The sequence below is a fragment of the Somniosus microcephalus genome, chromosome 7 (assembly GCF_052327205.1).
Source record: "Somniosus microcephalus isolate GS21.2 chromosome 7, FLI_Smic_1.0, whole genome shotgun sequence".
Classification (NCBI taxonomy): Eukaryota; Metazoa; Chordata; class Chondrichthyes; order Squaliformes; family Somniosidae; genus Somniosus; species Somniosus microcephalus.
The window spans coordinates 144,463,663-144,607,841 of NC_140993.1; the positions used below are offsets into that span (position 1 = coordinate 144,463,663).

At 45.8% G+C, this 144,179-nt stretch overlaps 1 protein-coding gene across 4 annotated transcripts; it reads left to right on the forward strand.

The window, feature by feature from the left end:
* Nucleotides 1-49,829: 49,829 nt before the first annotated feature.
* On the forward strand, nucleotides 49,830-119,107 carry ythdf3 (YTH N6-methyladenosine RNA binding protein F3). Of its 4 annotated transcripts, none has more exons than XM_085993040.1 (6): nucleotides 49,830-50,165; nucleotides 50,430-50,454; nucleotides 59,229-59,308; nucleotides 102,693-104,261; nucleotides 118,362-118,435; nucleotides 118,957-119,045. In XM_085993040.1, exons 1-5 carry the CDS (start codon nucleotides 50,142-50,144, stop codon nucleotides 118,398-118,400), a joined length of 1,737 nt encoding a protein of 578 aa, XP_085849166.1. In that variant the 5' UTR covers nucleotides 49,830-50,141; the 3' UTR covers nucleotides 118,401-118,435; nucleotides 118,957-119,045. The 4 variants fall into 4 exon arrangements, with proteins under 4 accessions (XP_085849166.1, XP_085849167.1, XP_085849168.1 ...); XM_085993043.1 differs by lacking the exon at nucleotides 49,830-50,165 and adding an exon at nucleotides 50,208-50,282; XM_085993041.1 differs by lacking the exon at nucleotides 118,362-118,435 and having other exon boundaries at nucleotides 118,957-119,107.
* Nucleotides 119,108-144,179: the final 25,072 nt, after the last annotated feature.

Genomic DNA, 144,179 nt, shown 5'->3' on the forward strand with positions numbered 1-144,179 from the left:
TATGCTGTGAAACTGCCCCGGCGCACAAAATGGTTTCACATCAATCAATGTAAGCTGTTTAAGCCGGAGGCAGGGAAGCAGGCAGCGGGGGCTGAAAAAGGCAGCAAAGAATTAAAAACTGCAGGGGAGCTGCAGCCGCAGGTCACACAGGCTGGACGAGCATCCTGCGTGAGGGGAGGAGTTGTCCCGTCCACACGGGAGACTCCCCCATTGTTCTGGGACCCAGAAGGGGAGGAGCCGGAGGTCCTAGGTCCTGTCCCTGGTCACCCAGAAGGGGAGGAGCCGGAGGTCCTAGGTCCTGTCCCTGGTCACAAGGAAGCCAAGTCGGAGGACGAAGGTCCCGCCCCCGACTGCGGTGAAGAAGAGGAGCCGGAGGTCTTAGGTCTTGCCCCTGAGTGCAGCATTAGAGATATGGCGTCTGGGGGCGGAGACTCTCAACCTGGAGTCCCAGGTAGCGGGGAGGTGCCTGCCGCTGACCCAGAGCCTAAGGAGGCGGAGCCTGCGGGAGGAAGCCCACAGCCGGCAGTCGTGGGGAAGCCACAGACTGCAGCCAGGGCCAAAACTCCAGCCAAGGGTCCGACCTACGAGGAAGCCTCATATGTGGTGACCCTTAGACGGTCAAATAGAAAACTGCAACCGAAGAAGGTTTGGTCGCCGGTTTTCACAAGAGGGACCCCCCGGAAGAAAGCTGTGAGAAGTTTAAACGGTCCACAGCCAGCAGCCACGGGCTGCCAGGGACCAGCAGCTGAGACCGATGTGGGAACGCAGCAGGGGGGGGCCTGTGACGGTCCCCGCAGATTATAAGCTGGCCGCCCGGAGACGGGCGGCAGATATATATATTTATATAGTTTTGGGTAATAAGGTTTAGTTTATTGTAATTTTAGAAAATAAGTAATGTGGTCTTCTGGAAGTATGGTAGCACTTTGGAGCGGTAGAATGTGGCAAGTTTTAAGTGAGCTAGGGTCGCGGGACCCACTCACCCCGCACCCAAGCCGAGGAGCCCAGGGAGCCCGGCCCGAAACCTTTTTTTATCTCTCCGCCAGATCATAACAAGGTGATGCCAGTCGGAGGCATCATCCTCGCGGTCCTGGTGGGCCTCAACGTCGTCTGGAGAGGAGAAACGGAGGATCACCGTATCTTTGGATGCTCTGGGGAAACTGCGCCTCTGGCCCACGACGGGCAGGGCCTGTGCGAAGCAGAGGAAGTCGCTGGGTACACCCACGAGGGCAACTGGCCCGGATGGCTGGGCTCGAACGCCACGAAATATTCAAGCGAAACTGGCTTCACATACGGGGAGGTCTCTTTGTCGTGTCCTCGGATCAAGATCCAGGCCACGCGGATCAGTGTGACTGTGGGGAAATGTATTTGCCTAACCTGCAGGGGGTACGTCCCCCTGGATAGGTGGTGGTGGCTCAGGAAACTGAGCAGGGACATGGGGAACCCCAGAGGAAAGTGGGAAAGGTTAGGGAACAACACTCACCGGACTATCACAGGGACCCAGGGAGGGTTGACAGTGTGCTGGGATAAATGGTGGGAACCCGATCAGGGGATTTATGTGTGTATGTGGGGTTCAGAGAAAGTCTGCCCCACAGGTGTTTCCATCATTTTCCACAGCCAGTGGCAAGATAACGGGAGGGGGATAGACTGGGAATCGTGCTTGGACTCATGCGCGGTCCCCTACTCCCCAATCGCGGTTAATGCCACTGAGCTAGTGACCCGCGCCCGACAGCCCCTGCCCACGACCCAGACACCACGGACGGTAGCAGAGGGATGCCCCACCACCACCAAGGGACCAGGGAACGGGTTAGTATTAGTTCCCACTGACCAAATGGCCTATCAGGGGGTCCATTACGCGGTGGCCTCGGTCATCCTCAACCTGACCGAGGTGCACCTGCCGGAATGGTGCCCTGTAGAGACGGCAAGGCTGTATCAGGCCCTGCTGAAAGAGACCCTGCAGAAGTTTTACGAGTTTGACTTCGCGGGGGTCAATAGAACCGAACTCTACACCGAGGGCCACAAGGAATTGTATTGATTTCTTTTTGAGTTCAATAAAGACTCATTTCTGAAAGAGAATGTTGTTTAATCTAAAGTCTTGTTCAAGACTTTCTACAGCTTTTTACAGAACACACTATGCTGTGATGCATCTAGAATGAAACTGAAAGTAAAACTCCTCTGGACTGCTTGTCTCTCACATGACCTCTGCTGGTCAGGCACAAGTAATCAAAAACACAGACAAATATGCTGTAAGGCATAAGTAATCAAACACAGACAAATATCATCACTATTTGCTGATATCATTACATCTCCCTTTCTTAAAACAAAAGTATTTTACTTTTAACTAACAACATTTAATGAACTTACATTATCATTATCATGATCAAGGTTTTTTACCCTTGCTTTGTGTGTTCACATGAAATATGTCAATACACTAGAACTTGAAGAAAGAATAAGATAACATTACTTCCTTCTTTAACAATAGTCCTTAAATTTGCTCAATGAGTCTCTCAGGAGGCTTCACGTGTCTTGAGGATTTTCTGATTGATTGTCCTTGAATCTGAGTTGTTGCCTCAGATGATTGGTTCTCAGCTGTGTGATCAGGTTGTTCACCAGTATCAGTCTCTTGACCTGCTGTGGCTGGTCCCATGAGAAGACCTCGACGATTTCTTCGCAGAACAGCACCCTCATCTGTCTGAATGGTGTATGATCTTGGTTGAACTTCACTCAGGACAGTTCCCTTCTGAGTCCATGTGTTTGTTTTGTCTTTCAACCTTACTTGGTCACCAGTGTGGAGTTCAGGTAGGTTTTGTGTTCCTCTGTCATGGTAGTACTTTTGCTTTTCTTTCTGTTGCTCTTTGAACTTCCTCACTTTCTCCCCCTCTTTTGTTTTCAGGAGGTTCTCCGGGATGGGTAGGTTTGACCTTAGCCGACGTCCCATCAGGAGTTGGGCTGGTGACATACCACACTCGAGCGGCGTTGTGCGGTACACAAGCATGCTTTGGTAGAAGTCAGTTCCACTGTCTTTTGCCTTGTACATCAGTCTTTTCACTGTCTGGACCAATTTTTCCACTAGTCCATTGGACTGTGGATAGTGAGGACTTGACGTTGTGTGGACAAACTCCCACTCTTTGGCAAAGTGTCGGAAATTTGCATTGTTAAACTGGGGTCTGTTGTCTGTGAAGACCTCGCTTGCCACGTCATGTCTGGAGAATATGGCTTTCATACTTCTTATCACAGCTTCTGCAGTGGTGGTGTACAGTCTACAAACCTCTGGATACAGGGAGTAATAGTCTGTGACTACAAGATAGTCCTTCCCTTGACATACGAATAGGTCAGCGCCTACCTTCTGGTAAGGTCTGTCTGGTGCTGGGTGTGGCTTTAGTGGTTCTACCGGATTGCTTGCTCGATATTTCAGGCATATTGTGCAGTTTGACACCTCATTTGTCACATCTTGGTTGATTCGTGGCCAGTACATCACCTCTCGTGCTCTTTTCTTACACTTTTCGATTCCCAGATGTCCTCCATGGATCTTTTTTAGCATCTCTCTTCTCAGACTCTTTGGGATAACTATTTTACTTCCTTTGTAGATGATGTCTTCGACCACTGATAGTTCCGCCCTGCAGTTCCAGTACTCTGCTATATCAGGTGAGCAGTCTTGCTTCATGTTGGGCCATCCATTCAAGATGCTTTTTCTCAGTCGTCTCATTGTTTCATCGTTGTTTGTCTCAGTCTTTATGAGCTCCATTTTTGCATCTGCTATGGGCAGTGCACTTGTGATCATGTCCACGTAGGCGTTCACTTTTTCATCCATTGCGGTGTTTGCGGGCTCACTTGGGTCAACAGCTCTGGACAACGTGTCTGCTGTATACATCAGCTTACCCGGTGTGTACGCAACATTCAGTTCATCATAGACTGTCTCTCTTTCGCTTTCCACAACGAGGACTCTCTTTACCAGGTTCAGTCTCTCACAGGCTTTTAAACCTAGTATGTGATGTAAGAAAAAGGAGACTTACCATCAAGTAACTTTAAAGTAAGCTTTAAGTAACTTATAAACACACTATATACAAGAGAGGTCTTTACCATGCCTCTGGTAGAAGCCTCTTACAATACTGAACAGACCAGTATTTATACCAGTCCAACAGGAAGTGACATATGACAGGAAGTGAGGTATGTACACAGTTCATAGTTCATAGTTCACAGTTCACAGTTCACAGGAAGTGATGACATAACTTCCCGGAAGTTATTATTTTTATCACATTCTTCCCTCCTGCAGGATTAGGAGGCTGTGGTCTACCTTTTGGTCCGCAGCTGCCGAACAAGGAAGAGTCGCACCCGTTTGGATTCCCGTCGTAGAGGGTCGCTGGTCCGCTTACATGCGGTTGGCCATTGGTCAGAGTCTGTGTGGCCTGGATTGCCCTGTGAAGGGTCGGGGAGATCATGGCTTCGAGTACGAGCCCCAATAGGTTCAAAGTCGGACTGCCTCTGTTCAGAGGGAGGTGCAGAGCTGGTCTGTGGCGGATCAGTACTTTCATGCGCGGTACTGGGAGGGTCGCAACCTTGAGCACGGGGTTCTACCGGCACCAAGCTAGTTGGTGTCCGATCAGGATCCTGGAGAGGGGTACCCGATAGGTCCCAAGAGTTTCCTGGTGTAATGCCATCACCCGATGTCCCACTAGGTCCTGGTGGGCAGGGAGCCAGATCCCGTAATGATACGGTAGATTCTCAGCCGTCGGAATATCGTATGTTTGCATAGGTGGGGTTGGCATCGGTTAGTTCGACCTCGTCTACAAGAGGGTCATTTTTAGACGTCCGAACGTATCTTCGGAGTAATACAGGTCCAGGAGTAGTTAGCCATGACGGGAGTGATGTCCCATGAGATGAGCGACGCTGGAATCCAAAGAACCGCTCATGAGGTGTAGTATTTGTGGCTGTAGAAAGCAGGGACCGTATGGAGTGCAATGCATCCGGAAGCACTGTTTCCCATTGCTGGTCTGGTAGGCCCCGAGATCTTAAAGCGAGACGTACGGAATTCCAGATGATACCGTTATACCTCTCTACCTGCCCATTTCCGATGGGATGGTATGGTGTTGTTTTGCTTGTAGCAATTCCCCATTCTGAGAGGTAGTCCTTGAGTTCCCTTGACATAAAGGATGGACCCCGATCTGAGTGAATATAAGCCGGCATGCCACAGAGAGAAAATACCTGCTCAAGGCAGCAGATTACTGTGGACGCCAGCATATTGGAGCAGGGGAAGGCAAACGGAAAACGTGAATATTCGTCGATCATGGTGAGCAAATATGTGTTCCGAGTTGAAGAGGGCACTGGGCCCTTAAAATCGATGCTAAGTCGTTGCATCGGTTGGGTTGCATGTATGAGTATACCATCTGAGAGGCGGAAGAACTGAGGTTTTAATTCCACACAAAGCCGGCATTCTGAGCATATTTTCTTTACATCTCCAGTGGAAAAAGGGAGATTCCGTGATCGTACGAAATGTAGCATGCGCGTAACGCCAGGATGACACAAACCATTGTGGACATCCATGTGAGTGGAGGATGACATAGTGGAGCAGAATGCCCGTGTGAGGGTGTCCGGGGCCACATTCTCCTTGCCAGGCCGATAGAGAATGGTATAACCAAAAGAGGCCAGTTCCATCCTCCAAAGTTGTATTTTATTATTCTTAATTTTGGTTCGTTTTCGATTATCGAGCATGAAGGCGACTGATCGTTGGTCCGTGATCAATGTAAAGTGCTGGCGAGCTAGAAAATGGTTCCACTTCCGTACTGCCTCTATAATGGCTGTGGCTTCTTTCTCAACCGGAGGGTAATGTAGCTCGGCACCTTGTAAGGTCCTGGACATAAATGCTACAGGACGACCTTCCTGATTCAGAGTAGCCGAGATCGCCACCTCCGAGGCATCACATTCAACCACGAAAGGGAGATTCTCATCGATGGAGTGAAGAGCCGCTTTCTCCAACTGTTTTTTGAGAAGGTTAAAGGCTGCAACAGCCGCTGTTCCCAGTGGAAATGATCTAGCATGCAGCAAGAGTTGGATTTTGTCCGAAAAATGAGGAATCCATTTAGCGTAGTATGCAAACAGACCGAGAGCCCGACGTAAAGAAGCTGGATTCTTAGGTGACGGGAGCTCTTGGAGCGGGCGAAGTCTTTCTGGGTCTGGCTTAATGATACCATTGCCTACGCAGTAGCCAAGGATGTTGATGGTCGGTTGCGACTCAACAGATTTGGATTCATTCAGGGTCAAATTACGGCGATGGAGGGCATCCCGAAATTTTTGGAGGTTGGAGTCGTGTTCCTGTTGATCGTGACCTGCAATGGTAATGTTATCAAGATAGGGAAAAGTGTCCCTTAGGTTTTCCTGCTTAACCAGGCCATCCATTGCCCGTTGAAAGACAGCCACTCCATTAGTAACCCCGAATGGGAGGCGACGAAATTGGTACAGCCGTCCATTAGCCTCAAAGGCTGTGTACTGCTTATCTGAGACCTTCAAGGGTAACTGATGATAGGCACTTTTTAAATCGTAAGTTGAGAATACTTTGTATTCGGCCAGTTTATTAACCATATCATCAATGCGTGGCAATGGGTAGGCGTCCAAGTCGGTATATTGATTGATGGTTTGTGAATAATCGATGCATAGTCGCTGTTTGTGAGGTTTTAGAGGGTTCTTGACAATGACGACTTGAGCCCGCCAGGGCGACGAACATGGTTCAATGATATCCTCTGCTAGAAGTCGAGAGATTTCAGCCGCAATAAAAGATTGGTCTTCCTGATTAAAGCGCCGCGATTTCGTTATTATCGGTTTGCATTGAGGCGGAATACTGGCAAATAATGAGGGTTCATCAAGTGAAGCTGCTGATAATGCACAAAATGGTAATTTAGACGGTATATTAGAAATAGTAAGTCCGGGTTTGGATCCACCAAACTCAATGGTGAGTTTCTTATGCTGTTTTTGGAAGTCCAGCCCTAAGAGGAGATCACTACATAAGTCCTTGAGCACCGAAAGTCGGGTGGAGGGATACATACGACCATGAAGTGTCATATCAACAACACAAAAGCCGGAGATTCTGGTATTAAGTGATGACTGGGCCATCGCAATTGCCTGGTCCGATGGGAAGACATGTAGTTTCAATTTCGCAACAATCTGTTCCTTAATGAAACTATCAGTACTTCCTGAGTCAATTAAGGCATCTAAGGTATGCCCTTTAATTGAAATTTTTGTGGCTGCATGAGACAGGTTCTGTGGGCAAGCAGCTGTAATTAGTGTCGTTGCACAGAGAGTGGCTAAAACTCTCGGTGTGCTTCTTCGGGAGAGAGCTCGAGAGGAAGCTTGATAGGTCCTAGCTGGAGCATCTTGATAGGCCCTAATTGGGGCAGTTCGGTAGGCCTTAGCTGGATTGGCCCTCGTAGAGGCCCTTGATAGGCAAACTTTAGCAAAGTGTCCTTTTTTCCCGCAATAACTGCAGATTGCATTGCGAGCAGGGCAGGTTTTCCTAGGGTGAAAAGCATCTCCACAAAAGAAGCATTCCTTCCTAGATTGCCAAGAGGCTGCTAAAGTTGGGTCGTCCTCCTCTTCTTCATCAGAATTATCAGAATTAGATTCCCCCATGATAGGGTTCACCTGAGACCGCTTGAATTGTCTGGTTGCAGCTACAGCCGCAGATCGAGATCTGGGCAGCTGATAGAGGTCTGCATTTCTCTTTGCCAAATCCAGTGAACAAGCTAGGTCAAAAGCTTTTTGTAGCTCAAGTGTTTTACTTTCTAGTAGACGCTGGCGTATAAATGGAGAGGCAATCCCGCAGATGAAAGCATCCCGAATCATTTCTTGGCGGTACAGCTCAGCTGAGGCTGCCTGAAAGTTACAATCTACGCTGAGCCTGCGAAGTTCTTGCAGGAATTCGTCAATTGATTCCCCTGGCCCTTGTCGGGCTGTGGCCAGTAGATGTCTAGCATAGACCTCATTTGGGGTCTTCGCATACAGTTTCTTAAGTGCCCGAATCACCTCTTCGTAATTATCCCATTCATCAACATATTCGAACACTTTTGGGGTCACATAATTGACAAGTATCTTCAATTTAGCAGGAGCATCCGCTTTACATTCATCCAGAAAATTCTCAAAAGTACGATACCAATGCTTCCATACCCTGCCAGCTGCTGGTGTATTCGGGTCCAAGTCCAGACGAATAGGTCTAAGGATTTTCTCCATGATGGGTGGTTCCCTGGATCCTTAATTTCCGAGTTTGTCTGAAGGTCTAATATTTGTCAGTGTAAATACTAAGTTACTTAAATTGATGTAAGAAAAAGGAGACTTACCATCAAGTAACTTTAAAGTAAGCTTTAAGTAACTTATAAACACACTTTATACAAGAGAGGTCTTTACCATGCCTCTGGTAGAAGCCTCTTACAATACTGAACAGACCAGTATTTATACCAGTCCAACAGGAAGTGACATATGACAGGAAGTGAGGTATGTACATAGTTCATAGTTCATAGTTCACAATTCACAGGAAGTGATGACATAACTTCCCGGAAGTTATTATTTTTATCACAGTATGGCTTGCACTTCCTTTGGCACCACGATTAATGCTAGCGTGTGCTCTCTGTCCGTGTGTGTTACTTTGACAATGCATTTTCCTTTCACTGGTATATCAGTACCTGAGTATCCGGTCACTTTCACTTGTATTCCATGTAACTTTGGTCTGGGTCTAATTTTCTTAAAATCGGTCTCTGATATCACATTAACTTGTGCTCCAGTATCCAATTTAAATGGAATGTGTATATCATTCACTTTTAGTGTCAACATCCAGTCTCTTTCTTCTCTTTTGTTTTCAGACACAACATCTACATAGAATTCCTCTATGTCGCTTTCATCTACTGTATGGACCTTGCTTTGTTGCGCTTGGTTCTTACAGCAACGGGCATAATGGTTGTTCTTGTTGCAACTATAGCAAGTTTTACCATATGCTGGACACTTTCTTGGTGGATGCTGTGTACCGCATCGACTACATGACTTCCGATTGTCCCTTTCATTTTCGTTTGCTGGCCACGTCTCTTTTTTCACATTGTCACTCTCTTTGTTAAACGGTTTGTATCCGTTCTTTCTCACTGCATCCACGTTGCAGCTACTGTCACTGAACAGCTCCTTTGCCTGCAACTTCACAGTCTCTGTAACCCTACACAGTGCTATGGCTGTTCCCAGGTCTAGATCTTGCTCTCTTAGCAGTCTTTCCCTTAGACCATTATCTCAAATACCACACACCAGTCTGTCTTTTATCAGCGAGTCTGTGAGTCCCCCAAATTCACACGATTTGCTCCGGTTTCTCAGTTCAGTCACATACTGATCAATAGTCTCGCCGATTTTCTGTACACATGTGAAAAATTTGTGCCTCTCAAAGGTCACGTTGCGCTTAGGTATGCAGTAGGCCTCAAACTGTTCCATTATTTTATCTAGCTTCATTTTGTCTCCATCAATGGCAAATATGAAATTATTATATACCTCCAGCGCTGCATCACCCACTACATGTAAAAACACGGACGATTTCTGTTTATTACTTTTATCGTCAGCTCCGATTGCTGATAAATACAACCCTACACGTTGTTTGAATCTCCTCCAATTGTCAGCCACATTACCGGTCAATTGAAGCGTCGCCGGTGGGTGTAAACCTTCCATTTTTTCACTTCGTTAGCTATTCTCTAATTGTAAGCAACAATGTTCTCTTCTGGCTTGCTAATATGTGGAGAGCTGATTTCGCTTACTTGCCACAGCTGCTTTCACTGTCCCATCAAGTTGCTAACTTCAGATTTTTTCTCTTTCAGCCACTTCTGACATCATGTATTGATTTCTTTTTGGGTTCAATAAAGACTCATTTCTGAAAGAGAATGTTGTTTAATCTAAAGTCTTGTTCAAGACTTTCTACAGCTTTTTACAGAACACACTATGCTGTGATGCATCTAGAATGAAACTGAAAGTAAAACTCCTCTGGACTGCTTGTCTCTCACATGACCTCTGTTGGTCAGGCACAAGTAATCAAAAACACAGACAAATATGCTGTAAGGCATAAGTAATCAAACACAGACAAATATCATCACTATTTGCTGATATCATTACAGGAATGGGAGCAATTGGGGAGACAAAGAAGGGGTGCCGTGAACGACTGGTTCACAGGGTTTAACACTGGGTCGTCCATCATAAATAGTATGGACGACATCGAATTGCAACGGCAGGTTAAAGACCCAGTTGAGGGGGATCCTCACGGACGAAAATCGGGTGGTGGGTTCGGAGCTCCATGAGGACCAGGCTATGACTCTCCATTTAAAAGAAATCATAGCAGAGCTGGAGAAGCAGGCTCGGACGGTCAACACTCTCATTAGGGAGGACAGGAACGCCTCAGAGCAGGCTGCCCAGAATGAGGTGTGCGTACTATACGGAGCATGGTTGCTGGGCGAGGGCCGCAGCAATCTGGAGGACTTAAAACAGGGTTTGGTCCCCTCCTGGATCAGTAACAAACACCTCACAGCCCTCCACCCCTTTGAGAACGCGTTGAGTCCGTGCCAGCTCCAGCTCGCTTCTGAGGCCTACCCAGTCCCGGTGGACTGTGGTCGCTCCAACCACACCATCATGGGGGTCGTCGTGCGGATCCCAGTAATGAGTAGGGCGGCCCGACCTGCGCCGGTGTATAGGGTGGTGAACATTGGAGTCATTCGGGGGGGAGCACACGTCCGTTTCGCAGAGGTCCCACCCTACGTCATTAAGTGGGAGCATGCTATGACGGGGACTGACCTCTCGGGGTGCCGTAGCCGGGGAGCACACATAATCCTGTGTCCCCAGCACTTGAATGCCTATTCAACACCACAGTGCGGGTTCAGTTCTGCTGACACTAAGCCTATCAATTGCACCATGGAAGCCATGGCACAGGACCATGTTCCCCCACAGGTGGCATACATAGGAGGTGGGACATATTGTGTCGCCACCGCAGCGTCTCACTACCGGCACGGACAGCACGGCTGGTGCGCGGTCAGTGAAAGCAGCTTCTGTTTCAAACCCGAGGCAGTAGTTCAAGTGGCACAGCTGCAGATTATCTCGATCCCTGAACCATCCACTGTTCACCTCACTGTCAAGGAGAACTTAGTCGATCTCCAGAAGTACGTGGCCCACTTTGCTTTCACAATTCCCCCTCTCCCAGAACATTTAACCGAACTGCTGAAAGCAGTTACTGTCTCTCAGAAGCACTTCTTTACTTTAGAGCAGAAAACCACCGACATAGGGGCAAAAATCCAAGACATAGTGGTTCCACCATGGTGGGACCTTTTTGATAATATAGAGATCCCATCATGGGTCAGACTAGCTTCCCACGTCTTAGTGGTGTGCCAGGTAGGGATCGTTCTGTACCTGGTCTGTGTCCAGTGTAGGAGGAAGGGACACGACAGGGAGTTCCCTAGTCAGCGGAATTGGCGGGGCCACTATGTCAGCATAAACAGGGACTCGCCCGTGTAGCTAAATGTTTTTATTCCATCTGTTTTTGGTGTATTATAACAAAGATTGTGTTGCGTCGGGTTATGACTCTAAGGTGAGTCTGTACATAGCATAAATGTTTCTCCGGTAGGGGATATCTACTCAACTCTGTTTTTGGGATGAGGAAAGTGCGTGTGCGAGGTACACTCCATAGTTAGGTAAACTACAGGGAAGGTCAGTTGGGGGGGGGAACGGATTTATGCTCACCCTAAAACATTCATGATACAAAAGACGATTTGAGATGTCCATTGTATCACAGGGGGGACTGTAGGATTCACAAAAATCCAGGAAAATACAGTCTACATTGTAAAACCCCTGAAATGGCCACATTTTATGAACACAAGATGGAGTTGGCAGATCACATGACTCATTTCAGAAGGACATACCACTGCAGTATCTTAAAGAAACCTGAGTCACCACCGATTAGAAGATTCCAGAACTGACTGCAATTGATATGGTAAAATGTTTACAGTAGTAACAAAGTCAAAACAAAAGTATATACACCTCAAGGTGTGTTAATTGCTAGCAAAACGCAAACCGATCTCTGAAATCGCAGAGCACAGACAAAACCTATTATCTGTACCAAACTCAGAGGGACACAGGACAGATCCCATTAGTTTCATTTACAAGACATTAAAATAAAGTACCCACTTTTGTCAAAGCAGCCTGCCCATTACTTTAACAAAAGAAAACCCCTGATTTGGCGCCAAGATAAGGGCAAGAAAACAGTATACCTATTGGGGGAAAAGAGACATTAAAAAAAACACAGTTTCACACAGACACGAGGTCAAAGGCAGAGCGAGTGGAGAGGTTCGATTACGGTTCGAGGAGCACGGAGGGCCTACAAGTTCGAGCAGGAGAGCAGGTTCAGGAGCCGGTCCCATAAGGAAGATTGGAGATCCCGGACGATACAGGAGCACCAAGGTCAAGGACAGTTTTAAAAACCCTGGTGAGCATAGAGGCCCAACTCCACCTAGCTGATCTAGTTGAGGTATACTGTAGAGACGGGAGGGTTTTTAATATTAAGGGCTTTGTAATTCGGGAGTGTTATTCATCCTTCGTTGTGCCGTGTGCTTTCTCCACCCCCGTTTTATTATATCGCTGATCTAGAATTGATGTATTATGATAGTCAAAGTAACTCTTGTGTGTTAAATTTTAGTTCCCATTGAGAGGCGTGTTCATGATTTTTGTCTGCATTGTTTCTTCATTCTCTATGTTTGTTTCTTCATTCTCTATGTTTTATTCTCCTTAAAAATAAAGATACCTTGGATTTAAAACTTACCTTGTCTCACCTGATCCATTTGTCTTCCGAGTCACAAGTTGGGCCAACACATCAAGGTGGTCTGGCAATAAACCCAGTGTCTAGAACCGGTGAGGGGGGAGCGCTTCGGAACTGCTCACGAGCAGTGTGAAATCAAAAACCGATCTCGCACACCACAAGCTCGTTAAAACGACCCCTTACATCATCAATAATTTTTCTTCTGTCATAAGATCAGGTGTGGGTCTGTTCGCTGATGATTCTACAGTGTTCAGCTCCATTCACAATCCCTCTTATAATGAAGCAGTCCATGTCAGCCTCCAAACTAGGGTTGACACGTGGTGGGTAATATTCACACTCCAAAAATGCCAGTTGATGACTAGCTTGAACAAGAGAAAATCCAGCCATCTCCTCTTAACCTTCAACGGCACCACCATCGCTCAGTTCCCCATCATCAACAACTTGGGGGTCGCCATGGACAAGAAGCTGAACTGGACCAGCTATATAAACACTATGGGGGCTAAATTCGGTTGATTTGAGCCTCCCGTTAGCACCCTAACGCTAATAGGGCGCAAATCAACTAGTGCCTGGGTGCGGCACTGCTAACGCCTCCCGCTATGCGCAGTGCTCCGCTCACGCCCCGGCTGTAATATTGGGTGGCACCCCCGACTTAACACCAGAAGCTATGTCTGCCGGGGTCAGAAGGGCCTACCTGCGGCTGAGGTGATGCTAGTTAAAGGGGAAGTGGCAAGCAGCCATTTTTGTTGCTGGCAACCTGACAACACCTGCCCCCGTTGCTGTCCCCGGTCCCCGTGAAGCCCCCCCCCCCGCGGTGTGCCAGCTGCTCTCCGTGAGCCCGGCAGTCCTCTTGAGTGCCGGACTCGTTTGCTGGCACTCCCGATCCCTGGTGACCCAGCTGGGCACCGGGATGCGCTGCACCAGGCCCCTCCCCTTTAATAAGGGGAGGAAGGCCTGCAGTACCGCGGCACGACATTCCGCAGCGCCACGTAGTGCCGCGATATTGGCTCGCAGCACCCCAAGAGGGACGCGGGGCGCTTCAAGTAGTGCCTCTCCTCCCTCTCGGGGTGCTACCTGGGAAAATCGGCCGCAGGGGCGCTAACTTTTTCGGGGCGCTAAAATTAGCCCTGCGTGTACAAAAGCAGGGCAAAGCCTGGGTACTCTGCGATGAATGGTTCACCTCCTGTGCCCTCAAAGCCTCTCTGCCATCTGCAAGGCTTAAGTCAGGAGTGTGATGAAATACACACCAATCACCTGGATGGGTACAGCTGCAACATAAGAACGTAAGAATTCAGAGCTGGAGTAGGCCATATGGCCCTTTGAGCCTGCTTAACCATTCAATAAGATCATAGAATCATAGAATCATATGGCACAGAAGGAGACCATTTGGCTCATCGAGTCCATGCCAGCTCTATGTAGAGCAATCCAGTCAGTCCCATTCCCCCGCTCTATCCCCGTAGCCCTGCAAGTTTATTTCCTTCAAGTTCCTATCCAGTCTACCCTTGAAAACATTGAGTGTCTCCGCTTCCACCACTTCCGTTGGCAGCGAGTTCCAGGTCTTCACCACTCGCTGCGTAAAAACTTTTTCCTCACATTCTCCCTGTATGCCTTGCCCAAAAACTTAAATCTGTGTCCCCTAGTCCATCAACTGGTGGGAACAGCCTTTCCCCATCTAGCCTATCCAAACCCGTCATAATCTTGTACGCCTCTATCAAATCACCCCTCAACCTTCTTTGCTCTAATGAAAACAAATCCAGCTTCTCCAACCTGTCCTTGTAGCTAAGATCCCCCATCCCCGGAACCATTCTGGTAAATCTCCTCTGCACGCGCTCAAGGGCCTTCACATCCTTCCTAAAGTGTGGTGACCAGAACTGGATGCAATACTCCAGTTGTGGCCTAACCAGTGCTTTATAAATGTTCAGCATAACTTCTCTACTTTTGTACTCAGTACCTCTATTTATAAAGCCCAAGATCCCATATGCTTTGCTAACCACTCTCTCAATGGGCCAGTAATTCCGGTCCCAACGCGTGAGTACGGACGGTGTACTCACGCGTGGGCCCGTTGGAAGTGCCGGATTTCAGCATGCACAGCGCATGCGCGGGAAACCGGCATTTCCTCTCCATCGAACTAAGGGGTTAAGAGGTCCAACGCATGTGCACAGGACTCTGCGTGCACGCGTTGAACTTCCTTCGTTTTGACAGGTTTGCACGTGTGCAAGGGCCTGAACTTCTTAGAAATGAAAAAAGGAGGCGTAAGGAGTGGATTCTTGAAGGTAAGTGGTCTATTATTTAAAATTATTACATTTTTTCCACAGATTCATTGTTTATAAGGACTTTACAGTAAGGTAAGTTTATTTTTAGACCCGATTTCGTAAAAAATTTTTTTTTTCAAAAATTTTATTAATTGTTTTAAATAGTTTTTTAAAGTTATTTATAGTTTATTTAATTATTGGGATGTTTTTTAAATTTTAATTAAACTTAAACTAGTCTTTTGGGCGCCCGTACTTTTCATGAGTTTGACAGTCTTTACTATCAAACTCATGAATGAGTTTCCCCTCCCCTGATTGGCTGCAGAATGCTCACCTGATCCCAGCCGGCACATCGCACTAACTACGCCGCTGGATCAGGTAAGCACATCGCGCCGACATCTGAACCGGGCCAGTGACAGGAAATGCAAGCAGGCCCGGGCTTCAGATGTCAGCGCGCAGGGTGAGTGCAGATCGGGGGCTTGCACGCGCGGCAAGCACCCGATCCTAATTTCTGGCCTATTATGTCCTGCCACCTTCAGGGACCTATGCACATTAACTCCCAGGTCCCTCTGTCCCTGCACACTCTTTAAAACTGTGCCATTAAGTCTATATTGCCTCTCCCTGTTCCTTCTGCCAAAATGCATCACCTCACACTTCTCTGTATTAAATTCCATCTGCCACGTGTCTGCCCATTCTGCTAGCCTTTCTACATCTTGTTGCAGTCGATTGGTATCATTCTCACTGTTTGCCACACCCCCAAGTTTGGTGTCATCGGCAAATTTAGAAATTCTACTCTGTATTCCAATATCCAGGTCATTTATATATATCAAAAAAAGCAGTGGCCCCAGCACTGACCCTTGTGGAACACCACTGCCTACCATCCTCCAGTTTGAAAAACAGCCATTTACCACAAACTCGCTGTTTTCTCTCCTTAAGCCAGTTTGTTATCCAAGCTGCCACTGACCCACCTATTCCATGAGCCTCAATTTTGTTAACCAGCCTTCTATGTGGTACTTTGTCAAACGCCTTCTGAAAATCCATGTAGACAACATCCATTGCATTCCCTTCAACTTTCCACTCTGTTACTTCATCAACAAATTAAATTAGATTAGTCAAACACGATCTGCCTTTTACAAATCCGTGTTGGCTCTCCTTATTTAGCTTAAACTTCTCCAAGTGCCCATTAATTTTTTCCTTGATTATTGTTTCTAAAACTTTACCCACCACTGATATTAAACTGACCAGCCTGTAGTTACTAGGATTGTCCTTACACCCTTTCTTGAACAATGGTGTCACATTTGCCACTTTCCAATCCTCAGGTACCTCCCCCACATCTAGGGAAGATTGGAAAATTATGGCAAGCCCTTCCGCTATCTCTTTACATGGAATGTGAATATTACAAAACTATCTACAAAGAGAATGGTTGAATTCGGCAGTACCATTACTGTCTCCTTTGATTAGTATTTCTAAACCATAAGAACATGGCTGATCTTTGACCTCAACTCCACTTTCCCATATGATCCCCATATTCATTGATTCCCCATGAGTCCAAAGATCTATCTATCTCAGCCTTGAATATACTCAATGACTCAGCATTCACAGTCCTTTCGGGTAGAAACTTCCAAAGATTCACAACCCTCCGAGTGAAGAAATTCCTCCACAACTCAGTCTTAAATGGCCGACCCCTTATCCTGAGACTATGCCCCCTATTTCTAGACACTCCAGCCAGGAGAAACAACCTCTCAGCATCTGACGAAAGGTCATCGACCTGAAACATTAACTCTGTTTCTCTCTACAGATGCTGCCTGACCTGCTGAGTTTCTCCAGCATTTTCTATTTTTATTTCAGATTTCCAGCATCTGCAGTATTTTCTTTTTGTCTCAGCATCTACCCTGTCAATCCACCTCAGAATCTTATATGTTTCATGTGATATCACCTCTCATTCTTCTAAACTCCAGAGAGTGTAGGCCCAATCTACTCAACCTCTCCTCATAGAGCAACCCTCTCATCCCAGGGATCAATCGAACGAACCTTTGTTGCAACATATTTGTAAGCCATGTATGTCCTTTCTCAGATAAGGAGACCAAAACTGTGCACAATACTCCAGGTGTGGTCTCACCAAAGCCTGTACAATTATAGTAAGACTTCCTTACTCGTGTACTCCAACCCCCTTGCAATAAAGGCCAACATGCCATTTGCCTTCCTAAATACTCAAGAACCTCAACAACATTCAGGACAGCAGTTTGCTTGATCAATGGCGCTGCCACTGGACTCAATTTTCACATCCTCCTATCTGGCACACTGTGGCTGCAGTATTTAAGATTTGCAGGATGTACTGCAGCAACTCATCAAGATTACTTTAACAGCATCTCCCTCCACTGTGACCTCTATCACCGAGAAGGACAATAACAGCAATGTTGTAGGAACACCATCGATTCCAATTTCCTCACCAAGTCAGACACCATCCTGACTTAGACATATATTGCCATTCCATCATTGTTGGTTGGTCAATATCCTGGAATTCTCTACTGAACAAATTGTGTGAGCATCATTATCACAATGACTGCAGAATTTCAAAGAGAAGGGCCATAATCTTAGAGCAACTACGCATGGGCAATAAATGCAGCCTTGCCCACATCCTGAGAACAAATTTAAAAAAAGAAAGGGTTTGCCAAATATTTTTTCAGAAAGGTGGTTCTCTTTACATGGAATGTGAATATTACAAAACTACCTTTTTTTAAATTTGTTTTTATGGGATGTGGGCGTCGCGGGCAAGGCCAGCATTTACTGCCCATCCCTAGTTGCCCCTGAGAAGGTGGTGATGAGCCGCCTTCTTGAACTGCTGCAGTCCGTGTGGTGAAGGTACTCCCACAGTGCTGTTAGGTAGGGAGTTCCAGGATTTTGACCCAGCGACGATGAAGGATCGGCGATATACTTCTAAGTCAGGATGATGTGTGACTTGGAGGGGAACTTGGAGGTGGTGGTGTTCCCATGTGCCTGCTGCCCTTGTCCTTCTAGGTGGAAGAGGTCGCAGGTTTGGGAGGTGCTGCCGAAGAAGCCTTGGCGAGTTGCTGCAGTGCATCTTGTAGATGGTACACACTGCAGCCACGGTACGCCGGTGGTAGAGGGAGTGAATGTTTAAGGTGGTAGCGGGGGTGCCAATCAAGCGGGCTGCCTTGTCCTGGATGGTGTTGAGCTTCTTGAGTGTTTTTGGAACTGCACTCATCCAGGCAAGTTGAGAGGGTATTCCATCACACTCCTTACTTGTGTGCCTTGTAGATGATAGAAAGGCTTTGGGGAGTCAGGATGTGAGACACTCGCCATAGAATACCTAGCCTCTGACCTGCTCTTGTTGCCACAGTATTTATGTGGCTGATCCAGTTAAGTTTCTGGTCACTGGTGACCCCCCAGGATGTTGATGGTAGGGGATTCGGTGATGGTAATGCCATTGAATGTCAAGGAGTGGTGTTTAGACTCTCGCTTGTTGGAGACAGTCATTGCCTGGCACTTCTGTGGCGCGAATGTTACCTGCCACTTATCAGCCCAAGCCTGAACGTCGTCCAGGTCTTGTTGCATGTGGGCATGGACTGCTTCATTATCTGAGGAGTTGTGAATGGCACTGAACACTTGATGCGCTATCAATTACTCATAAAAGACTGAGAGTTAGAAGAGTAACTAAAGGCTTTTATTAACAACAGAATGGAGGTCTGCCTCGCGTGGTCGACCGGTCCAGGATACAAAGGGCTGGGGAGCAGTCACCTTTATACTAGGACCTGTGGGAGGAGTCAGCCGAGGCATGTCCAGGCATGTACACAGTGGAATACAAACAGGACAAACAGGAATACAAACAGTGGTTTACCACAACACTGTGCAGTCATCAGCGAGCAACCCCATTTCTGACCTTATGTTGGAGGGAAGGTCATTGATGAAGCAGCTGAAGATGGCTGGGCCCGGGACACTGCCCTGAGGAACTCCTGCAGCGATATCCTGGGGCTGTGATGATTGACCTTCAATCATCACAACCATCTTCCTTTGTGCTAGGTATGACCCCAGCCAGTGGAGAGTTTCACTCCCCCGCCCCCCACTCTGATTCCCATTGATTTCAGTTTTATTAGGGCTCCTTGATGCCACACTCGGTCAAATGCTGCCTTGATGTCAAGGGCAGTCACTCTCACCTCTCCTCTGGAATTCAGCTCCTTTGTCCATATTTGGACCAAGGCTGTAATGAGGTCGGGAGCCAAGTGGTCTTGGCGGAACCCAAACTGGGCATCAGTGAGCAGGCTATTGGTGAGTAAGCGCTGCTTGATAGCACTGTCGATGACACCTTCCATCACTTTGCTGATGATTGAGAGTAGACTGATGGGGCGGTAATTGGCTGTGTTGGATTTGTCCTGCTTTTTGTGGACAGGACATATCTGGGCAGTTTTCCACATTGTCGGATAGATGCCAGTGTTATAGCTGTACTGGAACAGTTTGGCTAGAGGCACGGCTAGTTCTGGAGCACAAGTCTTCAGCACGATAGCTGGGATGTTGTCAGGGCCCATAGCCTTTGCTGTATCCAGTGCGCTCAACCATTTCTTGATATCACATGGAGTGAATCGAATTGGCTGAAGACTGGTTTCTGTGATGGTGGGGTCTTCAGGAGGAGGCCGATGTGGATCATCCACTCGTCTCTTCTGGCTGAAGATGGTTGTAAATGCTTCAGCCTTGTCTTTTGCACTCACGTGCTGGTCTCTGCCATCATTGAGGATGGGGATATTCATGGAGCCTCCTCCTCCCGTTAGTTGTTTAATGGTCCACCACCATTCACGACTGGATGTGGCAGGACTGCAGAGCTTTGATCTGATCCGTTGATTGTGGGATCGCTTAGCCCTGTCTATAGCATGCTGCTTCCGCTTTTTAGCATGCATTTAGTCTTGTGTTGCAGCTTCCCCAGGTTGGCACCTTGGGCTAGATTTTCAGTTGCTTGCGCCAGCAGTTAGCGCCTTAAGAGAAGTGATTTTCGGGCGCTATGCGTGTAGCGCCCGGGCGCAGCGCAGTTTGCGCCCCGCCCCAAATTAAGTTGCCCGTTAGCGCCGGCGCAAAGTTTAGCGGCCGCCCGGATGCGCGCGCAGAAAATGATGTCACATCCTCGTGCAATGCCCTTTGGCCGCCCCGAATCCAAACTTCAGTCGGACCGCCCCATTGTGCGGCTGGCGTCCAGAGCGTTTGTAAAATGGAACGCAACACACCCTGGGGAGCGCAAATTAAACGGCACTCCTCCTGCACTATATAAGGCAGTCTGCATGTGTTGTGTGGAAGGATCCAGTGTGCTGTTGTGAACGGTGTATTTATGTTTCCCTCCTCCTCCTCCTCCTCCTCCTCCTCCTCCTCCTCCACATCATCAACATCCTCTTGATCTTCTTTTCCCCCCAGACTCTGCCTTTGAAAAACACACATGCACCCTTCCCCTTTAAGAGCTCACTGGCACCAGAGTGTCTGCCGTGCGCTGCGCCCGAGCTTGGGTGTTGCGCTCTGCACCGCCGGCTTAGCGCCTAAAGATAGTAGTGGAACGCCTCTTTTAGCGCTCCACCAACCTCTTAGGGCGAAGCCACTGAATTTCCGGCAACGGGGCGCTACTTTGGGGCGGGCGCTAACTTCGGGCGGGCGCTAAGGTTAGCGCCCCAAAACTGTCTATACTGAAAATCTAGCCCCTTATTTTTAGGTACACCTGGTGCTGCTCCTGGCATGCTCTTCTACACTCCTTATCAAACCAGGGTTGGTCCCCTGGCTTGATGGTAATGGTAGAGTGAGGGATATGCTGGGCCATGAGGTTACAGATTGTGGTGGAATACAATTCTGCTGCTGCTGATGGCCCACAGTGCCTCATGGATGCCCAGTTTTGAGCTGCTAGATCTGTTCTGAATCTATCCCATTTAGCACGGTGGTAGTGCCACACAACACAATGAAGGGTGTCCTCAGTGTGAAGACGGGACTTCATCTCCACAATGACTGTGTGGTCGTCACTGCTACCAATACTATCATGGACAGATGCATCTGCAACAGGTAGATTGGTGAGGAAGAGGTCAAGTAGGTTTTTCCCTCGTGTTGGTTCTCTCACCACCTGACGCAGGCCCAGACTGGCAGCTATGTCCTTGAGGACTCGGCCAGCTCGGTCAGTAGTGTTGCTACCGAGCCACTCTTGGTGATTGACATTGAAGTCCCCCACCCAGAGCACATTCTGTGGCCTTGCTACTCTCAGTGCTTCTTCCAAGTGGTGTTCAACATGGCGGAGTACTGATTCATCAGCTGAGGGAGGGCGGTAGGTGGTAATCAGCAGGAGGTTTCCTTGCCCATGCTTGACCTGAAGTTATGAGAACTACAAAGAGAATGGTTGAATTTGGCATTACCATTACTGTCTCCTTTGATTAGTATTTCTAAACCATAAAACTTTTTTGTCTTAAATAGAACCATAGGGGTTTACAGGACTGATGAAGGCTATTCAGTCCATTGTGTCTGCCAACTCTTTGCTAGAGAAATGCAAAACTAATCCCACTGCCCCTTTTTCTCCCCATAGTCCTGTATCTTCCTCTGCTTCAAATATTTATCCAACTTTCTGTTGGATAAGTCCTTTACCTATTGAACAGATTCACAAAGCTAGAGACAGTGATATGTTTGGTAATTCACTTCATTTATTACTGACAAAACATTAATCTTAAACACTCTAAACACCCATATAGAGTAACGCATATTAGCCCCGCATCCAAAACTCACATGCGCGGATTTTAATGAGGACCCGTGAAGATGGCATCTCTAAGACTATTCATGCCACAGGGTCTTGAAGGCAGCAACAGTCTCTTTCTTTCTAACCAGGTAAAAACATGACATCTCTTTTATACCATTTTCTTTATGGTCTACTTCCTGCTGGGTGCAACACTATCTGATGTTTTACTCAGTTACTCAAACCGATTGCCAAATGGAGATGAGAGGCCCCATGCCTTTTCACGCAAAATTTTTACTTCCTATCATTGCTTTTCCCGAGCCACAGCTTTGTTGTAAACAACCTTTGATGCATGCACTCATAGCAGCATATTGCCTTTTATATTGCAGAAATTTCCTGGCCTTACACTGCTGTGATGAAACGCCTATGTTTTAAAAGCTTATTTTTCAAGCTTAATAATTCTTTTAGGTCAATATTTCTCCACCTAGCTCTATTTATTTATATGTGCCTATCTTAATAGTCCAAACATGTAAGATTGTCACCAATTTAATTTTAATATTTTTTCCTAAAACAACCACATACTATGAAGAATCCTGCCATGAATGCTGCACAGTCCAGTATAGTCACAGCATTATATTGAATGAATCATATAAACCTACCTGTAAGTCAGTCATTATTTATATCCTGTTTTCTTATATTTAAAAAATGTTGTAACTTTGTTTTCTGTTTATTCTCATAGTATAACCAGGAAAACAACCCAAGAGTGAATTGTTTTGGAGTGTAATGTCTGTTGGCATGGTGTGTTAGTTATGTCTGCCAACTGGATAGATATAACCTATTTATGCCAGAAGATGCATTGTTCAGCTCATGAGCAGGCATATCACATATTACCTGCACAGTTTTTGAAATATATGTACACATATAAATAGCTAAGATCTATTAATTTAATAAATAACATAATGGGGTCTGGTAGAATGTGAGCACAGTGGCTATTTTGGCTGCATGAATCATAGAATGATACAGCACAGAAGGAGGCCATTCAGCCCATTCTGCCTAGGCCGGCTTTTTGAAAGAGCTATCCAATTAGTCCCACTCTCCTGCTCTTTCCTCACCGCCCTGCAAATGTTTCCCCTTCAAATGTTTATCCAATTCCCTTTTGAAAGTTATTATTGCATCTGCTTCCACCACCCTTTCAGGCAGTACGTTCCAGATCATAACAACTCACTGAAATGTTTCTTCACGTCGTCTCTGGTTCTTTTACCAATTACCTTAAATCTGTGTCCTCTGGTTACTGTCCATTCTGCCACTGGAAACAGTTTCTCCCTATACTCCATCAAAACCCTTCATGATTTTGAACACCTCTATCAAATTTCTCCTTAACCTGTGTGTTATGGTGCATTGAGCCATATATTTAAATTTATGTTCCCATTAATTTGCATATATCTCAGGTTGCTGATACTAACAGATCTTGGTATTCTGTTTCAGGATTTTTGCACCAGCAAGGCACCAACAATAAAAGCAGTCCTTTCCAACCTCCAGGGCCACAAAATTAAACATAAAAGACCAGCAGTGAAAATTATAAAAGCAATTAGTATTGAACTGCCTAGAATTCCAGGGTTGGATTGCCAGGGCTTGGGGGATGCATGTTGCCCTAGGCCCACAGGTTGAACTCCCCTGACACAGAGAACCATTAAATGTTTATTGAGCTGGTGTAATTTTTACTGATGGAGTAAAAAGCGATTAAACTCTTGCAGTAAAAACTAAATAGGGATGAATTCAGGTTAACAGGTGGACATTTTAATTTTGGGGTCCAAGCTTGGTCCCATGTCTGTATGCTATCCTGTGGTGACATCATCAGAAGCATGGATTCAGCTTTCATATTTATGTTGCTAATACCCAGCTCTACAGCCTGTCTCCAAAAGCTGTTGCTTCACTCTTTTAATTAATGACAGGAGCCGAATAGGATGTCCAACATCAAGATAGGAATAAGCCAACATTTTCTCCAGCTTAATTCTGGCAAAAGCAAAATCATCCTTTCTGGCTCCTAATAACATCTAAGGCCTGGATTTTGCAATGGTAATGATGGTGAACTGTCAGCGTTTGCCGTCATTACCTCTCTGAAACTAACCGTAACTTCAGGATTTAGTGCACGCACAGCTAATTGCAGACATCCTGAAGTTTGCTCTGCCACAGGCTGTGCTGTGGAACTCCCCATAGCCAGCAATCAGTGAAATCAGTTGAATTGATTTTAACGGTATATTGACTGCTGAACAACCATTCTGGTCCTGAAAAACTAATTTTGTATCTCTTGAATGTCAAATTTCTCCATTATGATAAAAAATACTAGATTTTTAAAATTAAAAAAAATATTTATTTATTTTATTTAAAGTTTGTTGATAATATTTCAGCTTCTATCTTAATCCTATGTGTTTGCCCTAATCTTTATTTTGCTCTCTGTAAAACTTTTAAAAAGTACAGATATACAGTGCTTTTTATTTCCTGGTTTGCTGTCTGTGAGAATTTTTCAATGTGCTTGGCTGCTTAGACAGCTTGATTACATCACTGCTGCTCTACACTAGGGATTTGCCCTTTGACAGCACTGCAATCAATTTAATGTTGAGAAATCTTATGTTTTCGCCAGACATTGTGAGATCTTTGTGGGCAGCTTTCTTCGGTCAGAGGCGATCGCCGTTGTTTTGCTGCTGACCGCAAATTCCGGGCCATAGTCTTTGACTCCAGCATTCTGTGAATCCCAGCCTCCACTTCATTTCACCATTGATGGCAGAGATTTCAGCAGCTTTGGTCCCTCTGTAAGCCTCTCCTCTCTCTCACTACTTTAAGAAAACTCCTCAAGGCCCATCTCATTGAGCAAGCTTTTGTTAGCACTCCTGGGCCTAGAAATTCAGTATAGCCACTTTTGGGGTGGTAAAGTCGGGTGGCCGCTAAAGTTTGCGCCCGGCGCAAAGTCGCGCCCCCTTCACCGATATTCAGTCGCAACGCCCCAAGAGGTTGCTGCTGCGCTAAAACAGGCGATGCACGACTATCTTTAGGCGCTAAGCCGGCAGTGCTGAGCGATACCACCGAGGCCGCGCGCAGCGCAGGTGCGGCGAGTTTTTGATTGACGGCAGACACTCTGGCGCCGGTCAGCTCTTAAAGGGGGAGGGTCGATTTGTTTGCCTGCCACGCCCTGCACACTGCAGCCCTCAACCTAGGCCTGACCACTTCAGCTTCACCTGTACAACGCCCAGGACTATGGAGAAGGCCAGGGAGAGAGCGCAGCACTTCAGCGACAGTGACCTGAGGGTGCTGGTTGGCGCAGTGGAGCGCAGGCGCCATGTTTTGTACCCAGAAGGTGGCAAGAGGCCGCTGCCCAGCACCTACTGGAAAGCCTGGAGGGAGGTGTCCAACAGGGTCTCTTCCAACAGCGTGGTTGCCAGGACTGCTGTGCAATGCAGGAAGAAGTTCAACGACCTCACTCGGGTTGTCAGGGTGAGTACCCTTTCCAGTGTCCTCCTCATCCTTGCATGTGCACCTCACATTATGGGCAAAGGGACCTCAAAGCCCTAATGGCCAGCCCTCATCCAGCAGCTATGGGACTGGCATGAAAATCACTTGCACATTCAGCACTTTACACACTGTCCAAGCTATTCGACCATGGGAGGCAGTGCAGACAAGATCAGGGCTACACACTGTCCAAGCTATTCGACCATGGGAGGCATTGCAGACAAGATCAGGGCTACACACTGTCCAAGCTATTCGACCATGGGAGGCAGTGCAGACAAGATCACGGCTACACACTGTACTTAGAGGCCGTCCTTTCTCTTGCAGGCCAAGGTTGCGCACAACCGGCGCAACCACACTGAGACCGGGGGAGGCCGTCCTGACATCAAAGAGCTCTCCGACCTCGACCAGCGTGTGGAGCGCATAATGGGAGGCCGGCTGATTGGCCCCGTCGCCACTGGAGATGCCAACCCTGTTCTGGGCACCAATGGTAAGGGCATGACCTTTTGGACCTCTCTCGTTCCACTTGCGCATCAGATCAGCATCCTTTGCCACTGTCCGACCAATGCGGTGAATGGCACCACTCATGCCTCCCTCGCTGCCGCCCTGTCCTCACTCTAAAGCTACTCTTGTGCCTTCCTGCTTTCAGATGGTGAATCGCCAGGTGAGGAGGCGGGCCCTCAAGCTGCCACTGTCAGCCCTTCGGAAGACGAGGAGGAGGAAGAGGAAGCCGGCCCATCAGTGCCACCCTCAGCCGCGCCAGCCCATGGCGATGTAGGGGACACGTCTTCCCTGGAGGGGAGCCGGGGGGAAGGGTCGGAGGAGAGTGAAGCTCCGGGGCCCAGCGGCCTGCAGCAACGCGGGAGGGGTGGGGAAGCTCGGCGGACTTCTCCCCAGAGGGTGAGTGCGGCCTCCAGTCCTGCGACGGTCAGCGCAGAGGAGGTGCGCCTCCTAGAGGAAATGGCCATCCAGGCTGAGCACAGGCACACTGAGCTCATGGCTGCAGTGGCACGGATGCCTGACTCCATAGAGTCACTGGCAAGGAGTGTGCAGGAATTCGGGTCAGCACAGGCCAGGAGTCTGCAACAATTCAGTGCAGCACAGGCCAGGAGTCTGGAACAATTCAATGCAGCACAGGCCAGGAGTGTGCAGGACATCAATGCAGCACAGGCCAGGAGTCTGCAGGACATCGCGGCAGCACAGGCCACGAGTCTGCAGGACTTCACGGCAGCACAGTCGGCTTCTAGCCAAGTGCTCAGTCGTGCCGTCCATTCACTGGCTGGTGTATTGCGGACACAGACCAGGGCCACACGGGCACTAACTGCTGCCACCCTCGCTGGATCAGCCAGGCCTCGCCAGGGCACTCGCCGCGCAGCAGCAGCCCAGCAATCTGTCCTTCAGCTGGTTGCTGCGCATGCTGCACTGCTGGCCCGTGCGAGTGCCAATGTGTCAGGCGACCAGCGAGCACCTGCGATCTGCCAGGTTGCCACCATTCCTGCAGCCAACACTGCCACTCCGCCATTGCAGCTGCCACGAGCTGCTGGACAGACTGCTGCCGCCCAGCCACAGTTGGAGCAGTCAGCAGCCGGCCCCTCCAAGGCCAGAGCTGGTGCAGGCCGACCCCCAAGGGCATCTGGCATCTCGCCATCTGCCCCTCAGCAGCCTTCCCCCAGCCTTGCTGCAGTCACTGGGCTCCCATTGAGGAGGAGCAGCAGGGCGGGCAGGGGCCAGGCAAGGATGCGCAAGGCATCACCCTCGCAGGGCAAAAAGTAGAGGTATGCACAAATGCCTGGTGCTTGTTGGAAGGCCGACACTTGTGCAGTTGTTTGGGTGTAAGGTCGAGACTGGTGTCTTTCTGTTTTTGTGTAAGGCCGAGACTGGTGTCTTTCTTTATTTGTGTAAGGCCGAGACTGGTGTCTTTCTTTTTTGTAAGGCCGAGACTGGTATTTTTGTGTTTTTGGAGGGGGCTTCTCCACATGAGCATGTAATGTGGGAAGGGCAGAGGTTTTCAATAAATTTTTGTTGTTAAATTGCAGTGTGCATGGTTTTTTGGTTAAGTCCTGGTTGCCCTGCTTGGCTGAGGACTTGTGGAGCGGCTACATTCATCTGCTGACATTGGCACAAGCCAGTCCCTGAGAGGGGGCCTAGAACCGACGTTCAATAAGCCGGTGACGGGCGGCCCTTGCACTTTGTGCCTCCCTCCTCTGCTGGTCCTCCTCCTCCTCCTCCTGCTCCTCCTCCTCAGGTGGTCCTCCAATGTGTGGTGGCAGTGGCTGAGTCCTGCGGATAGCCAGGTTGTGCAGCATGCAGCAAACGACGACGAAATGGGAGACTCACTCCGACGAATACTGCAGTGCTCCCCCGGAACGATCGAGACAGCGGAACCGTTGCTTCAGGACGCCGATTGTTTGTTTGATGATGTTCCTGGTCGATTGATGGCTCTCGTTGTATCGCTCTTCAGCAGGGGTGCTGGGCGCACGGAGCGGGGTCATCAGCCAGGTACACAAAGGATAGCCTTTGTCGCCGATAAGCCATCCTCGTGGGTGAGGCTGGGCCTGGAACATGTCTGCCACAGAAGTCTGTTGGAGGATGAAGGCATCGTGGCTGCTGCCTGGAAAGTGGGCATTGACAGCTAGGATGAGCTGCCTGTGGTCACACACCAGCTGTACGTTCAGCGAATGGTAGCCCTTCCGGTTGCGGTAATCCTCGGCATTCTCCAGAGGTGCCCGCAAAGCCACATGCGTACAGTCAATGGCGCCCTGCACCATGGGGAAGCCCGCGAATGCTGCAAAGCCCATTGCACGCTGTTGCTGCTTGTCAAGGGCCATGGAGAAGGAGATGAACTGACGTCTCCTTTTGAAAAGGGCATTGGTCACCTGGCGGATGCAGCAATGCACGGCGAACTGGGAGATGTTGGCAATGTCGCCAGTAGCGGCTTGGAAGGAGCCGGTGGCATAAAAGTTGAGAGCCACCGTCACCTTCACTGCCACCGACAGAGACGTCCTGCACCTCAGCTGTGGCTGCAGATCACCGGCAAGCAGCTGGCAGATCTCTGTGACCACCTCCCTTCTGAATCGCAGCCTCCGAACACACTGCTCCTCAGACATCTGGAGATAGGAGAACTGCTGGCGGTATACCCTGGGTGGGTAAGGCCTCCTTTGCCGACGCCTGTTGCCCCCTCTCCGTCTAGCCAGGGCTGCCAGTCTCTCATGGCGTCTCTGAGCCCTTTGGATGTAATTGAGAAAGCCAGCGTTGACACCCATTGCAGCCCCCATAATATGCCGGCAAACAATGAGATGTCAATGAAGGCAAAAACTTTTTGAAAGCTGTGGCCTGAAGCCAGAAGTACCTGTCCGAGTGTTGGGCCAAAGCAGAAAGCTATCTACCTTGGTCTCTCTCCAAAGATCCGTTTCGCAAGAAGGTGTGCTGCAAAATGGCAGCGTTTTATACTGCAGGATGAGTGCCCTTTAATTTGCGCCCCCCGCGCCCCGCATCGGCTGAGCACCGTTCCACTTCACAGTCGCTAGGGGCGCCAGGCGCACAATGGGGCGGTGCGACTGAAGTTCCGGTTGGGGGCGCACAAAGGGCGTTGCACGAGGAAATGACGTCATGATCTGCGCGCGCAGCTGAGCGTGTGCAAAGACTTTGCGCCGCCGCTAAATCTCTAGTGAAGTGGGGGCGAGGCGCAGTTCGCGCTTCGCCCGGGCGCAAGCCGCCTCGCGCCCGGAATCTACTCCTCCTAAGGCGCTAACGGCTGGCGCAACCAACTGAATTTCTAGGCCCTGATCTTTCCCTTCCTTGCTTAGCATCCATTTTCCTATTTTATGTTAAAGGTATTAGATAAATGCAATTTGTTCTGTCTCTGGCTCCAACTTTATTAACCTCCTCAGCTGCTACCTCAAGCTGTCAGAAGGTTACATGGATAGACTGGAGAAGCTGGGGTTGTTCTCCTTAGAGCAGAGAAGATTGAGAGGAGATTTGATAGAAGTGTTCAAAATCATGAGGGGTCTGGACAGAGTAGATAGAGAGAAACTGTTCCCATTGGCAGAAGGGTCAAGAACCAGAGGACACAGATTTAAGGTGATTGGCAGAAGAACCAAAGGCGACATGAGGAAAAACCTTTTTACTCAGTGAGTGGTTAGGATCTGGAATACAATGCCTGAAAGTGTGGTGGAGACAGACTTAATCATGGCTTTCAAAAGGGAGTTGGATAAGTATCTGAAGGAAAAAAATTTGCAGGGCTACGGGGAAAGGGCGGGGGAGTGGGACTAGCTGAAGTGCTCTTGCAGAGAGCCGGCATGGGCTTGACAGGCTGAATGGCCTTCTTCCATGCTGTAACCATCCTATGATTCTATGAACTCAGCCCGCCCTCGTCCAGCATCCACACAAGGGCACTATGCAGCAGGACAGCAATCAGCAGCAGGAACTCTGGAGATGTTCCCTTTAAAACCCAGGGCACTGGGACCAACTGCGATGCCCCAGTTGTTAGCCTGGTTGAAACTGGCTAACTCACAAGATCATCGGAATTGCTGGACAAGAAAAGACCAAGGTCCATCTAGTTCGCCTTCTACCATCCTGGTAGTCACATGATACAACAATAATGGAGTTCTTGACTAATCACAGCAACCAATCTTGATCAATTAGTTTACAACAGACCCAGACACGAGGCGAGGAAAACCCCCAGTGGTGGAGAGCTTTGGGAACCATAGTTCCAAGTCACCTGTTCCTCCCAAGCACGCTACACTCACCGCACATCATGTCTCCAATTACTCAGATAATGGATCCCAAAATGTTATTCAACACACACCAGGTATCAAACCTGGGATCTTCCTGGTCTCTGTGACTCAGGGATGTTATCCTTGGAGTTGCTGGAAGGAGGTGCTGCTACGCCTCACATCTTCGCTGGGCTGAGGGGAGGCTAGGCACTGGCTGCAACATTTGGCCTCAGCATTCATTGGCCGAGGAAAGAAAAAGCAGCTAGGGTTACTACTCCGAATTGCTAGGCAGTGACCCGTGCTGGAAAACATGTACATGGAAAGATTTGCAAGGTTATGGGGAGAGAGTGAGACTAATTGAATAGATCTTTCAAAAGAGCAGGCACAGGCAGGATGGGCTGAATGGCCTCCTTTTGTGCTGTGTGATTCTATGAAGGTGTGGAACTTTGATTTATACCTTGACTCTGAGCTGTTTCTCTCCCCATATCCGCTCTGTTACCCAGACTGCTTTCTCCCATTTCTGGAATATTGCTGCTGCTGGCCCTGCCTCACCCCTCCGCTGATGATACCCTAGTTGACTGAGTGCAGTTTCAACAGAGTGCCACGAGTTGGGTGAGTTGGAGTTAGCTGAGGAGTGGAAGGAGGAGCTCCCTTGCTTTGTCTTTGTTTTTCCTAACTTTTCACCCTGTAGGAAGAGGCCGGTGTCGGGAGCAGCAGGAGAGTACAATGAGTATTTAAACTCACTTTCGCGGGTTTTTTCAGAGGCTTACCAATCTCGCAGACCGGCGGTGGTATTCCAGAGCCACGTCATGATTCAAAGTGACGCGGGCAAGAGGAAGCAGCTGATTGGGTGAGTACAGCCAGGTGAGTATTTATACTACTCTATAGTTTGACAGTTAAGGTTAATAGTTTATAAAATTTAGACGGTCTTAATTTTTGTGGTTATAGTTTCTAAGGTCTCTGTTGTGTAACGGGTAGTGCTAGTAAACAAGGGCTCTTGAGTATATCATTTAATTGCAGTGTAATTAGTGGTATTGATTTGATTTAATTTAATTTAAATTAATTAAATGGTAAGTCAAGGCAGCACAGCTCGGCCCCGTGGCATGCTCCTCCTGCACTATGTGGAAAATCAGGGACACTTCCTGAAGTGTATCCAGCTGCAGCTACTGGCAGACCGCATTGCAGTGCTGGAGCTGCGAATGGATACATACTGGAGCATTCGTGATGCTGAGAATGTCGTGGATAGCACGTTTGATCAGTTGGTTACACCGCAGGTAAAGGCTGCACAGGCACCACCAGGCAGAGTAGTAAGCACAGGCAGGTAGTGCAGGGGTCCCCTGTGGCCATCCCCCTCTCAAACAGATATACCGCTTTGGATATTGTTGAGGGAGATCGCTTATCGAGGGAAGGCAGCAGCAGCTAACTTCCTGGCACCATGGGTGGTTCTGCTGCACAGGACAGGAGGAAAAAGAGCAGGAGAGCTATAGTGATAGGGGATTCTATTGTAAGGGGAATAGATAAGCGTTTCTGCGGCCGCAAACGAGACTCCAGGATGGTGTACGAAGGGCTGATATTTAAAAATATTTGGTGAATGAGAATCATATGTATAACTTCAAGTGTAGCCATTGACCAAATAATATTACCCATAATTACTCCTGGGTAACTAGAAAGCGAAGACTTGTTCAAAATGCAGCTGTGAAAGACGGTCAAAAGCAGTTTTGATAACAGCCACAGGCTGCGAGTGAAGGTTAAATCATTAAATAACATATTATGATGCTAAGTAGAAATTAGAATTCACTTAACAAAACTAATTGCAATGATATTTTAAAAATAATTAGTATAAGGAAATAAAATGAGAGAGATCATGGAGATAAGGTATTTATCTGGTAGATTAAAGTGAGATAGTCTGGATACCTCAAGACTAGTGAAACAGCGCTGATATGGGCCCTTGGTGTAAAGGCCTTGTACCAGGGAAGCTAGAAATGAAAGAGATAAAGTAAATTCCAATGGGGTGAAAAACTATAAACAAGATAACACTGAACATGGCAAAGTTGGTGGAAAAATACTGGAAAGGCGGGATGCTACCTTAGTCTGAGTGACAATGATATTTTGACCAATAGAACCAATTAAAAAAGGTGATTTTGTTAAAGACCATATATGGACACTGGCCAAACCAACCTTTGATAAGAAAAGGTTTAAAACCTCGATACCCAAAGAACAACTTCACACAGATGTACTGCGAGGACAAAGGAACAGACTTAAGATGACATCATCTGTGTCCGAGAGGTTCCAGAGACCTAGGACTGCGAGCTACTCATTAAAACTATCACCTAATATTAAGTATATTATGCTGTATGCTTAATAAATCTTGATCTATTGCTCAAACATACTGGCTGCTGCCTATTGGCGTCTTGTCCAAGAACTCAGAGATCGTTAAGATCTTACAATGGTATGTTGCCTCCCTGGTGCAAGGGTCAAGGATGTCTCTGAGTGGCTGCAGGGCATTCTGGAGGGGGAGGGTGAACAGCCAGTTGTCGTGGTGCATATAGGTACCAACGATATAGGTAAAAACCGGGATGAGATCCTAAAAGCTGAATATAGGGAGTTAGGAGGTAAATTAAAAAATAGAACCTCAAAAGGTAGTAATCTCAGGATTGCTACCAGTGCCACGTGCTAGTCAGAGTAGGAATAGAAGGATATTTCACTGAATACGTGACTAGAGGAATGGTGCAAGGGGGAGGGATTCAAATTCCTGGGACATTGGAACCGGTTCTGGGGGAGGTGGGACCAGTACAAACTGGACGGTTTGCAACTGGGCAGGACCGGGACCAATGTTCTAGGGGGAGTGCTTGCTAGTGATGTTGGGGAAGGTTTAAACTAAAATGGCAGGGGGTTGGTAACTTGTGCAGGGAGACAGAGGAAAGGAAAGCAAAGATAGAAGCAAAAGACAGGAAGGAGAAAAGCAAAAGTGGCAATCAGAGAAATCAAGGGTGTAAATCAAACATGGCCACAGTAAATAATTATTCTAAAAGGTCTAAGCGTGTTAAAAAAACAAGCCTGAAGGCTTTGGCCTAGAAATTCAGTTGGTAGCGCCAGCCGCTAGCACCTTAAGAGGGCGATAAGTGTGGCGCGAAGCAGCTAGCGCCCGGGCGCGGTGCGATCTGCGCCTCTCAGGAACTTGAGTGAAGAATTAGCGGCGGCACAAAACCGCAACGCCCGCTCAGCTGTGCGCGCAGATCCTGATGTCATTTCATGGTGCAACGCCCTTGGTGCACCCCGAACCGGAACTTCAGTTGCGCCCCCCTTCTTTCCGCCTGGCGCTCGCAGCGACTGGTTGAGTGGAACGGTTCCCAGTCGCTGTGGGGCTGGGGGGGCGCTATTTAAAGGGGACTCTTCCTGCATTCTTTGTGGTAGCCATTTTGGACCACTCCTTCTGTGTGAGAGTGAGAGAGATTTGCAGAGAGACAAAGGGAGAGAACTTTCTGCTTTGACTCAGCGCTCGCACAGGTACTTCTGGCTTCAGCCCAGAGCTTTGCAGTTGGATTGATTTTTCAGTGCCATAACCTTGAGTGGCCACATATAATGGGGGCTGCAATGGGTGGAAACATTGGGTTTCTGCATTGCATTGAAAGGGCTCAGAGACACCGAGAGAGAGTGCCAATCATGGCCAGACGGAGGAGGGCCAACAGGCGTCGGCACAGGAGGCCTTACCCTCCCAGGGTATACCGCCAGCAGTTCTCATACCTCAACACGTCTGAGGAGCAGTGCATTCGGAGGCTTCGATTCAGAAGGGAGGTGGTCATTGAGATTTGCCACCTGCTTCAGAGAGATCTGCAGCCTCAGCTGAGGAGCAGGACGTCTCTGTCGGTGGCAGTGAAGGTGACAGTGGCTCTGAACTTCTATGCCACCGGCTCCTTCCAATCCGCTACTGGGGACATTGCCAATGTCTCCCAGTTCACGGTGCATTGCTGCATCCGCCAGGTCACGAATGCCCTCTTCAAAAGGAGACATCAGTACATTTCCTTTCCCATGACCCTGGACAAGCAGCAAGAGCATGCAATGGGATTTGCAAGGATAGCAGGCTTCCCCATGGTCCAGGGCGCCATTGACTGCACGCGTGTGGCTTTGCGGGCACCTCTAGAGAATGCCGAGGATTACCGCAACCGGAAGGGGTAGTATTCGTTGAACGTGCAGTTGGTGTGTGACCACAGGCAGCTCATACTAGCTGTCAATGCCCGCTTTCCAGGCAGCAGCCACGACGCCTTCATCCTGCGCCAGACTTCTGTGGCAGACATTTTCGAAGCCCCAGCTCACCCAGGAGGCTGGCTTCTTGGGGACAAGGGCTATCCTTTGTGCACCTGGCTGATGGCCCCGCTCTGTGCGCCCACCACCCCTGCTGAAGAGCGATACAATGACAGCCATCAAGCGACCAGGAACATCATTGAGCACATGATCGGCGTGCTAAAGCAACGGTTCCGCTGTCTGGACCATTCCGGGGGAGCCTTACAGTACTCGCCTGAGCGAGTCTCCCATTTCGTTGTAGTGTGCTGCATGCTGCACAACCTGGCTATCCTCAGGACTCAGCCACTGCCAGCAGACATTGGAGGACCACCAGAGGAGGAGGAGGAGGAGGAGGTGGAGCACCAAGACGGGAGGGAGGCACAAAGTGAAAGGGCCGTCCGTCAGCGGCTTATTGCAAGTCGGTTCTAGGCCCCCTCTCAGGGAATGGCTTGTGCCATTGAAAGAACATGAATGGAGCCGCTCCGCAAACCCTGAGCCGGTCAAGGCAACAAAAATAGTTCAAAGTGAAAACATGCACAATCTGAATAAAGAGAATTATTTATTTAACAAACTCTGTGCCCTTCCCGTATGACAAACAAATACAGAGAAACCCCCCAAAAAACAGTTAGACACATAACTGGCTCACACAACCTGGAGACAATGAACAAAAGAGTTAAACAAAAATGACCATGATCCTTGGCCTTCACAAAAAAAAACACTACATTTTGCCACACCTCCTACTTTTTGGCCTGCAAGGGTGATCTGCCTCGCTTGCGAGATTGGCCCCTCCCCGCCCTGCAGCTCCTCCGCAATGGGACCCCAGTGGCTTCAGCAAGGCTGGGGGAAGGCTGCTGAGGGTCAGATAGTGAGTCGGCAGATGCCCTTGGGGGACGGCCTGGACCAGCTCTGGGCCTGGAGGGCCCGGCTGCTGACTGCTCCAACTCTGCTTGGGCGGCAGCAGTTTGTCCTATGGGTGGTGGCAGCTACAGTGGAGGATTGACAGTGTTGGCAGCAGGAATGCTGCCAACCTGACAGAGCACAGGCACTCCCTGGTCGGACGACACACTGGCACTCGCATGGGCCAGCACTGAACCATGCGCAGCAATCTGTTGAAGCACAGACTGCTGGCCTGCTGCGGTGCGGCGAGGGCCCCGGTAAATCCTGGCCGATCCAGCGAGGGTGGCAGCAGTTAGTGCTCGTGTGGCCCTGATCTGTGTCTGCATCAGACCAGCCAGTGACTGCATGACACAACTAAGCACTTGGCTGGAAGCCGCCTGTGCTGCACCGAAGTCCTGCAGACTCCTTGCCTGTGCTGCCCCGAAGTCCTGCAGACTCCTTGCCTGTGCTGCCCCGAATTCCTGTACACTCCTTGCCAGTGACTCTATGGAGTCACGCATCCTTGCCACTGCAGCCATGTGCTCAGTGTGCCTGCGTTCCGCCTGGGCGCCCATTTCACCAAGGAGCCGCACCTCCTCTGCGCTCACTGTAGCAGGACTGGAGGCCACACTCACCCTCCGGGGAGAAGGCCGCCGAGCTTCCCTACCCCCTCCGCGTTGCTGCAGCCCACTGGGCCCCAGAGCTTCACCCTCCTCAGACCCTTCCCCCCTGCTCCCTTCCAGGGAAGACGTGTCCCCATCATGGCCATGGGCTGCCTCGGCTGAGTGTGGCACTGATGTTCCGGCTTCCTCTTCCTCCTCCTCACCTTCCGATTCACTCACAGTGCCAGCTTGAGGGCCCGCCTCCTCACCTGACGAATCAGCATCTGAAAGCAGGCAGGTACAAGAGTTGCTTTAGTGTGAGGACAGGGCGGCAGCGAGGGAGGCATGAGTGCTGCAATGCACTGCATTGGTTCGATAGTGGCAAAGAATGCTGGTGTGAGGCACAAGTGGAAAGAGAGAGGTCAAAAAGGTCATGACCTTACCATTGCTGTCCAGAACGGGGTCGGCATCTCCAGTGGCAATGGGGCCAATCAGCCGGCCTGCCATAATCCGCTCCACTCGCTGCTCCAGATCGCTGAGGTCTTTAAGTTCAGGATGGCCTCCCCCGGTCCATTGCTGCTGCCTCTTATTGTGGGCCAGCTTGCCCTGCAAGAGAAAGGACGGGCTCCGAGTACAGTGTCAAGCCCTGATCTTGCCTGCACTGCCTCCCATTGTCAGATAGCCCTGACAGTGTCAAGCCCTGATCTTGCCTGCACTGCCTCCCATGGTCGAATAGCCCTGACAGTGTCAAGCCCTGATCTTGCCTGCACTGCCTCCCATGGTCGAATAGCCCTAACAGTGTGTAAAGTGGTGAATGTGCATGTGATTTTCATGAGAGTCCCATAGGTGTTGGATGAGGGCTGGGCACTGGGGCTTTCAGGACCCTTTTGCCATAAAGTGAGGTGCATATGCAGGGATGAAGAGGATACTGGAAAGGGTAGTCACCCTGACAACCTGAGTGAGGCCGTTGAACTTCTTCCTGCATTGCGTTGGTGTCCTAGGAACCATGCTGCTGGAGGTCACTCTGTGTGCCACCTCCCTCCAAGCTTTTCTAAATTCGCTGGGCAGCGGCCTCCTGCCACTGACAGGAAAGAGGATAGGTCGCCTGTGCTCCACTGCGCCAACCAGAACCTTAAGGGCCCCCTCACTGAAGCGCTGCGCGCACTCCCTGGCCTTCTCCATGGTCATAGGCGTAACGATGTTGAACCAGTTCTGTCCAGGCCTAGAATCAGGGCTCCAATGTGCAGGGCATGGCTGCAAGCCAAATCGAACCTCCCCCTTTAAGAGGTGACCGGCGCCAGCGTGTCTGCCTGCAATCGCTAACTCGCCGCACCTGCGCTGCGCCCGCCCTCAGTGGTAGCGCCTCGGCTCGCCGGCTTAGCACCTTAGGATAGTCGTGCACCGCCTGTTTTAGCGCAGCAGCAACCTCTTGGGGCGATGCAACACAATTTCGGTGAAGGTGGCGCTAAGTTGCGCCGGGCGCTAAATTTAGCGCATGCTCGACTGTAGCACCCCAAACGTGGCGATACTGAATTTCTAGGCCTTTGTGTCTCAATGCGAGGAGCATTCGTAATAAGGTGGATGAATTAGCTGCGCAAATAAATGTAAACGGATATGATATAATTGGGATTACAGAGACATGGCTCCAGGATGACCAAGGCTGGGAATTCAACATCCAGGGGTATTCAATATTCAGGAAAGACAGGCAAAAAGGAAAAGGTGGTGTAGCATTGCTGGTTAAAGAGATTAACAGAATGGTAAGGAAGGATATTAGCTCTAATGATGTGGAATCTGTATGGGTAGAGCTGAGAAATCCAAGGGGCAGAAAACATTAGTGGGAGTTGCATACAGACCCCCAAACAGTAATGCTGAGCTTGGGGATGGCATTAAATGGGAAATTAGAGACGCGTGCAATAAGGGCACAGCAGTTATCATGGGTGACTTTAATCTACATATAGATTGGGCTAACCAAATTAGTAACAATACTGTGGAGGAGGAATTCCTAGAGTGTATACGGGATGGTTTCCTGGACCAATATGTCGAGGAACCAACGAGAGGTCAGGCTATCTTAGACTGGGTATTATATAATGAGAAAGGATTAATTAGCAATCTTGTTGTGCGAGGCCCCTTGGGGAGGAGCGATCATAATATGATAGAATTCTTCATTAAGATGGAGAGTGAAGTAGTTGACTCAGAGACTAGGGTCCTGAATTTAAATAAAGGAAACTACGATGGTATGAAGCGCGAGTTGGCTAGGATGGATTGGGGAATGTTACTTAAAGAGTTGATGGTGGATAGGCAATGGCAAACATTTAAAGATTGCATGGATGAACTACAGAATTTGTTCATCCCTGTTTGGCATAAAAATAAAACAAAAAAGGTGACTCAACCATGGCTAACAAGGGAAGTTAGAGATAGCATAAGATCCAAGGAGAGGACATATAAATTGGCCAGAAAAAGCAGCAAACCTGAGAATTGGGAGCAGTTTAGGATTCAGCAAAGGAGGACAAATGGATTAATTAAGAGGGGGAAAATAGAGTATGAGAGTAACCTTTCAGGTAACATAAAAACTGACTGTAAAAGCTTCTATAGATATGTGAAGAGAAAAAGATTGGTGAAGTCAAGCATAGGTCCCTTGCAGTCAGAATCAGGGGAATTTATAATGGGGAACAAAGAAATGGCTGACCAATTAAATACATACTTTAGTTCTGTCTTCACAAAGGAGGACACAAATAACCTCCCAGAGATGTCGGGGAACATAGGATCTAATGAGAGGGAGGAACTGAATTAAATAAATATTTGTAGGGAAATGGTGTTAGGGAAATTGACGGGATTGAAGGCCAATAAATCCCCAGGGCCTGATAATCTACACCCTAGGGTACTTAAGGAAGTGGCCCTAGAAATAATAGATGCATTGCTGGTCATCTTCCAAAATTCGATAGACTCTGGAACAGTTCCCATGGATTGGAGGGTAGCTAATGTAACCCCACTATTTAAAAAAGGTGGTAGAGAGAAAACGGGGAATTATAGACCGGTAAGCCTGACATTGGTAGTGGGGAAAATACTAGAGTCGATTATAAAAGATGTAATAGCAAAGCACTTGGAAAACAGTGACAGGATCGGGCAAAGTCAATATGGATTTACAAAAGGTAAATCATGCTTGACTAATCTACTGAAATTTTTTGAGGATGAAACTGGTAGAATAGGAAGGGAGAACCAGTGGATGTGGTGTATTTGGACTTTCAGAAGGCTTTCGATAAGGTCCCGCATAAGAGATTAGCGTGCAAAGTTAAAGCACATAGGATTGGAGGTAAGGTACTGACTTGGATAGAGAACTGGTTGGCAGACAGGAAGCAAAGAGTTGGAATAAATGGGTCTTTTTCCGAGTGGCAGGCAGTGACTAGTGGGGTACCGCAGGGATCGGTGCTAGGATCCCAGCTATTCACAATATATATTAATGATCTAGACGAGGGAACTAGATGTAATATCTCCAAGTTTGTAGACGACACAAAGCTGGGTGGGCGTGTGTGCTGTGAGGAGGATGCAGAGAAACTCCAGTGTGATTTGGACAGGTTGGGTGATTGGGCAGATGCATGGCAGATGCAGTATAATGTGGATAAATGCGAGGTTATCCACTTTGGTGGCAAAAACAGGAAGGCAGATTATTACCTGAATGGCAATAGATTGGGAAAAGGGGAAGTGCAACGAGACCTGGGTGTCCTTGTGCACCAGTCGCTGAAGGTAAGCATGCAGGTGCAGCAGGCAGTTAAGAAGGCAAATGGTATGTTGGCCTTCATAGCGAGCGTATTCGAGTGCAGGAGCAAGGATGTCTTGCTGCAGTTGTACAGGGCCTTGGTGAGACCACACCTTGAGTATTGTGTGCAGTTTTGGTCACCTTATCTGAGGAAGGATGTTCTTGCGATGGAGGGAGTGCAGTGAAGATTCACCAGACTGATACCTGGGATGGCAGGAATGACGTATGAGGAGAGATTGGGTCGATTGGGCTTATATTCGCTAAAATTTAGAAGAATGAGAGGGAATCTCATTGAAACTTATAAAATTCTAACAGGACTGGACAGACTAGATGCAGGAAGGATGTTCCCGATGGCAGGGGATTCCAGAACCAGAGGTCACAGTCTAAGGATAAGGGGTAAACCATTTAGGACTGAGATGAGGAAGAATTTCTTCACCCAGAGAGTGGGGAACCTGTGGAATTCTCTACCACAGAAGGCAGTTGAGGCCAATTCATTAAATATATTCAAGACGGAGTTAGATATATTTCTTAAGACTAAAGGGATCAAGGGATATGGGAAGAAAGCAGGGACAGGATACTGAATTTGGATGATCAGCCATGATCTCATTAAATGGCGGAACAGGCTCAAGGGGCCGAATGGCCTACTCCTGCTCCTATCTTCTATGTTTCTACGTTAGTCCATGCTTTCATCAACTTGAGACTTGACTTGATTTTCTAGTCAGCCTCCCTGCCTCACCTCTACAAATGCTTCAACTCATTCAAACGATTGCACTCCATGTCCTCCCCAGTAGAGTTGCCAGCTACTGTCACATTCACCACACACCATTAATGAGTCAAAAGTGCCTAGTGGATGATCCAATCACGACCTCCTCCTGTAGTCCCCAGCCAATTCGATTCACTTCACGTGATATCAAGAAATGGCTGAGCGCACTGGATACTGCACAGGCTTTGGGCCCCGACAACATCCCGGCTGTCGTGCTGAAGACTTGTGCTCCAGAAATAGCCGCACCTCTAGCCAAGCTGTTCAAGTACAGCTATAACACTGGCATCAATCCGACAATGTGGAAAACTTCCCAGGTATGTCCTATCCACAAAAAGCAGGACAAATTCAATCCGGCCAATAACCGCTCCATCAGTCTACTCTCAATCATCAGCAAAGTGATGGAAGGTGTCATTGACAGTGCTATCAAGCAGCACTTACTTAGCAATAACCTGCTCACTGATGGCCAGTTTTGGTTCCGCCAAAACCACTCGGTTCTAGACCTCATTGCAGCCTTGGTCCAAACATGGAAAAAAAGAGCTGAATTCCAGAGGTGAGGTGAGAGTGACTGCCCTTAACATCAAGGCAGCATTTGACCAAGTGTGGCATCAAAGAGCCCTAGTAAAACTGAAGTCAATGGGAATCAGGGGGAAAACTCTCCACTGGCTGGAGTCATACCTAACACAAAGGAAGATCGTTGTGGTGGTTGGAGGTCAATCATCACAGCCCCAGGACATTGCTGCAGGAGTTCCTCAGGGCAGTGTCCTAGGCACAATCATCTTCAGCTGCTTCATCAATGACTTTCCCTCCATCATAAGGTCAGAAGTGGGAATGTTCGCTGATGACTGCACAGTGTTCAGTGCCATTCGCAACTCTTCAGGTAATGAAGCAGTCCATGCCCGCATGCATCAAGACCTGGACGAGAATCAGGCTTGGGCTGATAAGTGGCAAGTAACGTTCGCGCCACACAAGTGCCAGGCAATGACTATATCCAAAAGGTGAGCGCCTAACCACCGCCCCTTGACATTCAACGGTATTTCCATCACCGAATCCTCCACCATCAATATCCTGGGGATCACCATTGACCAGAACTTTAACTGGACCAGCCACATAAATACTGTGACAACGAGCAGGTCAGAGGCTGGGTATTCTGCGGCGAGTGTCTCACCTCCACTCCCCAAAGCCTTTCCACCATCTACAAGGCACAAGTCAGGAGTGTGATGGAATACTCTACACTTGCCTGGATGAGTGCAGCTCCAACAACACTCAAGAAGCTCGACACCATCCAAGATAAAGCAGCCCGCTTGATTGGCACCCCATCCACCACCTTAAACATTCACTCTCTCCACCACCGGTGTACCATGGCTGCAGCGTGTACCATCTACAAGATGCACTGCAGCAACTCGCCAAGGCTTCTTCGGCAGCACCTCCCAATCCCGCAACCTCTACCACCTAGAAGGACAAGGGCAGCAGGTGTATGGGAACACCACCGCCTCCAATGTCCCCTCCAAGTCACACACCATCCTGACTTGGAAGTATATCGCAGTTCCTTCATCATTGCTGGGTCAAATTCCTGGAATTCCCTCCCTAACTGCACTGTGGGAGTACCGTCATCACACGGACTGCAGCAGTTCAAGAAGGTGGCTCACCACCAGTTTCTCAAGGACAATTAGGGGTGGGCAATGAATGCTTGCCTTGCCAGCGACACCCACATCCCATGAACAAATAAAAAAGAGTACTTCAAATTCTTTGCTATCCAAAATTGGAATTAGTAAGTTCTTTCCTGTACAAAAGCAAAATACTGCGGATGCCGGAAATCTGAAATAAAAGCAGAAAGTGCTGGAAGTACTCAGCAGGTCAGGCAGCAACTGTAGAGAGAGAAACAGAGTTAACATTTCAGGTCGATGACCCTTCGTCAGAACATAGCTCTTTCCTGTGTTTAATAGCAAAATACTGCGGATGCAGGAAATCTGAAATAACAACAGAAAATGCTGGAAATACTGAGCAGGCCAGGCAGTATCCGTGGAGAGAGAAACAGAGTTAACGTTTCAGGTCTGGGACCCTTCATCAGAACTGGAAAAAGCTGGAAATGTAACAGATATTAAGCAGGTGCAGAGACGGGGGGTGGGCGGGGGGGCGTTTAGGAGGGGAGGAAGGAATTGAAAGAACATACTGTGAAAATGTTGCAAATGGGAATGGCAAAATCATACTGCATGAAAAATGAGGGCAGGGATTATTATCTGAAATTGTTGAACTCGATATTGAGTCCGGAAGGCTGTAAAGTGCCTAATCGAAAGATGAGGTGCTGTTCCTCGAGCTTACGTTGAGCTTCATTGGAACAATGTAATAGGCTGAGGACAGAGAGATCAGAGTGGGAGTGTTACATAGTTATGTTGGGACTACATTGTACAAGTGTACTAACACTCAAATCAAGTGTAGCAGCACTACGATGCTGGGAAAGTAGTGCGCAGGCACTGCACAGTGCACTTGGAAATATCACCCCGCACCATGCGGCAGGCAGCCATTACAACTCAAATAAAACAGTAGTTTATAATTACAAACTACCGAGTCCAGAGGCGTCTTTACAAAGCACTACGAGCGCTAGAAGACATAACATGGTGGCAGCGGTATAAGTGAGTAAAACTTACGCAATTAAAAACGATATCAGATTGAAGAAAGAAATTTAAAAGTAAACTCTGCAGCGTACGGGCAGCTAAAATGGCGGTGTCCAATGCACTGACCGCGAATATGCTCCCCATCATGAACTGGGAAGCCGACGATAACGTGGAAGCTTTCCGGAAATTTAAGCAAAAATGCGAGCTTACATTTAAAAGTTTCCTGAAAGGCTCCTCCGATGAGGAAAAAGTCAGCTACATTCTACTGTGGGTGGGAGAAAAAGGCTTAGATCTCTATAACAGCTGGAGTTTATCTGAAGAGGATAAAACGAACCCTACGGAGATTTACGAAAAGTTCAGTAACCATCTCGAGCCTAAATCAAACCACCGCATACACAGGTATAAATTCCAAAGCTTAAGACAGGAACCTTGTGAAACGGCTCACAATTTCCTGACGAGATTAAAAAGCGAAGCCAGCAAATGCATGTTTATGGAACTAGAAGAAAGGCTGGTAGACCAACTAATATGGGGATCAGCACATACAGAAATGCAAAAAGAAGTAATAGGAAAAGAAAAGCTCGGAATATCAGAAGCCATAGATACAGCGAGGGCTCACGAAGCCACAAAACAACAGATGAAAACGCTGAATACTCATACGGCTGACGTGCGGACAACTCCCGAACCGGATCACAGGGTAGATGCAGTGCGCGAAAAGCACAGCACACAAAAACAAGTATATGACAGCGGGAAGAATACATGTAGAAAATGCGGAAGACAACATGACTACACAGACAGAAGAAAATGCCCAGCGTATGGAACAAGCTGCAACACGTGTGGTAAAGCAAACCACTGGCAAAAGATGTGCAGAGCTAAAAGAGAGGGGCTACACACCAAAAGCAGAGGTGGACAGCAGAACCAACAAAAGAAAAACAAAATCCATACCATGGGTGAGCAAGATGACGAAGACTGCGGGTACGACAAAGCTCTGAACATTGAAACCATAAAGGTTCTCTTACACGAAACGTCCAGAGTGGAAAGCACCCCAAAGAAGAATGGCACACTATCATCCAGATTAAAAAGAGGATCGAAGGACAGCCGACAACCGTCAATCTAAAAGTAAAGTTGGACACAGGAGCTCAGAGCAACATCCTTCCTCTGAGGCTATACCAGAGGATCTTCCCCGAAAACTTGGGCGAAGATAGATACCCGAAAAGAGGATGTTTAAAAGCAAACAACGTCACACTGACAGCGTATGATCAGACAACTCGGAACAACCTATATAAAAGGAACACACAAAAGCAGAAACATCAACTGCATGTTCTATGTGACCGACTCCGAAGGACCGGCGATCCTGGGGTTAAACAGCTGCGAGAAGCTGGGGTTAATCTCGGTAAACCACGAACTAACAAAAACATCACTGAAAGTCGACAGCAACACCCCACTGGAGAATCGTCCACAAATCATGGACACGAAACATTTGATGGACATGTATCCAAAGTGTTTTGATGACACTGTAGGATGCTTCGGGGAGTTCAAGTACCATATAACAATAGATCCAGAGATAAAACCCGTCATCCACGCTCCAAGAAAAATACCCATCGAGCTAAAAGAAAAATTATACACCGAACTAAAAGAAATGGAAGAGAAAGAAATAACCGCAAAGGTCACTGAACCCACAGACTGGGTAAACTCGATTGTGGTACGGGAAAAGCCGAACAGGCGGCTCAGAATCTGTCTGGACCCCAAAGACCTAAACCAGGCAATAAAGCGGGACCACTACCCCACGCCAACATTAGAAGAAATCACACCAGCACTGGCAGGAGCCAAAGTCTTCTCCAAACTGGATACCAGAAATGGCTACTGGAATGTAAAACTGGACGAAGAATCAACTAACCTGACCACTTTTAATACACCATTGGGGCGTTATAAATTCCTGCGGCTGCCATTCGGGTTGAAAGTCAGCCAAGACATCTTCCAACAAAAGATCGATGAAACATACAAAGGCTGTGAAGGAGCCATTGGAATCGCTGATGACATCCAAGTTTACGGAACAAATGAAAGAGACCACGACGTGCACTTGCACGAGGCCATGGAGCGCACCAGAACGTCTGACATCAAGCTGAACGCCGAGAAGTGCATCGTTAAAAGTATGAAATGCAAATTTTTTGGCATGATCTACACACCGGAGGGTGTCAAGCCTAATCCCGAAAAGGTCGAGGCGATAGCAGAAATGAAACCTCCAAACGACAAGAAGGAGCTGAGAAGCTACCTCGGCTTGGTCCAGTATATGAGCTCTTTCATCCCGAACATGTCAGACTACACAGCGAACCTAAGAGAATTACTAAAAGAAGACACCAAATACCAATGGTCAGAATCCCATGAGAGGAACTTCATGGGATTTTTACATAATAAGGAATTATTATGTAAAGAAACCAGCCTGTCTTATTACGATAGAAAAAAACCTGTCACCATACAGGTAGATGCCTCTACCAGGGGGCTAGGGGCAACCCTCGTGCAGGAAGGAAAACCAATAGCTTTCGCATCGAAGGCATTGACATCAACAGAGACAAGATACGCAAACATCGAAAGAGAGCTATTGGCAGAAGTATACGGATGCGAAAAGTTCCACACCTACTTATACGGAAGAAAATTCGAGGTAGAGAGTGACCATCGTCCACTCGAACAAATTTACAAGAAAAACCTAAGCAAGGCCCCAGCAAGACTGCAAAGGTTACTGTTAAGACTCCAAAGTTACGACTTCGAATTAAAATACCGGCCAGGAAATGAAATGGCACTGGCAGATGCATTGCCTCGATTGTCACCACATGAAAAACACGAGATGAAGGGCCTGACAGTAAAAATACACCACCTCGTAAGTGTTACTCACACAAAGCTTAGCCAAATTCAAGAGGAGACTGGTAAAGAAGAGGAGTTGCTACTACTCATGCAACAGGTAATACAGGGGTGGCCGGAGAAGATCCAGAAGGTCCAAAACCAAATCCAACAGTACTGGACAATCAGAGACGACATCTTGGTGGAGAACGGTGTTCTCCTTGCTGGCTCAAGAATCATAATACCAAAAACGATGCAAACGGAACTTCTCCGCTTAATACACCAAGGCCATATGGGGATGGAGAAATGTAAACTAAGAGCCAGATCAGCTGTGTGCTGGATAGGCATGTACAAAAGCATAGAACAAGTGGTCTCCACATGCTGCATATGCCAGAAATACCGAAACACACAGCAGAAGGAGGAGATGATTCAAATGGAAGTACCCCCGAGACCATGGCACACGGTCGGTACAGATCTGTTCCTGTGCAACCAGGAGTGGTACATCATAGTAGCAGACTACTACTCAAAATTTCCTTTTGTCAGAAGGATAAATGACATGAGAGCCACAACAATCACAAAAATTGCGAAAAACTTATTCGCAGAACAGGGCATCCCAGAGAAGGTCATCTGCGACAATGGGACACAATTCACCTCCAGCGAATTCAGAGCACTGGCTGGAAAATACGGATTTAAAATAATTATCTCATCCCCACATTACCCAAGGGGACACGGATTTATTGAAAGACAGATCCAAACAGTCAAAAGAGCTCTCATTAAAAGCAAGGAGATGGGAGAAGACCAAGACCTCGCCCTTTTGGCAATCAGATCGACACCTTTGAGAGCAGACTCGAAATCACCAGCAGAACTACTAAACGGTAGAAAATACAAAACAACTCTACCAGCAAAGATATATCCTCCCCAGGACCAAGAGGACGTTCGGCAGAAGCTGATGGAAACACAAGCTACGGGGAGCACACACTATAACAAGCATGCAAAACCACTACCGGAGCTGCTAAATGGGCAATCAGTGCATATACAAGATCCGTTGTTGAGAACACGGAGTCCAGCCAAGGTTATTGGAAAAGCTGATACTCCAAGATCTTACTTGGTAGAGACAGAACCTGGAAACCAATACAGGCGAAACAGGATCCATATCAGACCCTCACCTGAAGCTGTCAAACAGCGGACAACATTAACAGCAGTTAGGGTACCAGACATGGAAAACAATATAACGCCAGAAACAAACACCTCAAATACAACAACTGCAAACATGCACTCTCCAGAGCCAAACATGACAGCACCGGCAACAAGAAATGAACACACCAAAACACCGCAGAAAGGAATAGTTACAGCCAAGTCCACAAGATGGAGGAGTAACATACAACCACCGGAGCGGTATCGCGAATAATTATAAAGACAATTATAATTCGCACAGAACAGTAAAACAACATGGACAAATATCTGTATATAAATTGAGCAAAGAAAGCTCACGTTCTGGAGTTTGTTAACGTTATTCAACTGGAAACATTGTAAAATAGAAAAATTGATTTAATTAGTTTTGTTGGGAAAGAGGGACGTTACATAGTTATGTTGGGACTACATTGTACAAGTGTACTAACACTCAAATCAAGTGTAGCAGCACTACGATACTGGGAAAGTAGTGCGCAGGCGCTGCACAGTGCACTTGGAAATATCACCCCGCACCATGCGGCAGGCAGCCATTACAACTCAAATAAAACAGTAGTTTATAATTACAAACTACCGAGTCCAGAGGCGTCTTTACAAAGCACTACGAGCGCTAGAAGACATAACAGGGAGTGAAGTGGAGAATTAAAGTGACAGGCGACCGGAAGCTCAGGGTCACCCTTATGGACTGAAAGGAGGTGTTCCGCAAAGCGGTCGCCCAATCTGCATTTGGTCTCCCCAATGTAAAGGAGACCGCATCGTGAGCAGCGAGTACAGTATATTAAATTGCAAGAAGTACAAGTAAATCGCTGTTTCACCTGGAAGGGGTGTTTGGGGCCCTGGACAGTGGGAAGGGAGGAGGTAAAAGAGCATGTGTTGCATCTCCTGCGCTTGCACGGGAAGGTGCCAGGTGAAGGAGAAGGGCTGTTGGGGGTGATTGAGGAATGGACCAGGGTGTCACGGAGGGAGCGGTCCCTTCGGAATGCTGAAAGGGGAGGTGAGGGGAAGATGTGTTTGGTGGTGGGATCATGTTGGAGGTGGCGGAAATGGCGGCGGATGATCCGTTGAATCTGGAGGCTGGTGAGGTGAAAGATGAGGACAAGGGGAACCCTATCGTGGTTCTGGGAGGGAGGGGAAGGGGTGAGAGCAGAAGTGTGGGAAATAGAACGGACACGGTCAAGGGCCGTGTCAACCACAGTAGAGGGGAATCCTCGGTTGAGGAAAAAGGAAGACATATCGGAAGCACTGGTATGGAAGGTGGCATCGTCAGAACAGACGCGGCGGAGACGGAGAAACTGGGAGAATGGAATAGAGTCCTTACAGGAAGCGGGGTGGGAGGAAGTGTAATCCAGGTAGCTGTGGGAGTCGGTGGGCTTGTAGTGGATGTTTGTCGAAAGCCGATCGCCAGAAATGGAGACGGAGAAGTCAAGGAAGGGAAGGGAAGAGTCGGAGATGGACCATGTGAAGGTGAGGGAAGGGTGGAAATTGGAAGTAAAGTGAATGAACTTATCTAGTTCAGGGCGAGTGCAGGAAACGGCACCAATACAGTCATCGATGTACTGGAAAAAGAGATGAGGGAGGGGACCTGAGTAGGACTGGAACAAAGAATTTTCCACATATCCCATGAACAGGCAGGCATAGCTAGGGCCCATGCGGGTTCCCATAGCAACACCAGTTTCTCCGTCTCCGCCGCGTCTGTTCTGACGATGCCACCTTCCATACCAGTGCTTCCAACATTTCTTCCTTTTTCCTCAACCGAGGATTCCCCTCTACTGTGGTTGACAAAGCCCTTGACCGTGCCCGTTCTATTTCCCGCACTTCTGCTCTCACCCCTTCCCCTGCCTCCCAGAACCATGATAGGGTTCCCCTTGTCCTCACCTTTCACCCCACCAGCCTCCAAATTCAATGGATCATCCTCCGCCATTTCTGCCACCTCCAACGTGATCCCACCACCAAACACATCTTCCCCTCACCTCCCCTTTCAGCATTCTGAAGGGACCGCTCCCTCCGCGACACCTTGGTCCACTCCTCAATCACCCCCAACAGCCCTTCTCCTTCACCTGGCACCTTCCCGTGCAAGCGCAGGAGATGCAACATATGCCCTTTTACCTCCTCCCTTCCCACTGTCCAGGGCCCCAAACACCCCTTCCAGGTGAAACAGCGATTTACTTGTACTTCTTGCAATTTAATATACTGTATTCGCTGCTCACGATGCGGTCTCCTCTACATTGGGGAGACCAAACGCAGATTGGGCGACCGCTTTGCGGAACACCTCCGTTGAACCCTGATCTTCCGGTCGCCTGTCACTTTAATTCTCCGCTTCACTCCCACTCTGATCTCTCTGTCCTCGGCCTATTACATTGTTCCAATGAAGCTCAACGTAAGCTCGAGGAACAGCACCTCATCTTTTGATTATTAGGCACTTTACAGCCTTCCGGACTCAATATCGAGTTTAACAATTTCAGATAATAATCCCTGTCCCCATTTTTCATGCAGTATGATTTTGCCATTCACATTTGCAACATTTTCATAGTATGTTCTTTCAATTCCTTCCTCCCCTTCTAACCCCCCTCTCTGCACCTGCTTTATATGTTACATTTCCAGCTTTTTCCAGTTCTGATGAAGGGTCCCAGACCTGAAACGTTAACTCTGTATCTCTCTCCACGGATGCTGCCTGGCCTGCTGAGTATTTCCAGCATTTTCTGTTCTTTCCTGTGTTTATTGGAGCAGTAATAAATTATATACACACGCAGTATTTATAATACTGTTATTCAGTCTTAATCTTACAGCGCTTGTCTTCCAATAGATGGCACTGTTTGGGACTCAGTGGGATAGCGCTCGCCATCATTCTTGGGAAAGCCGCTGTGGCGCCCCTTCGGACGGAGGACTGTATTGCACCTGGCGCTGCCCCTCTCTCTCCTCCCATTTCTTCCACTTTTCTTCGGTTGTCCTTCACGCAATGACGTCAGTTGCCGGAAGGTCAGAGGCTGCGAACGGAAGTGAGTGCTGGAGCTCTCCGCCATTGTGTGTGCGAGACAGAGATAATAATCGCACAGTTACAGACACGTACACACATACAGCCGCTGCTACTTCCACAACGACAGACAGGCCAAGGGAAACCTGCCGACACGCAAACAGCGGCGCGCTCCCCTACCTCTTGGGATTTACCGTCATTGGTTTGAGTCGCTGCACGATCCGCTGGGAGCACGGTTTAAACCAAATCCGCCGAGCCCGAGGCCGAGGCCGAGGCCCTGCCTGCTGATCTTTCATGAAGAATGTCTGCTACCAGCGTGGATCAGGTAATGCGCTGACTGCCAGCTGGGGAGCGAGTGCTCGAGTCTGGGACGCCGCCTCGCAGGCCACGACTCGTTCTCTTTCTCTCAGACATTTCCTGTCGCTTGCAATATTATATCAAGGTTTATTTATGATTATTTTTTAAAAGAACTTGTTAATATTTAATTCAGAATTTCCATAAGGTACTGACGGGTGTTTTCTTCTTTTTGTGTGTTTTTTTTTGTTTTCTTTTGTATTTTTGCTTTCTATTAAACACGATACTTCATCAGAGACCGAAAGGACAGGGAAGTAAAGGTGAGTTGGTCCGTTACTCATTCTGTTGATTTCATACAGACTGAGTTTTGAATTTTTTTTTTGTATTTTTTTTTGTGTCTTTTACTAGAGAGCGCTTTAACTTGAGGATTTTTCCTAACATGAACATCTTTATTTCTGAACTCATCAAATCAAACTTTGAAAACTTCGTAATATTTTCTCTGCTTCTATCAAATTTAAGAACACTTAGTATTCATATTGCAGGACATGATTTCTAACTTGACCTATGGGGCAAATTAGCTTCCACGTTTTACTTGACTGAAGTTTTACATTATCTTGATTTTCTACATATGAATCTGATAACACCATTCAGTCTGAAATTTATGATGCTTTACTACTTTAATTTCACTTGTTTGCACTTTAAGTGTTAACTTTTTTTGAAATGAGTTTTGCTTTCCTTTGTTACAATTTCACTTTCAGACTGTGTAACACATAGAACAATATTGATTTGACGTGTTAACGTGAGTAGCCTGAGGTCTTGATGTTTGCTTCTGAAAACAGCACAGCACATACTTGATTTAAAAATGTAAAATTTACTCAGTTGAATAAATTTCACATGAGCTGCTTAATACATTTTGATAAGCTGCCATAACATCTTTAAGGCACCTAAACAACTTACGTTATAAGATTATGTTGAAAAGATAATGTTAATGAAAAATTGCATAGCCAACCCTTTTTTGTGTTTATTTACAAACTCATACAATAATGGAATTTTTAGATAACTCAGATTATAAAATATATAATTGAAATACTGACCAAACTCGAGACTAGAAAAACAACTTTTATTGTTGCAAGTCTATCAATGCTGACTTGCCTTCAGTTCTTAATTACACTATATTGGGCTGTATAAAATTTACAGTATTTCCCATGTTCACTGATCATCCACTGTGTTCTCTCCTTCTTGACATTGGGCCATGATTTTGCTGTGGCAGGGCATCTAATGGCATCTGCCATTAGTTAGACTTGCCCTTGTACGTTTGGGTTTTTAAACTTTTTGCATGGCAAGTTTCTGAAAGTGCAAGCTGTAACGGCGCAGTGAATGAAACAGGGTGTCTGGGACCTGAGTGAACAGGGCAAGGAACTGTATCTTAATTTCACAATACTTCAATCTGATTGGTTAACAGCTCAATGATAGAGACAGAAGTATAAATTAGTGGGTGAATTCAATGCCAAATCAGGTACAGAAAGAAATAGAGAGGGAAAGAAAGATTGGATTGAAGGAGAGAGATAAGAGACAGAAATTTTGCACTTTAAAATATCCAGCAACAATTAAAACCTGAGAGAATGAGTTAATTGCTGTGGCAAGTTTAGTTCATATCTAATGTGCAAATACAACAACTTCAGACCATTCAATGCATTTCAATGGTGAGACAGACCGCGAGTTGCCATTTTTGCTAAGCTAACGGTGGAGCGGTGCAACCCTGACAGCAGCTTTTGGATATTTGAGTTTAAACGTGCATCTGCCCCTCACCTGAAGTTGCTGTGTACATAAATCACGACGCGTGCCATTAGCCTCACCGTTATTTTGACAGCAAATTCTGGCCCATTCTGCCTGCCTGAAAATGAGTCTGCAATGGAATTAATTATTTTAGAATTGTAAAGTTTGTCTGCAATTTCTCTAGGAAAATCCAATGTTCTGACTGTACACTCATATTGTTTAATAAAACAAGTTAAGTGTATAAGAATGTACCAAGCTATGACTTCACTTCAGGTTTGTCACCATTTGCTGAGCCCAGCTAATGTGTTGTTTACAGGTGATGGGATCTCAAGTGGCTGACCTGTTGAAATTTGGATGAAAAGTTGACAGTCTGATTTCAAGCTGCAGAGGCCTGAAAGTTTGGGGAGACCAAACGCAGATTGGGTGACCGCTTTGCGGAACACCTCCGTTCAGTCCGTAAAGGGGACCCCGAGCTCCCGGTGGCCTGTCACTTTAATTCTCCGCTCCATTCCCACTCAGACCTCACCATCCTCGGCCTCTTGCACTGTTGCATGGAAGCTCAGCGTAAGCTCGAGGAACAGCACCTCATCGTTCGATTAAGCACTTTACAGTCTTCTGGACTCAACATAGAGTTCAACAATTTCAGATCATAACCTTGGCCCCTATCTCTCTTTTTTTATCCACATTTTTTGTTTGGCCCTTTTTTTCCCTCCCACATGGCAGCTGTCCTTAATTCTGCCAGCGCAATTCACACCCCATCTGGAGCCATCCTTTGTTCCTTAACCTGTCCTGTTACCACCACCTCTTGCCTTGAATGTCTCTTAATCTCTCCTGCTTTCTGTCCTATCATTGACCTTCCCTTTTTTGTTCTTTCATCCCCTCCCCCTTTTTCCCAGCCCCTAAACCTGCTTTCCATTTCCTGCTTTTTTTCCAGTTCTGACGAAAGGTCATCGACCTGAAACGTTAACTCTTTCTCTCTCCACGGATGCTGCCCTAGCCTGCTGAGTGTTTCCAGCGTTTTCTGTTATTTCCTGAAAGCTTTCATCTCTGTTTTAAATGTTTTTAAATTTGCCACCATATGAACTGCCGCATGGAAGTAAAATGTTTGATTTATAGTGTCTTCTGAGAAAACAGTTGAGGCCTGCATGGTTGTTGATTTAGATACTGAACATTGGATTTCCTAATGAACTGCAGATTTCTTATTAAACCTAGAACCATCGAATAGTTACAGCATAGTAGGAGGCCATTTGGCCTGTCGAGCCCATGCCGGCTCTCTGCAAGAGCACTTCAGCTAGTCCCACCCTTGCCCTTTTCCCGTAGCCCTGCACATTTTTTTCCTTCAGGTCCTTATCCAATTCCCTTTTGAAAGCCACGTTTGAATCTGCCTCCACCACCCTCTCAGGCAGTGAGTGCATTCCAGATCTTAACTGCTTGCTGTGTAAAGGAAAGTTTTTCCTTGTGTTGCCTTTGGTTCTTCTGCCAATCACCTTAAATCTGTGTCCTCTGGTTCTTGATCCTTCCACCAATGGGAACAGTTTCTCTCTACTCTGTCTCGACCCCTCATAATTTTGAGCACCTCTATCAAATCTCTTAACCTTCTCTGCTCTATAAGGAGAACAACTCCAGCTTCTCCAGTCTATCCATGTAACTGAAGTCCCTCATCCCTGGAACTTATCTTATAAACCTGTAGTAATCACAATTGTTGATCCTCTTATCAGACCTCAAGTGCATGGAATGCACTGATGGTTGATGTCTGCACAAAAACTGATCAAAAACCGAATTAATCCCTTGTCCAATAAAATGGAAATCGGCTATCTATCAATGTGAAATCGGCTATCTATCAATGTGAAATCGGCTATCTATCAATGTGAAATCGGCTATCTATCAATGTGAAATTGCTGACTAGGCACAGGTGTGGCTACGACTACGTTATTTTAGCCACATGCACTAATTTTAGTAGAAAACACCTTGCATACACTCGCACAATACAAGTAAATGTACTTCTTGTCTGTATTTACTTAACATACTTCTACCATTCAGTAACCAAGTAAGTAAAGTACTCAACGATCAAACGGAACACTTGCCCACTCTTTGTTTTACCATTTTACCAACATGTGCACAAAAAGTTAATGTACACATCTATACGCCATGTGAATAGAAATTGCATGCCCAATGACTGTTACTCATTTTTCATTTACTAATTAGAAATACAATTAGCCACATGTGGCTAATGTATTGGATAGCAGTGTTCTAGTTCACATTTCCTGGCTGTCACGCTTCAAGTCTAGCACTGAAAAATTTGTGTGCCACTTCAAAGAGAAGTATGTAGAAATGAAGTAACTCACTGGAACCCAAATGGCTGCAGCTTCTTAATTGACATCTATATGAATTCTTTGTTTATCAATAGCAGCTTCTTAATTGATATCTGAGCCAATCCAGTGTTAAACAGCAATTCCATTTTGTAGCCTTGGAGACAAGCATTTACACTTTACTAGAACAATAATACAATGTGCATTACAGGGTAATTATCCTTTATCGCATGCCTTTTGATTTACCATGAGCAAGATTTAGGAATATAAAAACGTTACATATGCACAAACTTCCTGTTTGTCACACTTAAGTGTGTCACACTCTGCCGTGCAAATTTCCAGGTCACATGAGGTAAAAAAATGAGCATCTAAAGTGTAGACAAACTCTCCAGCTAACAGAACCTACCAGAGCCATGATGTCTCCAGCTCCAAGTAGACCAGTATTATTTAATATCAGCCTTTGTAAGAACACCTATACTTGAATCATAACTTGTGCATTACCTGGTATAATGGCCCGGAATTTGCAGTCAGCGGCGAAGCAAAAGCTTTCGTTGCTGGGCCTGAAGTACGCTTCGCACAAGGATCTCGTGATCCCTGTGTCGAAAACTCTGGGTTTTCCAACATTCAATTCAAATCAGTGAAGTATAGTGGGGATCCTCTAGTGCGAACTTCCATAGACTCTGGCACAGTTCCCATGGATTGGAGGGTAGTTAATGTAACCCCACTATTTAAAAAAGGTGGTAGAGAGAAAACGGGGAATTATAGACCGGTAAGCCTGACATTGGTAGTGGGGAACATGCTAGAGTCCATTATAAAAGATGTAATAGAGCACTTGGAAAACAATGACAGGATCGTACAAAGTCAACATGGATTTACAAAAGGTAAATCATGCTTGACTAATCTTCTGGAATTTTTTGAGGATGTAACTGGTAGAATAGGAAGGGAGAACCAGTGGATGTGATGTATTTTGACTTTCAGAAGGCTTGCGATAAGGTCCCGCATAAGAGATTAGCATGCAAAGTTAAAGCACATGGGATTGGGGGTAAGGTACTGACTTGGATAGAGAACTGGTTGGCAGACAGGAAGCAAAGAGTTGGAATAAACGGGTCTTTTTCCGAGTGGCAGGCAGTGACTAGTGGGGTACCGCAGGGATCGGTGCTAGGACCCCAGCTATTTCACAATATATATTAATGATATAGACGAGGGAACTAGATGTAATATCTCCAAGTTTGCAGACGACACAAAGCTGGGTGGGCGTGTGTGCTGTGAGGAGGATGCAGAGAAACTCCAGTATGATTTGGACAGGTTGGGTGATTGGGCAGATGCAGTATAATGTGGATAAATGCGAGGTTATCCACTTTGGTGGCAAAAACAGGAATACAGCTTATTATCTGAATGGCAATAGATTGGGAGAAGGGGAAGTGCAATGAGACCTGGGTGTTCTTGTGCACCAGTCGCTGAAGGTAAGCATGCAGGTGCAGCAGGCGGTTAAGAAGGCAAATGGTATGTTGGCCTTTATAGCGAGAGGTTTTGAGTACAGGAGCAAGGATGTCTTGCTGCAGTTGTACAGGGCCTTGGTGAGACCACACCTTGAGTATTGTGTGCAGTTTTGGTCGCCTTATCTGAGGAAGGTTTTTCTTGCGATGGAGGGAGTGCAGCGAAGATTCACCAGACTGATATCTGGGATGGCAGGAATGATGTATGAAGAGAGATTGGGTCGATTAGGCTTATATTCGCTAGAGTTTAGAAGAATGAGAGGGGACCTCATTGAAACTTTTTTATAAAATTCTAACAGGACTGGACAGACTAGATGCAGGAAGGATGTTCCCGATGGCGGGGGAGTCCAGAACCAGGGGTCACAGTCTAAGGATAAGGGGTAAGCCATTTAGGACTGAGATGAGGATAAATTTCTTCACCCGGAGAGTGGTGAACCTGTGGAATTCTCCACCACAGAAGGCAGTTGAGGCCAACTTATATATATATATATAAACGAGTCGATCTGTCTGTCTATCCTCACGTGTGCGTCTGTCCGGCTATGCGCTCGAAAGTTAGAGGGCGTACCTACGCGTGCGTTACCTCCGAAGAAAGCTTACGCTTCCGGGACGGTCGTAAGCGTATTTACTTTTTGGTCAGACGAAAATTGTTCGCGCCTTATGCAAAAAACCTTCAAAATTAAACTCATTATCTGCTACTTAGCATTGATTGACTGACGTCAAGGTTCGACCAATCCTGTGCCGTCACGATTGACCAATCCTACAGTAGAGTCCCCTGATGGTTGGCCAATCGGTGTGTGTGTGTGGGGGCAGGACTAATCGTTTTCATCTCAGGGATGTGGCAGCCATTGTTTCACTGCCATTACTTCAGCTTCCAGCTCAAACTACTTTGATCATCCAGCTTTGAAAAAGTTAGTATCTCTTTTAAAAATAACATAAGATTTACCAAAAACGTTTTATAAGTACTTTCACTTTCATCTTTCAAGGTATTAAATGTTGCCCGGCAGCAGATTGAGAGAGGGACACACAGGGCCCAAAAGCCTGGGACTCGATTTAAAATGTTGCCCGGCACCAGATTCACAGAGGGACACAGAGAGGCCCCAAAGCCTGGCACTCGATTTAAACCGCCCGGCTCAAAACAGCCCTGGCAAAGCCGGGCTCCCCCAGCTAGTTAAATATATTCAAGAAGGAGTTAGATATATTTCTTAAGGCTAAAGGGATATGGGGAGAAAGCAGGGACAGGGTACTGAATTTGGATGATTAGCCATGATCTCATTAAATGGCGGAACAGGCTCGAGGGGCCGAATGGCCTACTGCTCCTATCTTCTATGTTTCTATGAACTGCTGTGACGTCAATGAGCTGTCTGAGCAACCAATCAAAATGCAGATTTCTCAGACAGCGAACAAATAAGTGAGTAAGCTCTTGGAGAGAGCAAAGCAAAGACTGGGGCTCTCACATGGGGAAAAGGCAAAATAAAGATTGACAAACTATTAAAAATTAAAAAAAAGTTTCTTAATTTTAAATTTTTATTGAAATGGGCAAATTTCACACTGCACAAAATTACAATTGTTTTCCCAGGCCCTTAAGATTTGTTTAGCAGTAATAATGCTGTGAATACCCCAGTTACACCTGATCCCTTTGGGTCTAACTTTTAGTGGGGTATTTAACAACGTACTTGCTGCTGAAGAGCTGAAGTTTTCTTCAGTTTCCCTGATTTGAGTGATTACACAGATTGCCGGCTGTGTGGAAAGTGAGATCGCGCAGCCTGTTTTTTGGAACGGTCAATGACGGACCGCAACTTCAGGATTTCCGCCTGCGCTGAATCCCAAAGTTGCGGTCAGTTTCAAAGGCGGAATGACGGAGAATGCTGCCAGTTCACCGTCATCCCGACCACAAATTCCGGGTCAATATTCCTGCCCTTTTAGCAAATCATTTGACTTGCTGTTAGTATTGCCATGGGAGACTCTTGGTTTCTTTAAAAATTAAAAAATTAATGTAAAAGTGTACAGATCCATCATAAGCTAATTAATGCTGGGGACAACTGAGCTTGAGCTGAAATTGACTGCCACTTTTGCAACTTGCAAAATTATCTGACCAAACAAAATGAAACTTGATTAAGTGACCTGAGTTTGTGTTTACTTAACAATTAGACTTTGTTACCCAAAAAGGGACACATCACTACCATAGCAGAATAATACATTGATTATTATTCTTCTTGGGCAGTCCCTCGGAACCGAGGATGACTTGCTTCCACATTAAAAATGAGTTTGCAGGTGGCTAATGAGTCCAATGCGGGACCTACAGTCTCTGTCACAGGTGGGGCAGACGGTGGTTGAAGGGGCGGGTGGGTGGGGTGCTTGGGTTGACGTGCGCTGCCTGCGCTTGGCTTCCGTTTGCTCCCGGCGAAAAGACCCGAGGTGTTCGGCACCTTCCCGGATGCTTCTCCACTTTGTGCGGTCTTGGGCCAGGGATTCCCAGGTGTCGGTGGGGATGTTACACTTTTTCAAAGAGGCTTTGAGGGTATCCTCACCTGGGGCTCTCTTGCCGTGCCGGAGCTCCGAGTAGAGCGCTTGTTTTGGGAGTCTCGTATCGGGCATGTGGACAATGTGACCCGTCCGCCGGAGCTGATCGAGCGTGGTCAAAGCTTCAATGCTGGGGATGTTGGCCTGAGTAAGAACACTGACTTTGGTGCGCCTAAATTGATTATTACACGGTGTAAAACTCCTGTCCTTTATAAAGCCAAATATCTAACTTAACATGAGCAATGCCTCAGGAGATCTTGTAATATATTAATAATTGCCTGTGCATATGTTGCACTGCGTTACAGATGCAAACAATCTTAAAATGCTTAATTTTTCCAGAGTTGCACATTCCAATCTACTAATGCAGTTCCCTTAACAAATAATAATTAAAATCTGACCTCTGGCTGTGTTTACTTGTACAATTAGACTTATTTTGGCCTTAAAGTTGCACCTTACCAGCAGAATAATATATTGTGCATTACATGGTACTGTATATGCTTATGTCATTGTAAAACTATCATCCAATTTAATATTTTCAGGGAATGATTTCCTGGTTGCTGTTTTTGGAGGGGTGATTTTTTAGGTGTTGGGCTATTAATCACTCAAGATTCTTTCCTCCGGTTTATACGATAATCAGATTATTGCCATGTAATTATCCTAGGTATTTTTTGCATCCATATTACACTTCTGCTTAACCATCCTAAATCTCTTTTTTGGGTAGTGTAGTAATGCAGCTTTAAAAAAAATCATGATTTGCAACTTGCAAATTACATAATGTTCTAGTTAAGCGTATTATATATGTTCATACAGTGTGTCCTGAAACTGCGTGCTTATAAATCCATTAGCATTTCATGAGACACCTGTCCTTTTCACCATTGACTCTGGTTGTATTCTGTTGTACTGTCCAATATAAAACCATCTTCAAAAAGTTGGATTTTCAAAGGTGATTGCATTGTTTAAAGAGCATTTTCTAATGGAATGTTTTAATTACAGTTCAGAACGGTTCGATGCATCAAAAAGACACAGTGAACGATGACGATTTTGAACCTTATTTAACCAGCCAGACGAATCAGGTAAGTAACTTTAATCTTCAAAGAATGTCTTCACTGAGCATTGACGGGCATTGTATGCATTGTTTTATTTCTTAAAATGGAAAGGGAAGGGTTTTATTTCCATGACTTCTTTATTAATGTGTCCCAATTGTCAGACTGTAAAATTACTGTAAGTGCAGAGCGAGTAACGGTTCCCATGCTTTAGGTAGGGAATAGTAACAGAAATTTATATTTGTTTACTGTAAGGACAAGGAATAAAGTCCACTTATCCTGCAAGGCCTTGCCTTATTTTCTGATCAGTTTATATTATTGATGCGCTATCAGTTACTCTCCGTCTTTTATGAGTAATTAAAAGGCTTTTATTAGCAAAGAACAGAGCATGCCTCTCGTGCTTGACTGGGTTCCAAGAAGGCAGGGGGCTGCAGAGCAGTCACCTTTATACCTGGGCCTGTGGGTGGAGCCAGGGGCGGAGCCAGCAGAGACATGCTGAGGCATGCATAGGTACAACAGCGTGCAACAACAACAATAACTGGTTTACCACAATTATGCAACATGCTTTAAGTGGAATTTGCTCTGTTTATAAAGCATGTATGTTTAATAACACACAAGTTGTATGAAAGCTGCAAAAGTGTCCTAGGCTCAATCATCTTCAGCTGCTTCATCAATGACCTTCCCTCCATCATAAGGTCAGAAGTGGGGATGTTTGCTGACGATTGCAGAGTGTTCAGTTCCATTTGCAACTCCTCAGAAATTGAAGCAGTCCATGCCCACATGCAGCAAGACCTGGATGACATTCAGGCTTGGGCTGATAAGTGGCAAGTAACATTCGTGCCACACAAGTGCCAGGCAATGACTATCTCCAACAAGTGAGAGTCTAACCACCTCCCCATGACATTCAGTGGCATTACCATCACCGAATTCCCCCACCATCAACATCCTGGGGGTTGGGGGGTCACCATTGACCAGAAACTTCATTGGATCAGCTACATAAATACTGTGGCAACAAGAGCAGGTCAGAGGCTGGGTATTCTGCAGCGAGTGTCTCACCTCCTGACTCCCCAAGTCTTTCCACCATCTACAAGGCACAAGTAAGGAGTGTGATGGAATACTCTCCACTTGCCTGGATGAGTGCAGCTCCAACAACACTTGAGAAGTTCGACACCATCCAGGACAAAGCAGCTCGCTTGATTGGCACCTCATCCACCACCTTAAACATTCACTCCCTCCACCACCGGCGCACCATGGCTGCAGTGTGTACCATCTACAAGATACACTGCAGCAACTTGCCAAGGCTTCCTGAGCAGCTCCTCCCAAAATCGTGGCCTCTACCACCTAGAAGGACAAGGGCAGCAGCCGCAGGGGAACGCCATCACCTGCAAGTTCCGCTCTAAGTTACACACCATTCTGATTTTGAAGTACATTGCCATTCCTTCGTTGTTGGGTCAAAATCCTGGAAAACTCTCCGAGTACCTTCACTACAAGGACTGCAGCGGTTCAAGGCGGCGGCTCACCACCACCTTCTCCAGGGCAATTAGGGATGGTCAATAAATGCTGGCCTTGGAACGATTTAAAAAAAAAAAAAAAAACACTCCTGGAGTACTGTGCACAGTTTTAGTCACCTTATCTGAGAAGGGACATACATACCTCGGAGGCGGCGCAACTAGATTGATTCCTGGGATGAGAAGATGGTCCTCTGAGGAGAGATTGGGTCTATACTCTCGAGTTCAGAAGAATGAGAGTTGATCTCATTGAAGCATTTAAGATTCTGAGGGTGATTGACCGGGTAGATGCTGAGAGGTTGTTTCCCCTGGCTGGAGAGTCTAGAACTAGGGGCATAGTCCCCAGATAAGGAGTCGGCCATTTAAGACTGAGTTGTGGAAGAATTTCTTCACTGAGGGTTGTGAATCTTTGGAATTTTTTACCCCAGAGGGCTGTGTATGCTGAGCCTTTAAGTATATTCAAGGCAGAGATAGATTTTTGGACTCTAGGGGAATCAAGGGATATAGGGATCGAGTGGGAAAGTGGAGTTGAGGTCGAAGATCAGCCATGATTTTATTGAATGGTGGCGCAGACTTGAAGGCCTGTATGGCGTACTGCTTCTAATTTTTATGTTAATTGCCCTGATTTTCATCACTTCCTGACATGGGGTTTTTACATCCACCCAAGCTGGGAGATGTGGTACTGGTTTAAAATCTTATCCAAGAGATAACACCTTTGCCAATCCAGAATTTCATCAGTACTGCACTAAAGTTCAGTCGAGATTGTGCTCAAGTTCTGCAGTCAGTAGTTCCCCTCCAAGTCACACACCACCCTGACTTGGAAATATATCGCCGATCCTTCATCGTCGCTGGGTCAAAATCCTGGAACTCCCTACCTAACAGCACTGTGGGAGTATCTTCACCACGCGGACTGCAGAAGTTCAAGAAGGCGGCTCACCCACCTTCTCAAGGGCAATTCGGGATGGGCAATAAATGCTGGCCTTGTCAGCGACGCCCACATCCCATAAACAAATTTTTAAAAAAAGTCAGTTTAAAACCATTCCAGGCCTTGAGCACATAGATTAAGAACATAAGAAATAGGAGCAGGAATAGGCCACTTGGCCCCTCGAGTCTGCTCCGCCATTCAATAAGATCATGGCTGATCTAGGGCTCAAAGCCACTTCCCAGCCCGCTCCCCATAACCCTTCCCTCCCTTATCTTGCAAAAATGTGTCTATCTCCACTTTAAATGTATTTAATGAACCAGCCTTCACAGCTCTCTGGGGCAGAGAATTCCACAAATTTACGACCCTCCGAGAAGAAGTTCCTCCTCATCTCAGTTCTAAAAGGGCGACCCTTTATTCTTAGACTGTGCCCCCGAGTTCTAGATTTCTCCATGAGGGGAAACATCCTCTCTCCATCTACCCTGTTGAGCCCCCTCAGTATCTTTTATGTTTCGATAAGATCACCTCTCATTCTTCTTAATTCCAATGAGTATAGGCCCAGCCTGCTCAACCTTTCCTCATAAGTCAAACCCCTCATCTCTGGAATTAACCTAGTGAATCGTCTCTGAACTGCCTCCAATGCAAGTATATCCTTCCTTAAATAAGGAGACCAAAACTGTACGCAGTACTCAAGGTGTGGTCTCGCCAATCCCTTGTACAGTTGTAGCAGGACTTCCCTGCTTTTATATCCAACCCCCTTGAAATAAAGGCCAACATTCCATTTGCCTTTTTGATTACTTGCTGTACCTGCATGCTAACTTTTTGTGTTTCATGCACAAGGACACCAGGTTCCTTTGAACTGTAGCATTTTGTAATCTCTCTCCATTTAAAGAATAGTTTGCTTTTTTACTTTTCCTGCCAAAGTGAATAACCTTGCACTTTCCCACATTATACACCATCTGCCAAATGTTTGCCCACTCACCTAGCCTGTCTATATCCCTTTGCAGATTCTTTGAGTCCTCTGCATAACTTGCTTTCCCACCCATCTTTGTATCATCTGCAAACTTGGCTACATTACACTCGATCCCTTCATCCAAGTCATTAATGTAGATTGTAAATAGTTGAGGCCCCGATCCTTGTGGCACCCCACGAGTTACCGTTTGCCAACCAGAAAATGACCCATTTATCCCGACTCTCTGCTTTCTGTTAGTTAGCCAATTCTCTATTCATGCTAATATATTACCCCCAACTCAGCGAGCTCTTATCTTATGCAGTAACCTTTTATGTGGCACCTTATCGAATGCCTTCTGAAAATCCAAATACACGACATCCACTGGCTCACCCTTGTCTACCCTGCTTGTTACATCCTCAAAGAACTCCAGCAAATTTGTTAAACATGAATTCCCTTTCATAAAACCATGCTGACTCTGTTTGACTGCAGTATGTTTTTCTAAATGCCCTGCTACTGCTTCCTTAATGAAGGACTCCAGCATTTTCCCAATGACAGATGTTAGGCTAACTGGTCTATAGTTTCCTGCTTTCTGTCTCCTTCCTTTCTTAAATAGGGGTGTTACATTAACGGTTTTCCAATCCAGGGAATTTTGATACAGGAAACTGGTTTATCCGGAGGTTGTATGTCCGGAAACCTCGATCTAACGGCAGAAATCAGCAGCCGTTTGGTTAGGTTTTTTTTCTTCCCCCTAGTATTTTTTTAAACAGTCAGGCTGTGGAAAGCGTCTCTAGCTTAGCAACAGCTTCAGAGACGCTTCCAAGGTACGGGCCGAGTGTTTACAAGCTGTTGCTAAGCAACAGTGTTTGTTGTCCGATACGGAGATGAAAACCTCCGTATCCTTCAACATTAGCGCTGGTCTATCCGGAAGTTTTGATCTAACGGCACCAGCTCGGTCCCGTCGGTGCCGGATATCGCGAAGTTTCCTGTAAATTGCAACCAATGCATCCACTTCTTTTAAGACCTTGGGATGCAGATCTAAAAAAGCATTGTAATAGCAGAAGGGGAGATGCTCATTCCATAAACAGCTGAAGCATATAAGAGAACTTTGGTGGTGACTAATCAGTACAGTTCTCACCCCTTGGATAGTGGTAGATAATGACATTTGCCATTGCAGTATTTTCTGGTGACTTTTGATTCATTAAAAGGATTCTGAGTATAAACTGTATTACAGTACCCACTGCTCAAATGACTGAAGGCAGTGGGACTGCCTCCAAGGAATTAATAACAGGTACTCTCTTCTGAGTCAGAAGGTTGTTGATTCAAGCCCCTTTATGGACATCACACAATCTAAGGTGGCATTTCAATGCAGTATTGAGTGTTGTTGATGTCGTCTTGATGATGCGACGTTAAACTAGATCTCTTGCTCAGATGATTGCAAAAGATCCTGTAACACTATTAGAAGTGTAGAGAGTTCTCCTGCCATTCTGGCTAATGTTTTCCCCTCGAACAAAATCTGGTCATCTCATTTGCTGTTTGTGGGACTTTTTGCCTAAATTGACTGCAGTGTTTGCCTACATAACAAGTGACAGATTATTCCTTGTGCAGTCAGTTGCAAAGTGCTTTGGGAGAACACGAAGGTATATTATAAATGCAAGTTTGTTGCTCTTTCGTGCTTTCTCTGTTACGTGTGTGTACTCCCATTCATACACACTCACTGATAGCTGATTCAGTCCTGGATTTTTAGTGCTCTGTATTGGTAAGTGTGAAAAACTAGATTGTAATTCCTTAAAGGATTAACTTTCAATGTAAGTACACACTTGTAACTATCAAGTTGGCATGTAATCTGCTGCTTTTTAAAAAACAAAAAAATTGTTGATCAAGGTATATTAGTATTGGGGAGTGGGACACTTTTTCAATTTTAAGTACTCTCCAGAATCAGGTCAGATGCAGTAGTTAGATATAAAATAAAGCTTGCTTCAAAAAGGATTTCCCCCCCCCCCCCCCCCCCCCCCCCCCACCCCAAGCCAATTTGGTTCACTCCACTTTACATTACATTAAGAAGCAGCTGAGTGCATTGGACACATCAAAGACTGTGGACGCTTCCAGGCTGTGCACTAGAACTAGCTGGTCGCCTAGCAAAGATATTTTTTTTTTTTTTTTTTTTTAAAACAGTGCAGCTGTAGCATTGGTATCTTCCTGACCATATAGAAAATTGCCCAGGCATGTCCTTTCGACAAAAAGCAAAACAAATGTAATTACTATCTTATCGGCCTCCTCCCAATCATCAGTAAAGTGATGGAAGAAGTCATCAATAACGCTGCCAAGCAACACCAATAATCTGCTCACAGATGCTCAATTTGGGTACTGCTAAAATCACGTGGCTCTGGATCTTGTTTTGGTCTTGATTCAGATATGGACATAAGCTGAATGCCGGAGGAGAGACGAGAGCAGCTGCCCTCAACGTCAAGGCAGCATTTGACTGAGTACGGTACTAGGGAGTCCAACCCATACTGAGCCGATGGGAAACACACAAGTGCTGGAGTCATACCTGACACACAGGCGGTGGTCATGGTTCTTGAAATACAACCATCAGAGCCCCCGGTCTTTGATGCAGGAGTTCCTCGGGCAGCGTCCTTGGCCCAGTAGAACCTGGACGAAACGAGGCTTGGGCTGACAAGTGACTTCGCACTACATAAGTGCCAGGCTGTGACCCATCTCCAACAAGATAAGACCCAAACTCCTTCCCCTGGCCTTCAACACCATAATTGCCAAGTCTCCCACCATCACCATCCTGGCAGCCATATCAATAAAATGGCTAAAAGTGCAAGGCAGAAGCTTGGTACTCTGTACCAGGTTGCTTGCCTCCTGACCTCTTAATGCTAATCCACCATTTTACAGGGCTGAAGTCGGGAGTATGATGGAACGCTCACCACCTGCTTGTAAATGTGCAGCCACAACATTCAAGAAACTTAACACCATCCAAGAAAAAACAGTCCACTTGATTGGTGCCTCTGCCACTATAATCAGTATCTGTCCCCTACATCACCGGCACATTGTGGCTGCAGTATATACTATCAACCAGATGCACTACAACTTGCCAAAGCTATTTCGACAACAGCTCCTGGCCCTGTATCATTTGAGAAGGATAAGAGCAGCAATGTCATGGGAATACTATCGCCTCCAAATGCTATCCTGACTTGGAACTATACCGCTATTCCTGCATCATTGCTAAGTCAAAATCCAACATGCTCCGCACCCGAGAACAAATATATAAGAAAAGAAATCAGATTTTTCTATGGAATGATTTTTGATGGATAATGTTGTAAAGGTTTTTATTTTGTATTCATTTTAAGATTACAATCGTAGGTGAAATAGGATTTTGAGATTAATAGTCTTGATCTAGTGAGTAGCTTTGTACAGATGAGATTAAATCCCCAGTCTGCTGAGTTAGCTGATTTTAGCTGGGGTAGGTTTAAAATTTGGCCATGGTTCCCACTTACACACTTCCAGCAAGGATCATTGGATAGCGATTATGTGGTTGCTGGGGAAAGACAAGATTGGCTTGGCTGTAATACAAGTAGGGTTCCCAACCCTCCCAGATTGGCCACGAGTCTCCAGGAATTGAGAATTATCTTCCAGATACTGCTGTCAGTAGCCTGGGAGAAAAATCATCGGGAAGTAGAGTTCGCACTTTGGGATTTAGACTTTTTTTTCCCCCCCAGACTGCTGTGTGTCTGCATATTCCATGAGGTCCTACTCTGTTCTTTATTTGAAATGAAGGAGCGTGTCACCGTCAGTCTTTTCAAAGCGAAGGTGCCTGGCTCTCACTTGCAGGATCGTGTGTGCATGCGCTGCCCAGTCAAAGGGAATTCCCAACTCTGACCACGTTGGCAGGTGGGTACTCGAGCTTTGCAGGTTGCTTCTGCTCCTGGTATGTCCTGCAGACCAGGGGAAAGAACGGGTAGTGTAATTAAATTGCATTTGCTGGTCCACACTGAATGGAGACAAATAGCACATCGGAGAGCATTTCACAGCAAAGTAAATCAATGCATCAAATGATTTATTTTTAACCCACCACAAATAACACACGCAATCCAATTCGTGAGGAATTTCAGACGGTTTATGGACAACGCATAATACATCTATAGGATTATTGAGTTGCAGCATTACTTTCATTAAAGCCAGAACCACTCGTAAAATGTTATTGTGGAAATAATTATTTTTGATAATTGCCTGTCTGTACACTCTTCTAACTTTTTATTGATGCTATTGATAAATGATCAACACTAAATATACAAACATAAAATATCTATTTTTAAAAAATCAGTAGTTCCAAGAATGTGGTCTGAAAGTGCCACAGATATACTGTTTGAAATAAGATGGCTCTTTCATTCTGTTCATGACTATAGGACCGGAGGGCACACATCTGCATTTTTTCCCCCTTTTCTCTCTTTACCTCTTGAGGACACTAACTCTTGCTGAGTATGGTTCTGTGGGTGCAAAGACACGCAAGTACAGGGGACCCAACTTTTACTGACTTGACTGACTGTCATATGACCATCATGACATGATCAACCCTCTAGGAATACATCCAAACACAGTTGGCAACCCTAAATTACAAGAAATTGTTAAAGCTCTGAGTATTGGCCGCTCGAGTGAAGTACTGATGAACGATGTACACCCATAAAACCATTTTCTAAGAGTCAGTGCCTTGGGGGAGAGAGAATTTCCAAGGAAAACGTTTTTCCTTTTGCCTATTTTGCTCTCTCAGAATGTATTGACTGTTGTCTGGGGTATTGATCCACAACATAAGAACATAAGAAATAGGAGCAGGAGTAGGCCAATCAGCCCCTCGAGCCTGCTCCGCCATTCAATAAGATCATGGCTGATCTGATCCTAACCGCCAATCCACTATCACAGAACCATCTCCCGAATCTAACAGAATTAGACACACGAAATAGGAGCAGGATCAGGCTACACGGCCCCTGGGCCCGCTCCGCTACCCACAGAGCCATGTCCGATCCGAACCTAGACTCATGTCCAAATTCCTGCCCGCTCCCCGTAACCCTTAATTCCCTTTACTTCTAGGAAACTGTCTATTTCTGTTTTAAATTTATGTAATGATGTAGCTTCTACAGCTTTTTGGGGCAGCATATTCCATGGACCTACCACCCTCTGAGTGAAGTAGTTCCTCCTCATCTCAGTTTTGAAAGAGCAGCCCCTTATTCTAAGACTATGCCCCCTAGTTCTAGTTTCACCCATCATCGGGAACATCCTCCCCGCAGCCACCCGATCCAACCCCTTCACAATCTTAATATGTTTCAATACGATCGCCTCATTCTTCTGAACTCCAATGAGTAGAGTCCCAATCTACTCAACCTCTCCTCATATGTCCATCCCCTCATCCCCGGGATTAACCGAGTGAACCTTCTTTGTACTGACTCGAGAGCAAGTATGTCTTTTCTTAAGTATGGACACCAAAATTGTACGCAGTATTCCAGGTGCGGTCTCACCAATACCTTGTACAACTGAAGCAATACCTCCCTATTTTTATATTCTATCCCCCTAGCAATGAAAGCCAACATTCCATTGGCCTTCTTAATCACTTGCTGCACCTGCATACTAACCTTTTGAGTTTCGTGCACCAGGACCCCCAGATCCCTTTGTACTTCAGTACTTTCCAGTTTCTTGCCATTAAGATAATAACTTGCTCTACGATTTTTCCTGCCAAAGTGCATAACCTCACACTTTCCAGTATTGTATTCCATCTGCCAAATCTCTGCCCACTTACTTAGCCTGTCTATGTCTCCTTGCAGGTTTTTTATGTCCTCTTCACTCACTACTTTCCCTCCCATCTTAGTATCATCTGCAAACTTTGATATGTTACACTCGGTCCCCTCCTCCAAATCGTTAATATAGATTGTAAAGAGTTGGGGACCCAGCACCGACCCCTGCGGAACACCACTAGTTACTGATTGCCAGTCTGAGAATGAACCATTTATCCCAACTCTCTGCCTTCTGTTAGATAGCCAATCCTCTATCCATGACAGAATATTACCCCCAATCCTGTGATTTTTTATCTTAAGCAATAATCTTTTGTGTGGCACCTTGTCAAATGCCTTTTGGAAGTCTAAATACACTACGTCCACTGGTTCCCCTTTATCCACCCTATATGTTACTTCCTCAAAGAACTCCAGCAAATTTGTCAAACATGACTTCCCCTTCATAAAACCATGCTGACTTTGTCCTATTAAATTATGATTATCCAAATGTCCTGTTACTGTCTCCTTAATAATGGACTCCAAAAGTTTACCTACCACAGATGTTAGGCTAACCGGTCTACAGTTTCCAGCCTTCTGTCTACTGCCCTTTTTAAATAAGGGTGTTACATTAGCAGTTTTCCAGTCTGCCGGGACCTTTGCTGAGTCCATGGAGTTTTGGAAAATTATTACCAATGCATCCACAATCCCTACCGCCACTTCCCTCAAGACCCTAGGATGTAAGTCATCAGGTCCAGGGGATTTATCCGGCTTAACTCCCATTATTTTACCGAGTACCACTTCCTTAGTGATTTTGATTGTGTTTAGCTCCTCCCCCCCCCCCCCCCCCCCCCCCCCCCCCTTTTAGCCCCCTGTTTGTCCAGTGTTGGGATATTCTTAGTGTCTTCTACTGTAAAGACTGATATAAAATATTCATTGTGTTTTTGCCATCTCCATATTTCCCACCAGTAATTTCCCGGTCTCATCCTCTAAGGGACCAACATTTACTTTAGCCACCCTTTTTTCTTTTTATATAGCTACTAGCTGGGGTGCCCGGCTATCTGTTTTTATATTTTTTGCTAATTTACTTTCATAATCTATCTTTTTGTTATTTTTTGCTTTTTTTTTAAAAGTTTTCCCAATCCGCTATCCTCCCACTAGAGTTGGCTACCTTATATGCCCTTGTTTTTATTGGAATACTATCCTTAATTTCTTTACTTAGCCATGGATGGCTGTCTTTTCTTTTACACCCTTTTCTTCTCGGTGGAATATTTATTTTTTGGAAGTTGTAAAATAACTCCTTAACTGTACACCACTGATCATGTATCGTCTTACCCTTTTAATCTATTTTCCCAATCCACTCTACTCAATTCCGCGCTCATACCTTCATAGTCTCCTTTATTCAAGCTTAGCACGCTTGTTTGAGATCCAACCTTCTCACCCTCTAATTGAATATGGAATTCAACCATGTTATGGTCACTCATTCCAAGGGGATCCTTTTCTAGGACATTTTTAATTAATCCTGTCTCGTTACACAGGACCAGATCTAAGGTTGCTGAATTCATAAAGATCTTGTAAATTCAGATCACCGGTGCTCAGTATGAATAAAATATCATATTACAACTGTTAAATTTGCTGAAGTCCAGAAATTGGAAGAATTTATTTTAGATTTATTGGGCTAGATTTTCAGTTGCTTGCGCCAGCAGTTAGCGCCTTAAGAGAAGTGATTTCCGGGCGCTATGCGTGTAGCGCCCGGGCGCAGCGCAGTTTGCGCCCCGCCCCAAATTAAGTTGCCCGTTAGCGCCGGCGCAAAGTTTAGCGCCTGCCCGGATGCGCGCGCAGAAAATGACGTCACATCCTCGTGCAACGCCCTTTGGCCGCCCCGATTGCAAACTTCAGTCGGACCGCCCCATTGTGCGGCGGGCGGCCGGAGCGTTTGGAAAAAGGAACGCAACACAACCAGCGCGGGCCCCGGGGGGCGCTAATTAAAGGGAACGTCCTCTCCAGTATAAAGGCCATCCATTATTTCAGAAAACAGTCTTGTGCAACGCATTTCTGGAGACACAACAAGGAGGATAGCTAACTGGTTTCAAGCAGCAAGAGCCAGGTATTTTTGGACTCAGGCAACAGCGCTGCAAGTGGCCATTTGGAAATTAGAGTGTTTGCCAGGATTTGATGGGGGTTGCATGGGGTGCCAACGCGGAGCTGCAGCTCCATGTCCGTAGGGCTCGCAGACGTATTGTCAGAGGGGCAGCCCTGGCTAGAGGCAGAGGGGGCTACAGGCGTCGGCCACGTAGGCCTTACCCAGTCAGGCTATACCGCCAGCAGCGCTCCTACCTAAACATGAGTGCCGCGCGATGTGTTAAAAGGCTCCGATTCCGGAAGGGGGTGATTGCAGAGATCTGCCACCTGCTTCGCCGAGATCTGCGGCCAAAGCTCAGGTGCAGGACGTCTCTGTCGGTGGAAGTGAAGGTGACAGTGGCATTGAACTTCTATGCCACCGGCTCCTTCCAATACGCTGCTGGGGACATAGCAAACATCTCCCAGTACGGCGCGCATCGCTGCATCCGCCAGGTGACCGAAGCACTGTTCAGAAGGAGAAGCCAATTCATCTCCTTCCCCATGGCCCTGGAGAGCCAGCATCAGCGCGCATTGGGATTTTCCAGACTCGGGGAATTCCCCTTGGTGCAGGGCGCCATTGACTGTACGCATGTGGCTTTGCGGGCCCCTCTGGAGCATGGCGAGCAGTATCGCAACAGGAAGGGCTACCATTCTCTGAATGTGCAGCTGGTCTGTGACCACAAGCAGCGCATCATGGCAGTCAATGCCAGCTTCCCAGGCAGCAGCCACGATGCCTTTATCCTGCGGCAGAGTACTGTGCATGACATGTTCCAGGCACAGCCTCCCCCAAGAGGATGGCTACTCGGGGACAAAGGCTATCCTTTGTGCACCTGGCTCATGACCCCGCTCCGCGCGCCCAGGACCGCTGCTGAAGAGGCCTACAACGAGAGCCATCAAACCACCCGCAACATCATCGAGCTAACTATTGGGGTCCTCAAGCAGCGGTTCCGCTGCCTTGATCGCTCCGGAGGAGCTCTCCAGTATTCGCCGGACCGGGTCTCCCAATTTGTGGTGGTTTGCTGCATGCTACACAACCTGGCTATCCGCAGGACTCAGGCACTGCCACCTGACGTTGGACCAGCACCTCAGGAGGAGGAGGAGGAGGAGCAGGAGTACGTTCCCAGGAGGGAGCGACCAGGGCCAAGGGCCGCACGACGCCACCTTATTACACGGTACTTCTAAGCCCCCTGTCAGGGAATGGCCAGGGGCCATGAGGGAAGATGAATGCAGCCGCTCCGCAAGCCCTCAGCCGGCGAAGCCAACAAACACTAAGAAGAACAACCATGGAGACTGCATGAATAAAGATAATTTTTTATTAAACAAAAATGAAAAGCCCTTCCCACATGAATCCCCAAAAACAATAAACGGGCCCCACAAAAAGCCCAACAAACGACTCACTCCCACAAACTGGGGAGGAGCCACTCCACCTTTATTGAAACCGGGCCTCAACGTCGGCCTAACGCAAAAAAAAAGCCCTCCAAAAGCACAACCATGGGCAAAATAAAGATGGCCACCGCCATATTAAAGGAAAGCTGGCCACACCCTCTACTGAGTGGCCCGCGAGGGCGAGACCTTGGCCAGCATTTTGCCTCCCCTGCCCTGCCTGCTGCTCCTTCGCAAGCTCTGCCCAGTGGCTGCTGCGAGGCTGGGGGAAGGCGCCTGAGGCTCAGATGCCCTTCCGCCAGATGCCACTGGGGGGCGGCCTACACGGCGTTTGGGCCTCGAGGGGCCGTCTCCTGAGTGGCGCGCCTGAGCCTGGCCACCATCAGCTGCAGCCGCTTGCCCTTGACGCCCCAGAGGGGGAATGGCGGCGACGGATGGTGCAATGTGGGCCAGCTGGCGTCTGGGATGCGCTGGCTGGTGCTGTGGCGCGGTGGCACTCGGCCGGGCCCGCACTGCAGGATCCGCAGCAATCAGCCGACGGCCGGCTTGCTGGGATGGTCCAGCGCGGCGCCTGCCCTGGCGATGCCTGCCTGAGACAGCGCGTGTGGCAGCAGTGAGTGGCCCTCTGGTCCTGGTGTGCGCGCGCATCACATCCGCCAGGGTCTTGACGGCATCAGTTAGCATGCGGCCAGTCGCGGCAGTTGCTGCCCCGAACTCGCGCACACTGGTCGCCAGCGACTCGATGGCCTCGGGCATGCGCCCCACCACGCTCATGAGCTCCGTGTGGCGCCGGTCCGAGTCGTCGGCCATCTGATCGAGCTTCCGCACCTCCTCCGAAGTGAAGGTGTCCGGACTGGAGTCGCGACTCTCCCGCTGGGGAGGAGGGGGCCGAACTAGGGGACCCTTGCCGCGTTGGTGACGGCGAGTTTGCCGAGCAGCAGCACTCCCCTCTGATCCTTCCCCCCTTTGGGGGGAAGGCCGCGGGCCACGCGCACGGCTGCTGGGTGGCTGGACGCCACTGGTCCCAGAAGCTGCATTGCCCTGCGACAGTTCCTCCAGGCACTCGTCCAGTGAGGAGGTGTCGAGCATTTCCTCCTCTCCTGCGGGACGTGACTGTTCCCCCGAAGGTCCGGCTTGCTCCTCCTCCTCCTCCTGGTTGGAGGTGCTGTCACTGGCAGCCTCAGGGTCCTGGTCGTCACCAGCTGAAAGCAGGAATGCACAAGAGTAGCTTCAGAGTGAGGAGACGGCGTCAGCGAGGGAGTTAGGACTGGTGGGATTCAGCGCATTGGTGGGACAGTGGCAAAGGAGGTAGGTCGGATGGGCCAGTGCGACGCGAGAGGGCCAAAAGGCGAGGTCCTTACCATTGCCGGGCAGTGGAGGGTCGGATACACCGCACGCTGTGGGGACAATCACACGTGCTCCCATGAGCACACACACGCGCTCCTCCAGCCGAGTGAGCTTCTGCAGCTTGGCGCGGCCACCCCTGGCACGGGCCTGGCGATTAAACGCTACTTTAGCCTGCAAGAGAAAGGACGGGCTGTAAGGGCGCAGTGAAGCCCTGATGTAGTGTGCACTGCCTCCCATGGTGGAATAGCTTGGACAGAGTGAAGCCCTGATGTAGTGTGCACTGCCTCCCATGGTGGAATAGCTTGGACAGAGTGAAGCCCTGATGTAGTGTGCACTGCCTCCCATGGTGGAATAGCTTGGCCAGAGTGAAGCCCTGATGTAGTGTGCACTGCCTCCCATGGTGGAATAGCTTGGACAGAGTGAAGCCCTGATGTAGTGTGCACTGCCTCCCATGGTGGAATAGCTTGGCCAGAGTGAAGCCCTGATGTAGTGTGCACTGCCTCCCATGGTGGAATAGCTTGGACAGAGTGAAGCCCTGATGTAGTGTGCACTGCCTCCCATGGTGGAATAGCTTGGACAGAGTGAAGCCCTGATGTAGTGTGCACTGCCTCCCATGGTGGAATAGCTTGGCCAAAGTGTAGAGTGCCGAATGGCCATTTGATGCTCATGACTGTCCCAATGCTGCTGGCTGAGGGCTGGCCAAAAGGACTTTCAGGTCCCTTTGCCCATCATGTCAGGTGTACATGCAAGAATGAGGAGGAGACTGGAAAGGCTACTCACCCTCACAATCCTGGTCAGATCGTTGTACTTCTTACGGCATTGTGTGTGGGTCCTGGGGGCCTCGCCGGTGAATGTCACCCTCTGGGCGATCTGCTTCCAGGCTTTGGTGTAGTCGTGGTGGGTTGGATTCCTCCCACTGTCTGGAAACAAGATCTTGCGCCTCACCTCCAGAGCTGTGAGCATGATGTCCAGATCACCCTCTGAGAAGCGCAGGGCACGCTGACGGGCCTTCTCTGGCGTTGCCATGACTCCCTGGGGCTGAGCAGTAGTGTTGAGGCCTCTTTGCAAGGCTGCAGTGTGCAGGGCGTGGCAGCAGACTAATTCGTCCCTTCCCCCTTTAAGAGCTGGTCGGCACCACGGGGTCTGCTGTCAGTGCAAAAATGACCGCACCCGTGCTGCGCCCCGCCTGGGCGCTATCCCTCTGGACCGCCGGCTTAGCGCCTAAAGAGAGTAGTGGAACGCCTCTTTTAGCGCTCCACCAACCTCTTAGGGCGAAGCCACTGAATTCCCGGCAACGGGGCGCTACTTTGGGGCGGGCGCTAACTTCGGGCGGGCGCTAAAGCTAGCGCCCCAAAACTGCCTAAACTGAAAATCTAGCCCATTATTTCAAATGAATTCTGGCCTTTTGTATATTAAGAACTTGTATATAAAGTTTGGTATAAAAACAGAAAATGCTGGAAATATCCCGCAATGTCAGGTAACATCTGTGGAGAGAGGACCCGAAACATTAATCCTACCGTCTTCTCTCCACAGATGCTGCCTGATTTACTGAGTGTTTCCAACATTTGTTTTTATTTCAGATTTCCAGCATCTGAGCTTCCATCACACAGACTGTCTACTTCCACCTCTGTCTCTCCTGCCTCAGTCCATCTGCTGCTGAAATCCTGATCCATGCTTTTGTCACCTCCAGACTTGACTATTTGAGTGCTCTCCTGGGCTCCTATCCTCCACCCTCCATAAACTTAAGCTCATCCAAAACTCTGCCTGTATTCTAGCCTGCACCAAGTCCCACTCACCCATCACTCCTGTGCTTGTTGACCTACGTTGGCTCCTGGTCCACCAACACCTCATTTAAAATTCTCATCCTCTCATTCAAATGCTTTCACGCCAATGACCCTTCCTATTTCTGTTATCTCCTGCAGCCCTACAACCCTCTGCATTGCTCCAACTCTGGCTTCTTCCACATCCCCTTTCACCCTATCATTGGCAGCTGTGCGTACAGCCATCTAGGCCCTATGCTCTGGAATTCCCTCCCTAAACCCAGCTACCTTTCTCCTTTTTTAAGACCTTTCTTAAAACCTACCTATTTGACCAAGATTTTAGCCCCCCCTCCCAATATCTCCTCCTTTTGGCTCAATGTCAATTTCTGTCTGATTACACTTCTATGAAGTGCCTTGGGATGTTTCCCTACATTAAAGGCACTATATAAATGCAAGTTGCTGTTAGAAATTTGGTAGTGTAGTAAATAAATTGCAGGTATGATTGTGTGCTTTTAGATCAGGATTGTTGTTAAAATATATGCACAGTAGCTTACTATGGCAGGCAGAAAAAGTAAAAATCCTTCAGATTCCTATTGGAAAATAAATAATGACACTAATTTTTTTGCCTTGATAAAGTTGGCACAAAGGAGCTGACGGTGACAGTGTTTTGAGATGCTTTCCTACCTCTGCTGGTTGTATATCTATTCCAGATTCATGAGCTCTGTATTTTGTTTGGTGCTGTGTAGCACAGCAATCCTGATTTTTATTTTTTCCTAAATTGGCCCCAATTGGAAATACTCTACATACAGCATACAATCATAGATGCAATCAGATTGCTCAGTCAGACAAGCAAGTACAGAAGAGTAATTGTGAAAAGTGTTTACGTGTGTGTTGCCATGGATGATAGACCAGCTGTGCAGATGATCTTCCCTGAATGATTAGATTGCTAACACCATTAATGGGCCAGAAATTGGTGAACGGGGCTTGCCGCGTGTGCAAGCCCCGTATATGCACTTACCTCGCGCTACTGCCGATCAGCTCCAGGGACGCCTGGACTTGGTGTTTGAAAAAGAAGAATCCCGGGCAGCGTATGACGTCACGCCGCCCAGGAGTGCAGCCAGCGCGAAGCCAGGAGCGTGCAGTGCAAGTGAGACACGCCCCTTGAGGTCTCAGTTTCACTGGACACGCCCCCAATGTTTCTGTCAAGCTGCTAAGCATTTTTACATGCAAAGCAGCAGTTTAAATAGGTTTTTGGAAGTTTTTTGAAGATTTTGGTAACTTTTATAAACTTTTTAAAATGTTTACATTATTTTGAGTAATCTGAAGTAGTTTTAAAGAGAATTAAAGCAATTTAAAGACTTTTAAAAGCCCTAAAAGAATTTTTTAAATTCCATTTATTTATTTAGCAATGTCGTCGTCATGCGTGTCTTCACACTGTTCCCTTTGGGGAACTGTATGAAGTGGTGGAAGGATTTATGGCCATGATTAACGCTCATTCCGTGACCGTAACCATCTTTGAACCAGCCATTAGGGCGGTTAGTCCTATGGCGGGAGGGTTTTACGGGCTCCCACAAGCTATACAAGGAGGGGGGGCCACCCACACCCACGGACGCAAATATCCCACTGGATGTCAACCCAGAATTTAGAGCCCGAGCTCCGACTCCACTTGCCGGGACTGTCTGGAGCGGGGTTCGAAACCCTACCCTGATCTGGCCCAGCGGCGGGGATCCTACTGCTATGCCAAAGGCCCAATCCGATTAGCAACGTGAAATGGCTGGAATGAGCACAATTCACGGCATTAAAAGAACTTACAATTGAACTGATGATGACCTCAGCAATCTCCTCAACGAGGTGGAGGCGCAGCGCCTGCTCATCATTGGTAATGAGAAGTCAAAGGCGCCGCAAAAAGGGCAGATGATAGCTTGGTCTTTCAAGTGGCAGCATAGGGCTCCAGTCACGGGGAGGGAAAAGGCGCAGGAAACGTATGGGTGTCACCTTTTGTGCGGAGTGGGCCTTTTGCGTAGCAGTAAGCATCCCCGCCGCTGGGCCAGAAGGAGTAGGGTTTTGAACCCCACTCCAGACAGTCCTGGCAAGTGGAGTCGGAGCTCCAACTTTAAATTCTGGGTGGACATCCAGCGGGATACTTGCGTCCGTGGGTGTTGGTGGCCCCCCCCCTCAGATGGGTTGTGGGAGCCCGTAAAACCCTCCCGCCATAGGACTAACCACCCTAATGGCTGGTTCAAAGATGGTTACGGTCACGGAATGAGCGTTAATCACGGCCATAAATCCTTCCACCACTTCATACAGTTCCCCAAAGGGAACAGTGTGAGGATACGTACGATGATCACCTCTTGCGCAATGCACCTCCTTGGACCCTCAGTCGCAGATGTGAGGGGGCAAGTCGTGCAATTGTTAAATTTTTCATTTTATTGACATGTAAAATGTTGGCCCAGTAATTCCCTTCCAAATGCGCGAGTACGGTCGGGGTACTTACGCATCTGGCCGGATGAAATGCCGGTTTTCAGCATGCACAGTGCATGTGGGGAAAACCGGCATTTCCTGTCCTCTGAACGAAGGGGTTCAGAGGCAGAACGCGTGCGACTGCACAGGCAGCGCGTGCGCAGTATAATTCGCCGCTTTCATTAATGCTTTCAGTGAGGTCAAGTCATTACAACTTACACATGAAAAAAGCATGGGTACAGTTGCTCCAGAGGCTGCGGAGGAAGATATTTCTTATCGTGGAGCTTCTGAAAGTATGTATGTCTGTATATATTCCTTTGCGTGTTATGTATGTATTCCTTTACTTATGTGTATGAATGTATTATTTAATTATGACTTTCAGAGAAAGTAACTTACTGGAAAATCATAATTAAAAACATACATTCATACACATTAGTAAAGGAATATAAAACATACATATACGTAAAGGAATATATGTGGACATACATACATAACTCATTCTCACATTCCATTCACACAGCCACAATTGCTCCTTCTACCTACCGTTCTGAAAACCCTTTTTTAAAAAAAAAAAGAAAATTTAAACTTTAAAACTTACTTAAAATTTCTTAAAATAACTTCCCTCCCTTTCCCAAACAAAAATATTGCATTTCAGAAGCTCCACGATAAAATATATCTTCCTCCGCAGCCAATGAACAACTTTACACTACACTTGCTTTTTTCAAGTGTAACTTCTAAGGACTTACCCTCACTGAATCCATCATTGAAATCCACAAAGTTCACTGCGCAAGCGCTGCCTGTGCAGTCGCACGCGCTGTGAATAGACCTCGGGTCTGGAAATGCCGGCGTTCCCCGCATGCGCTGTTCCTGCTGAACGCCGGCATTTCCAACGGCCAGATGCGTGAGTACCCCGACCGTACTCACGCTTCTGGCCGCGAATTTCTGGCCCAATATGTTTAAAGCTAAATTCTGCCATTGCACATTTGCACACCAAAAAATATCCTCACAATTTGTAGGAAAACATGAAATAAAGAAAAACTCTGCTTCCATAATTCTCAAATACTGTTAAGTATAACTTGAAGGATAGGTTGCTTAAATCATTCCTTGTCCTTGCCAGTTGATTCCCTTCCTCATTGAAACACATGATTCTTATTTTAGCTACTTTCACTGAGATCCACTGCCTCCATGTAAACTGGAAGTGATGCAGCGCTTACTGATCCGACTCTTGTTCTGTATGATTAACCAGACTATGCTTTGACTTTGATCTGCAGAAATTAGTGAGGAAACTGTTACACATAGTAAAACTGCTGGTTTCTGTAGAAAGAATAAAGCAATAGGAAAAGTAGTTGTACAATGCCTACAGACAGATGCAAAAAAAATTACTTTATGGCAATGTGGCTGATTTTTAGAGAAGGTGCAATTTTTTGGTGTGATCTTTAAATTAATTTCTAAAGTGATGTAATCTTAGAACATTCTCTAGCAGAATAAGTGTAAATAGCAGTTTTTTCTTCTATGGCTGTATAAAATTTAGACATTTCTGCAGTGGTTTCTTACTCCTTTCCCCTCTTTTATCCCCTGTCTTTGTAGCCAGATTATTTGGAGAAACTCTGAAGAGTGTTCATTGGTAACATAGTGCAATAGTTCCTGCTCCCATGCTGTATCTTTGAATCTCGGCTGTGATCCTTGCAAAACTGAGTTATATTGCTTCATTGTTTATGTTGATCTGAAAGCTACATATTCATAAAGATTAGTGCAGTTTTACCACTAGAATAACCATACTCTTGCCTTTTAATTAGTGATATCTACAAGTAATACTGTTAAACAAATACATTAATAGCAAATACTTTTAATAACTATATAGCTGGAAAAACCACAATTTTGCTAGTTCATCTGTACATGCATTCAAACTTGCATCTATTTTCAACAAAACTCCGACACTTGGTGATTGTAAAAGTACACTTGCTGACCTTTTTAGGAGTGTTTTACAATTGCTGCACAATGACAATAAATATAAAATGAACAGACCAGCTGCTGTTCTACTTGTTTGTATATTTCTGAGAGTAGGGTTTGGAAAAAATGGGTCCTCTTGTCCTGTGAAGTAAATTCAAATAAATCCTTGTAACATGCATGAATTTTCAAACGTATTGACACTGCCAGGATCTTATCAGTTTGTCCCAGAACCCCCCTCCCCCACTTGTGGAATCTGTAGGCAGAATATTTAATAGTTTTAATTTACTCCATTCATTTGCACTTGACTCCTTTTTTTCTTTAATTGGGTCATTGCATAGTAAAGTGTTCTTTCCCATCTGCCCACTCCCCCTCCAAAAATTGTTTTTGTTTTTTATAAGTGCAATCAAGGGTTCAGCTGCAGTAAGGAAATTATGCAGAATGAATGGAATGCATATTGAGGACTAGTGAGTTCCTGGGACTGACTTAGTTACTAATTTAACTCACTGAGAAGAAAACAAAAGCACAAATGTAGAGGAAATAGAAATGTTATGTTTATTAACTGGTGTACCAGTTTCCTTAAAGAGGAAGCATGCAGTAAGGTTCCTGTGTGAAATGAGCGTAGACAATTTCAATCCATTTCCCAATAGCAGTAGACCCACCATGAAAGAAAGAAAGAGACTTGCACCTTTCACAACCACCGGACATCCCAAAGTGCTTTACAGCCAGTGAAGTACTTTTGAAGTGTAGTCACGGTTGTAATGTAGGAAACACAACAGCCATTTGCGCACAGCAATGTGATAATGACCAGATCATTTTTTTAGTGATGTTGATTGAGGGATAAATATTGGCAAGAACACCAGGGATAATTCCCCTGCACTTCTTCAAAATAGTGCCATGGGATCTTTTACATCCACCTGAGAGGGCAAACGGTGCCTCAGTTTAACGTCTCATCCGAAAGACGGCCCCTCTGACAGTGTAGCATTCCCTCAGTACTGCACTGGACTGTCGACCTAGATTTTTGTGTGCAAGTCTCTGGAGTGGAACTTGAACCCACAACCTTCTGACTGAAGCAAGTGTGCTACCATTGAACCACAGCTGACACCTATTGTAATTGATGGACAAATCATGGGTCAGTGCACTGTTGCATCAAATACAATTAGGGGCTGTGTTTTTTGGATCAGTTTGAGCTGATGAGAGTGTGTGGATATTGAGGAAATGCCACCACCGGTTTGATAAGCTAAATTCCCAGTTGATTCAAAGTCCTAACTCCTTCCCTTCAACTTGGGTGATGTAAGAACATAAGAAATAGGAACAGGAGTAGGCCATTCGGCCCCTCGAGCCTGCTCCACCATTCAATAAGATCATGGCTGATCTTCTACAACCACTCCACCAGTCGGGACCAGCGGGAGCAGTGAGTCAGAGCCCGGTATAAAAACCGGAGAACAGCGAGGCCCGAGACCAGTCGGGACCAGCGGGAGCAGTGAGTCGGAGCCCGGTATAAAAACCGGAGAGCAGCGAGGCATACCAACTCGGCAGCGGGGAGAGAGGTAAAAAGTAATCAGAGTGTGACGTCACCAGGGAGCAGGTAAGTGATTGGTTGGTGAGTATTTCTCTCTTTTCAATACAAGCTTGACTTCTGTGGTGTTAAATTTCTAGGGTCTCTGGTGTAGTGGGGACAGTTGGTAAATAAAGCGCCCTAGAGTATACCTGTAACTGGGGTATTCAATAAATTTTTTAATTAATTAAAGGAGTAAGTCATGGCAGGAGAGTTCAGACCCGTGTTCTGCTCCTCTTGCTCCATGTGGGAAGTCAGGGACGCTGCCAGTGTCCCTGACGACCATGTGTGCGGGAAATGCATCCAGCTGCAGCTACTTGTAGACCGCATTACGGCGCTCGAGCTGCGGGTGGATGAATTTTGGAGCATGCGCGATGCTGAGAGGCTCGTGAATAGCACGTTTAGCGAGTTGTTCACGTCTCAGGGTAGGGCTGCACAGGGGGTGACCATCAGGCGGAGCAACAAAGGCAGGCAGGTAGTGCAGGGAACCCCTGCGGACATCCCCCTTTCAAACAAGTATACCAAGTTGGATACTGTTGAGGGGGATGACTTACCAGGGGAAGGCAGCAGCAGCCAGCTTCCTGGCACCAGGGAAGCTTCTGCTCAGGAAGGGAGGAAAAAGAGTGGGAGAGCAATAGTGGTAGGGGATTCTATCGTAAGGGGAACAGATAGGCGTTTCTGTGGCCGCAAACGTGACTCCAGGATGGTTTGTTGCCTCCCTGGGGCCAGGGTCAGGGATGTCACTGAGCGGCTGCAGGGCATTCTTAAGGGGGAGGGTGAGCAGGCAGAGGTCGTGGTCCACATTGGGACCAACGACATAGGAAGGAAGGGAGATGAGGTCCTGCATCAAGAATTTAGGGAGCTAGGTAACAGATTAAAGAGCAGGACCTCAAAGGTTGTAATCTCTGGATTACTCCCAGTGCCACGTGCTAGTGAGTATAGGAATGGGAGGATAGAGCAGATGAATGCGTGGCGAAGGAGTTGGTGTAGGGGGGAGGGTTTTACTTTCCTGGATCACTGGGCCTGCTTCTGGGAAAGGTGGGACTTGTACAAGTCGGATGGGTTGCACCTGAACCAGAGCGGGACAAATATCCTTGCGGGGAGGTTTGCTAGCACTGTTGGGGGGGTTTTAAACTAACTTGGCAGGGGGATGGGATACAGAGGGGAGCTGAAATAGGGGGTGATGTGCTGCCAATTATAGAGAAAAAAATCAGCTTGGTAGACAGGGCAAACATATAAGGGCAAGGCTGGATGGCATCTATTTTAATGCAAGGAGTCTTGCAAATAAGGTGGATGAACTGAAGGTGTTGATAAACACATGGGAGTATGATATTGTTGCTATCACGGAGACATGGTTGAGGGAGGGGCAAGACTGGCAGCTCAATATTCCGGGGTACAGAATCTTCAGGCGAGACCGAAGGGGAGGTATAAGAGGAGGGGGTGTCGCAATATTAATTAAGGAGTCAATTACTGCAGTAAGGAGGGATGATATATTAGCAGGTTCCTCTAATGAGGCCATATGGGTGGAGCTTAAAAACAAAAAGGGGGCAAGCACTTTGCTGGGAGTGTACTATAGGCCTCCAAACTTTCAGGGGGAGATAGAGGAACAGATATGTAGGCGAATCTCAGAGAAATGTGCAAATAATAGGGTAATAATAATGGGGGATTTCAACTTCCCCAATATTAACTGGGATAGTCAGAGTGTGAAAGGCTCAGAGGGTGTAGAATTCTTAAAGTGCATCCAGGAGAGCTTTTTGAGCCAGCATGTAGAAAGTCCTACAAGAGAGGGGGCGGTACTGGACCTAATTCTAGGGAATGTGGCTGGCCAAGTGGAAAAAGTGCTAGTAGGTGAGCACTTTGGTGACAGTGACCATAATATGGTAAGATTTAAGGTGGTCATGGAAAAGGACGTGGATGGGCCGGAAATAAAGGTTCTAAATTGGGGGAAGGCCGATTTTAATAGGATAAGGCAGGATCTGGCCAAAATGGACTGGGATCAGCTACTTGTAGGAAAATCCGCATCGGAGCAATGGGAGGCTTTCAGAAGGGAGATTGAGATCATACAATGGCAACATGTTCCCGTAAAGGTCAAGGGTGGTTCCAAAAACCACAGGGAACCTTGGATGTCGGGATATACGAGAATGGATTAGGAAAAAAAGGAGGGCTTTTGGCAGATACAAAAGGCTAAAGACGGAGGAAGCCCTAGAGGAGTACAAAAAGTGCAGGGGGATACTTAAAAAAGAAATTAGGAGATCAAGGAGGGGCCATGAAATAACACTGGCGAGCAAAATAAAGGAAAATCCTAAGATGTTTTATAAGTATATTAAGGGTAAGAGGATAACTAGGGGAAAAAATAGGGCCCATTAGGGACAAAAGTGGCAATCTGTGTGTGGAGCCGGAAGATGTAGGAGGGGTTCTAAATGAATTTTTTGCATCTGTTTTCACTATGGAGAAGGACAATGTAGACATAGAAATAGGGCGGGGGGGACTGTGATATGCTCGAACATATTAACATCAAGAGGGAGGAGGTATTGGCGGTTTTAGCTGGCCTAAAAATGGATAAATCCCCAGGCCCGGATGAAATGTATCCCAGGCTGCTGTGTGAGGCAAAGGAAGAGATTGCGGGGGCTCTAACACATATATTCAGGACCTCTCTGGCCACAGGGGATGTGCCAGAGGACTGGAGAACTGCTAATGTAGTACCATTATTCAAGAAGGGAAGTAGGGAAAAACCGGGGAACTACAGGCCAGTGAGCCTAACATCAGTGGTAGGAAAATTATTGGAAAAAATTCTGAGGGACAAAATTTGTCTCCACTTGGAGAGGCAAGGATTAATCAGGGATAGTCAACATGGCTTTGTCAAGGGAAGATCATGTCTGACTAATTTGATTGAATTTTTTGAGGGGGTGACTAGGGGTGTGGATGAGGGTAACGCAGTGGATGTGGTATACATGGATTTCAGTAAGGCCTTCGATAAAGTCCCGCACAGGAGACTGGTCAAGAAGGTAAGAGCCCATGGAATCCAGGGTGCCTTGGCACATTGGATACAAAACTGGCTTAGTGGTCGAAGGTTGTTTTTGTGACTGGAAGCCTGTGGCCAGTGGGGTACCACAGGGATCGGTGCTGGGTCCCTTGCTGTTTGTGGTCTACATTAATGACTTGGATATGAATGTAAAAGGTATGATCAGTAAGTTTGCGGATGATACAAAAATTGGTAGGGTGGTAAATAGCGAGGAGGGTAGCCTCAGTCTGCAGGACGATATAGATGGGTTGGTCAGATGGGCGGAACAGTGGCAAATGGAATTTAACCCGGAAAAGTGCGAGGTGATGCACTTTGGGGGGACTAACCAGGCAAGGGAATACACAATGAATGGTAAGACCCTAGGCAAGACGGAGGGTCAGAGGGATCTGGGTGTGCAAGTACACAGATCCCTGAAGGCGGCGGAACAGGTGGATAAGGTGGTAAAAAAGGCATATGGGATACTTGCCTTCATTAGCCGAGGCATTGAATATAAGAGCAAGGAGGTTATGATGGAGCTGTATAAAACACTGGTTAGGCCACAGCTGGAATACTGTGTGCAGTTCTGGTCGCCACACTACAGGAAGGATGTGATCGCGTTGGAGAGGGTGCAGAGGAGGTTCACCAGGATGTTACCAGGGCTGGAGCGCTTCAGCTATGAAGAGAGACTGGGCAGATTGGGTTTGTTTTCCTTGGAGCAGAGGAGGCTGAGGGGGGACATGATTGAGGTGTACAAAATTATGAGGGGCATAGATAGGATGGATGCTGAGGAGCTTTTTCCCTTAGTAGAGGGGTCAATAACTAGGGAGCATAGATTCAAGGTAAAGGGCGGGAGGTTTAGAGGGGATTTGAGAAAGAACTTTTTCACCCAGAGGGTGGTTGGAGTCTGGAACTCACTGCCTGAAAGGGTTGTGGAGGCAGGAACCCTCAACATTTAAGAAGCATTTGGATGAGCACTTGAAATGCCACAGCATACAAGGCTACGGACCAAATGCTGGAATATGGGATTAGATTAGACAGGGCTTGATGGCCGGCGCGGACACGATGGGCTGAAGGGCCTCTATCCGTGCTGTATAACTCTATATAACTCTATGACTTTCCTGCCCGATCTCCATATTCCTTGATTCCCTTACTATCCAAAAATCTATCGACCTCTGTCTTGAATATACTCGATGACTGAGCCGCCGCAGCCCTCTGGGGTAGAGAATTCCAGTGATTCACCTCCCTCTGAGTGAAGAAATTTCTCATCTCAGTCCTAAATGGCTGACCCCTTATTCTGAGACTGACCCCTGGTTCTAGACTCCCCAGCCAGGGGAAACATCCTCCCTGCATCTACCTTGTCAAGCCCTGTAAGAATTTTGTATGTTTCGGTGAGATCACCCCTCATTCTTCTAAACTCCAGAGAATATAGGCCTAGTCTACTCAACCTCTCCTCAGAGGACAATTCCCCCCCCATCCCAGCAATCAGTCTGGTGAACCTTTGTTGCACTCCTTCTATGGCAAGTATATCCTTCCTTGGGTAAGGAGACCAAAATTGTACACAATACTCCAGGTGTGGTCTCACCAGGGCCCTATATAATTGCAGTAAGATGTCTTTACCCTTATACTCAAATCCTCTTATAATAAAGGCCAACATACCATTTGCTTTTTTAATTGCTTGCTGTACCTGCATGTTAACTGTGATTCATGCACAAGGAGAAGGGGATAGACCGAGTAATTACAGGCCAGTCAGCCTAACCTCGGTGGTGGGAAAATTATTGGAAAAAATTCTGAGTGACAGGATAAATCTTCATTTAGAAAGACACGGATTAATCAGGGACAGTCAGCATAGATTTGTTAAGGGAAGGTCATGTCTGACTAACTTGATTGATTTTTTGAGGTGGTAACAAGGAGGGTCGATGAGGGTAGTGCATTTGATAAGGCTTTTGATAAGATTCCGCATGGCAGACTGGTCACAAAAGTAAAAGCCCATGGGATCGAAGACAAAGTGGCGAGTTGGATCCAAAATTGGCTGAGGCAGGAAACAAAGGGTAATGGTCAAAAGGTGTTTTTGTGACTGGAAGGCTGTTTTCAGTGGGGTTCCGCAGGGCTCAGTACTGGGCCCTTTGCCTTTTGTGTTATATATCAATGATTTGGACTTTAATGCAGGAAGTATGATTAAGAAGTTTGCAGGTGATGCAGAAATTGGCCATGTGGTTGATGAGAAGGAAGCTGCAGACTGCAGGAAGCTATCAATGGACTGTTTAGGTAGGCAGAACAGTGGCAAATGGAAATCAATCTGGAGAAGTGAGGTAATGCATTTAGGGAGGGCTAACAAGGCAAGGGAATACACTATAAATAGTAGTTCACTGAGGAGTGCAGAAGATCAGAGAGACCTTGGAGTGCATGTCCACAGATCCCTGAAGGTAGCAGAACAGGTAACGGTGGTTAAGAAGGCATAAGGGATACTTGCCTTTATTAGCCGAGGCATAGAATATAAGAGCAGGGAGGTTATACTTGAACTGTTTTTATATTTAAAAAAAAACACTAGTTAGGCCGCAGCTAGAATACTGCGTGCAGTTCTGGTCACCACATTACAGGAAGGATGTGATTGCACTAGAGGGGGTGCAGAGAAGATTTATGAGAATGTTGCCTGGGCTGGGGAATTTTAGTAAAGAGGAAAGATTGGATTGGCTGGGGTTGTTTTCTTTGGAACAGAGGAGGCTGAGGGGAGACCTAATTGAGGTGTATAAAATTGAGGGGCCAAGATAAGTGGGTAGGAAGGAACTATTTCCCTTAGCAGAAGGGTCAATAACCAGGGGGCATAGATTTCAAGTAATTGGTCAGAGGTTTAGAGGGGATTTGAGGATAAATTATTTCACCCAGGGGGTGGTGGGGGTCTGGAACTCACTGCCTGAAAGGGTGATCGAGGCAGAGACCCTCATCACATACAAAAAGTACTTGGATATGCATTTGAAGTGCCATAACCTACAAGGCTACGGACCAAGTGCTGGAAAGTGGGATTCAGGGCATTCTGGAGGGGGATTAATTAAGAGGGGGAAAATAGAGTATGAGAGTAAGCTTGCAGGGAACATAAAAACTGACTGTAAAAGCTTTTATAGATATGTGAAGAGAAAAAGATTAGTGAAGTCAAGCGTAGGTCCCTTGCAGTCAGAATCAGGGGAATTTATAATGGGGAACAAAGAAATGGCAGACCAATTAAATACATACTTTGGTTCTGTCTTCACAAAGGAGGACACAAATAACCTCCCAGAGATGTTGGGGAACATAGGGTCTAATGAGAGGGAGGAACTGAATGAAATCAGTATTTGTACGGAAATGGTGTTGGGGAAATTGACGGGATTGAAGGCCGATAAATCCCCAGGGCCTGATAATCTACATCCTAGGGTACTTGAGGAAGTGGCCCTAGTAATAGTAGATGCATTGCTGGTCATCTTCCAAAATTCAATAGACTCGAACAGTTCCCATGGATTGGAGAGTAGCTAATGTTACCCCACTGATCAAAAAAGGTGCTAGAGAGAAAACAGGGAATTATAGATTGGTAAGCCTGACATTGGTAGTGGGGAAAATGCTAGAGTCGATTATAAAAGATGTAATAGCAAAGCATTTGGAAAACAGTGACAGGATCGGACAAAGTCAACATGGATTTACAAAAGGTAAATCGTGCTTGACTAATCTACTGGAATTTTTTGAGGATGTAACTGGTAGAATAGATAAGGGAGAACCAGTGGATGTGGTGTATTTGGACTTTCAGAAGGCTTTCAATAAGGTCCTGCATAAGAGATTAGCGTGTAAAGTTAAGGAACATGGGATTGGAGGCGAGGTATTGACTTGGATAAAGAACTGGTTGGCAGACAGGAAACAGAGTTGGAATAAACGGCTCTTTTTCCGAGTGGCAGGCAGTGACTAGTGAGGTACCGCAGGGATCGGTGCTAGGATCCCAGCTATTCACAATATATATTAATGATCTAGACGAGGAAGTAGATGTAATATTTCCAAGTTTGCAGATGACACAAAGCTGGGTGGGTGTGTGTGCTGTTGAGGAGGATGCCGAGAAACTCCAGTATGATTTGGACAGGTTGGGTGATTGGACAGATGCATGGCAGATGCAGTATAATGTGGATAATTGCGAGGTTATCCACTTTGGTGGCAAAAACAGGAAAGCAGATTATTATCTGAACGACGATAGATTGGGAGAAGGGGAAGTGCAACGAGACCTGGGTGTCCTTGTGCACCAGCCGCTGAAGGTAAGCATGCAGGTGCAGCAGGCGGTTAAGAAGCCAAATGGTATGTTGGCCTTTGTAGTGAGAGGATTTGTGTACAGGAACAAGGATGTCTTGCTGCAGTTGTACAGGGCCTTGGTGAGACCACATCTTGAGTATTGTGTGCAGTTTTGGTCGCCTTATCTGAGGAAGGATGTTCTTGCCATGGTGGGAATGCAGCGAAGATTTACCAGGCTGATATCTGGGATGGCAGGAATGACTTACGAGGAGAGATTGGGTCGATTGGGCTTATACTCGCTGAAGTTTAGAAGAATGAGAGGGGATCTCATTGAAACTTATAAAATTCTAACAGGACTAGACAGACTAGATGCAGGAAGGATGTTCCTGATGGCGGGGGATTCCAGAACCAGGGGTCACAGTCTAAAGATAAGGGGTAAGCCATTTAGGACAGAGATGAGGAGGAATTTCTTCACCCAGAGAGTGGTGAACCTGTGGAATTCTCTACCACAGAAGGCAGTTGAGGCCAATTCATTAAATATATTTAAGAAGGAGTTGAATATATTTCTTAAGGCTAAAGGGATCAAGGGATATGGGAAGAAGGCAGGGACAGGGTACTGAATTTGGATGATCAGCCATGATCTCATTGAATGGCAGAGCAGGCTGAAGGGGCCGAATGGCCTACTCCTGCTCCTATCTTCTATGTTTCTATTGGGGTGGATAGCTCTTTGTCGGCCGGCACGGACAAGATGGGCCGAATGGCGGCCTCCTGTGCTGTAAATTTCTATGGTTCTGTGACGCCCAGATCCCTATGAACACCAACATTTCCCAATCTCTATTTAAAAAATACTCTGCTTTTCTATTTTTCCTACCAAAGTGGATAACTTCACATCTCTCCACATTATATTCCATTTGCCATGTTCTTGCCCACTCACTTAGCCTGTTTATATCCCCTTGAAGCCCCTTTGCATCCTCCTCACAACTTACATTCCCACCTAGCTTTGTATCATCAGCAAACCTGGTTATATTACATTTGGTCCCCTCTTCCAAATCATTGATAAAAATTGTGAATAGCTGAATCTTTGGAATTTTGGAAAATGACGACCAATGCATCCACTATCTATAGCCACCTCTTTCAAAACCCTAGGATGTCGGCCATTAGGTCCAGGGGATTTATCAGCTTTCAGTCCCATTAATTTCTCCAGTACTTTTTTTTTAATACTAATCTCTCAGTTCCTCATTCTCTCTCGACCCTTGGTTCTCCACTATTTCCAGGAGGTTTTTTGCGTCGTCTTCCATGAAGACAGACACAAAGTATTTGTTTAATTTCTCCTCCATTTCCTTATTCCCCATTATAATTTCTCCTGTCTCAGCCTGTAAGGAACCCACATTTACTTTCGCTAATCTTTTCCTTTTTACATACCTATAGAAGCTTTTACAGTGTTTTTATGTCCTTGCTAGTTTAATCTCATTCTATTTTCCCTTTCTTTATCACTTTCTGGTCCTCCTTTGCTTGATTTTAAAATTCTCCCAATCCTCAGGCTTACTGCTCTTTTTCACCACATTATAAGCCTCTTCCTTTGATCTATTACTATCTTTAACTTCTCTTGTTAGCCATGGTTGGACCACTTTTCCTGTGAGGTTTTTGTGCCTTAAAGGAATGTATATTTGTTGTGAATTATGTATTAATTCTTTAAATGCTAGCCATTGTTTGTCTACCGTCCTACCTTTTAATGTAGTTTGCTAATCTACCTTAGCCAACTCGCCCCTCATACCTACGTAGTTTGCTTTGTTTAGATTTAAGACCCTAGTTTTGGATTTAACTAAATCACTTTCGAGCTTAATATAAAATTCTATCATATTATGGTCACTCTTCCCTAAGGCCCCTTTACTACAAGGTTATTAATTAGCCCTTTCTCATTGCACGATACTAGATCTAAAATAGCCTGTTTCCTAGTTAGTTTTCTAGATCATGTTCAAGAACCATCTTGTATACATTCCATGAATTTGTTCTCCACACTATTACTGCACATTTGGTTTTCCCAGTCTATATATATTAATTAAAGTCCCCCATGATTACTGTATTACCCTTGTTACATGCGCCTCTAATTTCCTGACTTATACTTTGCCGTACATTACAACTACTGTTTGGGGGCCTATAAACAACTCCCACCAATGTTTTCTGCCCCCTGCTGTTTCTTAGCGCCACCCAAACTGATTCTATTATCTTGATTTTTGGAGCTAAGATCCTTTCTCTCCACTGTCTTTTCTCCCATCCTTTTATTATCAGGGCGACCCCTCCTCCTGTTCCATTTTGCCTATCTCTTCTAAAAGTTAAGCATCCTGGAATATTTAGTTCCCAACCTTGGTCACTTTGCAACCATGTCTCCTTAATGGCTATTGGATCAAACCTACTCATTTCTATCTCCGCTATTAATTCATCTACAGTAAACTTTCTTATCCGGCACCTATGGGACCAGGATGGTCCGGTTGATGATAAATTCTGGATAACAGAGAGGTATACCTACCAAGGCAATTTTTGACATCAAAATTAAAAATCAAGAAATGTGCTGTATAATTGGGTACTCACCTACAGAATGTTCCGTTAAATGTATGGTAGAAGATGCTGGTTATTGAAGTATTCCGGATGAGAGAGTGCCATTTAAACAAGAGTTTACTGTATTTTGTTGCGATTGCTTCGCGCATTCAGATATAGTGCCTTTAGCTTTGACTTTTTTCTATTTTTCCCTGATGTCATCTTAGTCACTGATGCCCTATTACCTTTGTTACTCTCTCTCTCCCTTCCTGATCCACTCTGCTTATTTTTACCCAAAACTCTGCTCTGGAGCCTTGACATTTCTCTCGCTGCTTTTAAATTTACCCTTTCCTGAATCCTCCCACCCTCCCTTCATTAGCTTAAAGCCATGTCTACTGCCTTAGTTATTCGATTTGCCAGGACACTGGTTCCAACCCGGTTTAAGTGGCGCCTGTCCCAACGGAACAGCTCCCTCTTTCCCCAGTACTGATGCCAGTGCCCCATAAAGCAAAACCCTTGCCTTCCACACCACTCTGAGCCACGCACTTAATCTTTTAATCTGCTTATCCCTATGCCAATTGGCGCGTACCTCAGGTAACAATCCAGAGATTATTACCTTTTTGAGGTTCTGCTTTTTAATTTGGACCCCAACTCCTCAGCAGAACCTCATTCCTAGTTCTGCCTATGTCGTTGATTTCTACGTGAACCACGACAACTGGATCCTCCCCTTTCCACTCCAAGTTGTTCTCCAGCCACGAGATGTCTTGCACCAGGCAGGCAACACAACCTTCGGAACTCCTGGTCTGTGGCTGCAGAGAACAGTATCTATCCCCCTGACTATACTGTCCCCTACCACAACTACATTCTTTTTCATTCCCCCTTTTGAATGGCCTCCGGTGCCATGGTCAGCTTGCCAATCCATCCTGCAGACTTTTCCCTCATCCACACAGGCAGCAAGAACCTCATACATATTGGATAAGGACAAATGCCGAGGCTCCTTCAGCACTTCACCTGGGGTCCCCTTACCTGCCTGAGTTGCAGTCACACCCTCCTGTCTCTGACCACTAACCAGACCTGTACCACTACCTAACCTAAGGGGTGTGACTGCCTCCTGGATCAAAGTGTCCAGGTAATTCTCCCCTTCCCTGATGCCCCGCAATGTCTGCACCTCAGACTCCAGCTCAAAAACTCTGATCTGAAGTTCCTCAAGATGCAGGCACTTACTGCAAATGTGATTGTCCAGGATCACACTGCTCTCCACAAACTCCCACATGCTGCAGTTGAGGCACACCACCTGCATTGCCATCCCTATATGACCTTGTTCTATTTAATTAAATTTAATTAATTAAATTTGTATTTAAGTAATTTAGTTTACAGTTTAGTTTCTTGACTACTTAACTGATCTAGATTAAGTTATGGGTAATGAAATTAAATATCTACCTGTAACAAAGCACTACAAGTAGTGTAGGCAAAAAGCAGCAACTCTGTCCCCCTCATCTCCAAATTCTCAAATGAAGCACTCTGTTTAATTCTGCTCTGTCACCAGAGCAGTCTAGCAGTAAGAAATTTGAAGTCTTAATATTAGAAACTTTTACTATATACACAGTTGAGGGTTAGACACGGAAGTTAGGGGAGACGAGAATGAATAAGTTTGAAGAGACTTTCGAAGGTGGGGAAAGATTTAGCAAGGGGTTTAAGGAGAGAGTTTGTTTATGGTGGCAAGATGACTAAAAAGCTCTGCCATTAATAGTAGAGTCGAGGTGTTAGAGGATGGTTTTTCCTTTTATGATGAGATGTTCTGTAGTGTATGTGCCTTTAAGAGCCCCAGGTGTGCTGTAATGGCCACTCGGGCTATATAAGCCTGTATATTGTGTATATCCGTTAGAACCCCCCCCCCCCCCCCCCCCAGACTTTGCTTAGTAAACACCTATGAACCAACTCCTGTCTTCAGTGTCTTTATTAACACACGGACACTACAGTGGCGACGAAGTGGAAACGGACTTACCTGCAATTCGGCAGCACCTCCAGGACATCGATTCCTCGGGCGTCCAGAAGACTCAAGAAAGTGAGAGAAGCTGTGGTTTCACCAGCTGGCCAAGCTGGTGGCAGGTACTGCGCGAATCCTTCCTGGGCGTCAGGCTGGGGCTCCAGCGGCTGGCTCTACAGCTGAGACAGGCAGCGAAATCGGAAGCAAGCAATAACGGACTAGGAGGGAGCACTCTGGAGACGGCCGGCGCGGCAAGCAGGTCAGCGTTCAGACCTGCAGAGAAAGTCCAGCGGAACGAGTCTCCAACTGTAAACAAATAAAATAAAAATAAAAAAATTTAAAAAACAAAGAACGGAAACCGCGGGAAACAGCGTTGTCATCGGCAGCAGCGGCGGGAAACGCCATATCTTTGCTGCTGAAAAGAAAGTAAAGCGCGGGAAGCGCCATATCTTTTCTGAAATGCCCAAGTCTGGCAATATTGATGCTTTTGATAGCGAAATAGAGGATTGGACCACATACGTGGAAAGAGTAGAGGTATATTGCACTGCAAATGGAATAGAAGATTGAAAAAAAAGCTTCAGTACTGCTGAACCTAATGGGTGCAAAGGCTTACGGGCTGTTACAAAATTTAATCACTCCAGCCAAACCAAAGGACAAGAATTTTAAAGAAATTGTTGATACCCTGCAGGAGCACTTAAACCCAACACCGCTGCTGATAGCAGAACAATTCAAATTCTTCAAGAGAAATCAACACAAGAATGAAAGTAACGCTGATTACCTAACCGAATTAAGAAAGCTATCAAAGTACTGCCAATTCGGGGCAGGACTAGCAGATTATCTTCGAGACAAATTCGTTTGCAGTCTCTTAAGTGAAGGAACACAAAAAAGGCTGCTGTCTGAAAAAGATTTAACATTGGACAAAGCTTTCAGTATGGCTGTATCATACGAAGCAGCAGCAAGAGGAGCTGCAGAGATACAACAAAAGACACAGGACTTCGGCACCCATGAAATGACACAGGGTTTCGAAAGATGTTATCGCTGCGGCAGATCCACCCATAACCAGAAGGACTGCTGGTTCAAGGACAAAGCATGCAGGCAATGCGGAAAGATTGGACACATTGCACGGGTATGCCGATCTGGACAAAATAAATCCACAGACAGGAAAAAAAAAATCAATAAAGGAAAGTACAGGAAGGTACAAATGATGACGGACAGTAGCTCCGAAGACCAGAAGAGTGATAGCGACTCCGAAAACAAGAGACTAAGCTGTCTCAAATTACATAATGTACTTGCCAAAGATGATTACCAAACCATTTGGGTTACCCTCACGATAGCAGGGTCCCCTGTTAAAATGGAGCTAGATACAGGATCAGCTCTAACTGTAATAAATCGACGGGATTACGAGAGGCTATTTCCGCATATACCTCTAAAAGACACATCCATTATCTTAAAACATATACGGGGCCGAAAGTATACCCCAAAGGAAAAATAAGGCTGCCTGTTGTATACAATGGCAAAGAAATACAAAAGTTGTATTTATACATTCTACTAGATGGTGGCCCACCGTTGTTGGGACGTGAATGGATCAGAAAAATACGTTTAGACTGGCACTCCATTCAGGCACTGACGGTGACCAGTAAGAAAATAAACAATGATGACATCATACCTGAACGATTAAAAGACATCTTGGCCAACGCCAAAGAAGTGTTTCAAGAGAAACTAGGGACCTTGAAAGGCATCACCACCTCAATAAAAGTGGAAGATGCAGCAATTCCCAAATTTTTTAAGGCAAGACCAGTGCCATACGCAATTCGTCTAGCAGTCGAGGCAGAGCTGGAGAATTTGGAAAAGGCAGGTGTATTATCCAAAATAGATTGGAGCGAATGGGCAACACCCATCGTTCCAGTCATGAAAAAAGCATTGAATAATGATAAATCTGAAGAACAGAGAAAAATTCGCATCTGTGGAGACTTCAAGGTGACTGTAAACCCGGTCCTTCACAGTACAGTATCCTCTTCCGAGGATAGAAGATATTTTCGCCTCACTATCCGGAGGGAAACGTTTCACCAAAATTGACTTGGCACAGGCATATCTACAGATGGAGGTTGAGGAGGCCTCTAAAACGTATCTCACGATAAACACACACAAAGGCCTGTACCAGTGCAATCGACTGGTTTTTGGAGTAGCATCAGCTCCAGCTATCTGGCAAAGAGCTATGGAGCAAGCCCTGCAAGGGATTCCGGGGACTCAATGCTACCTAGACGACATCCTTGTAACAGGAGAAAACGACAACGAGCACCTTGCCAATTTGGAGCAGGTGCTCACTAGGCTGAAAGAACGGGGCCTACGAGCAAATCGCCCCAAGTGCGAATTTTTCCAAAATCAGATCTCATATTGTGGCCACATAATTAATAATGAAGGGTTGCATAAGTCACCTGAAAAAAATTGAAGCGGTCATAAAAGCCCCAGCACCTGAAAATGTTTCACAATTAAGGTCGTTCCTGGGATTAATAAATTACTATCATAAATTTTACCGAACTTATCAACTCTTCTACACCCTCTTAATGAAACTCTACAAACAGGAGTGATTTGGAAATGAAACGAAGACTGTAAACGTGCCTTCCATAAATGCAAAGACTTAATCACATCCAAAGAAGTTTTGGCTCATTACAACCCATCACTGCCAATCAGACTGGCATGCGATACATCCCCTTACGGCATAGGAGCAGTATTATCCCATAAATTCCCTGATGGCTCAGAACGGCCGATAGCTTTTGCGTCACGCTCATTAAACTCAGCTGAGCGTAACTTTGCCCAAATCGACAGGGAAGCACTCAGCCTGGTATGGGGAGTGAAGAAATTCAACCATTATCTACACGGACAAAAATTTACCTTGTTGACTGACCATCAACCCCTCATCTCCATATTCATCCCTAAAAAGGGTGTTCCCATTATGACAGTGCAAAGGCTACAGAGGTGGTCCCTTTTTCTAGGGGCACACCAATACAACATAGAATACAAAGGATCAAAACAGCATGGGAATGCTGACGGTTTATCGCGCCTACCGTTGCCAACGGTAGAAGAGGCACCTACAGTAGACCCAGTAGAGATGTTCCACTCTACCATAGTGGAATGTCTACCAGTAACAAATTCTGCCATTGAAAGGGAGACGAGAAATGACCCGACTCTCTCTCGGGTCTACGATTTAACAGTGAAGGGATGGCCAGCACATGGCGAACCACTGTTGCCAGCATTCTCGCAAAGAAGAGAACAGCTGTCAGTGTGCCGAGGAACCTTGATGTGCGGATCCAGAGTGGTGATTCCACCCAAACTCCAGGATAAAGTGCTAAAGGAGCTTCACGAGGGGCATCTGGGTGGAGTGAAAATGAAGAACCTAGCTAGGGCGTTTGTATGGTGGCCAGGTATCGATGGAGACATCGAAGAAATGTCCAAGAGCTGCCTCGGATGCCAGAAGGTCCAAAACGCTCCACCACAAGCCCCTCTACATCCATGGGAGTGGCCCTCATCTCCCTGGCAAAGGGTGCACATCGACTTTGCTGGTCTATTTATGGACTCAATGTTCTTAATCGCGGTTGATGCACACTCCAAGTGGCCGGAGGTAATAAAGATGTCTTCCACCACCACGGAAAAAACCATCACCGTATTAAGGACCATATTTGCCAGGAATGGGCTGCCGGAACAGAGATGTTCTGATAATGGACCGCAATTTGTGTCTGAAGAATTCAGAAAGTTCTTAAAAAAAACAATGGGGTTAAGCAGTACACGTCCGCCCCATACCATCCCGCCACCAATGGATTGGCTGAAAGGTTTGTCCAGACCTTCAAGAAGGCCATAAAGGCCATGGGTAATGAAGACATAAAACTTCAGCACAAGGTGGATAACTTCTTATTCGCATACAGGAATGCAACACATATGGTTACCAACCAAACTCCCGCCATGATGTTCTTCAATAGAAACCTAAGATGCCGGCTGGATTTGGTCAAGCCCAACATCCGAAGGGACGTGGAGAACCGGCAGTTTCAAGGCATGAATGAAAGGCCAACTAGAACCTTTCAGATAGGTCAACAAGTTTTGGCCCGGGACTACCATACCGAGAAATGGCAGCCTGGAACTATCTGCACACGACTAGGACCACTGATGTATACCGTGGACATCGGAGAAAGCATAATAAGGCGCCATGCTGACCAAATCATAAAGTCATCCGAAAAGGGACAAACTACACCACAACTCTATATATGTCTAACGATGAAGTAGAGATACCCATATCTACCTCCGATCCGGTGATACTGGAACCCGATGAACCCGACACTGGCATTCAAGCCGGATCAGCCTTGCCAAAAGAACCTACTACACCACCAGAAACTACTACACCCCCGAGGCGTTATCCGGACCGAGTCAGGAAGCCTCCAGAGAGACTGATTTATAATTAATTAACTACAGCAATGTGTATAATATTTTTCTTAACATGTAATTAATAATTACTTATAATATGATGTACTGGTTAGCTAAAAGGGGAGGAATTGTAGTGTATGTGCCTTTAAGAGCCCCATGTGTGCTGTAATGCCGGTAATGGCCACTCGGGCTATATAAGCCTGTATATTGTGTATATCCTTAGAACCCCCCCCCCCGGACTTTGCTTAGTAAACACCTATGAACCAACCCCTGTCTTCAGTGTCTTTATCAACACACAGACACTACATGTTCCATCTGTTCCTTAAAAACTAAGATTCTTTAAATGTTGACCAAGTGTTTATAGTTTTATTAAGCATACAGTCCATGCAATAGTACTTAGGCATACACTTCAAATATATTACTTAGAGCCACACCTGATGGTTGGGGACTCGAATGCATTAACTGTTCTGAGCTCAGTAGTCAGGATGCTCAAACCCCATCAATCCAAGTCTTGTTAGAGTCTGCCTCTTCACTAAGCTACATGCTCCTTATCAAAACAGCCACATATGGCAAGCTACACAGACCTGAGCATGTCTTGTTCACGTGTATAGCTTTACACCTTTAAACTGCAGAAAAGTTACTACTGGATAATTTTACAATACTTCTATTGATTGACATGAGTGAAGATGTAACCCCTTGCTTTCCACCGCCTTGGGCTTCTTGTATCTTGCCCCTATTGTGTGTAGTGACCATTAGCATGACTGTGCTGTCCATGTCCTGACTCTCACCAAGTCTTGTTCACCCATCACCCCTGTGCTCACTGACCTACATTTGTCCAGCAATGCCGCGATTTTAAAATTCTAATCCTAGTTAATTCTGGCCTCCTGTGCATCCCCGATTTTAATCGCCCCACCATTGGCGGCCATGCTGTCAGCTGCCTTGGCCCTAAGCTTCTGGTATTCTCTCCCTAAATTACTCTTCTCTCTCGCTCCTCCTTTTAAGATGCTTATTAAAACCTACCTCTGACCACCTGTCCTAATATCTCCTTATGTGGCTTGGTGTCAAATTGTGTTTGATCGTTTCTGTGCTGTGCTTTGGGACCTTTTACTACATTAAAGGTGCTATGTAAATACAAGTTATTTTTACATTACATGATTATACCAAAAGTTTAAAAAAAGCTCTGAACAAGGATAATCTGATTGATCCTATGCCATATCAATTTTGTCCTTTTTTTATATGCTGATTTCCTTATTTCTTGTTGCATATAATTGCTATTCCACTAAGTGAACCTGCTAATTCTAAGACTGTCTTTGATTCTGTACCATTCAGCACCAGCTTGATCACCCCCATTCTACAGAATCCTGATGAAAAAGATCTTTACTCAGATGTTTTTCTTTGGCAGGACTAACTTTTGTCATTGCATCCATATCATTGAGTACTGCTCCCTGAAACTTGGGAACCAGCATGCAATTAACTTCCCTCATTTAAGCAGGTGGTTACTTCATATTAAAACCTGTCGAGGCTATAGGGTCAGCCTGTGTTCAAAAGTTCAGTGGTCACTTTTTAGTATTGAATCATACTTCCCTACTTAACAAACAAAGGCTAAAAGCTAAGATTGCTACAATAGAAGAAAAATCAATAGCAGTATTACACACCATGTCACCCTGATTAACTTTATTCTTAGAGACTCGCAGTCATTCTGTGGGCAGCTGGCATATTATTGACCCTTTCTACCACTTTCATCTATACAGATCTGTTGGTGCTCTTCACTGGAGGGTGACTTTTTTTCTCCAAAAAAGACCACCATTTTGTAGAATGAGCAATGCCTCTAAAGCAAGCATCATTAAATGGGTATGTTGTACCTCCTTGTCCTGTTCCAGCCATTTCAGCATCTATTCAGAAAATGCTGTTGTTCACCCTTAAAACTGTCCTTTTAAGAAGCCAAGCTCAGGACATCCTGCCCCTGATCCTGTATATTTCTTGCCCATCATGTGCTAAGAGTACTGCACTAAAATATAAGTTGGCTGATCTGGTGTTACCTGGCGAGATCAGCTCTCTTCACTACCAGCAAGCAGAGCCTGAAGAGCAGTGATCTTGACAATGGGGCTGCATTGTGGACTCATTATTCAAGATCAGGTGGATATTTTAGCTGGTTATTGATCCAGTTATTAAAACCTAACATTGAACAAAGTGAGCGCATTGGTACAATAATTAGTGTGACTCAATTTTGGGATAAATACTGATACAGCAAAGACCAATTTGATACTTGTGATTTGTTTATTCAGCTTCTTATTTGGATTGTGACTGTTTTCACTTTGTTTCCATTAGAACTCATCCAGCCTTCATTTGGGCAATGTATTATCTATTAAGACTTATTTTCAAGTAAGAAAAAAATGCAGCCAACAGCATGCCAAGGAACAAGATTAACTGTTGTGCAAAGAAAATATGTTGGCACCAGAGATGTTTGTAAATTTCAGGAAATTTCATTTTGCCCAAAGGCTACTTGAAGGGGCTTAAACTGAAGGCTTTATTAAATGATGGAAGTGTTTGTCGGTCTTGTAAAATGTTTTTGCAGCTATCAAAGGTTATCTGAAGCAGAATATGTATATTGAACTTGGTGTGTCTAGAATTGTGATCTGGAACTTACCTGGTAGCTTAGAGTGGATGGACCAGCCATTGTAGAACTGAATCATACAGTCTAAGAAAGCCTTAAGTTTAATCCCTGGTTTCAGGTGGCTGACCACATCTGAGATAAAAAGAAAGACTTGCATTGATATAGCGCTTTTCATGACCACCGGACGTCACAAAGCGTTTTACAGCCAATGAAGCACTTTTTGAAGTGTAGTCACTGTTGTAATGTAGGAAACGCGGCAGACAATTTGCGCACAGCAAGTTCCCACAAACAGCAATGTGATAAAGAACAGATAATCTGTTTTAGCGATGTTGATTGAGGGATAAATATTGGCCAGGGTACCGGGGATAACTCCCCTGCTCTTCTTCGAAATAGTGCCATAGGATCTTTTACGTCCACCTGAGAGCAGACAGGGCCTCAGTTTAATGTCTCATCCAAAAGATGGCACCTCAAACGGTGCAGCACTCCCTCAGCACTGCACTGGAGTGTCAGCCTAGATTTTTGTACTCGAGTCCTTGAGATGGTGGTAAGGGCTTGAGTGTTAGTCTTGTCTCAATGGTAGCACTCACCTGAGTCAGAAGCTTCTAAGTTCAAGCCCCACTCAAAGGTTTGAGGACATAATCCAGGCTGACAATCTGAGGGAGTATTGAACTGTTGGAGGTGTTTCTTTCAGATGAGATGTTAAATCAAGGCCTCCCCTGTGCTTTCAAGTGGGTGTAAAAGATCCCATGGCCATATTCAAAAAAAAAGCACGGGAATTCTTTTGGTCTTTAGCAACAGTACATGCAGAAGGGAAGGGTAGGAGCTACTTCCAATTTCAGCACAGTATTTATGGGAGGGAGAGGGAAGGAGAGAAACATGAGTTAGTTGGGGCCTCTATTTCTTAGAAAGTGAAATATATGCTGTTTTAACAGCCTGTTGTGTCTCATAATTTTAATTGCATGTTGTTTAAATACTGCAAGGATGTTTAAGGTGGTGGTAGTACTGGTTCTGGATTGTATATGTATATCAAACTTAAAAGCATCTCTTTTTACCTGGAAATGTTTGTTTTAACCAGGGGCTGCTGGAGAATCTGTTTGGACTGAAGTCTTACAAACAGCTTTGTAGATTTTTAAAAAATGTTTGGGGCCAATGCAAATTAGAGTTAAGAGTTTCAAACACTGACCTGGTTTTTAGTTTCTGAAACCTTTTATAAGCTACTTTTAAACATGCACAGGGAATAACCTTAAATGTAGTTTACTGAGCCTGGAATCTAAATTGTAAAATGATGTGGGCTCCTTATGTGTCAGTGGGTGAATACAGGCTGGGACAAGTACAAGTGTGATAGGTAAAATGACACTGTTCTGTATTGTAATTTATGACTTTGCAGATTGTAGTGCTAAGCTGTACAGACAGGAAAGTCCCAGGCTTGGTCTCTGATCTGTGCTGAGTTCGCTGATCTCAATCAGCAGTGAAGGCAGTACAGTTATTGCTGTACCTCCTAGATTTAGGGATGGTTAAAATCAACCAGTGGTCCAGTTTCTAATGCTAGCCACTAATGCCTACTGGAAAATTTGCATCTGAGGATATAATTTGTATTTGCACCCTTTTGGTCGACACTTATCCTCTAAGTTTTCTGCTGAAGAATGGCTAGTTAGACAAGGTTCCAGAGAGGTTACTAGTCATTAGGATGATCAGCTGCCTTCAGAATCAAGAGTGAAAATTCTGATAGGTCATCAAAATAAATAGAAAGTGGTGTGGACATTTGATCATTGGGTATTTCACAGTTGTAATGTTGCAGTTACCAGTATGACTTCAGGGGGCCTCAAATGATTTTAAAAGTACTTGCATTTATATAAAATAAAAACAAAATGCTGCAAATACTCAGCAGGTCAGGCAGCAATTGTAGAGCGAGAAACAGAGTTAACGTTTCAGGTCGACGTCAGAACATCGACCTGAAACATTAACTCTGTTTCTCTCTCCACAGTTGCTGCCTGACCTGAGTATTTGCAGCATTTTCTGTTTTTATTTCAGATTTCCAGCATCTGCAGTATTTTGCTCTTGCATTTATATTGTCGCACAGAGAAATTTTCTGCAGGTTCCAAGCTCTTGCCCTGTAGAAAAATTCCAAGTTTAATTTTCCCTTTTGGAAGCATAAATGCATGCTGATGGAAATATTGGCGCCGCATAAATTGTCCTGAAGGCAACTTAGTTTTTGTAGTTAGATTTGTGGGCCAATTACACTTCTAGATTTGAATTAAGCTCCCAGAGTAGCAGCAGATCTGGGAGGTGTGTGCTTACTGTATGAAATAGATATGTCTTTGTATTCCAGACTTCAGCTTTGTGTGAATTGACTGCAGGTCACCATTTGAAACAGTTTAGCAACTGTGATATAAAGTGACTGTGCAACTAAAAAAAACTAAAGGATTATAACCACTTTTAATATAGCAGATAATTTGTGATGTTTGAATTGCTGCAAAATAATCTTGTTTGTTTTTGTTATGTGGTTTTTTTTTCTCAGTCACTAGTGAGAGATTGTTTAGTGTGCATGAAAGTTACATATAGCTAATCCCAGTTCAAGTGTTACCTCATCTTATAAGCACATTTGTGCCACGCCTGAAAGAGAATAAATCAGTCTGTTCCAGTGTGCAGAGAAATGTTCCCACCCACAGAAAGTAGCTTTCAATTGATTTAATTTTTAAGAATTGCACCATCTGACCTTAAAGGAACACTAAGTTGCACTTTAGTAATAGTGTGTTGTACTGTATAATTGCTGATGTCATATAACAGTGGGTGTGCTCTGTCTCGAATAGCATTACAGAAGGTCTGATAACTTGTGTGAAAAATGTATAGTCCTTGTGCTGCATTGTTTATATGTTCGTAGATTAAATTTTGCTTTTATTTCTTGCAGAGCAACAGCTACCCACCAATGTCCGACCCATATATGCCCAGTTACTATGCTCCTTCCATTGGATTTCCATATTCACTTGGTGAAGCTCCCTGGTCAACAGGGGGAGATCCTCCAATGCCATACTTAACAACATATGGACAGATGAGCAATGGTGAGCATCACTTTATACCAGATGGTGTATTTAGTCAGCCCGGGGCCCTGGGGAGCACCCCGCCATTTTTGAATCAACATGGATTTAACTTTTTTCCTGGGAATGCAGACTTTTCTACTTGGGGTGCGAGTGGATCTCAAGGACAGTCAACACAAAGTTCTGCATATAGCAACAGCTATGGATACCCACCCAGTTCTCTTGGAAGAGCCATAGCTGATGGACAAGCTGGATTTGGCAATGATTCTTTGAGTAAGGTGCCTGGCATAAATAGCATTGAGCAAGGCATGACTGGACTGAAGATTGGAGGAGATATGACAACAGCTGTCACTAAAACTGTAGGTTCTGCTCTTAGTAGTACAGGTATGTGCAGTAGCATTGTTGCTAATAGCAACCCAGCAACAACCACTTCAGCACCTAAACCAACATCATGGGCTGCTATTGCTAGGAAGCCTGCAAAGCCTCAGCCCAAACTAAAGCCTAAGACTAACATGGGAATAGGTGGACCTGCAGTGCCACCTCCACCTATAAAACACAACATGAATATTGGAACTTGGGAAGAGAAAGGTAATGTGCCCAAAGTCCCACCTGCACAGCAAGTTATGCCTCCTCAAGTTATTATCCAGCAACATCAACTTCCACAGCAACCAATTGCTATTCAGACCCATCCAACACATCAGCAACAACCATCGCATCCAGGGCCTCAACAACCACAGTCTCAAGTTCAGCAGCAGCCACAAAACCGCTGGGTGGCTCCTCGCAATCGGGGAGCTGGCTTCAATCAGAACAGTGGAGCGAATAGTGAGAATTTTGTGTTGGGTATGGCATCATTAAGCACTTCACCATCTGGAGGAGAAGTACATCCTGTGTTGGAAAAACTAAAGGGCATACACAATTACAACCCCAAAGATTTTGACTGGAGTCTGAAGACAGGCCGAGTATTTATAATTAAAAGCTACTCTGAGGACGATATACACCGTTCTATCAAGTACTCTATTTGGTGTAGTACTGAGCATGGTAATAAACGTTTGGATGCTGCTTTCCGCTCCCTGAACGGTAAAGGGCCACTCTATTTACTCTTCAGTGTAAATGGAAGTGGACATTTTTGTGGAGTGGCTGAGATGAAGTCGGCAGTGGACTATAATGCTTATGCTGGAGTGTGGTCACAGGATAAGTGGAAGGGCAAGTTTGAAGTGAAGTGGATCTTTGTGAAAGATGTACCCAATAACCAGCTACGGCATATTCGATTGGAAAACAATGATAACAAACCGGTTACCAACTCAAGGGACACCCAGGAGGTGCCCCTGGAAAAGGCCAAGCAAGTGCTTAAAATAATTGCTACTTACAAGCATACCACTTCAATCTTTGATGACTTTGCACATTATGAAAAGCGTCAAGAGGAGGAGGAAGCCATACGTAGGGCAAGTATAAAATAACTGTTGAGACTGAAATTTAGTCTGCAGCTATGCTGTGCAGTACTGGTGGTTAAAATTCTTTAATTTTCTGACATTTTGTACACTGGCATATCAGATAATCCCATAATTTATATACACTTGCCCAATATATGCATTTGAGTGTATATTAGAAATCTGTAGTGCACAAGAAACTATTCAGGGTACTGCTGATTCTCCCCTACAGGCCTGTGACCTTTGGAACACTTAAGGATTCAGGTAATGGTGTTTACATTGTGAATTAAACTGGCACATTTAGACGAATTGATGTATATAATTTGTACATTTCAAAATTGCCATGGTATACTTAGCTATATAGATCTCACTGAACTTGAATTACCTTTCAAGTGCAGTTGATAGTATTAACGTTTCTTTAACCTGATCTATATTTGCTTTAGGCCTGAATTTTAAATGCATACAAAAAACTAACTTCTGGTTACCCAGAGATTGTCCTTAAAAGAAGCTTAGAAATGTTAACCACCTTCAAACCAGTTGGTAGTTGTCCAAACCCCCCCCACACATTCAGTGTAACTGCTGCACATAAGGCAAACAAGAGAACTGGACATCAAACACCTTTCCATTTACCTGTGAACAATGATGTGCCATGGTGTTATCTGGGAGATTTTAAGCAGCAATAATCAGTACACTGTTCCATTGCCAATACTATTTTTCTGACAGTGTAAATCTTGCAGTTTTTAACTAGTCAATTGCGGTATGTGTGATCTGTTAAATATAATAAGCTTGCTGTGACCGTCACGCAGAAGAGGGTAGACCTGCAACATTTTGGCACCATGGAGCAGTGAATCACAAAAATAGGAGTGGTGGGAAATTCTACAGCAAGAGGATTAGATGCCTTTTTTGCAGTCATGACTGGGTGTGCTGCATGATGTGTTGTATTCCTGGTGTCTGGGTGAAGGACGTCATGGAACGGGTAGAAAAACTGCAAAAGGAAGGAGATCCAATTTGGAACCGATGACCTCGATAGAAATATCTTGGTCTTGCAGAGGGAGTTGAATTAGTTGGGCACTAACTTGAAATGGATTTTTTCCTGTACCACATGCTGGGCAGGTTAAGGAGAGCAAGATTAAGATGGCCAATGCATGGCTGCAAGATTGGTGTAGAAGGGAAGGGCTCACATTCTTGGGACCTTGGAGTGAGTTCTGGAAACAAAGTCTATACCAAAGGAATGACCTTCACCGCAGCTGAAACTGCACTGCAGTGGGGGTGGGAGACAGTCTAGGCTTGAGACTTAAAAGGAGAACAGGATTAATAAAGCTATTGAAATAGCTGAAGTAAATAGTGAAGAAATATTACCTGAGGAGAAAAGGAAATAAAGGGCTTTCTGGCAGTGAGAGATAAAAGAATTATGATAGAGTAGCTATAACAGGCATTGCTTAGGTTTGGACAGGGGTGGGAACTATAGAGGAAAGGGGGGTGGTGTGGCATTATTGAAGAATTCAATCAAGCACTAGAACTTCAGGATGTCCTAGGGAGGTCGTTAAGACGGAATCCATATAAATGAGAGTAAAGGAACAAGAAGGGAAATGCCATAATTATTTGTGCATTAGAGATCACCAAACAGTGGAAATGAGAGAGTGGGAAATTTGTAGCTAGTTCGAGAGATATGGACAACAGAGCCATAATACTTGGGGGGCTTTTAGCTTGTATGGACTGGGATAAAAATAATGTACTAAGTCAAAGAGGGATTTTTTTTTGGACCCTCTTTCTCTCTCTTTTCCCCCCCTCCAACCCCTTTATTTCTTCTGTAAATATTGTGGATATGTTTGGTACTCTGCTAAATTTGATTAACTTGTTTGTTTTAAAGTTTACTTTTTTAAAATAAACCTTTGGGCCTAGTATTGGCAGAGTGCTCGTAGAGTGCATGGTCTTTAAGTTTTGCTCAAATTTCCTACATGCAAATAGCTTCCTCCACATTTAAAATTAACACATGCTCTTCCCCTTTTGCAGAAGTACCCCCCTATTCTCTTCTCCACCTACCAAGTTTATGAAGCAGTCTCCTTCCCAATTCACACTGTACCAGTTTCCAAACACCTTGTTCCTGGCTCCTGTCTGTGAGTGGCATAACTATTGCAAGCTCAGGGATTATTGGCTATAGGGCGCAGCCATAATTTCCCCCCCCCCCCCACCCAAAGTGACACAGGAGCATCAGGCAAGAGACGGGAGCAGTGATGAGAGAACAATTGGAATGTGCCAATTTCCTTGATGGGAGGAGGGGAGAGAGTTTGTACTTTCTCTCAAAATGTAATGGATTCCCAGTCCCAAGATAGACTGTGGCCTGCCATTTGAATTGCCTGCATCTAACATGAAAGGACTGAAAGAAAGCTTGCTCTTAAATTACAGCAAAAGTCTTTCTTTGGGTAGAGTTGAATGTAAGCCTTTCTGCTAATAGAAAGGTCATCAAGGAGTTTCTTCTGTTTGAATGAACCAGCTATTCGAAGCAAGGTTACAGGAGAGAAAAGAGAATTTTTTTTAAGCCTTGCTTGCAGATATCCAAAATGATTTGCAAATCCCTTTCCTAAATTGCTTAGTCAAATGCAATTTTGGCTGTAGTTCACAAGCTTTGAATTACTGGAGGCCCAAATCATAATTTTCATGTAAGGTAGCAAGGGAATTGTCAGTAATGGATATGTTGTATGGTTTTGAACACTTATTATTTTACAATCCGCCCCTGTCATATACAGTGGTTCAAGCTGAGCTAAAATGTTATATACAACAATATTTAGGTATATGTGTATTACATACGAACATACGAATTAGGAGCAGGAGTAGGCCACTCAGCCCCTCTAGCCTGCTCCGCCATTCAATAAGATCATGGCTGATCCGATTACTCCACATTCCCGCCTACCCCCGATAACTTTTCACCCCCTCGCTTATCAAGAATTTATCTACCTCTGCCTTAAAAATATTCAAAGACTCTGCTTCCACCGCCCTCTGAGGAAGAGAGTACGAAAGACTCACGGCTCCCTGTGAAAAAATTTCTCCTCATCTGTCTTAAATGACGACCCCTTATTTTTAAACAGTGACCCCCTAGTTCTAGATTCTCCCACAAGAGGAAACACCTCTTCACATCCACACTGTCCAGACCCCTCAGGATCTTGTATGTTTCAGTCAAGTCACCTCTTACTCTTCTAAACTCCAGCGGATACAAACCTAGCCTGTCCAACCTTTCCTCATAAGACAACCCGCCCATTCCAGGTATTAGTCTAGTAAACCTTCTCTGAACTGCTTCCAACGCATTTACGTCCTTCCTTAAATAAGGAGACCAATACTGTACTCCAGATGTGGTCTCACCAATGCTCTGTATAACTGAAGTATAACCTCCCTACTTTTGTATTCAATTCCCCTTGTAATAAACGATAACATTCTATTCGCTTTCCTAATTGCTTGCTGTATACTAACCTTTTACGATTCATGCACTAGGACACCCAGATCCCTCTGCATCTCCGAGCTCTGCAATCTCTCACCATTTAGATAATATGCTTTTTTTATTCTTCCTGCCAAAATGGACAATTTCCCATTTTCCCACATTATACAGTACTCCATTTGCCAGATCTTTGCCCACTCACTTAACCTATCTATATCCCTTTGTAGCCTCCTTATGTCCTCTTCACAATTTACTTTCCTACCTATCTTTGTGTCATCAGCAAATTTAACAACCATGCCTTTGGTCCCTTCACCCAAGTCATTTATATAACTTGTAAAAAGTTCAGGCCCCAGCACTGATCCCTGTGGCACACCACTAGTTACATCTTGCCAACCAAAAAAATTATGCCTACTCTTTGTTTCCTGTTAGCTAGCCAATCTTCTACCCCCTACACCATGAGCTTTTATTTTCCGCAATAACCTTTGATGTGGCACCTTATCAAATGCCTTCTGGTACAGTACATCCACCAGTTCCCCTTTATCCAAAGCACATGTTACTTCCTCAACTCCAATAAATTGGTTAAACATGATTTCCCTTTCACAAAACCATGCTGACTCTGCCTGATTACTTTGAACTTTTCTAAGTGCCTTGCTATAATGTCTTTAATAATACAAGCTTCTAACATCTTCCCTATGATGGATGTTAAGCTAACTGGCCTGTAGTTTCCTGCTTTCTGCCTCCCTCCCTTTTTGAATAAAGGAGTTACATTTGCTATTTTCCAATCTAATGGAACCTTCCCTGAATCTAGGGAATTTTGGAAAATTAAAACCAATACATCAACTATCTCTTTAGCCACTTCTTTTAAGACCCTAAGGATGAAGTCCATCAGGACCCAGGGACTTGTCAGCCTGCAGTTCCAACAATTTGCTCAGTACCACTTCCCTGTTGATTATAATTTTCTTGAGTTCCTCCCTTCCATTTCCTGATTTACAGCTATTTCTGGGATGTTACTTGTATCCTCTATAGTGAAGACCGATGCAAAATACCTGTTCAATTCAACTGCCATCTCCTTATTTTCCATTATTAATTCCCCAGACTCACTTTCTATAGGACCAATGCTCACTTTAACTCTTTTTTCTTTTTTAAATATCTATAGAAATTCATACTATATGTTTTTATATTTCTAGTTAGCTTTCTCTCGTACTCTAATTTTTCTCTCCTTATTAATCTTTGTCATTCTTGCTGTTTTTTATATTCTGTCCAATCTTCTGACCTGCCACGCTTCTTTGCGCAATTATATGCTTTTTCTTTAAGTTTGATACTATCTCTTAACTTTTTTAGTTAACCACGGATGGTGGGTCCTCCCCTTGGCATTTTTCTTTCTCATTGGAATGTATATATTCTGTGTATTCTAAAATATCCCCTTAAATGTCTGCCACTGCAACTCTATTGACCTATTCCTTAACCTAATTTGCCAGTTCACTTCAGCTAACTCTGCTTTCATGTCCTTATAATTGGTATTCTAGTACCCTAGTTGCTCTGTAATTGGTGCACCAAAACAGGAAACGTTACTGGTTAGATCTTTTATGGTTTATTTGTTATAGTGCATTGTGCTGGGTTTATTGTAGTTTTGGCTGCACACACTTTTTTTTAGTACAAGTATCAAAACTGCTGGATTAATTTTGATTAGTCTAAAATTCAAAAGTGATGTGTCAATAGAAAAAAAAACGTGTGCAAGTCATTCTTTAGGATTATTGTATTTAGTGTTGAAATGGGTTCAAAATTTTTTGTAACGTGTATGGGTTTAAACATTTTGGGCATATTCAGATCCTATGGCTAAATTTACAGGTCTGGTTAATACTTTATAGTACATGGTTTCTGTAACTAGAAAAATATAATCAATAAATTAGAACAAATGCTTTTAAATGTTTACAGTGAAGCAACTGTGTATGTCTTAAAAGCTTCTGTCATATGCCTAGTTACCCAGTTTATTTTCCTCTTTCCTGTAGCTAATTAAATGGGCCAACCAAAGTAGGCTGGTATACATGTATAAATTTATTTTGTAATACTCTGCAAACTGAAGCTATATTACATAGAATTACTGATTGTATTAATCCCCACCATCAACATCCCAGGGGTCACCATTGACCAGAAACTTAACTGGACCAGCTGCATAAATACTGTGGCAACAAGAGTAGGTCAGAGGCTAGGTATTCTGTGGCGAGTGTCTCACCTCCTGACTCCCCAAAGCCTTTCCACCATCTACAAGGCACAAGTCAGGAGTGGGATGGAATACTCTCCACTGCCTGGATGAATGAAGCTTCAACAACACTCAAGAAGCTCAACACCATCCAGGACAAAGCAGCCTGCTTGATTGGCACCCCATCCAACACCTTAAACATTCACTCCTTCCACCGTGGCTGCAGTGTGTATCATCTACAAGATGCACTGCAGCAACTCGCCAAGGCTTCTTTGGCAGCACCTCCCAAACCTACGACCTCTTCCACCTAGAAGGACAAGGGCAGCAGGCACATGGGAACACCACCACCTCTAAGTTCCCCTTCAAGTCTCTCTCACCATCCTGACTTAGAAGTATATCACTGATCCTTCATCGTCACTGGATCAAAATCCTGGAACTCCCTCCCTAACAGCACTATGGAGTACTTTCACCACACGGACTGCAACGGTTCAAGAAGGCGGCTCACCACCACCTTCTCGAGGGCAATTAGGGATGGGCAATGCCAGTGACACCCACATCCCATAAAAACAAATTTAAAACAAGTGTCTCATCATACTTGATGTTCTGTAGATTTTGTCTACCATGAAATAAAGCTGAAAATGAACTGTACCAGATGGCAATAAAAACAAAATGCTGGAAACACTCGGCATCTGTGAAGAGTGAAATTGAGCTACCAGGCCCGATATTGGCGGGGAGGGAGTGGGGAACCCAGAAATCCTGGGGGGGACTGAGGTCCTGCTGAATTTAACTGCAGGACCGTATTATCATTTAAAAAAATTCTGTTTCCTACCCGGCAGCCAACCAAACTGACAGGCTGGCCGCAGCTGGGGACAGGCCCCGGCAATCGGAAAGATCGAAGATTGGTGGTGGGTTGGAGCCTGGTGATTTTGGAGGGAGAAAGGGAAAGATCGGGGCTGGGAGTGGGTTGGGGGGGGGGGGGGGGGGGGTTGAAGCTTGGCAATCGGGAGGGAAAAATTAGGGCTTGGTGGGTGGGAGCAGGGTTTGAAGCCTGGCAATTGGGAAGGAGGGAGGGAAAGATCAGGGCTTGGAAAGAGGGGGTGGCATTTGCCCGTCGTGAAGCAGGCGGTTCAAGATTGGGGGGTTGGAGGCTGATCACGCCAGCGTGGGGAGGCCACGATTCGCAGAAGGAGGCTGAAGGCTTCCTCGAAGGGCCAGGGAGAGCACAGTATTATGGCTCTGTTGTACATCTCTCTCCTGTCTCTATTTCGCTGCTGTGTTAAATTTAAACCTGGCTCCCAACTACACGGTGGGAGCCTGAATTAAATATGATAATGAAGTGCCCCACCTTTCAAAGACAGGGCACACCAGTGCATGCAAACTGTTGCCGTATAAATGGCGGCAGGGGACGCGTTTTCCAGTTTTTAACTTTAACCTCGACTAACTCCTGCCCATTGTGGGGATGTTGATATCGACCCCAAAGTTTCAGGTCGTTGTTCTTTCATCAGAACTGATGTACCAAATGGCACCTTGCCTATTATTAATCCTGTTCATCTTCAGTGAAATTAAAGGAGTACATGTGCTACAGAAATGGAGATCCAGTCCAGATCACAAGGGAGTTTCATTGCTGAGTTCCTGTGCCCTGCTACCACACTAGCAGGTACAGGAGTGGGTGGCCAATAGCCCAGAAATTTGGGTCGGGGGCTTCCCGCGGGTGCAAGCCTCCGACCTGCACTTGCCTACCGCGCCGGCCGTTGAGCTGTGGGATTCCGATCCTGGGCCTCCTCCAACTGCCGGCGCGCAGTGCTTGCGTATCCCAGGGGCACAGTTAGTTCGATGTGGGCCATGGAGAGCCAATGGCAGCAGGGAATGCTTCATTCATAAGTTTGACAGGAAACCTGTCAAACCTATAAATACTATAAGTCCCAAAACATCACTAAATCTTCAAAAAAAAAATTTTTTAATCACATTTTTTAAATAAACAATAAATTACATGAAATAACTATTTTAAACAATAATTTAAATTTTTGAAAAAATTAATTACATTTTCTAACGGGGCTAAAAATAAACTTACCTTTCTTTAAAGTATTTAAAAATAATAAACCTGTGGGGGGAAAAACTGTTTTAATTTTAATTAATTCACCACTTACCTTGTAAAAAGCAGGCCTTGCGCCTGCTTTTTAAAAGTGTAACTCCTGGAGACTTACCCTCCCGGGAAAACCTGCAAAAAAAAAACGTAAGTTTGATGTGCACGCGCTGCCTCTCCTGTGCACGCGTTCCACCTCTGAACTCCTTTCAGGGGAACGGAAGTGCTGGTTTCCCGCGCATGCACGAAACCGGCACTTCCATTGGGCTTACGGGTGAGTACCCCATGCATACTCACCCGTGGAGACCCGAATTTCTGGGCCATTATGTTTTTGTTTAAAAAGCAGGCAACCGGACCAAGGGAGGAAATTATACCAATGACCCCGAGTAGATACCTGCCCTAGATCTTAGTTTGTAACACTACACTACCCCTTCAGTGGGTCATTTGTTTGACTTAAAACTCATTTTCTGACTCCTCACTTCACCAACCCATCCTTCTCACTTTCCTGCCTAACTGCTTTTCCACCATCTCTGCAAAAGCCAGACTGCCTCTGTAGGGGGTCATGCCTCTCTTCATGGCTGCCCACAGAATGGGTGTGAGGAGTTTATCGATTACTGATATAAGCCAGTAAATTGCTTTTTATTTGAGGTCTATGAAGAAACAACAGCTCGTTCATTATCATCTTAACTACCTATTGTCTAAGACTCCTCTCTCATTTTATTTGCAGGGATATAGTATGCTTTAAAACTCAACATTTAAAGCAAATGCCTTTTGTGGCAAAATGATCAAAAGATCTCAGCAGTGATGTATCTCCCTCCCAGAGATTAGGTCCCTCGTATGAGAGCCCTACAGCTTGCTCCTGAAGACCCAAGGAGTCCATGAACTGCGTGGAAACCTGTCCAATAGACGTGTAACCCCTGCGTCTGGTGCCTCTGATCCTATGTGCCAATTACAGTTCCACATATTGTGACCCCCATTATGCCTGCGTTTTCTGATGAACTCTGCATTGTCTGAGGCCCCTGTGACTGGCCCACTGTACTCCCAGTTTCATCTCCAGGTGGTAGCTGGGTGTTACTTCATGTTCCTCCAGGGTTGCCTCTACCTGTTCATTTGCTATCTGGATGAGATAACCTTGCCCAATGAAAGGCTTGCTCTGCCCCCCCAGCCGGATGGTGTAACACATAACCTCCCATGTCTTCCCTTTTCAGGTAAGACACACAGGATTAGTTCCTCCTGCACGAAATGTGATGCAGACCTGCTGCTTGAACACTCTTCTAGGATATGGTGCCCTTTTAAAATTTGGTCTGAGGTGCAGAGTGAACTTAGTCTGTCTTTCTCTGAGCCCTCAGGCTTATTGGTCAGCTGCACCTCATCAAACCCTCTTGGATCGTACTACCCAAGCCTCCCTAGATTGTGAAATCCCTGAAATCATAGCGTGCTGCTTGACACTGCCCGACCCTTCTCTGGGCTCGGAACCAACGTAGAAAGCTTTTGGCCTGAAATGGTCTTGGCCCTTTGGGTTTCTTCAGGTGTAGTCATGTGACGGAATCCTCCACTACTGCAACTGCCTGCACTCCACTAATAATGTTTGCACTGCGTTGCCCTGATCTCTCTCCTGAGCTGTTTGTAATCCCCTCATTAGCTACATCATTATTAAAATATTGAACATCATGACTGAATAAACTCTGTTTTGTGATCCATGCCTAGTCAGCTTATTCCAGCCAAATTCTGGCCATGGGGATTTCTGTGATTGCTCAAATTCCATGAATGTGCACAATTGTTTACGTAATGATAGTCCTATCATGAAAGGGCAGTCAGTATCTGTCAACCCCCTTGCAGTCCATTTACTGCGACTGGGTGAAAGTACGGAGTCAACCTATCTACATCAATGATCATCACACAACTGGCCATCACATACTACAAGCTGCCATGGCCTCCCGGTTTGCATTGCAGGATTTCCAAGAGGCCACTCGTGGTTGACCTTGTCATGTACCTCACTGCATTTTAAACACCTGGTCTGACTGTCTTCCGATTGCTGACTTCTGCTTGGCTGGGGAGATTGAGCAGCTGGCTCATTGAGATGCTTGTCCATGGAATGGTGTGAAGAATCGAGCCTCCCACCCGTGCAACAGCTTGCTTGTGCTCGAGAGGCCACAAAAATGGTCAGCACAGTTGCAAGTTTTACACTCCTGTTCAAGTAACCAGATTTTTAAATCATCTGGAACTAACTCTAGAAATCTGTCCCAAAACATCAAATGACAAAGACCTTTGTAGCCTCTTACACCTTTGCTATCCCGTTAGATCTATCACATCTTCATATAGGATAACCATTTCCCTGTAAGTGCCATCTGGATTCTTTTAGCTTACTAATTCCTGTCCATATGCTTCAGGCATTAAATCACAAGGCCTGAGAATAGCACACTTTATAGTATCATAGCCCATACAATAGGCACGATTGACACAAAATAGTGCAGGGAGCACTTGTCCCCTTGGTCATGTCGCGAATTGGCTGGCCCATTTATTTTTGTCCCACTTACTAGTATATTGGCTAACAATTCACATGCCTAGATAAAATGATCAACATCATTGCCTTCTTTAAAATTTAGAATAAGATTTGATTCAATAAAATGGCGGGCCCATGTTCGGCAGCTTTAATCACCAGACTTGTTGCTGATGCACACATTTCTCTATCGGTTCAAGAGCATGACCCCGCTCTCATCTGCCTCATGCTGGCGCAGACCCTCCTCCATGCCATGCTGGCATTGTGTCCTTGGCCTTGAATTTGTGTTGTCCCCTCTCTTTCCTGAGTTTGTTCTTTTTCCTATCTCCTTTCCTCCAGCACTAATTGAATCTCATGCTCCTTTAGCTGAAGCTGTCTTCACTTTCTTATTGGCTGCCAGTCTTCAGCTCAACCTCTTTTTCGATTTGAATTTTTTTTTGATAATACATTTCTGTTTACTGAATCCACTGCAACGGCTTCTCTTCCCACTCCTGCATCATTACCTCTGGTGTCCCCCAAGGATCTATCCTTGGCCCCCTCCTATTTCACACTACATGCTGCCCCTCGGCGACATCATCCGAAAACACAGCGTCAGCTTCCACATGTACACTGATGACACCCAGCTCTACCTCACTACCACTTCTTTCGACCCCTCCATGGCCTGTAAATTGTCAGATTGCTTGTCCGGCATCCCGTTCTGGATAAGCAGTAATTTTCTCCGATTAAACATTGGGAAGACCGAAGCCATTGTTTTCGGTCCCCGCCACAAACTCCATTCCCTAGCCACTGACTCCATTCCTCTCCCTAACATTCTGTCTGAGGCTGAACCACACTGTTCGCAACCTTGGTGTCATATTTGACCCGGAAATGAGCTTCCGACCACATATCCGCAGCATAACTAAGACCGCCTATTTCCACTTCCGTAACATCGTCTTGTCTCCGCCCTTGCCTCAGCTCATCTGCTGCTGAAACCCTCCTCCATGCCTTTTGTTACCTTTAGACTTGACTATTCCAACGCAATCCTGGCTGGCCTCCCGCGTTTTACTCTACGTAAACTTGAGGTCATCCAAAACTCTGCTGCCCGCATCCTAACTTGTACCAAGTCCTGCTCCCTCATCACCCCTGTGGTTGCTGACCTACATTGGCTCACGGTTAAGCAACGCCTCGATTTCAAAATTCTCATCCTTGTTTTCAAATCCCTCCATGGCCTCACCCCTCCCTATCTCTGTAATCTCCTTCAGCCCCACAAGCCCCCCCCCTCCCCCAACCGAGATATCTGCGCTCCTCTAATTCTGCCCTCTTCAGCATCCCTGATTATAATCGCTCAACCATTGGTGAACCGTGCCTTCTGTTGCCTAGGCCCTAAGCTCTGGAATTCCCTGCCTAAACCTCTCCGCCATTCTACTTCTCTTTCCTCCTTTAAGACGCTCCTTAAAACCTACCTCTTTGACCAAGCTTTTGGTCACCTGCCCTAATTTCTCCTTATGTGGCTTGGTGTCAAATTGTTTTGTTTTATAACACTCCTGTGAAGCGCCTTGGGACATTTTACTACGTTAAAGGCGCTATATAAATACAAGTTGTCGTTGAATTTTTTTTGATACTGTTCTGTTTACTGTTAAATTTTAATCATTTTAAATCGCCCTCATCACCAGTGTAACTCCGTATCCCAGGTAGCTGCCAGAAATTGCTGTAGATACCTTCTAGGGTTCAGTCCCTTAAGTGGTCTGAGCATCTTATTTTTATGGGCTTTAATTCATACTACACTATATCTACGTGTATGGTACCATAGCCTAGGGATGTACAGGAAACTTTGTGATATACGGGACCGAGCTGTTGCCGTCCCATCAAAACTGCCGGACAAACCAGCACTAATGTTAAAACATACGGAAGCTTTTGAGCTCCGTATCTAGCAACAAACCCTGTTGCTTAACAGCTTCTAAACAGTCGGCCGTAGCTTGCAAGCGTCTCTGTAGCTAAGCAACAGCTTTAGCTAGACCTTGCAGAGCCTGACTGGTGGAAAAAAAAGCAATGAAAAGAAAAAAAACTTACTGAACCGACTCCTGAATTTTCCCGGTGGCTCGAGCATTCCGGACAGTTAACCTCGCGGATAAACCAAAGTTTCCTGTAATAGTATCCCCTAGTGATGTGGACCAAATATGCGTGTCTTTCACATGTATATTTCTTTAATCTCTGCAGGTGGACCAAGTGAATATTTAGTTCTCTCAAGCTTTTACTGCCTGACTGTTTCCAAAAGCTAGCTTGCCAGTATCATTGTTAGTGTCTGTACATTTCTGGCTGTTCACAGCTTGTTAGGCACTTTCTGCTGGCGTTACTTTGGTTGTCAGTTTTGTTGGCTATCTGTTTACTAGACCCCAGCTCTCCTCTGCCTGTATCCGTATCAAGACAGTACACACTGCATAAATCCTACCCTCATCCGATATTTAGCAAGGCGCCGAAGCCTCACCATCTGAGCCCCTATTCTATCAAGAAATGTTCTGACATTGTCAACCTCTAATACTTTGCTAATAAACACTGCAAGTTCCTCATTGTGTATCTGGAAGTATCATGTAATATACAATGTGTTAGCAACCAAGAAATTACGTAAACTTTTAATAAAAACACAAAATTGCAGAAAATGCATAGAAAGTCAATTGATATCCGAAAGTGAAACATAATGGGCCAAATTTTGCTGTAGCAGGAAATCTAATGGCGTCTGCAGTTAGTTAGACTTGCCCTTGCATGTTTAGGTTTTTAAACAAATGTGAGCTGATGTGTCACAGCGAGGGGAAACTGGGCACCTGGGACCTGAGTCAGGGAAAGCAACTATGTGTCTCCTTTACCAAATCAGATTGAAGGATTGTGAAATTAACAGCACAAGGACTGAAAAGGAAGTGTAAAAGAGTGGGTGAATTCAATGTCAAATCAGGTATCGAAAGAGGTAAAGAAAGATTGAATTAAAGAAAAAAGAGGAAAATGATATTTTAATATCTCCAACAACAATTAAAACTTGAAGGAATGAGACTCCACATTTGTATTAGTTAATTTTCAGTGCCAGAGAGGTTGTTTGGCAGTAATTAACACTTATCACATCCATAAAAGGATACTTAGACTGGAATAGACAAGACTTGACTTTCTATGGTGAGTTTAGTTCATATCTACCATGTAAATACAGCAACTTCATGCCATTCAGTGCATTTCAATGGTGAGCCAGACCGCGAGATGCCGTTTTTGTGAAACTAATAGCGGAGTGACACACATCTGACAGCTTTTGGATGTGAGTTTAACCGCGCATCTGCCCCTCACCTGAGGTTGCTGTACCATTTGTGCATAAATAACTGAGTGCCATTAGCCTCACTGTTAATTTGACAGGGAAATCTAGGCCATTGTTCATCAGACCTATTGTAATGAAGGATTAGATTAACCAATCTTTTTTCTTTCAAATGTTGATTAACCTACTGTAGATTTGCAACATTTTAATTTCAGGTTTGCAGAATTTGTGTTTTTTTTTCTTTCTATCTACATCTTTTAGTCCTTTTATAGTAGGACATTCTGTACTACCCCTACCACTGCCCTTTTTCTAGGGCCAGTCAATTAACTTTGCATCCACATGCTGTGTGGTTAAGGAATCAGTAATTGTAGTAATAATGCCACTGGGTTGGCTATCACTGTAATAATGAAATTAAAAAGCTGTGGATTATTGCTTTTTTCTTCTCTCTATCTTTTTCTATTTCTTATCCATTTTGTTATAAATTTAACTTCCTTTTTCTTCTGTAGTTCTATCTTTTTAGAGCCAGGACCCAAATTATTTAAAGTCAGTCTTTGGCTGAGAAAATGCATTTTGGATCTTGGCCAATTGGGAAAGTATTATGTTATTAGAGTGATCTCTTTTCTTTGCCTTTCAGCCAACTCCAAGAAGTGAAAAGCGAGTATGCAATAAATAGGTGACAGCCCAGTTAGAGGGACTCTCCGAATTGAGGTGTTTTATCAGCTGTGTTCATAGGATTGAGTCTTGCTTTCTGATGAGGCATTTCCTCTTGACTCACTATAATGTGCATTATTATGCCGTCTCCACAAACACAACACCTGACTAGCTTTTTTGTAAAAAAAAAGTGTTCCGTACTGTTGATCCTCAGTATTATTTCCATTCTGTTGTTTTTGTTACTGGTCCAGACTATAACTTTTAACTCAGTACTGTTACTTATTTACCTGTTGCAACAAGCAGTGGTTCTGTATTAATGGGCCTGAAAAATAATGCTAGGATGGGTCTGGCAGTTTTCAAAAGAATACTGCATGGAGAGCTGTGGAATTTGATTGACTTAAGCTGCCTATAACAAACCTGGATTTATTACTGGTATAGCCATCGCAAGGCAGTATGAATTGTCTTCCACAGCTCCTTTATATATTTATTGCAGTTGCAAATATTAAGTTTTTATTTTAAAGTGATAGGTGCTAAATATCTTTGTTTATGGCACTAATGTTTCTGTGCTGTTTTTACAGGAGCGGAACAGAAGCAAATAGTAACTGAAAGGAGATGCTCTACCAGAGTTACAACACTAATGATACAAACCTTGGAAATGCCTAGTATCTTCAAGGAACCATGGTTATTGGAACTTTACTGCTCAAGGCAACCTCTTTTGAACACTCGAACACGAGATTGGCTTTCCATGTTGGTTCTCATTGCTGCATTTACCCTTATACTCTTATCTCTCAAACCACATTTGAGCGCTATAACTTTGTCAAGCACTTTCTGCCTTTCTTAAAGCTTTTATCAGTAACTGCTATCTTTCGATGCTCAACCTCTTAGTTGAAATACAGAAATTGAGTGAATGTGAGAAACCAATTAATTTTTTTTGGATTTGTTTAATACTAACAATTAACGAGTGTAGTTTGGTCAATGATCTGAGATTTCACAATGCTTAGCTCTTCAACCTACTTTTTTGTGCTGTAGGATTTATTTTTAAGTTAATTTTGCTCTACAGAGATGATTTGGATATCATGTAATTTTTAGTTCAAACTAATAAATCCAATATAATGGAAACTATTGTAGTAAATAAAGCAAATAAATTGAATTAATATTTTGCCAAATGTGACACAAACCAGAAGTTATGCAAGATTCTTTACCCAAATTATTCCTGGTTTTTAAATATAATTTTTAAAAATGTATGTGCAACCAGTTGAATGCAATGTTCATTTTTTTTCTTGTACTATGTATTACATAGGTTTCAGAAAAGTGCATTTGTCTATGGAGGAGATGCTAGATGTTTGATACGACCGTTGATGAAACTGTCCTAAGTAAATGTACCTCGGTTTGATTAAAATTTTTAGACTTCTGTAATGTCTTTTAAATACAACTTCCTAGCTTTGAATGTTTGCCTTTCTGGCAGATTACTATCATGGAAGTGAATTTTTTTTTCCTCCTAGATGATTCACTAGCTTAATAAATCCAATACTTGTTTAGCAAGTGTTATGGCATGAGTTAATTTACAGTGTGGATTCACGTTTTCATATTTCTGAATACTACTTTACAGGAAATCAACCATTTTAGGAGATACTGAGCCCATAGTCTCCTGTTTACATAAACCACGTATATTGAGTCTGAGTGACGTAATTGCCTTAATTTATAATGTGTATTTTCAGTAGGTACCAATAGCCTAATTAATAGAAGCAAAATGGACTTTTTATAAGCACAGAACTTAAATCACTGTTCATACTTTGAAGGCTATTTAAGTTATTTTAGCACACTATTTTTCAATGTATTTAAATTTGGCAGTTTCCTAATGTGATCCTGTAGTTGTGTTTATAATGTCCAGGGTCAATTAAATCTATAATGTTATTAAGTTAGGGTTTAGAGTTTGCGGTCCCCAAGTAGTTTAAAACTGTATTGTGTACATGAAGTCTTAATAACAAATGACTTCATTGCTCTTTAGTCTTGCATATGTTGGAATTAAATGAACTAGTATGAAGACAATTGAGTGTAAATTAGCATTGATATGTATAACTTCTATGCATTTACATCATGGAGTGCCCTGATTCAAGTATCATAATTCTGATTGTTTCTCACAATTCAACTTATCATGCTGATATCAGTTGGTGCAGTACTGGCTGAAATAGTTATCTGTAAAGGTAGAAAGTTTAGCAAACCTTTTGATGGAGCTATTTCTTTATGGCCTTCTGGCAACAATATTTTTTCTCAATTCTTCTTTTTAGTTCCCCTCATAAATTTATTTGTTTGCTGTTTAGTTGTCCCAATTAACAAACTACAAGTGTATCGGGGGGGAAAAAGTGTGAAACTATATGTAAATTCCTGATTCCATTCTGGAATTCTGAAAATATTTTTATTAGATCAGTAGCCTTAATACCCATAAGCATTGCATGCATTTTTGTCTCTCGCTCAGTATGTTGTATGGAGTCATGCATCTTTTATAAACCTCTATAAAGTAACTATCAGTGCAGCTGTCTTTAAATGATGGACAGCAGAAGAATATTCAGCTGGGAGCTTTAGCATTTCAGTTTTTCCCCTGTTTTTAAAATAATTGAGTGTACTTTGATCAGAATAATTTAACTTAACTGTTAAATTAGTTTTTAACCCTTTTTTAATTGTGGGGTAGTGAAAGAAGAACGTTTTTCAAAAATTTTAAATGAAGGTAGAATGTAAAAACAAACTTGTGTACAACATCATACGTATTAAAGGAAGTGAAAGTATTGGATGAATGCAAAAGATACATGAGTCTTTGATTTAGAAAACAATTCCATTTTTATCTCGGACTTACTGTGTAAAAGAGTGTCAAATTAGGAAGCTTTTGCAAATCCTGGTGGGAACCCTTATGCTAATATAGTGCTGGTAAAACTTGTTTTATTTAGTAAAGATAATTTTGGAATGGCTTTATAAAACTGAACTTAGTATTCAGACAATTATCCAAGAAACCGAATATTGCAACCATAAATTTAAATTACAATGTTTAGAAGATCTATTCTTTCTCATAGTCAGTAATGTTACGCACCCTTTTCTTCTGATATGCAACTTGATTAAAATCTGACCGTGTGCTATCGTACTTATTTTTTTTAAATGCTGTTTTCTGCTTGCATTAATAAACCACAAGTTACATGTTACTCCATTTACTTTATCCTCCCACACACCATTGGTCACTTCCCATTCTCTCACATTTTGAATTGCTGTTTCATGTTTAATTAAAGATCAAAAGATCAAAGTGTCTTGTCTCATTAATTGATGGGTACTTGATGTTTTCACCCCTGCAGGCAAATTTGTGTATTGTGCTGATTGGATTGTATGAATTTTGTTAATGTAATTCATATTTTTGTGTGCCGTATATCTGAATGTTATGTTCAACTGAATATCTCAACTTCAAGGTGAACATGGAACATTTAGAATTTTTAGCTCTTGAGTTATGGTATATAGTCAAAGTAATCAACTTTGTCCATGTGTGGGTTGCAGTGTGTTATGTTATAAGACAAAACTATGATGACAATATCCAAAGTTGTATTAGAATGAAAGTGGCCTGAATTTACCAGTTCAAGACAATTTTGTGCCATTTTTTTTTCCCATCTGATATTTTAGAAAGAATAATTGGCCTGTACAGAATGTGCACATGTATATCTTCATACATTCTACTGTTTAGTATTTGCTGAACTTTTGTGCCTCATCTCAACAACTTGCTTTTATATAGCACCTTTAACATAGACAAAATTTAACATGAGATATTGGGACAGGTGACCAAAAACTTGGTCAAAGAGGTAGCTTTTAAGGAGCATCTTAAAGGAAGAGAGAGAGGCAGATAAATTCCAGAGCTGAGGGCCTGGGCAGCTAAAGGCATAGCCATAATGGTGGGATAATGGAAATTAGAGATATGCAAGAAGCCTGAATTAGAGTTTAGAACAAGAGGCTTCTCTAATTGTAACTAGTTGCAGTTTGTAAAATCTTTTCTGGTTTAATATCAGATTATTTTATAGTGGAAGACTATGTTAAGTTCGATTTAAACTGATTCGGGTAATTAATCCTTGGGTTCTTCACCTCTGCTGGAGGTAGATTATCAATGCTCATAGTTGTAGGTGACAAAGCCCATTGTGAAACCTCTGAAGAAACCGGCTGTCTGACAATCCAAACTGGTAATCCTTTGTTTTGGATTAAACTGGTGTAGGAAAAGGTGGAGATGTTGGTTACAGCAATCCTTGGACAATAACCCTGCAACCTTTGCATATGTATGTTTTGTGAGATGCTTATAAACTCAATGGAACACTTCAATATTGATTGAGTTTATGTTGTAACCTATTATGCAGCCTTTTTATTTTTTTCATGTTGAATGCATTTGAAGTTTGGTGAGAAAACTACCATGTTTTTTGTGATAATTCTTCATGTATCAATGACCCTTGGGTATACAGCTGTTGCTGAAACTTACAAGTTTTGTTGCCTGAATAAGATGTCCATTTGCCTCTATAGCCATTTGTTGACGTGGCTTGTAGCTGATGGGTTTCTGGAGGAAGACCATTGCATTTGCTGTTTAAAGGGGGGAAAAATCATGCGAGGTAGGCCATTTCCGTTTTATTTTTTGCTCAACAGCCGTTTTAGTGCTGGGAAAGTGACATGTTTCTCACTTTTGGCAGAGAGTCAGCATCAAGTGTTTATAGATCAGTGGTTCTGAAACTCTTGGTTGAAGGGACCCCTTTTCAAGTTCAACAGCACCCGCCCACTGCACCAGCTCACTCCATCATAGATTGGTTTTTTTTCGCGTACTCCCTAGAAAGTCTCTGGATCCCCTGGGTCAGCAGACCCCAGTTTGAGAAACACTGACGTAGATGGTACAGATGGAAAGGGAAGCTCCTCTAATTCTGAATAGACTTCAATCCAACTTCAAGAATCATCTCTACTGCAGGTGTGTGATTTTTATTTCCACATCTAGCACCATCCTTCAACAGGTAGTGAGGATTTGGTCTAAATAGCCTAAACTCTTTCCCTAGTGGGGAGTAGTTTTATCCCATTAACAACTTACATTAAGAAAGGTGCTATATAAATGCATTAAAATGTCTCAAGGCGCTTCACAGGACCGTAATCAAAGAAAAACTGACACCGAGCCAAATAAGGACGGGTAACCAATACCTTGGTCAACGAAGTAGGTTTGAAGGAGCATCTAGAGGAGGGAGAGGTTTTGTGAAGGGAATCCCAGAGCTTAGGGCCTAGGTGGCTTAAAGCACAGCCAACAATTGTGGGTAGAAAGAAGTGGGGGTGCACAAGAGACCAGTGTTGGAGGAATGCAGAGGCCAATGGAGGGATTTCAACGCTAGGATGAGAATTTTAAAATCGAGGTGTTACTGGACCGGGATACATTTTAGATCAGCGAGTAGTGGTGAAGGATGAATGAGATTGGTGTGAGTTAGGATACAGGCAGCAGAGTTTTTAGTGAGCTAATGTTTATGGAGGGTGGAAGATGGGAGGCTGGCCAGGAGAGGTTGGAACCCATCAGTTTGAGCTGAATTTAAACTCGGGTGTTGGAAATAAAAGGTGATTCCTGGTTTATTTTACTAATGTGCACCGGGATATTGTAAAATAATTGTTATGGATTTCTGGCTGATTTTTATAATAGAAATGTCATACTGTTTAAATGGGATTTGTCACAACTGTATGTTCTATATTTGCTGTTCTAGGTAATTCTAACATTCATCTTGAGAAATTTGCATTAGTTCAAAGAAGAATGCAGATCCAAGAAGAACATGTTTAATTCTTCAGTTGCCTAACATTTGTATTACGATTACCTGTGCAATGAATGGGGATGGGATAAATCATACACAATCACTAGAGCTCTTTTCTGTATTGGATGTAATTCTTCCCTCTCCTTCCTTTGGCTTATACAAAAACTATCCCCTTTGGTTTTTGCATTTGAAGAGACAGAAAAGGAGAAGCATACATTTCAATTTTGTAGGAAGCACTGATTCTGACGGGCATATTTAGATATCCGGTTATGGCTGGTGAAGAGGGGTTTGGACTTGGCTTTTTTGTTCACACTCAATGTTTGGGTTCATGCATAAAGAATGGCCACTTGGGTAAAGTAACAGTAGGTTTGTGTGCCAGTGAAACTATAGCCCAGCATCAGTCAGATGAGGAAAGTATGCAAGAACATAGCACTGTGTTCTGGTTTTAGATCTTCCTGAAGTTAATTGTGCAGATTCTATGTAGTTTTACAGGCAAGGAACACGCCTCATGGGCCTAAAAATGACAAGAAACTTCTGACCAATCTGAAATGAGAAATCCGAATAAAAACTGAGGCTAAATGCTCACTGGTGATAGTTTGAGCAGTGTGCTATGAAGATTTATTGGCTATCAATGTTTCCATATAGCAATTATACTGTACCATAGGAGGTCTTTGGTCCAAGAGATAGGAATACAAGTTACAATATTTTGGCTCTGACTACTTACACACGTTCTTCATAAAATGTTGCAAAAGTACCCCTATTTTCACAATTAGCAAGACGATGTGCTTTTTGGAGGCTGACTCTCTTGACTTAATACAAATCGGTTCTTCAAGCATCTTTGTAGACTCTGACCTGCCAAGCAATTTGTGGATTTCAACGTGGCACAACCTCCAATCAGGCCAGGACTCATCCATGGACTGTTCTGAAGTTAACTTCAGCACTGAGTAATCCTGACCTCGAATCTGAACTAGCGGCAGTAATGTTATAACACCTTGCTCTTGTTACACTTGCATGTCATCTTGAATTCTGCCCCTGAAACTACCTTAGCTCCAATTCCCCATCCTTTGCTCTTTTTCCCCATGTCTGCCATTCTTCTCCCTCTGGCATTCCTTCCTCTAGTTTTCCCATTTGAACTTTCTGCCATCCTAAACTCTGGTCCTTTCTATGTCTTAATGTAGACATCCTCATTGTGCCTATTGGGATGTGTGAGCAGTCTACTACCAACAGGCACCTAAGGTGTCTTATTCCCCTTGCCTGGTGTGTTCCTGAGGTAAATTTCTCAAGCCACATCCGGATCTTAAGTCATGGTCTCCCCCTCTGCCTTGCAAAATATTTTATGTCTTGCAAGCAAAGTCAACCCATCCATGACCTAATGGAGGAGTGCATCAACATTCTGGGCCTGCTTAAAACACCTAGTTTCATCCTGATAACTCCTTCACACTCTGTGGCTGCTTCATATGGATTCACATTCCACCATGTTCCCTGACCGCTGCAGCAAGGATGTGACTGTCATCTCCAGATTCCACTTTAGCCTATCTTTTACTCTTCCAATCCATTCCCCATGTTGGAACACCTCATCCTTACCGGTCCTCTCATTTCTTCAAAATCCTTATTCCGCTTGATCAAAGGCACAGTACTATAGATGTCTTGGTAGTAGCTTGAATTGTGTTTACTCATCATTTCATTGAGACTAGGAATACTCTTGCAGTTTCCTCTCGCGTCTGAACCTTAATAGAAAATCATGGGGAGCTTGTGTCCAAATTCTGGATATGCACTCATGAGGAAAGGGTTGATCAGATTGTTCTGAAGTCTGCTAATGTTATATTGGTATTGATTTCTCTTATATTGTAGCAATAGTAACTTAGCTTTTGCCTGTTGAAAGCCAATAAAGCTTGCCATGGTTACTGTCACAAAAGGGGTGTTGGTCCTTGAACAATAACTTCCACGTGATTCAAGCTCATGGTGTTATATGTGAATGACAATAGTATTGTTCTTGTACAACTGTTCTACCATATTACATTAAATGACAAGCAAGTCATACAACTTGGATCCTGGATTGATCAGACCTGACTCTCTAGGCTGCCTGCAATGTCTGTGGACTTCTGAGAATTCTAACTTTCAAAGGATGAAAGCTCTATCTTTATACTATTTGGCTGCCTCAGGCTGCATGTATTCATCTATTCTTGTCTCCTAGTCATAAGTTATCCCATCATTCTAGCTCTGCTTTAGTGGACTATGGGATAGTGGTGGCCTAACAGCCTGTACCTCCCTGAGGAATGCATAAGACTATGCTATCAAAGTACTTGGTTATTTACGACTGTCAAAATGCTACAAGGTGCAGAAGGTGGGTAATGGTGTTCCACAAGGGCCAGTGCTGGGACCAGTGCTGTTCACAATTTACATTAACGATTTAGACTTTGGAATCAAAAACACAATTTCTAAATTTGCGGATGACACCAAATTGGGAGGGGGGGGATAGTCAATACTGAGGAGGACTGCAACAAGTTGCAGGAGGACATTAAACTTGCAGAATGGGCATATAATTGGCAAATGAAGTTCAACACATAAATGTGAGGTATTACATTTTGGTAGGAAGAATGGGGTTCCACTTGGAGAGTGCAAGTCTAGGTGGGGTAGAGGGATAAAAGGGATCGAGGAGTACAAATACACAAATCACTAAAAGTTGCGACACAGGTTAGCAAGGCCATAAAAAAAGCAAACCAAGAACAGGTTTATTTCTAGTGATAGAATTGAAAAGTAGGGCAGTTATGCTAAACCTGTATCGAGCCTTGGTTAGACCACACTTGGAATACGGCGTACAGTTCTAGTCACCATACTATAAAAAGGATATAGAGGGTGCAGAGAAGATTTACAAGGATAATACCAGAAATGCGAGGGTATACATCAGGAAAGGATGAACAGGCTGGGTCTGTTTTCTCTTGAAAAAAGGCTGAGGGGTGACTTAATAGAGGCCTTTAAAAATTATGAAAAACTTTGATAGAGTGGATACAGAGAGAATGTTTCAATTTGTGGGGAAGAGCATAACTAGAGGCCATCAATAAGATAGTCACCAAGAAATCCCAACAGGGAATTCAGAAGAAACTTCTTTACCCAAAGAGTGGTGAGAATGTGGAACTCGCTACCACAGGGAGTGGTTGAAGTGAATAGTATAGATGCATTTAAGGGGAGGCTGGACAAGCATATGAGGGAAAGGGGAATAGAGGGTTATGCTGATAGATTTAGATGAGGAAAGATGGGAGGAGACTTGTGTGGAGCATAAATGGTGGCATGGACTGGTTGGACCTGTTTCTGTGCTATATATCCTATGTAAACGAGAGCAGTTTCCCATGTTGGGTATGTGTGGCTCCTAGCAACCAGCTTTCTTGCCTAGGGTCACCTCTTGACCTGGGAGTTACAGCTAAAGGGAAATTCAGCATTTTGTGTCTCTAAGCTTCCTTTGTTCACAGCGCCAAGAACAAGAATCAATCCCCACCCCCTTCCTCCACACTGTTCTCTGGCTAAATTGTTAACGTAAAGCCCACTGGGATACTTGACCATTTACTCCACACCCTGGGGCCAATATTTATCCCTCAATCAACATCACTGAAACAAACAGGTGACTTGGTCATTATCACATTGCTGTTTGTGGGAGCTTGTTGTGCACAAATTGGCTGCCATGTTTCCTACATTACAACAATGACCACACTTCAAAAGTACCTAATTGGCTGTAAAGCGCTTTGGGACGGCCTGAGGTTGTGAAAGGAGCTGTATAAATGCAAGTCTTTTCTAAAATATTCTTACCTGTTAAGTGAGGAAGCATAGGCTAATTTAGAGTCTCTGAGGTGGCTAAGATGGGGTCTTAAGTTGCAACGCTGGTTTAGCTCGTGTTTAACGCAAGACACCATCTTGGTAAAGGAGTTGAAGCCAATGCCAGGATTTGAGCATGGAGGCTCGTTAACCAGATGATTGCCACTTAAAATGCCTGCTGGTACTCATTAAAGAGGTTGCACAGCATTTTTGTGGCTTGCACTTCAAGTAACGTCCTCTCCCAACAGTGACCAGCTGTTTGGGAGTAAACATGATGTTGATTTCAAGCACTACTTAAAGAGATACTCACCATTTCATGTTCATTGCTGCTGGAGGTGGGAAGAGGACCTCTGAAACACATTGGGAGACTTTCAGGAACATTCAAGACTTCACCAACACTGGAGCAACATCTATTGTGGAAATTCTCTGAGGACATCACCTTTAAAAAAAAAAGTAAGTGCTGTGCTACTGCACCTTATTGGACACCTTATAGGAGAAAGGGAGTGCTTGGTCATGGGCATTATGCTAGAGGTCCCCCTTGGTCTGGAAAAGGAATGTGAGGAGGCTATGAGGCCAGGCAGAGCAGCACCAAATGCGCTGCAGCAGAGGAAGAAAGGAGGGCGAGGTGGTATCTTTTCTCCACCGCACCCCACCGAGTACAGGACAATCATCTTCCTCTGGACCTCCTCCACCAGGACCTCCAGTACTGCATTAGACAACCTGTGTGCCCTCTCCCTTGGTCCCTGAGCCATCCTGCGACATGCTGCTGTGTGCCAGCCACAGCAGTCCAAACCTTCAGTGGAAGTGGGTGCGAGGAGCCCACATATACTGCTTCACGAAAATAGTGTCTAGTCAGCACTTGCGTGCTAAAGCTGCAGGTTTCTGGTTTAGTACTTCCAGGCAAGTTCATATTGTGGTAATCAGCAATTCTGACCAATATTGTGTGCTAAATCCAGACTTTTAAACAGGCTAGTGTTATTAGCACAGCACCCATTTAGTGCCTGTTTTCACCCTTTGGCCAACACAGCCCCCTTAATCTAATTAATAAAACATTCCAATGCATGCTGCAGATAATTTTAATGAGTTGATAAGTTAATTCTGGAGACTACGGGCTGGATTTTGTTAGTGTGGGCGGGTTGGGGTGTGTCAGGACCCGAACTCCTAAGTGCGATTTTGCCCTAATTGGCCAATTGATTTCCTGCATGTGGGAACTCTTATGTTCATTAATAAATAGACATTCTTATTATGAACACAGCTAGCTTTTGCTAGACACCTTTATTGAGCACATGTGGACTAGGTACAGTATCTGTAGAGGCATCCATCTTGACTGCTGCCTTGTGGGTGGCCTAGTGCCTCATGGGTAATGTAGTTTTAATATACATACAGCTGGGTAGTGTAGTCTTATATACATAGGGCTATATACAGCTCTACACAGACCTACGGCTCCACCTAGTGTCCACTATAGAATGACATGTTATTGATCATTACATCTCCCTTTGAGGTTTAACAAAATCAATATCAATCAACTTTCAAGAAAACAATAAAGATAATATCAGTAACACTTTTGTTAGTGCTCTATAAACATAAACATTTTCAAAACAGTCAACACATTTTCAAAGCTTTACATTGTCCTCAAAGATTAAGTCTATCAGGCTTTTTTTCTTCACGTGTGGATCTTCTCAACACGGGTAAGTCTGATGTGTCTTCATGAGATTGTTCTGGCGGTGAATGACAAGATGCAGTTGCGGCATTGTCATCAATCTGGTCTTGAATAGTCTCTTGTGTTTTTAGGAGGGAACGGCGGTTCCTCCTGAGAATCTGTCCTTCCTCAGTTCTAACAGTGTATGACCTTGGTCCTACTTTCTCAAGAACTGTAGCTTTCCTGTTCCATGCATCTGGATCCTCAATCCTGACAACACCATCCCTTGTCAATGGTTTTAGAGTTTTGGATGACTTGTCATAGTATGATTTCTGTTTCAGCTTTAACAGTTGAAGTCTCTGTCTCAGTTCCTCACTTTGCTGTTCTTTTGCACAGCAGGGTAGCGTGGTGCGCAACTTGCGACCCATTAGTAGTTCAGCAGGTGAAGAACCACAGTCTAAAGGTGAGGCTCGGTAGCTCAGCAGGGCGAGATAAGGATCAGACTTGCTTTCTGTCGCTTTCTTCAGTAGCTGCTTGAGAACTTGAACACCTTTCTCTGCCTTACCATTTGACTGAGCATACAGAGGACTGGATGTGATGTGCTGAAAGTCATAATGTGCTGCAAACTGTTGCCACTCCTTACAGTTGAAGCACGGACCATTGTCGCTAACGGCAATCCTGGGAATTCCATGTCTGGCGAAGATGGATTTCACATGCATTCTGACACTGCTTGCTGTGGTGCTTGAGAGCAGCGCCATCTCAGGATAGTTAGAATAGTAGTCAATCACTATTAGATAGTCTTTACCATTTAAATGAAAAAGGTCCATACCAACCTTTTGCCATGGTGCTGTTGGTATGTCAGCTACAATCATTGGTTCCTTTGCTTGTTTGTTTTGGTGTTTCTGACATGTCTCACATTTGCCTATCATGTTCTCAATGTCCTTATTTATGCCAGGCCAATAAACAGTGTCTCTTGCCCTCCTTTTGCATTTTTCAATTCCGAGGTGTCCCTCATGAATCCTTTTGAGCATGTCTTGATGTAGAGCCTGTGGAATGACTATTCTGTTCTGTTTTAGTAATAGTCCACTTGCGACACTCAATTCTGACCTTATGTGAAAATATTTTGGACAGGAACGTTTTGGCCAACCATGATGAATGTTCTCTATTACTGTTTGTAATACTGTATCTTTTACTGTTTCTTCTGCTATTTGCTTTGATTTTGTGTCTGACACGGGCAGCGCAGCAGTGACCATACTCACATGAACATCCACGTCTTCTTCAGTAGCGCTCACATGACTCATTGTGGGTGCTCGGGATAGTGCATCTGCTAACACTATGTATTTGCCTGGTGTGTAGATCAGTTCAAAGTCATATCTTTGCAGCTTCATCATGAATAGTTGAATCCCTGGAGACATCTCATTCAGGTTTTTTTTAATGATGGCAACCAGAGGGCTGTGGTCTGTCTCAACTGTGAAGGTGGGAAGTCCATATATGTAGCCATGAAACTTTTCTAGTCCAACTACCAAGCCTAGACATTCCTTTTCAATCTGGGGGTATCGACACTCAGAATCAGTCATAGATCTGGAGGCATAGGCAACAGGCTTCCAATCTTCACCCTCTGCTTGTAGCAAGACCGCACCTAGGCCATCTTTTGATGCCTCCGTTGACACTTTGATTCTTTTTGTTGGGCCAAAGAAGGTGAGTACAGGTGTGGTTGTCAGCACTGTTTTGAGGTTTATCCACTCTTGTTCATGTCTTTCTGTCCATGCGAACTCATTTGTTTTATGTAGCAGGTCTCGCAGACAAGCTGTCTTGGCTGACAAGTTAGGAATGAACTTTCCAATGAAGTTTATCATCCCCATGATGCGTAGCACTCCTTTTTTGTCAGTGGGTCGGGGCATTTTGAGTATGGCATTTACTTTTTCCATATCTGGCTCTATTCCTTTACCAGATAGATTATCTCCTAGGAAAGTGACTTCCTGGATGCCAAACTGACACTTGGCTTTGTTGAGCTTCAGTCCATTCCGGCGTATGCTCTGTAGCACTTTAGTCAGTCTCTCATTGTGTTCTTTCAGTGTGGAGCCCCAGATGATGATGTCATCAACATAGACCCAAACTCATTCCAGACCTTCAATTATGTGTTCCATCGCTCTATGAAAGATTTCAGATGCAGATATTATCCCGAAAGGCATTCTGAGGAAACAATACCTGCCAAATGGTGTGTTGAAGGTACAGTATTTGGTGCTCTCTTCATCCAGTTTTAGTTGCCAAAATCCTTGTGAGGCATCGAGCTTTGTAAAGCATCTGGCACCTGACATTTCACTGGTGATTTCTTCTCGCTTGGGAATCTGGTAGTGTTCACGTTTTATGTTTGCATTTAAGTCCTTTGGATCCATGCATATTCTTAGATCATTGTTCTTTTTCTTTACACATACCATGGAGTTCTTTTTCTTTACACATACCATGGAGTTAACCCAGTCTGTTGGCTCTTTGACTTTCCTGATGACTCCTAGTGTGGTCATTCTGTCCAGTTCATTCTTGAGCCGGTCACGCAGGGGTGCTGGAACTCTTCGTGGAGCATGTACCACTGGCTGAGCATCCTCCTTTAGCTGGATCTTGTAAGTGAATGGTAGAACTCCAAATCCTTTGAACACATCCTGGAAATTATTCACTACAGAATCCATCGAGTCATCTGGTCTGCTTATGGCACAGTTTATGCGGTAGACACTCTTGACCAGTTCTAAGTCCTCACAAGCTTTGTCACCCAGTAGTGAATCAAGTCTTTCAACCACAACAGAAAACATGAGATGATGCACTTTGTCTTTGACTGTCACTTTAAGTCTGCATATACCTAAGCTATCTATTTTCTGTCCATTATAGTCCTTCAGTAGTACTGACTTTTTCTGTATTTTGGGCTTTTCTTTCATATTGTTAATGTCACTCATACTGATTAAGTTTGCTTTTGCCCCAGTGTCTAGCTTCAAGGTAACTAATGCTCCATTTACCTGCAGTAGGATCACCCATTTGTCCTCTTTTACTGCATTAACTTTATGTTCAGCATTGTCCATTTCTGAGGGCTGCACATTTTCTGTATCCTTTTTGATATTGTCACATGACACCATTCCTACAAAAAATGTCTCACTTAAATCAGTGTCCTCAATTACATTAACTCGTTGCCCTTTCTTAGTTTTTACTTTTGAAAAGCATTGTTTGGCAAAGTGATTCTTTCCATTACACTTTGTGCACATTTTTCCAAACGCTGGGCATTGTCTTAACTGGTGTTTGTAACCACAGTGTTTACAATTAAAAATTTTCATCTTCCGATTGCTTTTCATTTCTGTTCTGCCCACGTTTCTTCCCCTTGTAGGACACAGCACCGACCGCAGCATTATCACTCATTACAATCGCATCATTATTGATTTCACTGAAAGCCTTTGCGTGCTTTCGAGCTAGCTCACTGGCTTGGCATATTTTCACTGCATTTTCCAAAATTAGTTCGGTTTCTCTCAACAGACGTTCCCTGACTTTTTCATCATGAATACCAAACACAATCTGGTCACGAATCATGGATGATTTCAGCTCAGAGAAATTACATGTCTGTGCTTTCAGTTTCAGATCAGTTATAAACCTATCAAAAGACTCATTTTGCTGCTGTGTCCTTGAACAGAACATGTATCTTTCATAGGTCTCATTCTTTTTGGGAGAGCAATGTGCATCAAATATTTTTAGCACATCTTCTAATTTTTCTCTGTTCTCCTCTGGATTAAATACAAATGTATTAAATACCTCTATCGCCTGTGGGCCTGCAACCGTAAGCAGCAATGCTATCTTCCTTGCATCTGGCTTCGTACCGAATCCGATGGCTGCAATGTAGAGTTCGAATTGTTGTTTAAGAGTCTGCCAATTGTAGTCGATATTTCCTGTGAGTTTCAAATGCTCTGGTGGCTTCAAATTCTCCATGTCGCTTTTCACAATTTTCAGCAGATCTTCACCATCCTGGTACCATCTTATGTTCATTAATAAATAGACATTCTTATTATGAACACAGCTAGCTTTTGCTAGACACTTTTATTGAGCACATGTGGACTATGTACAGTATCTGTAGAGGCATCCATCTTGACTGCTGCCTTGTGGGTGGTCTAGTGCCTCATGGGTAATGTAGTCTTAATATACATACAGCTGGGTAGTGTAGTCTTATATACATATTGCTATACACAGCTCTACACAGCTCTACGGCTCCACCTAGTGTCCACTATAGAATGACATGTTATTGATCATTACAGGAACCACTGGCCCAATGAGTCTTTTCATACAGAAAGTCGCCTCCGATGATGTCATCAATGCTTTTGGATTTAAGGCTTGCAAGCAGCCTTGATTCTTCTGGAGACTGCAAAAGCTTTGCAATTTATATGAAGGAGTTTAATTGTGGAAAATGTCAATGATCAAGCAGAAGTGTGCTCCTCAGTTTGATGAGCCCTCCCTCCAAGCTCTGGTGTATGGAACCAGCTGTAATAAGGAGGTGCTGTTCCCTTCCTCAGGGAGAAAAAAGCCATCCCAGCAGACAAAAGCTGTGTGGCTACAAGTGGCCCAGGTTGTTAACTCCATTTCAATGAGCCACAGAACCTGGCTGCAATGCAGGAAGAGGTTTCATGCTCACTTTTCCAGTGCGGAGAAGGTCATGACTTTCCCATCACCCTCAATCTGATCCCCATTGCCTCTCCTCACCAGCACTCTGCTTTGCCAACCTCTTCCTCCTCCACATCCCACTTGACACTTACATCCCTGCACCCTTACCCATTCCCTCTCTCTCTATGGTCACATTCACTTAACTATTCGATCATGCAGCCCTCACACTTCCTATCACTGTGATGCCATGACAGCAACTACTTACAACACACCGGGAGGGTCCTTTGTATCCTTCTAAGCATCTATGCTATGTATTCACTACACGCACTCCTTCCATGGTTCATGGAGGAGCTTAGTCGCAATGGTATTGAAAACATGGTCATTGTTCAGAATAGAATGACATCTCTTGAGGAGCGATGGTCAGCTATTGGGCAAACAAAGCAGACCTACATGAAAGCCCTCTGGAGTAGGACTTCCATTGCAGAAATGGGTCCTCATGGCCCCCCTGCAGTGCAGCAAGGTGCTGTCAAGCCACTTGCTGCCTCTGAAGTGGGGCTGACCCATGAGAGGGATGTTGGTGGCAGATAAAAAGGAAGTGGGGGCTCCTCTGCAAGCGCTCACATGACCATGCCACAGCAAAGCCCTCGATCAGAGCCCCACCAGAGTCCTCACCCAAATGAGATGGGCGTCTCAGCCCCTGCACAGCCGTAGGAGCAGCAGACTGTTAGCGAGCCTACACAGGTTCGCCACCCCAGAGGATGCCCGCTAAAGGCGTCGAGACAGGAGCAGCAAGAAAGCGAGCAAGGGGCCTCCACATCTGCTGAAGCCACAGGGGAAGCACCACGTAGAAGCACATGTAAGGAAGATAAAACACAAATAGTCACAAGGGTAATCACTTGGGTGCTGTGTTGTTTTGTTTTTGGACCAGCTATCATTGTGATTGAAAGTGTTTTGATGGCAAACTGTTGAAGTTGTGGCCTATGTCATTTCGCAAATGGGACTTTCACATTGAGGGCTTAGGGCACCTTGTGATTATCAGAATGGTGGTCAGAGTGATAGGTTTCCATCGGTTCCTCTCCATTGTCGATGATCTGGTAAGAAGGAGCGAGATTAAAGTGTTTGTTTGTGCAGGCTATGCAAATCTGACCAGGATGAGTGTGTCCCTTGCATCCCGGGCAGCAATGTTGTCGCGCGCTGGCACCTTCTGGCCTGTGCATCTTCAGGTGAGTGACTAGCAACTTGGCGCTCCTGTTAATGCTGCTGCTGTTGGTGCTGCTGTTGCTCATGGCTCTGCTGCTGCTGCGGCTGGTCTGCATCCGTATCTGATGTCCAGGAGGAAAGGAATTAAATGTTCGCCATGATTCTGGAATATGCCTCAGTTGAAGAAGGTGGGCAGAGGGGTTTCCCAGGAGGTCACACTGGAGATGGGTGTCAGGCTCCAAACTTCCACAACACTGAGTATGCCTGCTAAAAGTTCCCCCAGACCTGAAACAACAAAGTTCTGCCACCTGCAAATGATGATTGCTGAAAACTCCTTTTTAATGGTGGAGCTGCAGCTGTTCGTAAGCAATCCACTAGTGAGGCCACCAGGGTTAACTGGCGTGTTCCAGAGGAGACGTGTAGGATGGGGGAAATGTGTTAAAATCGGAAAGGCCTCTCAAAATGGGATTATAGAGGCAATTAAGTGGTTGTTAAGGGCCTTAAGGACCAATCCCGCCTCTTGGAGGTGGGATGGAAAGCGGGTCAGAAAACACGCACTTGGGAAAATTGCTCGGAAGTGGGATGAAGGCGGGAATGGGCCTGCCCGCCAGTTTTTGCGATTTTAACAACTTGCACGCCTCCAAACCGGCCTCCTCGGGGCTGGGAAAATCGAGCACATAATCTGTGAATACCATCCTTTTTAGAAGCAAGAGATTGGTATGGAGTGGTACAGATTTATAATCAGAAGTTTCACATGGAAGTATAGCAACAAGAGTCTCTGACTTTTTAAAAATTTGTTCCTGGGATATGGGCGTCACTGGCAAGGCCAGCATTTATTGCCCATCCCTAGTTGCCCTTGAGAAGGTGGTGGTGAGCCACCTTCTTGAACCACTGCAGTCCGTGTGGTGAAGGTACTCCCACAGTGCTGTTAGGGAGGGAGTTCCAGGATTTTGACTCAGCAACGATGAAGGAATGGTGATATACTTCCAAGCCAGGATGGTTTGTGACTTGAAGGTGGTGGTGGGCCCATGCGCCTGTTGCCCTTGTCCTTCTAGGTGGTAGAGTTCGCGACTTTTGGAGCTGCTGCCGAAGAAGCCTTGGCGAGTTGCTGCAGTGCATCTTGTAGATGGTACACACTGCAGCCACGGTGGTGGAGCGAGTGAATGTTTAAGGTGGCGGATGGAGTGTCAATCAAGTGGGCTGCTTTGTCCTGGGTGGTATTGAGGTTCTTTAGTGTTGTTGCAGCTGCACACATCTGGGCAAGTGGAGAGTATTCCATCACACTCCTGACATGTGCCTTGTAGATGGTGGAAAGGCTTTGGGGAGTCGAGGTGAGACACTCGCCGCAGAATATTTAGCCTCTGACCTGCTCTTGTTGCCACAGTATTTATGTGACTGGTCCAGTTAAGTTTCTGGTCAATGGTGACTCCAAGGATGTTGATGGTGGGGGATTCGGCAATGGTAATGCCATTTGAATGTCGAGGGGAGGTGGTTAGACTCTCGCTTTTTGGAGATAGTCGTTGCCTGGCACATGTGTGGCGCGAATGTTACCTGCCACTTATCAGCCCAAGCCTGAACATCATCCAGGTCTTGCTGCATTTGGGCATGGACTGCTTCATTATCTGAGGAGTTGCGAATGGCACTGAACACTGTGCAATCATCAGCGAACATTTCCACTTCTGACCTTATGATGGACGGAAGGTCATTGATGAAGCAACTGAAGATGGTTTGGGCCTAGGACACTGGGCTGAGGAATTCCTGCAGCGATGTCCTGGGGCTGTGATGACTGACCTCCAACCACGACAACCATCTGCCTTTGTGCTAGGTATGACTCCAGCCTGTGGAGAGTTTTCCCCCCGATTCCCATTGACTTCAGTTTTACTAGGGCTCCTTGATGCCACACTCGGTCAAATGCTGCCTTGATGTCAAGGGCAGTCACTCTCGTCTCACCTCTGGAATTCAGCTCTTTTGTCCATGTTTGGACCAAGGCTGTAATGAGGTCTGGAGCTGATTAGTCCTGGCGGAACCCAAACTGGGCATTAGTGAACAGGTTATTGGTGAGTAAGTGCCGCTTGATAGCACTGTCGACGACACCAGCCATCACTTTGCTGATGATTGAGAGTAGATTGATGGGGCGGTAATTGGCCAAATTGGATTTGTCCTGCTTCTTGTGGACTGGACAGACCTGGGCAGTTTTCCACATTGTCAGATAGATGGCAGTTATAGCTGTACTGGGACAGCTTGGCTAGAGGCGCGGCTAGTTCTGGAGCACAAGTCTTCAGCACGATAGCCAGGATGTTGTCGGGGCCCATAGCCTTTGCTGTATCCAGTGCGCTCAGCCGTTTCTTGATATCACGTGAAGTGAATCGAATTGGCTGAAGACTGGCTTCTGCGATGGTGGGGACCTCAGGAGTAGGCCGATATGGATCATCCACTCAGCATTTCTGGCTGAAGATGGTTTCAAATGCTTCAGCTTTGTCTTTTGCACTCACATGCTGGGTTCCACCATCAGTGAGGATGGGGATATTCATGGCGCCTCCTCCTCCTATTAGTTGTTTAATTGTCCACCACCATTCACAACTGGATGTGGCAGGACTGCAGAGCTTTGATCTGCTCCATTGATTGTGGGATCGCTTAGCTCTGTCTATAGCATCCTGCTTCTGCTTTTTAGCATGCATGTAATTCTGTGTCGTAGCTTCCCCAGGCTGATACCTCATTTTTAGGTACGCCTGGTGCTGGTACTGGCATGCTCTTCTACACTCCTGATTGAACCAGGGTTGGTCACCTGGCTTGATGGTAATGGTAGAGGTGAGGGATATGCCAGGCCATGAGGTTACAGATTGTGGTGGAATACAATTCTGCTGCTGCTGATGGCCAACAGCACCTCATGGATGCCCATTTTTGAGTTGCGAGATTTGTTCTGAATCTCTCTCCCATTTAACATGGTGGTAGTGCCACACAACACACTGGAAGGCGTCTTCAGGGAGGAATTGAATGAAATCAGTTTTTGTAGGGAAATGGTGTTAGGGAAATTGATGGGATTGAAGGCCGATAAATCCCCAGGGCCTGATAATCTACATCCTAGGGTACTTAAGGAAGTGGCCCAAGAAGTAGTAGAAGCATTGCTGGTCATCTTCCAAAATTCTATAGACACTGGAACAGTTCCCATGGATTGGAGGGTAGCTAATGTTACCCCACTATTTAAAAAAGGTGGTAGCGAGAAAACGGGGAATTATAAACCGGTAAGTCTGACATCGGTAGTGGGGAAAATGCTAGAGTGTGGCAGAACCACTGAATGACTCTGGATAACTGTATATAATTCTCTTTTTAATGATGTTCTAACACCAGCCTAAACCTGTACCATTGTGTTAGGCATTACTGTGTTTTGTATATAGGGTTTGCATGTACAGGGCGTGGCCCCTTTAAGAGTGCGGGAAAACGCGGGCAAACGCGATGACGTCACATCGCAAACCAGGGGACTGCCCAGTCAGTCCTCATGGCATCTCCGTTCAGTAAGGACCTGTTTAATTGCCCTCCTGTGTCGATCTCAGTTATTCGTAGGAATTCGTTAATTCCTACAAGAGTCCATTATAAAAGATGTAATAGCAGAGCACTTGGAAAACAGTGACAGGATCGGACAAAGTCAACATGGATTTACAAAAAGTAAATCATGCTTGACTAATCTACTGGAATTTTTTGAGGATGTAACTGGTAGAATAGATAAGGGAACATAAGAACATAAGAAATAGGAGCAGGAGTAGGCCAATCGGCCCCTCGAGCCTGCTCCACCATTCAATAAGATCATGGCTGATCTGATCCTAACCTCAAATATACTATCACTCTCCATCCCACCCGAACCCATGTGATCTCCCGGGAGAGGCGAAAAACCAGATTTAAAAAAAAAAAAATGGCCAATTTGGGAGAAAAAATCTGGGAAATTCCTCTCCGACCCATCTAAGCGATCGAAACTCATCCAGGAGATCACTCTGTCCCTATATTTTCTACAGTACTTACCTTCTGTAAAGGCGATCTCCACCCCAGCCAGGAACAGCAATAAAACCATCTCCTGAAATCTAACAGAATTAGAACACAAGAAGTAGGAGCAGAACCAGGCTACACGGCCCCTGGGCCCGCTCCACTACCCACAGGGCCACGACCATTCCGAACCTAGACTCATGTCCAATTTCCTGCCCGTTCCCTGTAACCATTAATTCCCTTTACTTCTAGGAAGCTATCTATTTCTGTTTTAAATTTATTTAATGATGTAGCTTCCACAGCTTTCTGGGGCAGCAAATTCCACAAACCTACCACCCTCTGAGTGAAGAAGTTTCTCCTCATCTCAGTTTTGAAGGAGCAGCCCCTTATTCTAAGACTATGCCCCCTAGTTCTAGTTTCACCCATCATTGGGAACATCCTCACCGCATCCACCCGATCAAGCCCCTTCACAATCTTATATGTTTCAATAAGATCGCCTCTCATTCTTCTGAACTCCAATGAGTAGAGTCCCAATCTACTCAACCTCTCATCATATGTCCACCCCCTCATCCCCGGAATTAACCGAGTGAACCTTCTTTGTACTGACTCGAGCGCAAGTATGTCTTTTCTTAAGTATGGACACCAAAACTGTATGCAGTATTCCAGGTGCGGTCTCACCAATACCTTGTACAACTGCAGCAATACCTCCCTGTTTTTATATTCTATCCCCCTAGCAATAAAAGCCAACATTCCATTGGCCTTCTTGATCACTTGCTGCACCTGCATACTAACTTTGAGTTTCGTGCACCAGGACCCCCAGATCCCTTTGTACTTCAGTACTTTCCAGTTTCTTGCCATTAAGATAATAACTTGCTCTATGATTTTTTCCTGCTAAAGTGCATAACCTCACACTTTCCAGTATTGTATTCCATCTGCCAAATCTCTGCCCACTTACTTAGACTGTCTATGTCCCTTTGCAGGTTTTTTATGTCCTCCTCACTCACTACTTTCCCTCCCATTTTTGTATCATCTGCAAACTTTGATATGTTATACTCGGTCCCCTCCTCCAAATCATTAATATAGATTGTAAAGAGTTGGGGACCCAGCACTGACCCCTGCGGAACACCACTAGTTACTGGTTGCCAGTCTGAGAATGAACCATTTATCCCAACTCTCTGCTTTCTGTTAGAGAGCCAATCCTCCACCCATGCCAGAATATTACCCCCAATCCTATGATTTTTTTTATCTTGAGCAATAATCTTTTGTGTGGCACCTTGTCAAATGCCTTTTGGAAGTCTAAATACACTACGTCCATTGGTTCCCCTTTATCCACCCTACATGTTACTTCCTCAAAGAACTCAAGCAAATTTGTCAAACATGACTTCCCCTTCATGAAACCATGCTGAGTTTGTCCTATTAAATTATGTTTATCCAAATGTCCCATTACTGTCTCCTTAATAATGGACTCTAAAACTTTACCAACCACAGATGTTAGGCTAACAGGTCTATAGTTTCTAGCCTTCTGCCTACTACCCTTTTTAAATAAGGGTGTTACATTAGCAGTTTTTCAATCTGCCGGGACCTTTGCTGAGTCCAGGGAGTTTTGGAACATTATTACCAATGCATCCACAATCCCTACCGTCACTTCCCTCAAGACCCTAGGATGTAAGCCATCAGGTCCAGGGGATTTATCCACCTTGAGTCCCATTATTTTACCAAGTACCACTTCCTTAGTGATTTTAATCGTATTTAGCTCCTCCCCGCCTAGAGCCCCCTGTTTGTCCAGTGTTGGGATATTCTTAGTATCCTCTACCGTAAAGACTGATACAAAATATTTGTTCAACGTTTTTGCCATCACCATGTTTCCCACCATTAATTTCCCGGTCTCATCCTCTAAGGGACCAACATTTACTTTAGCCACCCTTTTCCTGTTTATATAACTATAGAAACTTTTGCTATCTGTTTTTATATTTTTTGCTAATTTACTGTCATCATTTATCTTCCCTTTCTTAATCAATCTTTTAGTTATTTTTTGGGGGAGGGGAGGGGGAAGGGGGGAGGGGGAGGGGGCAGGGGGGAGGAGGGGAGAAGGGAGGGGAGGGGGAAGGGGGGAGGAGGGGAGAAGGGAGGTGGGGGGGAGGGGAGAGGGAAGGGGGGAGAAGGGAAGGGGAGGGGGTAATGGGGAGAGGGGAGGGGGAAATGGGGGGCATGGGGGGAATGGAGGGGAGGGGGGAATGGAGGGGCGGGGGGAATGGGGGGATGGGGGGAGGGGTGGTGGGGAAGGGGGGAATGGGGGGAATGGGGGAGGGATGGGGGAGGGGAGGGGGAATGGGGGGAAGAGGGGTGGGGGAATGGGGGGAGGAGGGGGAGAGGGGAGGGGAATGGAGGGGAGAGGGGAGGGGGAATGGGGGGAGGGGGGTGTGGGGAGGAGGGGAGGGGGAATGAGGGGAGGGGGAATGGGGGGAGAGAGGGGGTGGGAGGGGGAATGGGGGGAGAGGGGGTGTGGGGGGGTGAGGGGAGGGGGAATTGGGGGGAGAGGGGGTGTGGGGGGGAAGGGGAGGGGGAATGGGGGGAGAGGGGGTGTGGGGGGGGAGGGGAGGGGGAATGGGGGGAGAGGGGGTGTGTGGGGGGAGGGGGAGGGGGAATGGGGGGAGAGGGGGTGTGGGGGGGAGGGGAGGGGGAATGGGGGGAGAGGGGGTGTGGGGGGGAGGGGGAGGGGGGAATGGGGGGAGAGGGGGGAGGGGAGGGGGGAATGGGGGGGAGAGGGGGGAGGGGAGGGGGAATGGGGGGAGAGGGGGGAGGGGAGGGGGAATGGGGGGGGGAGGGGGGGAGGGGGAATGGGGGGAGAGGGGGTGGGGGGAATGGGGGGAGGGGGTGGGGGAGGGGAGGGGATGTGGGGAGGGGGGAGGGGGAATGGGGGGAGGGGGGGAATGGGGGGTGTGGGAAGGGGGGAGGGGGATTGGGGGGGAGGGGGAGGGGGGGAATGGGGGTGATGGGGGGAGTGGAATGGAGGGGAGAGGGGAGGGGATGGGGATGTGGGGAGGGAGGGGGGGAATGGGGGGAATTTGTGGTGAGGGTGGAGGGGTGGTGGAATGGAGGGAGGGGGTGTGGGGAGGGAGGGGAATGGGGGGGAGACGGAGGGGGGAATGGGGGGGAGGGGGAGAGGGGAGACGGAGGGGGAATGGGGGGGAGGGAGGGGGGAGATGGGGGGGAATGGGGGGAGGGGGAATGAGGGAGAGGGTGGGGGGAATGGGGGGAAGGGGAGAGGGTGGGGGGAATGGGGGAATGGGGGAGGAGAGGGGGAATGGGGGGAGGAGAGGGGGGAATGGGGGGAGGGGAGAGTGGGGGGTGGTGAGGGGAGGGGGTAATGGGAGGGAGGGGGGGAGAGGGAGGGGGGAATGGGGGGAGAGGGGAGGGGGGAATGGGGGGGAGGAGAGGGGGGAATGGGGGGAGGGATGGGGAATGTGGGGAGGGAGTGGGGGGAATTTGTGGGAGGGAGGGGGAGGGGTGGAATGGAGGGAGGGGGTGTGGGGAGGGAGGGGAATGGGGGGAGACGGAGGGGGAATGGGGGGAGGGGGAGAGGGGAGACGGAGGGGGAATGGGGGAGAGGGGAGAGGGAGGGGGGGAGATGGGGGGAGGGGGAATGGGGGAGAGGGTGGGGGAATGGGGGGAAGGGGGAGGGGGGAATGGGGGGAGGAGAGGGGGGAGTGGGGGGAGGGGAGGGGGGAGTGGGGGGTGGTGAGGGGAGGGGGTAATGGGAGGGAGGGGGGAGAGGGGAGGGGGGAATGGGGGGAGGAGAGGGGGAATGGGGGGGAGGAGAGGGGGGAGTGGGGGGTGGTGAGGGGAGGGGGTAATGGGAGGGAGGGGGAGAGAGGGTAGGGGGGAATGGGGGGAGGGGGGGTGTGGTGAGGGGAGGGGAGGGGAGGGGTAATGGAGGGGAGGGGGAATGGGAGAGAGGGGAGGGGGGAATGGGAGGGAGGGGAGGGGGGAATGGGGGGCGGGGAAGGGGGATGGGGGGCGGGGATGTGGGGAGGGAGGGGGGTGTGGGGGGGAGGGGGGTGTGGGGGGAGGGAGGTGGGAGGGGGAGGGAGGTGGGGGGAGGGAGGGGGAGGGAAGGGGGGAGGTGGTGGGGGAGGGAAGGAGGGAGAGGGAGGGGGAAGGAAGGGGGGAGGGGGGAGTGGAGGGGAGGGGAGGGGGTTTGGAGGGGAGGGGGTTTGGAGGGAGGGGAGTGGAGGGGAGGGGGAGGGAGGGGTGTTGGAGGGGAGGGGTGTTGGAGGGAGGGGGAGGGGAGGGGAGAAAGGGAGGGAGGGAGCTAGCAGACCCGATGGCTCTGCGGAGCTCCGTGCCGCCCCACGCACTGACATGGCTCAGCCCGAGCCCCGGCCCTGGCCTCCCAAGCCCCGCCCTCCCGAGCCCCGCCCTCCCGAGCCCACGCTGCCGCCCTCCCGAGCCCCGCGCTCTCCCGAGCCCTGAGCCCCGAGCGCGCGCGCCCTGCCGAGCTCCGCCTTCCCGAGCCACGCCCCCCGCCCGAGCCGGCTTCAAGACCAGAGAGACGCCGCCGCGCAACATACCGCATGAGGCCCGGCGGACTCAAGTCGCGCTCCGGGCGGAAGATGACGCGGACGCTGACTCCCGCCCCGCCCGCCTTTACTAAGATGGCGGCAGTGGCGACGCTCGGCTGAGGCCTGCCCCCTCTAGCCTTCACAAAGATGGCCGCGATCGCTGGCCTTTTGTCGATCGCGACGGGAGGCGCCTAGCTCGGGCGTGGCTG

Coding starts and splice junctions, on each gene's coding strand:
- ythdf3 (XM_085993040.1), top strand. CDS start 50,142: ATGTCTGCTACCAGCGTGGATCAG. Junction 50,166..50,429: donor CTGCTACCAGCGTGGATCAG/GTAATGCGCTGA, acceptor ATACTTCATCAG/AGACCGAAAGGACAGGGAAG. Junction 50,455..59,228: donor GAAAGGACAGGGAAGTAAAG/GTGAGTTGGTCC, acceptor TTTTAATTACAG/TTCAGAACGGTTCGATGCAT.